The following is a 122,712-nucleotide window of genomic DNA, read 5'->3' on the forward strand; positions in this document are numbered from 1 at the left end:
TCCTTCCTTCCTTCCTTCTTTTCTCTCTCTCTCATCTCATCATCTCTCCTCTCTCTCTCTCTCTCTCTCTCTCTCTCTCTCTCTCTCTCTCTCTCTCTCTCTCTCTCAAGACTTTTGGTAAAAATGTGTAACTTCCTCAGAGGATGAGAAAGAAAATCCCACCCAGTCCTATATCAACAACCCCAACCAAGGCGCCAGAAAAATGTCACACACTGTGCCTCTCATGAATTACAATCATTTTTCTGGGAATTTTCTCAAGGCTTGGCTTCCTTCCTTATAAACAAAGCTACATATCACTTTTGAAGCTGTCTCATCACTGGGATCCAAGCAGTTGCAGCATTTTTTTTTTTTTCAGACCAAAGAGTGATGACCAGTGGTCCCCAATAGATCTATCCTCATCCAAGACCTATATAGACACAGATATTTCACATGTGGTATTCAGAGGGCTTCCTTCTCTACCCCACACTTTTGTCTGCCTAAACATATCACAACCACACAGCTAAGACTTCCACGAGCTGTTGAGTGGGGACTAAGCTCCTTGAGATGTCTGGCTCAAGGACCAAAAGCTGGTACAGTATGTTCCTTGTTTGCAAGTTAGTCCTGCAACGAAGTTTACAAGATAAAGTTTAATGACCTCTTGGATAAAGAGGTGGAGGCTCAGAGGCAGATTAAACAAACTGGACTCAAAAACAAAGGAAATAATTGTTGGCAACTCTGTGAGTCATCTTGTCCCCTGCTTCCCTCCTCCCCTCCCTTCCTTGCTGTTAGTGATGGTCTCAGTGCTATGGTGGGCATATATGGCTTAGGTGTGTTCCCCAGGGGCATGTGTGCTGAGAACTCATGTCTCTTCAGTGTGGGGATGTTACCAAGTCACTAGACAATTCAGAGTTGGGGCCTAGCTGGAAGGTCTAGATCTTTGAAAGCATGCTTTGAGGGAGGGGTTGGGGGAGGGGAGGGTAGTTACCTTGAATCCTCAGTTCTCAGTCTCTAGAACTGACCCTGTTCCTTTTTGCTGTGTGATCTCTTCCTCTTTCATGAGCTCCACAATGATGCCATCTGTCATGTTGTGATATAGCCAGAGAGGCCCTGGCCAGAGCTCACAATATGCTGTTTGGACATTCAGCATGCAAAAGGAACTAAATAAACGTCATTTCTTTGTATACTACAGTAACAGAAAATGGACTAAAACTGAGACCTGAGCAGAGTCCCGGTTCTTTTAAAACTTGGTAAGGGAGCTTCATCCCCTTCTGTTTCATGACCAGTTCTGCTGCTGGTGGTGGCACTGGGTTATTTTCTCCCACGAACACAAGACTGACCACAGGAGATAAACAGTAGATGACTCACAGGGCTTCTCAGCCACCTTGAGAGTCTACTGTCTACAGTGTCTGGGCTCTCCCCTTTTCTTGCCCTTCCCACCACACACTCTGCCTTGCTCATCAACCTTCCGTGCCTTCTCATTGTTTCCAGGCCCAAGGCCAGACTTGTTTGTCTAGTTTTCAAGGCCTTTCTTAATCTAATCCCAATAACAGTCCAACTGGACTCTTCACTGTTCTTTCTCTCTTCTGGTCCTGAGCCTGGGGTGCCCTAGAGGGCGTTTGGGAATGCGTGCAAGCATTTGAGTTCACACAAGGATGGAGGTGGCGACTGGCATTTAGTGGGCAGAGTCCAGGTATGAGAATTACCCTCTGGGGCCTGAGACAATCCCACACACTGACTGCCATCCCATCCCAGAGCCAGCGCTACTCCTGCTGAGGAATGCTGTTTGATGCTGGCCAGTGTTGGTCACTCTTCACCCATTTTATAAGCTCTTGCTGCCATCCCACTCCACATGGGAGCTCCCTCTCCCCATCCCTATTTCTCTGTGCTCTACCAATTGTAAAGATCTGGTTGCTGGGTGTGAATCTGAAACCATTTCCTTGAACCCTCAAGCCACTGTTGAGAGGCCTAGGGGGGCAAACAGGAAGGCTATGGAATCACACAAACCCATGTTTGAGTCTCATACTGCCAATTTACCCATGTTATCCAGGGAGAGAGCCACTTGCTCACCTTTAAAGTAGCTATGGTGACAGTACTTACCCTAGAAGGTTCTGTGAGAGTAAAATGTTACGAGGTCAGGCAGTGTTCAGTGTTACTAGCATGTGGTCAGGATTCCAATCAAGCCATTATCCAAAAGACTCCAGTCAAATGGGGTTCTTCATTAATAAGCCCTTGTGAAGTTGATGTTTACCCCTCTATTCTGGACAGGGACTGCACAGGCAGAGTTGTTTGTTTGTCATTGTCATTGTTGTTGTTTTGTTTTGTTTTGACCACAGAAACCGTTATCAGATCAGAGCTATTGAGAAATTGTAAAGAAGAGAGTTCTCTATCAGGCACAGCCCCCTGGAATCCATCTTTTCACAGGTCCTGGAGCGCATCTCGATTATGCTCCACGTGTGCAGCTCCCAGGAGACCAAAGAGCAGAAAGGTGGCTCTTTATATCTTCTTGAGGGCATAGACTCCCTCTGAGAAATGGTCACTGAGGTGCTGCCCTGTGACACGGAATGCCCTTGCTGAGCCACTCATAGCTTCTGTTCCCTCACCTCTTCCCACTCCACTTCCTTGCTGATGGTGTTCTGTTTTCCTGGAGTAATGCAGGGCTTTTCTCCATGTCTTCAGAAAGGTTGTTGTCTTGGCAAGGAATGGCTCCAAGGCTATCTGGTGTCGCAGATATTAGAGGGTGTGTGTGAGTGTTAGCCATGCTGGCCTGAGCCTGGCTCTCTTCCTTGAGCTGCATCTTAGCCAGTGTTGAGAGGTTGACTAATGAAAGCGAAGGGAGTGCACCTTCTCAGCAATCCTTAATAGATGGAAGTTGTGGAAATCTCTAGTAAGAGATGACCAAAATTCATACAGTAAGGTAGGGGGCCCGGTAAACCCATCCTTATGGTATCCTCAAAGTCTAAGAAGATCCTTAATTGACGAAAATTGAGGAAATCCCTAGTAAGAGATGACCAAGAATGATACAGTAAGGCAGGGGTTCCAGCAAACCCATCCTTACGATATCCCCAAAGTCTAAAAAGATCCTTAAGGAGGACATTCTCCTTCAAAACTCAGGTTGAAATTGAACAGGCCCCGTGATCAGACTGAGAAGCGTGTAGGTCATGTGACACTTCTGTCAGGACAGAACTGTTATCACGGAGCTGGGCTAGTTAATAGACTCAGTTGTTACTTTTGTTTTCCACCATATTGTACTTTCTGCCATAAGATGAGGTAGCAACTCCCAGGACACTTTCAAAGAAAGTTTCCAATCCCAGTTGATCCAGCATTTCAGACTCTCCCATACAGGACTCTAATTAAGCCTGGTATTTCTCACCATTTAGAAACTGGGCCACAAATGCTACTTTCTCAATTTTATTTGGGCAAAGGTATTATTCATTCCAAATCGGCCAGAAGAAACCTTAAGAGAATGACACCCTATTTCCTTTAAGGGGGTTCAGGTAGGTTTATGGTTGCTTTCTTGGGCTATAGAGGGTTATTATCAATGGGAGTTGGTTACAAGTTATTACTGGTCTTATTTAGAGAGAAAACAAGGTTAGACTCAGTGATGTCTCTCTTTTCCTTTATCTTACATTCTTAGGTTTGGAGATGGGGTTGAAAAGTAAGAAGGGGAATGTAGAAATATATAGGGAAGATAGAACAAAAAGTAGATTAGTGAATCTACTCCTCAACTTAATGCCTCAATTGTCACTCACTAGTTTATTTTTAATTCACTGGTATAGAATGTTATATAGAGACACAAAATAAGTTTAATTCTAGATACAGTGGTATAGAATTCAAATATAAGATTATTTTTCTCACATATTATTTATATATATAATATATATGACATATTATATATACATATAAATATATGTTTCTACTCTAATATGAGATATTGTACCCATATAACTCAATTATAAATCAAGGTTTACTTCCAATATTTTGAAAGTGCTATTGCAGGCTGTTTAGGAAAAATAAGTTATACAAGTTAATTGTTAGTCGATCAAACCATGGTTATGTCAATTACTAGTCTACTTTTATTACAAGAATATACATCTTAGCTGTGGCAGATGGATATGATTCCATAGAAAGATAAGGTACCAAGCCTACCTCAAAGAAAATGATGAGCATCAAAGAACTTCCTTATTGAGATGGCTTTAATGTGGCAAACAAGCCACTGGGCAAAATTTCCTCGTTTCTACCACAGACAGAATTCTGCCTAAAAAAAGGGCAAGCTTGGATGCATGCACAGTTGATGGCCAAACTCTGCCAAGACAGGGTAAGCAAGTCCTCAATAGTTCCTGCCTCACAAATATGTCTGTCAGATATATTGGGTCAGAAGGCTGAAGGTAATGCTCCAACATTATAGAGAGTTTTGGGTGACTGTTCAGGCAGCAAACTGTCTCTGTCATCTTCTCATTTGGAAAGCCACTAATCTGCACTCTCGGCATACTCAGATAATCAAGTTTACTCCTTCTCAAGTCTCTGATGGAGTTGAAGACCAGGTAGATTAATTTTACACTGAAGCTTAGTTGTTTAGGAGTTAAATGCTTTTAGATCTAGATAGATGTTTTAAGTTGATAATGACAAGATGTGATGGAGATTGATTTACATTCAGAATTTTAGACTCACCAAGATAGGAAACATGAAGGCTGTCAAATACAAATAGCCAAAACATTACGAATGTAACATTTATGTAATTCCTGATTGTGTCATGGTTCTTCTTGCTAAAGGTAGTTTATTGTATATATGTGTAATAATATAAATGTATATGTAAAAATGTTTAATTAATTGAAAAAACCCAGATGAGGTAGCAAGAGAGCCCTGGCCAGATGCTAGTGCCTTGATCTTGGATTTTCAAATCTCTAGGACCATAGGAAAAAAATTATTTTCTTTGTAAATGGCCCAGCCTGTGGTATTCTGTTACAGCGACAGAAGAGAAACAAAGACAAGAGTATTCTAAATGCCCTAGAGAAATAGCTTACAATCAAATCATTGTGTTTCCTGTGTTAGAAGACAAAGAAGTGGCACAACCAGACTCAGGATGATGAACTGAAGGAGCAGCATGGACCACTGTGGTCCAGCTCTGGCTCTGGCACTGAGTGGCCAGAGGATTCTGAGTATCTCACACAGTTCTCTGGTCATCTGCCTTTTAACTTATCCATTGACTATTGGGCTATAAAAGCTAATTCAATGGGTACGATGATCCAGTTAGAAACTCAGTCGTCTTACCCAAACAATTGATAAGTATTTAAGATGTTTATGCTGTTCATTTTTCTTCTAGCCCTTTCTATGGAAGACCTTTCATCCACCATCCACAAAGTCATCTCAAGGCTATCCAGCACCCCAGGCTTACCTTAGATCCACAGAGGGCTTCCATCTGCTCAGACGTTTATGGCCCTGGCTCTAGGCTCTAAGCCTTGCTCCTGACTCCTTGCCTCCTCTGGCTCATTCCAAACCCCAGAGCAGGGGCACCTCTATCAAGGCTGAGGGTCAGAGGCACTTGTGCCCCTAAGCCAGGATCATGAAGCTGCAATGCTGTTTACTTCTCTCATTCCTCTAGAGAAGTGGTTCTCAACCTTCCAGTTCCTAGTGTTGTGCTGACCTCCCAACCATAAAATTATTTTCATTGCTACTTCGTAATTGTCACTTTGCTAGTTATGAATTGTAATGTAAACATCTGTGTCTTCTGATGGTCTTAGATGAGTCCCAAGGTTGAGAACCACTGGTCTGAGTAATGCCTGCTGTTCAGATGGAGAAGGAAGGTGCGACTGACCAGGACCACCTGGGATTCCTCTTCTCTGAATGGGAGGTAGCTGTGATGACATTGAACTTAAGTGTTGCAGGAGAGTTGTAAACAGACCTGCAGGTGAGCCTACAAGAGGTACACCCCACAAAGCAGTATCTCAATAAGAGCCCTGATCTAAGCTCATGAACACCAGGGAGAATGTTCTGGAGAAAAACGCTGCAGAGGCCAAACTCAACCTCCCTCCCCAGAGCTAGAGAAGTCCCGCTTCAGTGAGGAAAAACACATGTCCTTCTCCAGCCATGTCCAGCCCTTGAAGGTGAGAACCCCCTCCAGGCATCAGCTTGATGCTCTCTGCAAGCCGTTCCTCTGGTATCTTCCACTCAGAGGTTTTACTACGGCCCAAAAATCTTAACACCACCAGAAAACTGTCAAAATTTGAACTGTATTATCCAGTCATTCTAAGACCAAAACATCTAGGAATAAAAAGAAGCCATGGTAATACAATAGCCCCAATTACCACAAATCAGTATGGCCTCCATCTCAGCGCTGACAAAGAAGCAGCCTTGGGATGGTGGCCCTAAGGCCACTAATTCCCAAAGGAATCATCCTAATCACCCAATGAAAGTGTCAGCTCTGGAGAGGTGTACTGTTTCCAAGGCAGAAGACAGGCCCACTCACTGAGGACTGTAATCGATGAGGTAACTGGGAACATGTCTTCTGTCAGCCTCTGGGTTCACTCAAGTGAATGAGATGACGTCATTCCAACTGGCTCTTGAGCATCTTGGGCCCTGCTTGAACATTCTAGTGAAGCGACATTTGTACCACACACAAAGTATCCATGACCCTGCATCACGGCAAAACCAGACACTTCGAATCTTCTCTAGAGATGTGGTACCAGATAAAATAAAATTTGAACGAAAATCAGTAAAAATCCTTGAAATCACATGGAAAGGTAGGGTTGGGGAGACTCACGGCCCAGCCTTCTGTGGATGGCCCTTTGGAGGCTTGGAGCTGGCCTGTGTGTTCCCAAGTCCTGGCACTGGCCACCTTCCCAAATTTGAGTGGCACCTGAAGATATTTGGAGGAAAACGCCAGTTGGCTAGGGCAAGTGGTAATAAGGGAGGATTTGGGGCCAGGCACTCTGAGGAAAGTAACGGTAATGTTAATCAAATGACTAGAACTGGTTTCCCACAGGCTGTCACAGAAACAATTGGCAAAGATTCTCTTTCTGTTTTTAAGCCCTGTTGACCAAAATCCATCTTCCCCAGAATTCATTAATTCCTCATCTAACTTGCTTTTAAAAATCTGGAGGATTTGGAATGAATAAAGCAGTATACCCTGTTTCTCTGAAATTTCCTGCAGGCACAGTTTACAACGGATTTGAAAGGAACTGAAGCCAAGCCACAGGCCCTGGCTTGGGATGTCTGTGACGGAGTGCATTCACTGTGCTTGGTACACACACTGATGGGAACAGGCCTACACCCAATGCCAGGGGTCTGTCCACCGAAAAGACTGATGGAAATAGTCTAATCATAGACTAATCAGGACACCTTCATGGCTCTCGGCTTTTCCCAGGTGAAACACCTGCTCTGCAGAGACAGACAGACAGCCTTCCCATGGTGGACTCTCTCAAGGGTGTTCAGGCATTGGTGGGGCACATGTATAATTCGGGTCTTGAGAGGTTGAGGCAGGAAAATCTTGGGTTTAAGGCAAGCCCGTGTACTATATTGAAAGATCATCTCCTCCTCTCTCCCAGCATACACATTCTATTATATCTGCTGACGTGACCAGTTAGGACAATCGGCCGTGCGCAACTTAGGGACTGTCTCACTTAGGTTCCGTCCTATAACTGGTGTTTATGTCTAAGCATGAACTTGTGGCCTGGGGAACCTCTAGGCTCATCTGAACCAAATCTTTATGTCCCACAATTTATTCAAAGGAATTGTGTGTGTGTGTGTGTGTGTGTGTGTGTGTGTGCGCGTGTGCGTGTGCGTGTGTGCGTGTGTGTGTTTGGGGGGCAACCAACAAACACTACGATGACTTCACTCAGCGGTGATCCATGCACTCTGCCCCCATGACCCCTTGCCTAACAGCTCTAGTGCCTCAATTAAGAAGGCAAGAAAACACAACCTGGCGTTTGACCAAAAGAGCAGAGAGTGAATGTGCCGGGAGCTCTCTTCCGCACACCACCGACACAGGTCTGAGATCAAGAGCGGTAAACGTTAGTCTGAAGGCCACAGATCTAGGCAGGGCTGGGGCGAGACTCCAGCCTGGGTCTGTGGTAGTTAGTGTCAGTCTCCAGGCCACGGTGAGAATAGAAGAGAGGAAAACCCATCCCTCCTGGTTCCAGTGCGTGTGGGGATCACAAGGCGCTGCCCGCTTACTGAGGACCACCTCCAGCAGGACACTGTGTCCCATCTCACTCCTGGGTCGGGTATACATTCACCGCAAAGCCTTGTCTGACGTTAACAACGACAGGGGGGTTTTCATCTGACCTCTGACTGGGTAATTATCCTCAGCCTCCTGATGCACTCAGGTTCCTATAGTCCCACTGTCCCTAAAGCACAAAACAAGGTGTTTCGGCTACTCTCAAACTAGCTCTGACTCCAGACTCCCCCAGCTGGGTCCCTTTACCCACAGGAAGAAACCAGGAGGGCTTAAGGCAGTGGTTCTCACCCTGTGAGTTGCCACTCCTTGGGGTCAAACGGCCCTTTCCCAGGGGTCGCATAGCAGATAATCTGCACATCAGATATTTATATTACAATTCATAACAGTAGGAAAATCCCAGTTACAAAGCAGCAATGAGAATCCTTTTATGGTTGGGGGTCAACCCCAACACGCGGAACTGTATTAAAGGGCCATAGCATTAGGAAGGTTGAACACAGCTGCCATCGAGGCTGGCTGAGCCCTGCGGGGAGACTTGCTGTGGTTTTCTGGTTTCCGGCACAGAACTTAGTCTAGCACAGACACTCCTCCCTAGCTGGATGATGCCAAGGATTGCCGGGCTCTGGCCTGCTCAGCCCTCAGGCTCTGAGCCAAAGAGCAAAGTGGGGACTGTTTAGGGGCATGGAAAGGTCTACCCTTTCTTTATCAGAACCGCGGTTTGTGCCCATAGCAATGGCTGAGTTAGGCCCTGGACTCCGTAGGGGACCCCGTAGTACTAGCCCACTAAGAAGGGCTTCGGTTAGGGCTGTCTGGCTGCTCAGATTCTTTACTGCTCTTCTGTACCTGTTTTGCGGTCTGGGGTACAATAACTTGAGAAGGCTCCAGCCCCTCAACACCCTAGGGGTCTCCTTAGTTTCTCTGATATCCCCCCTCCCCTATATAGTCTTTCTTACTGCCGGTGTGGTATCAACTGGACAGAACCAGCCCTGGTAAACTGGTGTCCTGGCTTGTGGGGACAGTGAAGTAGCAGCCTGAGCAAACGCCTTTCCTGGAATCCCCTCCTCCGGCTCTTGAAAGCCAAGCTGAGCGGTATGAGCGCCCCTGCCCACTGCGTCCGCTCAGGATTTCTTTGGCTGTCCTCATGGAAGCAGTTTCTGTTCTGTTAGTTCCAGTACTCCCTTTCCATCACCCGGCCACTAGGGAGTTCTGCACCGGGGCTGCCTGAGAAACTCACCCAGATGATTAGAGCGTTGCTAAATTTTTGGCAGAGTACATGTTTGCCCACTTAACTATCATTAGTAAGTTTTTCTCCCACTCAGATTGTCAGCCTTACATAGTATATTGTTTTTGGCTTTCTCTCACACGTGCTCTGTCTCTCTGTCTCTTTCTGTCTTTCTGTCTGTCTCTTTCTGTGTCTCTGTCTGTCTGTCTGTCTGTCTCTCTCTCTCTCTCTCTCTCTCTCTCTCTCTGTGTGTGTGTGTGTGTGTGTGTGTGCGTGTGTGTGTGTGTGTGTTGTAAGGAAGAGAAAAATGCCTTTTTCTGTGTACTTAAATTTGAACTTTTCTTTCAAGGACAAATATCTAAGAACCACCCATAACTGTAAGTAAATGTGCCCTTTCTAAAACTGGTTTTCTGAAAAAGTTCTTGGTCCTGCCTTATGATCTTTCTCATTGCCTCTGTCATTCCTTTCTTGAATTTAGATAGCTCTTTTTCATTAGTGATCTGGCATGTTTTTTGCTCATTCAAGGAGCTGAATGGACCTCAGAAAGATTAACCCTCAGCTCTGCAAAGCGCCAGTCATTGGCTTTACTTCTGTAACATGGAATGGGTTGACATCTAAACCATAAATTGGAATTTCCAAAGCTCTTCTCATCCCACTTACTTGGCGAGTCCAGCTCTAGACCCATCTTCGTCTGCTTCATAGGAGCCATCTTTTCTTGGAGGATCTATCTGTTCCCCAGCCAGGGAAGACAATGGAGCAACTGTGACAAGTGCTCAGGAAGAATCCCAGACCCATCTATGTCCCAACAGATCCAGGCTTCACTTGCTCACAGGCCCAGTTGTCTCCATGAGAGGAGTCATGGAGCTACTGTTGAGGACCCTCTGAGTTCTGGGGTGCCCTGACCTGAAAGCCTTGATGTTCCTAAGCAGAATTACACTTTATTTTCCTGTGACTACCATTCCCTAATGGTATGAGTCTCCTTAGGGGGCTGACATTTTTTTCTCAGCCCCCCTACTCTGTTCCCTAAGACAGAGGTGCCAGCCCAGAGAACTGAATCTGAGAGACAGCCTATGTGCTTCATGCAACAGAAGCCATGTTCTTGCCCACCCTGGGCTACTGCAGCTGACACATATCTCAGAAGGGGAGCAGCCTTCTCTCACAGTCATGTGCTTCCCTCTTTACCTACCCCTCCCCATGTGAGGATGGGGTACTCCTTGGAAAGCAGTCCCCCCAAGGAGACAACCCCTCCATGGACTACATCCCCCATCTTCCTCACATTTGGCTAGATGAGACTATCTCTTGCCAATAGGCAGACACTCTAAGTCTCACTTGGGCTGAGGACCTTAAGAAGCAGATGTGGCTGACTTGTCCATTCCACTCACCAGCTGGATAAAGGGCCCATGGGATAGCAATGATGCAAAATGAAAGAGCCAGGTTCCTTCCATGACACACATGGAAGACAGCTCTCTGTTAAGAAACAACCACTGCTTTATGCTCTGGCAAGTGACACTGGCATTCTAGAAGCAAAGAGAGAACTGGGCATAGGGCCAAGCAATAAACTCCCAAGTCCCACCTCTACTGATGTACTTCCTCCAGGCAGGCTCCATCTCCTCAAAGTCCCACTACCATCTCAAACAGGCACCATTGTCTGGGGAACCAAGTGTTCAAACTCATAAGCCAATGGGGGGAACATTCTACATTTAAATTATAGTGTAAATCAAATATCAACCAAACTAGCTTCTTCCTTGAGTTTCTTTTCTGTCAGATCTTTTGTCACAGTCACGGGGAGAGCAGCCAACACACAGACCGAACTTGTATATTCTTACTGCTGGAATTCCAGCTGGAGCTTTCCCAAGGTTGCTGCTGCTGCTCTACCTCCCACCATGAGGAAATACTAAATCAGTTCTTGAAGGCAGAGTGGGTGTTTGAATGCCTTGAGTCAAACATAAGATTTTCACCTTAGAAAAACTCCCATTGCCTCGCCCATATGTATGTAAGATTTGTACATGTATGCCTGATCTCTCGATTTGAACATGACGTACAGAAGCCATTCCGAATGGATGCAACATGTGGCTTGTGAAAGAGGCTGGCGTAGTAGGACATGTGTGCTATATAAGAAGCAGTAGTCAGAAGAAAATCACACCATTCTCTGCGCCTGGCACGCTCCTCCTACCCACCTCCTAGGTACCCTTTTCTGCTTTTCCCCCTAACCTGTTGTGTGAGGGATTCTGGGCAACTAAACACCTTTCCCAAGTCTTAACATCAGCATCGTCCATCCTTCTAGAATGCCTACATTGAGAACTAGGTGAGGGTGGATGAGGGGATGGTTCAGTGGGTGGGAGGCCTTGTGTGGCAAAAGCATGAGGGCCTGAGTTTGAATCCTTAGTATTCACATACAAAATTCAGCCACCACCACGTTTAGTCATAACGCCAGCAATGGGATGACGAAGTTAGCCTGGACAGGCATGGCCACATGTGTCCAGAACCCCAGATTGGGATGGTGGTGATAGTCCAGCTGAAACAGTAAATGTATGGCTCATACATTGAGACTCTGTCTCAAAAGAGTATGGTGGAGGGAGATAAAGACATCACACCTTCTGCTCTGCTTTCTTGCATGTATAAGCCACACACACACACACACTACACAACATACTCACACTTACTGTAACACACACACACACACACACACACACAGAGAGAGAGAGAGAGAGAGAGAGAGAGAGAGAGAGAGAGAGAGAAACTAGACGCATTATGGTTTCTCCACTAATGAAACTTGCAGTCCTGTAGGAATAGATACTTCCCAAGAGATGACATAAGGCATGAAGATATTGATTGCTTTGTCTAGGTGGAGTGGTCAGAGAAAGTTTCTCTCTGAGAACAGGTGAATTTCTCAGCTAAGACCTACAAGATGCCCAAGATTCAACTACTAGGAGGGACAGTCTAAATGAAGTGATGACCCAGGTCACACCCATGTGACAGAGGCAGTGAATGCAGAGAGGGAGTGGGGTGAGCAAGGGTTTATGGTTGAGGAAGTAGCTGAAATGTCAAGTGAAGTGAATAGGGCTTATGGGCCAACAAAGAAGGTGAGCTTCACCACAGGGGCAACATCAGGATACAATCCTGGCATGGACCCACAGGGTGGATTGGCCACCATACAACAGAGGCTTTAACACATTATCAAGTTTAAGCTACTACCTGTTTCAGAAATGTTAAAGTATGGAAAATCAAATATTAGACTATAAGAGATGAAAGCTCAGCCTGTTGAATTGGGGGGGGGGGAATCAACTCAAAGCAACAACCCCCTCAAACACCTCCCAGAGAATGAGGCAGTCCTCTAAGAGGTTCATGAAAAAATACAGCTCTCTGGGATAGCCAAGGCTACACAGAGAAACCCTGTCTCAAAAAAAAAAAAAAAAAAAAAACCAAAAACAACAACAACAACAAAAAACCAAACAAACTAGAGAAGAAGAAGAAGAAGAAGAAGAAGAAGAAGAAGAAGGAGAAGGAGAAGGAGAAAGCTCAAAAACCTGTGATTGAGTAAAATGGAAAACTTCTTAAAGGCAGAACAGAAAACTACAAAGGAGTTGGTGTGATCTTGAGAGTCCTTTCCTCTCAAGGACAGTGAACAACTATAGCCACACTCAAGACAGAGATCCTGATAAGATCCTCCTCCTCCTCCTCTTCCTCATCTTCCTCTTCCTCCCAGTAGCAAATATTTTAAAAAGAGAAGTGGTGAGACACAGACAAAAGTTAGATGAAGTAGCATCAGTGGAGGAAAGACACTGGGAAGACTATCATTTTTGGGAACATGACTGAAACAGCAGTGACATGTCACTTTAAAAAAAAAAAAACAAAAAAAAAACAAACCTCTGATGACCCAGCAGATAGGTGGCTCTAAACCTTTGGTGAACCCAAAGGAAGTGTCACAGCACAGTAGTCTAAAACTTAACCAGCAGGATTCCTCTAGTCTACAGGGAAGACATTCAGTTGAGTGGAAACCTGGTCAGACAGCATCTACAGTAGAACACAGATACAAGTTACGAATGGCATAGCTGGTATCTGAAAAGATCACACATGGGTAGGCCCATCACTTGCAATTGGATCTGGAGGACCACCCAGAGGTGTGACTGAATCTGAGAAGGACCATTTGTTGGTGGAACCAGCTGACCTCAGTCTTGCAAAGGACAGCCCAGAGGTGGGAAGGACAGTGACAGCCCAACCTCTAAAGAACCATCAAGATGAGTCACCAGAATCCATGAACCAATCTACAGAAGGACTACCCATTGACGGGAGCAGCATCTGTGACCTGACCTTGTAAAGGAACATCCAGAGTGTGACAGGCATCAGCAAGCATGGGTAGCAACACCAAGAGAGGTAAGATGGGGCCAGCTATCAGGCAAGCTTCTTCACACACTCTACCTCTACCCAGCTCTCTCACTTCATGTTGATTCCTCCTTTATTTAATCCAGTGTCAGTTGACTAACAGGCTCTGTCCTCTTAAGCTCTCATTCTGCCTCTCTTTTTCTTTAATTTTTCCTCTATTCTTTCCATTTTCATTTATTTTAGAAGATTTTCCCAAAGAAAAATAGGTTTGTTTAGTCTGTAGGGTCTCTATGGCTCAGCTTCCTGAGAGTTGTGACTATTTAGATTATCTGATTATTATTTCTTTACCTCTCTCATTTCATTCTACCGTCATCCAAAAAGGTCCCATCCCCATCTTTGTCCCTACTATCCCTTATATTTATTTTCCTTCCTCTATTTTTTTCTCTGTAAACCCAATACAAATCACTTATCTTACTTATTTTTTCCTTTCCACTCATATTCACAGTAACTAATATCTTAGTATGCTCTGTACATCGGTGTTTTTTTACTCCCTAAAATGGTTGATGTTTAAGGATTGGTTGGATGCCATTTCTACTTTCAAGGAAGTAGTGGGGACTAAGTCTGATATGCTGTTTGATTTTTTTGTTTGTTTGTTTGTTTTGTTTTGTTTTTCAAGAAAGGGTCTCTCTGTGTAGCCTTGGCTGTCCTGGACTCACTTTGTAGACCAGAATGGCCTCGAACTCACAGCGATCCACCTGTCTCTGCCTCCCTCCTGAGTGCTGGGATTAAAGGTGTGAACCACCATGCCCAGATCGAGCTTGATATTCTGAACACAGTCTAGCCAACAACAAAGCAAAACAAAACAACAAAATCAAAACCCAAGACAAACAAAACAAAAAACAAAACAAACAAAACCCTACTATTTACCCTTACTTCAACCTCATGTCTTTCAGTGATAGTAAGCTGGGTGAAATTCCAGACAAAGAATTCAAAAGAAAAATTATTAAGAATGTTCATAGAAATCAAAGGGAACACAAATATACTTGTGAATGAATTACAAAAGAACATAAATGGCTAAATGAAACAAGGACATCAATATGGAATATGCAAGTGGGCTTCAGTAAAGAAAGAGAAATACTAAAGCAAATGAACTGAAATACTGAAAATAAAAAATTCAACATATCAAATACAAACTTCTGTGGATGATCTTGCCAATGAATAGACCCTGTGGAGGATAGAATACCAAGGCTTGAACATGAAGGTGGAACATACAAACAACGGCAAAGGTAAATTAATAAGAAGATACCAACAGAACAGTTGAGATCTATGGGGCACTATAAAAAATAACTAAAATTCATGAGCATACAAGATGGAGAAGTTTTTTTTATGCCAAAGACATAGAAGCATTTTCAACAAAGTCATAATAGAAATATTGTGAAGTCAGAGAAAGAGATGCTCATCCAGTTATGGGAAGCACTGAGAATCCAAAACATAAAATAAGAAGAAAGAAAGAAGAATGAAAAGAAGGAGAAGGAAGGAAGGAAGAAAGGAAATGGAAAATTTATGCACGAGATCTAAAAATGCCACCAGAAAACTCTTAGCTTTGATAAATATTTTCAGAAAATATGTCAATATACAAATTTAACATAAAAATCAGCACTCTTCCTAAGACTTCAACACCATATTGAATAAGAGCGGGCAAAGTAGGCACCTTGTCTTGTTCATGACTTCAGTGTTTTGAGTCTGTCCCATTTTATATAATGTTGGATATAGGCTTGTAACATACAACCTTTATTAAGTTGAGATATGTTCTTTCTATGCTTCTTCAGAGCTAAAACAACGAAGAGAAGAAAATGAGCAAGAACAGGGAAGGAAGTCAGAGTACTCCATGTACAGGTGATGTGGCTCTAAACACAGGAAAACCCAAGACTGACTCCACCATGAAAACTTTCAAATCTGGTTAAATACCTTTGGCAAAAAGACAATGAAAATTTAGTCTGCTGTATCAATAGTCTTCTTACATGCCAATGACAAACACTGAGGAAAAACAGGAAAACAAGCCCATTCAGAATTGCCTGAGAAGAAACCTAAGCAAGGAAGTCAAGAGACTTTACAATGAAAACAAAGTATTGAAGAAGGAAATCTCCCAATGTCTGTGACCAATTCCTACTTCTGTGAGTACTCTAACTTAAGCACACACATTTAAAAATTCAAAGCTAATATGTACATGAGGACATGCAGTGCTTGTCTTTGTAGATCAGGCTTCCTTCGCTCAGAATTATTGCCTCCAGCTCCATCTTTTTCTTTTTCTTTACAGCTAAATAATATTCTGCCTTATATAAGTACCACATTTTCATTATCCATTGGTCAGTTGATGAGCATCTAAGCTTTATTCCTTTTCCTGTATATTGTTAATACAGCAGCAATGAGCATGGAGGAACATGTATGTAAGTAAACTGTGTGCATAAATGGTGTCTGTAGAGATCAGAAGAGGGTGCTGGATTACCTAGAACTGGAGTTACAGGTGATTGAAAGCTGCCATGTGCATGCTGGGAACCAAACTTGGGTCGTCTGTAAAGCAGCAAGTGCTCTTCATCACTGAGCCATCTCTCTAGTTCAGATGTTGAACACCTTGAAAAGTATTTCTCAGCCATTTGGGCTTTTTCTTTCAAGAATTCTGTTTAGTTCTATGCCCTGAGTTTTAAATGGGCTGTTTGTTTTCTTAGGTTTTTTGTTGTTGTTGTTGTTGTTGTTGTTGTTTTGTTTTTTGTTTTTTTTAGTTGTTTATATGTACTAAACACTAACCTTCTTTTTTTTTTTTTTTTAACACTAACCTTCTTATGCCCACAGGTTGACAAGTACTCAGCTCTAAATGGGACATCTATATCACATACTCTCTCTAACATTTTCTAACATCGTGGAAGAAGGGGAGGAAAGACTGTGAGTGCCAGTGGGCACACGCAGCAAGACTGTTGAACAGACATGACAGAGCCACTGCACATGCAAGCCCATGGCACTAGGACTGTGTGCACAAGGCCTACACAATATCAAGCCATCCAAAATTCCAACATGGGCAGGGGAAGGGTTAATGAAGTCCCATCCTCAGATGAGGAACTGATGGTTGCTGGCCACTGGGGGAAGGAAAGTCAGTTTTCTGGGGGAATGTGGTCCCTGAGAGGCTACCCAGAAGCCAGTAGGTGGTTTTACATCAATGCACAGACAGCGAGCACTATGTGGACTTGTGAACTCAGAAACAGAACACATGACATTGGGAGGGAAAAGTGGTGATAGGGTTGGGGAAGAGTTGTAGGGAACGGAATAGGGGGAAATGAATTTGATCAAAACACATTATATGTGTGATGGCTAATCTTGACTACCAATTTGACTACATCTGGGCATTCCAGTGAGTGGACCATTTGAGAAAGAAAGACCCTACCTATATCTAGGTCATTTGGGGTGGAAAGACCCAACCCAAATATGAGCCACACCTTTTGCTTTTTGCCTGAATGCCCTCACCCTTGCTGGCAAGTTCATCTATACTGTTGCTGAGGCACTCTTTTGCTGGTATTATGCACTTGTTACAGATGTCAACCTAGACTGAAGACCAGCAGGTCTCTGGGACTTCTCTGGGACTCCAGTACCAGATTGGGACTGCTGAGGTATCCAGTCTCGTGGACTGAACTACCAGACCCTTGGCCTTTCCACCAGGAAACATGCAGTCAAGTTACATCTATTGTTGACCTACTTGGGACCACAGCCTGGAAGACACTCTAATAAATCCCCCTTTAATATGTCAGTTTTGTTCCTCTAGAGAACCCTGACCAATAAAATATTGATGCATAAATTTCCCAAACAAACAAAACTCTGGAGAAGGAAACTGAAGACATTGGCCAAGGAAAAACTCTTCATGTTCATGGGTGTAAAAAAGCAGTGCTGAGAAATGGCCATGCTATCAAAGCCATCTCCAGACACAATGCAAAGTCAGTGCCATTCTTCACATTAAGAGAAAAGCCTTTTTTCCCTTCTTCTTCTTCTACAACAGGGTCTCTCAGTGTAACCTTAATTGTCCTGGAACTAGCTCTGTAGAACAAGCTGGCCTTGAACTCACAGAGATTCACCTGCCTCTGTCTCCCAAGTGCTAGAATTAAGAGTGTGCAGTGCCACCACCCATCAAAGAAAGACAATCTTAAGATTTAGATAGAAGCATAAAAAACCCAGGGAAGGCAAGTGAAAATGACCAAAAAGAATACCGCTAGTGGTATCACCATGCATGGTGTCTTAGTTCTACTATAGACCCACAGGAACAGAACCAGAATGGTACTGGCACAAAACCAGCAACTAACTCAGTGGAACAGGTGTAAACCCATGCAGCTACAAGAACAAGCACTTTTTTTTTCTTTTTGCTGTTTTACAAAGATTCAGAAATACTCATAGGAGAAAAGATAGCCTCTTTAACAATTGGCACCGAGAAAGCAAATATTCCTATGTAGAAGAATGAAATTAGATCTCTCATGCCTCACAAAGCTCAACCCTAAATAGATCAAGAGAGGCCCTGATGTAAGATCTGCAATTCTGAAGCTGACAGAGAAGAGAAGAAAGTAAGAAAAACACTTCAAGATACAGGCATAGACAATGGCCTTCTGAATAGGACTCTAGCTGCTCAGGAAATAATGCCAACAGTTGGCTACTGGGACCTTATAAAACTCAAAAGATTCTGTGCAGAGCCAGAGCCAGGCAGATACTTGTGAGTTCGAGGCCAGCTTGGTCTACAAAGTGAGTCTAGGACATCTAAGACTACACAGAGAAACCCTGTCTTGGGAAAATAAAAAGCTTCTGTACAGCAAAGGAAAGGAAAAGGAGTAACAGAGTGCAGACACAGCCTACAGAATGAAAGAAAACCTTGACTAGCTGTATTTCTGACAGAGGACTAATATCTAGATATTGTGAGAATTTTTGTCTTGGAAGAGGGGGTGAATAAGTAACATCTCCCTCTCTTCCCTGCCCTGCTCCCAAGGACAAACCGAAGTTCAATTCCACCAAGTTCCCCCTGGGGAGCCAATGAGCTGTTGGGCTTCCTCACAGAGCTTAGATAAGGGTTGACTGACAGGAGCATGGATCTAAAGCAGCCGCCTGGAAAGTCTGTACATAGTGTGGGTGATAACTCCCCATGGCTCTGAGGACTGAGCCACCTTTCCCTTGTCTTCCCCTGCCCACATACTCCAGCCTCTTCTGCCGACATTGAGGCCTGTGCAACTGAGGCAGAATATATATAGCTGGCTGGGAAGGGCATCTGAATACTCCAGTGAGAGTCTATTGGTCCTCACTTTCTCCTTCTCTGGGGGGATGTCAACAAGTCCAGCTACAATGACCTTTTGAAAAGCATATTCAGGTGAAACAATGAAGATAGGAGTAGCTCAGCTTAGAAGATGGTCCTGTACAATACTACAATATGCAAAGAGCTTTAGAAACTAAATAATAAATCAACCCAGTCAGTAATTGGGCTCATGAAGTGAAGACAATTCTCAAACTATGAAACACAAATAGCCAACAAACATATGAAAGAATTCTCAACCTCCCCAGCTGCTGGAGAACTGCATCTCAAAGTCGCAGTGAAGTTTGAGGCCAAGCAGAATAGTTCAGTCAGAAGCTGAGAGAAGCCAGTTTGAGTCAGTCAGCTTGGAGAGATGTTTGAGCCAGACAGCTGAGTTGAACCAGCCAACTTGAGCTCAGAAAGAATAAGAAAGGGTGAGCTTATTCAGCAGTAAGTCTCAGAGGCTGAAAACATTCTAGGCCTAGGTTAGATTGTATGGAGCCTAGAAGCTTCCAGACTAGGCCTAGGTTAGGAGACAGGCAGTAAGCCTCCAAGCCTACCATTACATTAGGCAAATAAAAGTTACTTTAACACCAATGTGTTAGCATCTAAATATGGCACTAGAGTACTGGAGGACTCCTGGGAGTCTGCTGGTCTTCAGTCTGTGATGGAATCCTGAAGAACCTAGGTTTAATACTAGCTACAGCAACAGGATAAATGGACTTGCAAGCTAGAGTAAGGGCAAAGCTTCCTTCTTCTGTGTCCTTTTATGTAGGCTGCCGCCAGAAGGTGTGGCCTAGATTCAGCTTTGGGTCTTCTTGATTTAAATAATCAGATCAAGAAAATCTCTCACAGGATTACCTGGCACCTTGGGAGTGAATTCCAGATGTAGTCTAGTTGACAACCGAGCTTAACTCTCATGAGCTATGTATGTATTCAATGTACTGCAAGTTTTCCCTCATGAAAAGCTAGGAATTAAATGGTGGTTCCCTGACAACCATTTTGCCATCAAACCATAGATTTTTGAATATTCAGAAGTCAGTAATTCACATGACCAGTATATCATACTCCTGTGACTGTGACTCATTTTAAACACACACACACACACACACACACACACACACACACACACACACACACACTATTCTCTTAAACATCCCTCCCTTTTTGCAGATGTGCCCAATAACCACTATGAACAATTCCAACCTCCACTGGGTAATTTCTGTTAAAGGGGGGGGGGTGGGGGGGGGCAGGGAAGGATAAGGAGAATGTGGATGAGGATGGGAACTGGAGTGACCATATGTTAGGGAGGGCCTTCTGTCATGCAGTGTGATAGCGTACAGATGCTTCAGGGGGTCAGGGAAGGCCCCAAAGAGGAGAGGCTGATGCTTTGATGGCTGTCACTGGCTGGGCTCACCAGCTGTCACTTGACAGTGCCCATTGACACATCTCATTTTAGTAACCACCACAGAAGACCTGTGAGCACAGTCTGAATGTGGGAACTGAGACTCTGGCACATTAGTGGGCATATGCATGGCTGTACAAGGACGTCTGTCACAATAAATTGTACCTGTTCAGCCTAGGGTGCTGATAACTGACACAAAGACACTGAAACGTAATTCAAAGCTGCAAGCACTATGCTGGGCAGAATCTAAACTGCTACTAATCTAAAAATAAACTAAGATAAACTACTCTAATCTTCATAACCTACATATATCCCAAGCACTTGCCAATCTGGTACTTCTCAGGTGGCTTCTCTCCTCCAACTCCCTCCATCAACTGTCAACCTTCAACTCTTAACTGTCAACTCCCGGCTCCTCCCTCTCTCCAGGAAGTCCCACTTTCCACTTCCTGTCCTTCTGCCCAGCTCATTGGCTAAACAGCGCTTTATTGACAGTTGTTACACCCACTCAAGACATTCCTCCACAGATGTCAGTACTGAACACAGTTGCATCTCCTTGCACAGATCCTCAGAGACCCCCAGAGAAGAGCATGGATGGCGCCCACAGAACATAAGCCAGCACACACACCAGCTTTCTTGAGAGTTCTCTCTAGTAGAAGCCACCATGTCTCACTGCTCCCACAACCCCACCCCCACAAAAAAGTACTAGCTAGCAGGCTCAGAGTTTCTGGTGGATTTTCCTCCAAATTATCACTGAAATAATTTTAAAATAGTGTAGTCCAGATTGACATGACTTCCTCCTGCCCTGCTCACCTGGAAGCTTTCAAGGTATCTTGCAAGGAGAGGGATCCCTTTCTAACACAGAAAAACCATCCCTTCTTTTAATGTGGGTCTTAGTGACAGATCCCAGCTGGGCACTATGGAGAATGCTTAGTATGCTCAGCTGCTGTAACAGACTAGGTAATTTGTTTTAAAAAGCAATTTATGGCCCACAGATCAAAAGACTGACAAGCCCACTAAGTAGGTGTTGGTTTCTTGTAAGGACCCCCAGGCGGAGAGCATCATTGAAGAGAATGCTCATGTCCGAGCTTTATAGCAATCCCCACACTACAGGGAATGCATTGACTCATACATGAGGGTGAAGCTCTCAGGATCAATCAACTCTCCAAGGTTCCACGTCCTTGAGTTAACACAAGAGCAATTAAGCATTAGGAATTCTGGATCGAATATTCAAAGTGTAACATGCCCTGAACATCCTGCTACTCAGGCTGGGGTTGACTGGCTGCTTGGACATGTCTCAACCCTACTGGCTGCTGGATCACAGTGACTAGTTTTCCCTGAGGGGACAAAAGTAGGTGGAAGGGCCCCCCTCCAGGACATGTGACATGGCCTTCTGGCTTCAGCCAGGTCTCTCAAGAAAAAAGAGCATGGTGGGTTTTCTTGGCTTGTGTGGCTCAAGTTAGCTTTGGCATTGGGCTTTCCAGCAGAAATCTGTCTCTTTCTTGGCACTGTTGGCAGTGACCCAAACACCACACATAGCACTGGGAGTGATGCCAGAGTTGACCAGAAGTCCCACAAGCAGATATGGTTCAGTTCCCTCAAAATCAAACTGTGATGGTCAGCACCTTGGAATCCCATACCTGGGTCGCAGGTGAACAGCTTAGTGATGTCCAGAGACCTTAAACAGTGTTCCTCCTGCCAAGGAGCCCCTGAGAGTGATTAGGACAGATGGACAGGGGCCACTGTCCCACCTCCACTGCTTCTGTGTTCCTCAGTTTCTTTTTTAGGGCTAAACAAAACTGAGTAACACTGACTGTGTTCATGGTCAACACCTCCCTTGCGCAGCACTGTGGGAGTTTTCCATAGTCAGTTTCTAGGGTGTTAGAACTGGATGAGGAAATGATGGCTGCCCTGCTAAGACAGAGGCAGAACCAAAAGTGGTCTTCAGGCCTCACCATTCTCAAGAGAGCTCTGGGCAGCCCCAGCCCCATGATTCTTTCTTTCGGTATTGGAGCCTCTATAGCAGTGGTTCTCAACCTTCCTAACGCCAAGACCCTTTAATGCAGTTCCTCATGTTGTGCTGACCCCAGTGACAAAATTATTTTGTCAGTACCTCATACCTGCAGTGTTGCTGCTGTTATGAATCCCAATGTAAGTATCTGATATGCAGGCTATCTGATACTTGACCCCCAAAGGGGGCATGACCCACAGGTTGAGAACTGCCACTCTATAGGAAGGCAACAATGTTAAAATGGCTTAGTTCCAAACTGATCATCAGTCCTCCATGTCCCATCTGATTCTCCATGAGGAGTGTGCATGCACACACACGTATATACACTTAACACAAACAAGGCTGTGTCACAGCAAGTAAGAGCTAAGGAAAGGAATTTTCAAGTGTGTCTCATCAGCTTCCACTTTGTCAACCAGCCAACTTGGGCCATCTATTTATTTTGTTATTGCGTTGTTGGCCTGAGGGAAGAGGAAGAAAAGGAAGCAGAAAAGGAGGGAGGGAAGTGGGGAGAGAGAAAGAAATGAGGAAAATCCTTTACGCAAATTCTTTGGCCTTTCCTGGAGAAGCCAAGATTTCCCCTCACTGCAGCTCAAGTTCACATCAGTAGTAGGAAGTGCCACTGCGCTTGGCCCCACCTTTAGTTTCTGGAAGGGACGACACATTTCCCAGCCTCTGCAAATGGGCCAGATGTTTTCCCCATTAGGGCCTTCCTGGGGCAGGCATGACCCTTGCCTGCTTAGTGTTCAACTATACTAGTAATCATTTTGGAAGCCTGGGGCTGTCTGATTTCAATTGCCTTTTGAGACAGAGCTCTTACTATGTGTACTTGGACAATGCGTCAGCTGGGATACATAATGGCCAAGAATGTTTCACCCAACCAGCTTTGCTGCCACTAACCTCTAGTTCATAGGAAATACCGAAGGGAGAGACGCAAGCTAACTACACCAGGAATAAACACAAACCCACATTCTCCAACACAACTCCTCTGGACTCTTCAATGATCTCCTAAGTCTTCTGGGGGTGGGGTGAGGGGGTCTTGTTATAGGTCTTAAAAGATCAAAGGGGCATAACTATGCACAATATATACATTGAAACGAGCCCCTGGTTTGATTAATAATATCAAAGCAGTATTACTAGCATCAAAACAAAAAAAAAGTTTTAAGCCAGCTGGAGAAATCTAAATATGGGCCATATATTAGATTATGAAATTACCATTATCTTCTTAGGATTGATGTTGGTGCCATACCTAAACTGAAGATTGTCTTTGTTCTTTGCTTGCAGTGAAGTCTATGACTTTTAAATAACGCAGGTAGGCTGGGGATACAGTTTGGTGGTAAAGGGCTTGCTTAGAAAATGCCAAATCTGGGTTCAATCCCCAAATCTTTAGTACTGTAAACAGACAAAGTTGCCCAGAGAAGGTACGTTGCATACATTTGGAGATGAGGCAACAATGTGAAAGTCTTAGGCTACTGAGCTGCATGAAGATATTCGCTGTGCATGGAGTTCATATTTAAAAGCAAGAAAAAGAAAAACAAAGACAAGGATCACAAAATGAATAGGAAGATTATAAACTAAAGGTAATATTTCAGGATTTGGGAAAAGTTTATTCTAATCCAGGCCATTCACCTCATTACTTTGTTGTCGGAAGAAACATAATGGAGAAAAGGCCACCAGAATGTCCCTGGGAATGAGAAGAGAAAACAAGAGTGTGTCAAAGTGAAACTGCACAGTCTGGCTGACATTCAGGAGCAGGAGAATTGCACGGTGCCAATGGAGACACTCCCTGTATCCCAACTTGAGGGTTGTGCGGAAGCTTCATGTACACAGTGTAGTATTAATAAATGAAAAAAGTGAACAACATGTGGACCACAAAGGGGGCCCACAAGCCAAGTAAAAGAGGAGACATCCTATTGCCTATTGTTTATGATGATGATGTGACAGACTTCTCGTGTCAGTCATTACGGGATGTTTACACTACCTTTTAATTCAGTCCACATATCCTTGTTGAGGGCTTGCTATAGTTTAAGCATATAAACTAGACAGATAGATGAACAGATATACATAGGGAAGTAGATGGTAGATTCAGAAACAGAGTAGACAATTGATGCTAACTTTTATGTCAACTTGACATAGGCTAGAGTCATTTGGGAAGGGGAAACTTCAATTGAAACAAAACCTCCTTACAATTTGCCTATAGGCAATTCCGTAGTGCATTTTCTTGACTAACAATTAATGTGGGAGGTCCAGCTCACTGAGAGGACTGCCACCCCTGGGAACTTGGTCCTGGATGGCATAAGAAAGTGAGCTGAGAAAGTTATGCAGAACAAGCCAGTAAGTAGCCCTCCTCCATGGCTTCTGCTCAGGGCTTGACTGGAGTTTATGCCCAGACTTCCCTCAGTAGTAGAGTGTGACCTGAAAGTTGTAAAGATGAAACAAACTCTTTCTTCCCCAGATTGTTTTTGGTCCTGGTATTTTATCCCAGCAATAGAAACTCAACGAAGACATCAATGTAGGTAAGTAGGTAGACAGACAATAGATACAGGTAGAAAAAAAAAATATACTGATGTATGACAGAAAGTAGATACACAAAGATGAAAGGTGATGGATGAGCAAATGGTAGCAGAGAGATGACTAACAGGCATAATTATCTTCATACAAATATATAGAATGGATACAGAAGGACAGTTTTTATTTCTGTGCTAAAACACCATGACCAAAAGTAACGCAGGGAGGAAAAAGTTAATTTCAAGCTTACAGTTCCATATCACAGTTCATCATCAAAGGAAGTCAGGGCAGGGACTCAAGGCAGAAGCCTAGAGGCAGGACCTAAAGCAGATGCTATGGAGGAGTGCTGTGTTATCATCGGCTCGGCTCTTCTTATAACATGCAGGACCACCAGCCCAGGGGTTGATGCCGTAGTAGGCTGAGTCCTCCCACACCAATCACAAATCATGAAAACGCCCTCACAGATTTGCATATAGACATTCTGATGGGAGAATTTTCTCAATCAAGATTCCTTCCCAGACAACCATAGTTTGCATCAAGTGGATGTAGAAAGTAGCCAGCACAATTGACTCCTTGTCAACTTGACACACAAACACATCATGGTTAAACCATAACCTTTCCTTCCTTGTTATCCCTAAGATGTCCTATTAATGTCAACATCATGATATAAAACATATTCTGAGCTTTAAACGTTCCAGTCTTTAAGAATTCAAATGCTTTAGAAGTTCAGCCTCTTTAAAACAGGCAAAAATGTTTCAAAAGCACCAAAGTTTATTTAATACTCTAAAGTCTCCTTAAAATATCTAAAGTTTCTCTAAAATACCAGAGTCTCTTAAGTGTGGGTTTTCGTAAAAACTTAAAATAAATTAGATGCTTTTCTACTATAAGAAGGAAGAACCAAGGCACAGTTACAGTCACATGAGAGCAAAACCAGAGTCCAACACCGTAAGGCTCAGTGCCAGGCTTCTGGGGCTGGTGATCTTCCAAGCTTCGTAGGACTTGCCATAGGGCACATACCTTAGGCTCAAGCCAGCTTCGCACCACAGCTGCTGCTGTTCTTGGTGATTATACATGGTCCTGGCATCCCCAAAATGCTAGGGTCTCTGTTGCGACAGGTCAGCACCTTCATCAATGACCTTTCTCACCCTCTCCAGGAACTCCCACGCTGTCACATGGTGTCAAGCCTCAACTTCTCCCCATGAGCCGTCAATCCTGAGGCTTGAACTGAGGTCACACATTCACCGGTGTACTCCTGTGGCCACCCTCAGTTTCTCTCCATGACCCCTCCGTGCCTTCGAAGCCAGGACCACTGGATGATTCTTTCATATTATCAAGTTCAGCTGCCAGCATGAGACGCAGCCTCGGCCCTCTCTGGACCACAGCTCTGTGTGCTGACTCCGAGGAAACACTTGCCATAAGATTTAAACTCCGTGATGCGGGTCCCTTCTTAATCACCACTGGCTTTTCAACTCTAGATGATCTGCACTGATTTTCCCAGGAAAACAAATGTTTTGCTGTCATGGTTTTGGTCTCATCTTAATCACAGATGATTCTTTAGCTCCAGCCCACAGAACCACAGATTTTAAATTCAAAATATAGGATGGTCCCAATAGAGTCTTTAAGTCTCTCAAACTTCCCTCTGAAATTTCACAGGTGAGGCCTCCAACACCTGTACTGCTCTCAGCATAATTTTCTGAGCTTCTACTGTGGCTCAGTAAGCCCTGGGCACTTCCAGACCAAAGTTCAAATGTCGTCACAATACTCCCCCAAACATATGATAAGCTTTGTCACATCAATACCTCCACAAACCTGGTACCAGTTTTTGTCTTAGGGTTTCTATTTATACAGTACTAAAGACATCATGACTGAAAGCAAGTTGGGGAGGCAAAGGTTTATTTCAAGCCTATAGTTTCATATCACAGTCCTCATTAAAGGAAGTAGGGACAGGAACTCAAGGCAGGGACCAGGAGGCAAGAACTGAGACAGAGACCAAGGAAGGGGTGCTGTTGACTGGATTGCTCCCCATGGCTTATTTGATCTGCTTTCATATTGCACACAGGACCACCTAGGAACATGAACACACACACACACACACACACACACACACACACACACACACACACACACACACATACACACACCAAATACTGTGGGAAAACATAAGGCTTGGGAGCAGAGAGTCTGACTTTAGGCCAGTGGGGCAGGGGATAATCTACCTCTCCAGTAAGGTGTCCTCAGTACTGAGCCTGAACAATCAAGCAAGGGTGAATTATCATGTACGTGATCAGTGCTCTGACAGAGAAACAGACCATGCAGAGCTGTCAAGGAAGGAGTGCACTGAGCATGTGCGAACTCATGAGCTCAGAGCACTCTAGTCACGCTATGGGTCAGAAAGAGTTTTGACATGAATGTAAACATGTCAGATTGGGTGTGTCAGGAGCATTCTGTGGGTTTTGAGTGGAGTGGTGGCATATAATACCTGGGTTTTTTTGTTTTGTTTTGTGTGTGTGTGTGTGTGTGTGTGTGTGTGTGTGTGTGTGTGTGTGTGTTTTATTGTCTTTTGAAACGTGGACTAGAACATGCCCATGCCTATGAAGGACAGGCACTATTCCAAACACTGAACAACTTGTGAGGCAAGGGTTGGGCCAGTCAGAACTGGTGCTGGTCCTGGAAGACAGCTAAGGAGCCACCCAGCCCCAAAAGCTGGTGAGTTTGACTAAGGTCTCTGAAGGGCAGGTGGCTGGGAGAGAGGAGGCAAGCAACGTTGGAAGGCTCAGGGCATGACTGACTTCCTTGTAAAACGAGTCAATACCGTAACAAAAATAGGTTTAGATATAAGTATACAGTGACCATAAGAATAAGCCACGATTCCACCAAATTGTCTAAATCAGTTCAGGTTGAACTGGAAGTCTAAAGAAACACAAGCAAGGACATCAGTGAAGAATTCTGTATCTTCCACAGCTGCTCTCATCCATGGAGGCATCTACTCATTGACCTCTCCATCCATCCACCCCACCCAGTCCTTCATCTGTCCATTTAGCTAGGCATAGATGAAATAAACAGCATTACTGTGTGTTTTTTAAAAGTCCTAAAAATTCGAGGTGTATGAGGCTTTTGCCCGCATGGATGTATGACGCCTGCTAAGGTAAAAAGGGGATCCCTTGGAACTGGAGCTGCAGACGGCTGTGAGCTGCCACGGAGGTGCTGAGAATCAAGCTCCTCTTCAAGAATGACTTTGCACTTCAATGGTTGTCCCCAGCCCATTAAAAAAAATCATTCTTGCTCACTTTTTAAAATCCTTTGATTTCTTTAAAGATCCATACAATACAGTGTGGCCTGAGGGTGAAGCACAAGCGCTGGCCACGAAGGCTGCCCAAGACAAAGATGACACCTCAGGCGTCCAGGGACGGTCAGCTTAGTGCACACAGTCCTGTCACCCAGTCTCCCAGACCCTCCCGATGCCCCCTGCATCCAAGGGAACAGCAGCGCCAGGCACAGCGGACTCTAACGCAGCGGTGTTTACTTAAGTAACACAAGGCAGAAGGCAGAGGAGAAAAGAAAGAACTGCAAGTTTCCTAACCTGAGCATCTGGGTAGCATCATGTGGTCATTTAATAAGCCAGGTCAGTACCACAGGGGGAGGCAACTGACGCTGGCCCTGGATGCAATCCTACTATGTTCTGTGACCTCTTTACAACAAAAATAATGGGACAGATGTGACTGGCCTTTGGGCTCCTCATTAAGAACACACCTGCTGCAGGTAGGGGATATTAAAACCCTGGGCACAGGGCGCTTTGCTGTGCCTAGAGAGGAACAAGAAGGCATGTAGAGGACTATTGATAGCAAGCATACCTTGTAAAGTTCAAAAAAGATAGATCTTTGAGAGATTTCATCATAAAGAAATACTAAGTGTTTGGGGATGTGAATATGCTAACACTGGTTAGGACTGATAATGTATGTATGTACATATCAAAACACAGAGCTTCCAATGTGACTCACAGCAATTTATAAAAATTTTAAGTCAACAGGCATCAAAAAATTGTCATTTCCTCGAACCTGGAGACGACATACCGAACACATTTTTGTGAAGGTAGAAAACAAGGCATTGGCCTCCCTAAACGTTCCCAGGCAGGGTTCATCTAAGAACTCCCTCCAAGGGACAGTTGTACACCAAAGCTGGTGGGTGGGATGCTGGTCAGAGAGTCCCGGGGAAAAGCTCTGACCCCAGAGGCCAAGCAGGCAACTCAGGTGACTAGAACTCCTCAAAGGCCCTGGAATTTTCAGGTGACTAAACGGGGGTGGGGGGTGGGGGGGGGGGAGAGAATCAGTGTGTGAATCACCTTTCAAGTATTTAATTTAATTAGACAGGGAAAACGAGGCTCCTTGGAAATCCAGACTCGGCATTAACTCCTGTCACAAAGCAGCCCAAAGGTAATTGGTGAAAGTGAAAAAGTGATTACCAAGGCTTAAGCTTATTTATCACAGCGGCTGCACTTTCACAAAGTGAGGCTTCTGGTGCTAAACCCTCTGCCAGAGCCACAGGGCACCGTCCAGTCCCATCTGCCTGCGCCCCCAGCATGGATTCTACTGTTTGCACAAACCATCTATAATAAGTCATTGTACTAGGGAGAGCACATGGGTGGGGGGATGTGAACATGGCTCACCAGATGCTCGCAGCTTGCACTTCTGTACTGGGTGCCTATCCACCTCTCTTCTGACTCCACCTCCCCCGTCTCCCCCCCCCCCCCCCCGCCCAAATGTTAGATTCATACAGTACAAGGCTGGTTGCAGAGTCCTTAGTGTCTCCTGCCTATCAATAAGCAGAAAAGCTGGATTTAAGCTCCAAGACCTAGGCTATCCTTATCGTGGACCCTTTTTTCTGTAGCAGAGGAATCAGGACACGGTGTGGCTCTGCACAAATGCTGAGGCAACCCTTCACCTGCATCCCTTGTGGAACTGGTCCTCCCCCCCCCCTTTGTTTTTGCTCCCAAGAACTGACACTCAGAAGGCAGGCTCCTGATCACATCCCTCTCCGGGGTCAGCTGTAGCACATGGGCTACAACTGTGTGGAAAGCAGTAGGAATCTCGCCAGGTAATTAAGCAGCCTAAACAATACGCCAGAGCTTGTTTCTTTGACCGCAGCCCAGGAAACATCTAGTACAGCCTAGATATTTGCAACGTGCTGCACTCTGTGCCAGGACTGAAAACTGAAGGGAAAATAGAGCCGAGTAGGTACGACGCCTGCACTCCTGCATATAGTGTGCACCCAGGGTTCATGCGTTCAATGTTTGGTTTCCAAATTATAGTACATTTGGAAGCCTCTGGAAGTAACAGGGGGTGGGACTTAATTGGAGGAAGTAGGTCACTCAGGGTGTGTTCCTGGTCTGTATTTTGTCATATATGCCCGTCTCTGCTTCCTGTTTATCATGAGGTAAATTGTTTCTGCCACACCCTCTCCTCTTCAACGAACAAGACCTCTGAAGCCATGAGCAAAGTACATACCTCTTCTTTTTATGCCGTTCACGCTGGTATTTTATCACAGTCACACAATTTTTCATTTGGGGATGTTTTGGTTCATTTTTTGTCGACTTGACACAAACCAGAGTCAAGAAGAGGGGCCCTCAATTGAGGAATTTGTTTCCATCAGATTGGCCCGGGGGCAAGTTTGTGGGCCATTTTCTTGGTTAATGACTGAAGTGGGAGGGCCCAGCTCACTGTGGGCAGTGCCACCTCTGGGCAGGTGGTCCTGAATCCCCTAAGGGAGCAGGTTGAGCGAGCCATGGAGAACAAGACAGGAAGCATCGTTCCTCACTGGTCTCTGCTTCAGGCTCCTGCCTTAACTTCCTACAACGATGGACTATACAGTGCGAGCTGAAGTAAGTGCTCTCTTCTCTGAGTTGCTTTTGGCCATGGTGTTTATCATAGCATCAGAAATCGAACCAGGGGGCTGGAGCGATGGCTCAGAGGTTAAGAGAACTGGCTGCTCTTTCAAAGGTCCGGAGTTCAATTCCCAGCTACCGCATGGTGGCTCACAACCATCTATAATGAGATCTGGTGCCCTCTTCTGTTGTGCACGTGTACATGCAGGCAGAACACTGTATACATAATAAATAAATCTAAATAAATAAATCCAGAGCAGCAGTGGATAGTGTTAAAATGAAGGTTTGCAAGATAGCACAGACAGCCACAACTTTAATTCACACACACTCAATAATGTAATAGGCCAGAAATTGTCTGTAATCCTCAACTAGCAGGTCAGGGATTTGACTATATTTCTCTTTAGGAAATTGTCTCATTATGCATGTTGGGAGATATAGGAATTAGGAGCTATGAACTGCTGAAATCCTAAAGATGCAAAGACCCTAAATATTTACTCTTGTTCAATAAAGGATATCTTCTCTCTTCTCCCATACCTTTTTTCCTCCCCAGCTGTCCCTGCTGTATGGGAGGAGATGGGTCTGGTGGGCCAGACACCACCTACCCTAAGAACCAGGGGTCAGCTGGCCTAGGCCCTGAGTTGTATGGGGTGGATTTTGAAGAGTGACTTTGGGCATCCTCTTTCACTCAAAGTTCTGTTTTCCCACTTCAAGTGAGAACGATCAACTCATCAACTGGCACACATTAAACGTGATTTTAAAAAGCCCACAGCAATTACGTCCGAATAGGGAAAGGTTCTTCATTTTAGCAGACAGACTTCATGCAGAGGTTCCTCTGTGTTGGTGGCTCTCAAGAAAGGCTTCCGCAGCTGGGCGTGGTGGCACATGCCTTTAATCCCAGCACTCAGGGAGGCACAGGCAAGCGGATCGCTGTGAGTTCGAGGCCAGCCTGGTCTACAAATCTAGCCCAGGACAGCCAAAGCTACACAGAGAGACCCTATCTTGAAAAAAAAAAATTCCTCAAGACCAGAGTGGCAACAGACCTCATAGCTGATGTGTGTTTTAAAGCAGGAAATACCAATCTAGTCCCCACGAAGCCCAGGGTGTCAGATGCTATGATTCCCAACTGCACCGGCTTTACCCTGATGAATGCATGGAGCAAGGTGGCTTCCATCTGCTGCCAGCACTGGGAACAATACTGACAGTGTCCCTCCTAGGGACATGCCGCTGGCAGCCTGCCTCCTGGGCAGAGCCGGAGCCCATGCTGGCTGATGCATCGAGAGTCTCCTGCCCACCAGCAGGCTAGGGCTGTCATTATTAATGCTTGGCACACATATTTATTTACAAGTGACTAAACTAGGCTAAAGAACAATAATAGCAGGATAGCAGAACTGCATGCTCCTGGTTTTGCCTGTGCCCAACTTATTAAGTAGTTGCAAAAGATAATTGGAGACATAAAGGTCTAGACGTGGAGTCAGCTTTTAATGTGGCAGCAGAGATCTGTAGTCTTTGTTAACATAACACATAGAACTATTCCAGCCTGGCGCATAAAATAAGGAGGCTCACTTTACATGGGAGCTGTGGGCATCCCTGGAAGTATCGCTGTCCACACCTCATGGCCAAGCATGCAGATCACATCTCATGGCCAAGCATGCAGATCACACCTTGTGGCCAAGCACACAGATCACACCTCATGGCCTAGCATGCAGATCACATCTCATAGCCAAGCACGCAGATCACACTTTGTGGCCAAGCACGCAGATCACACCTCATGGCCAAGCATGCAGATCACATCTCATGGCCAAGCATGCAGATCACACCTTGTGGCCAAGCATGCAGATCACATCTCATGGCCAAGCACGCAGATCACATCTCATGGCCAAGCACGCAGATCACATCTCATGGCCAAGCACGCAGATCACATCTCATGGCCAAGCACGCAGATCACATCTCATGGCCAAGCACGCAGATCACATCTCATGGCCAAGCACGCAGATCACACCTCATGGCCAAGCACGCAGATCACATCTCATGGCCAAGCACGCAGATCACACCTCATGGCCAAGCACGCAGATCACATCTCATGGCCAAGCACGCAGATCACATCTCATGGCCAAGCACGCAGATCACATCTCATGGCCAAGCACGCAGATCACATCTCATGGCCAAGCACGCAGATCACATCTCATGGCCAAGCACGCAGATCACATCTCATGGCCAAGCACACAGATCACATCTCATGGCCAAGCACGTAGATCACATCTCATGGCCAAGCACGTAGATCACATCTCATGGCCAAGCATGCAGATCACATCTCATGGCCAAGCATGCAGATCACATCTCATGGCCAAGCACGTAGATCACATCTCATGGCCAAGCATGCAGATCACACCTCATGGCCAAGCAGGCAGATCACACCTCATGGCCAAGCATGTAGATAGACAGTTTCTCTAAGTCTTTTATAGATCATTGGACTTGACCCTTTTCTTTCCTCTTCATCATGTATGAGTACAAATATCCCAATGCACTGATTCTAAGTACAGACCCTGGGCCACTAGTATCTAGATCACCCTAACTCCCGAACTGAAATGTGTCCTGTGCTATAGCCCAGTGTTAGAGCACTTGCCTAGCAAGCACAAGGCACCAAGCTTGGTTCCTGCATTGACAAAGCAAAATGGAACCCAAATCAACAAAGACTGATTCCTGGGCATTGCCCAGGCCTGCTGCACGATCTAGAGGTAGTCACCAGCAATATTTTCATATTTTGCCAAGGGCTCCAGGGGATTCTGTGGCTCGCTCACCTGCATTCCTGTGTACAATCTACACTCTACTTGGAACTTGGAAAGCAGAAATTCCTTGGCTGGCCATGTGTGGCCTTTCCCAACCTACTTAACAACCCAGCTCTTCTCTTGGCCATTAGTTGGGTCCCTGTGAATGCTGCTCCTATTCTGTCCTTCAGCCCTGACACTCAAAAACTACATACTGAGTGAGCAACTGGACTGTTTCTGCATCCTCTCAGGATCTGGCAAACATTCTCAGGAGAAAACACAATCTCCCACTCACCCTCGAAGTCACCACAGACTCCTCCGAGGCCCTCCCTCTATCATTTCCAGGGATATACTCTGATTTGAGTAGTGTGAACCCACGATCCCACAAAGACAGGCTTCTGCTCAGCAGGCATCTTGTTACTTCCCGTTAAAACAGAAGGCGATTAAAGCACTTTTTAATTTAAAACAATTATTAAATGGAGCAGGAAGCAATGGTATCAGTTAATCTCAGGGTAGAGCTCTCTCTCTCTCTCTCTCCCTCTTAAACACCCTAATAGCTTCCTAAACATCAAGCATTTCCATGAAGCTAGCCAAAGTTACTTAATTATAGGCTCTGTGAGTGTTTCTATGAATTCTCAAAGGAGTCACGAGGACCCTTGTATAATACAGGGTTTAGATGTTCCACATTGGAGCCTATATACTAGCTCTTTTATCTTAGTGCAGAAAGGTGTCCAGAAGAGGTTGCAACGAGGAATTAATCACCCAGGGGAGCCAGCCTGGCTCAGGGATGAGGCAACAGCTGAACGTGTGAACTCAGTGTCAACATTCCCACCACCTTGCCTGCCCATGCACCACTGTAGCTCCACGCTGGCTACCCTACTGGCCCTCAAGGAGACCCGGTGAGCCCCTCAAAAACGGCATCATCTCATCTAAGATACATAGCTGTGTTATTGCATCTCCTCAGAGCTTGAAAGCCTTCTGCAGAGGAAGACTACTGTCACGCAGGACTCCAGGAGAACAGGACTGAGAAGAACCAGAGCGCACGAGACAGATGGCACTGTGGGACTGCAGAATGTGGCCAGTTGTCATCACCAGACCTTTGCAGGGCACGTGGACAAGCCCTCTGGCCTCTTCCAGTCTCAGGGTTGTCTCCTTCCCATTAGACTTTGGCCTTTTTGAGTTTATATACTCTGTTTCCTAAGACCTCTATGTTTAAGAGGATGCATGAGGGAAACTAACTGGGGAGATGAGAAGAAAGCTGGCTGAGTGCTTTTGTTCAAGTGTGAAATGGTTCCCGTCCACCCCTGACACGGCATGCTCTGGGGAGGCAGGGTACCTGTAGGGGGTGGAGCCCAGTGGGAGGTCCTCCAGGCACTGGAAATGCACCTTCAAAGGGAATTGAAAGACCTCGGTCCCCATTTCTCTACTCCAATCCCCACGCATGGGTGAATTTTGTTCTCACTATCATGTACTTTGCCATAGGCCCATAACAGGACCAACCAATCAGGGACTGGAACCTCTACAATCTGAGCCCATAGATCGTCATCTATGAGTCGGGTGTCACAGGCAAAGCCAACACCGGGGAAATGGGAAGCAAGCATGCTCTGTGTACCAGCAAGCCTGAGTATCAGCCAGATGGGGACTCAGGAAGCCCCAGTGGCAGGAGACGGTGTACAGTCCACTTTCGTCATTCAACTCAGAGCAACACAGACAGGACTAGATCCCCAAAGAGGTTGGAGAGCTACAAGGGTCACTCAAATGTGCTACATCTTCACACTGCGAAAGTTCTGGACTCCTCTGAGGGCTTGGCCATGCCACAGATCCTCTACTTAGGAAAGGCCATCTGTGCACATGCACACCTACCCCGCTCCCCACCCCCACCCCCTGTTGCTTCCCCCTCCTCCCTGTGGTGGTGTTTAGAGTCCCTGAGGAGCACAAGCACACAAGAGCAAGGTAGTGAGGGCATGTGGCATGAAGCACATCTGTGGGAGCCATGGTCAACGTGAACAACGCCAGAACAGAAGCTTGCTGAAGCCTTTCTGGTAAGATAGTAGCTGTGGGGAGGGGCCAGGGGCCTTGCTTCAGCTTCTTTTGTGGAGATGATAAAAACTACCTCACAGGGCAGCAGGTGAGCCCTAAAAGGAATGCACAGCAGCTTTACAGGGGGGATGTGAGAAGCCCAGAGAATGAGAGAAAGAATGTAACGTGCCTTTACACAGTAGGTACTGGGGCCAGTCAAACTTGGTTCCCTCTGGCTCTTACCTGCTCTCAGCACTACAGCAGAGCCACACTCACTCTCCATTCACCAAACACCTTCTGCCACTGACAATAAATCAGGGTTGTTTAGTTGTTGGGCACAAAGCCCACAGCTGAATAGATCTTGTCTTCTAGAACCTTCTGGTGGAGATGACAGGTGGAAACAAAACAAATGGAATTTCCACTTAGAAAGAAGTTCAGAGTGATCCCTCTAGCCAGACTTTCCCAAAGCCACAGCTTGGGCCCAAGAATGGGAAGCTGAAGGCCAACTGTGCTTGGAGAAACAGCCCGGGGCAGCCCTGGCTGCCATCTTGGGTAGTGGCGCTGGGTCTAGGAGGATGGGGTCTCAGACTAGAAAGTGCCTCATGAGCTAAGTGTGCATACCCTCCACCATCTCCTTCAGTCTTTGTTTTCTAGAATGGCTGAGCCCAAATAACTGCAAACCTGTAGGCCTTCAGATCGCATCAAATGATGGAAGGCTGGAGGTAGAACAACTTCTTAGCTGCCATGAAAGTAAAGGGGTGGAGTGGGGACAGGGGCAGACTGCACGTCACAGGGCTCTGTGCAAGCTCCCAGATGCCATAATCCAAGCCACCTTGAAAACAGTGTACAACAGAACCACACAATGGCAGTAAGTAATCCTCACTGCCAGGCTCACTGGCTGGCAAAAGGCTGGTGTAGTTGTTTCCTTCCTGCAACCCAAGATGCTTGCCGCCTCCCGGGCCCCTCCCGCCATCCCTGCTCTGGTTGGAAGTGGTGGTGACCTGTGTTAGCCCTGCACCAGGGATTTATAAGACTCCATCTCAAAAAGTAAAAAGATTTAAAAAAAAAAAAAAAAAAAAAAAAAAAAAGACAAGATTTTACTATGTAGTGCTAGCTGGCCTAGAACTTGCAATGTAGACTAGGATGGCCTTGAAATAACAGAGATCTGCCTGCTCTTCTCTCAAGTCTCTCAAGTACTAGGCTTAAAGATGCGTGCCACAACACCTGGCTAAAATAAAATCTAAAAACTTTAAAATAGCTATGACAAAGATCAAGACTGTCAGGATAGGCACTTTTTATGGACCTAAATCAACGAAGTGTTCTGAGGAAACATTAAGCTCTCTAAACTCTTGTCAATACATCTACCATTCTATTATTGCTCTCTGGACCCTGGCTTGGTCCCTATTTCATGGCAAATAGCTGGCTTCCTGGTTCTACATCCTACCAGTGATTAAAATGATGAGCCAGAGCTACAGAATTTTAACTCACAATTATTCATCTTACCAACACTGCAGGCGGAGATTGCACACACACACACACACACACACACACACACACACACACACACGCAGGCACACATGCGTACACATACGCACATGTGTGCACACATACACACACCATATCCCATCTATGCAATAACCAAACAAAAATACGGGAAGAACTCACGAGGTAGTGATGGACAGGGCTCCATCAAAGTGCTCGTTCAGATGCCTTGAAAACTGAGAGCCCTGGAACCTGGAAGGACATCCCAGCCAACCTAAGAGCCACAAGGGTCACTCTGAGCTGGACCGTCACAGCTTGTACCCTGCATGCTCCAGAGACATAAAGTGCTAGGAAAGCTCAGAGAGGGAGATGCCCAGTACAACTCACTCACCGCAGCCAGGGTTCTGTGGTCACCAGTAGGCTTACCACCTGCAACTATGACAGAGGGAAAGCCAAACAAAGGCAGCAGGAGGAACAAAGCCAGTACTGACAAGAGTCAGGAGGAAATTCGCATGAGATTTGGAGAGCATGTGAATGCTGTCACCTACTTGTCCTGTTTTCTTTGTAGAAATGAAGACCACACGTGGGCTAAGAGGCAGTGAATGACCACTACAGCTGAATAAAATATGGGGAAATGGAAAAACAGGCAGCTGAGACCCAGGGCTGCTCTCTCATCAGTGACTTGGAGGAAATGGCTTCACAAAAGCATCAGCAGTCAGCTAGGAAGACATGGTAAATGTTCCTCTCATGTGCTATCCAAGATGGAAGATGGCTGCAGCCCATACCGCTTATTAGCCATTCTTTCCAAATAAGATTGAGGTGTATTTTTATTTTGGTAAGGGAGGGAACCAAGCAGGTTAGGACTTTACAACCAACACCTTAGTGCAGTTTGTTGAGGGTGAGTCCATCCCTTGTGGACACTGCTTCAACTCACTGAAGGTTTAAGTGACTGGAAATGAGAAGGAAATCCTGAGGTGCTGTAGTGCAGGGGCCCTCAACCTTCTCTGCGCTGACCCTTTAAGACACATCATCGGGTTGTGGTGACCCCCAACCCTAAAGTCATTTTTGTTGCTACTTCATAATCGTAATTTTGCTCTTATGAATCACAATGCAAATCTCTCGGGAGATAAGAGTTTGCCAAAGGGGTCGAGACCCACAGGTTGAGAACCACTGCTCTAGAGGCAGCAGTAAGAGTCATGTACAGTAAGTCAATAGTCTCCAAGCACCCTTTGTTTGGGGGAAGGAAGAGGGAACCAAGCAACAATCTGATCCGGAACTATGAGCGAGCGGAAGGAGAGCAGCATCAAGGTCAAAGGTGAGCAGCGGGACAACGAGCACACCGTTTGCCAGAGAAAACAGGAAGTGTCCAGTGTCAGTCAGAGGTTTATTCTACTCATGACGTAGTCATTTTCTCCACCTAAACGGACGGACTGCCACACATAGCCAGCCCACCTGATCTGTAAGACTTGATTTCACAGAGAAGTGAGTCACTTCACTGTTCTCAGCATGACTTAAACTACATTGAAATTAACTTAAAAGTTCCCTAAGGAAAAGGAAAGATAAAGAGAAAATCTACATACATACCCAGATGAGATGGCTTGCATCTGGAACCCAGACCCGCATAGGTAGAGACAAGTGGACCCCAGGGGCTGGATGGCTAGCCAGTCTACCCAAACTTTACCCTCAACATTTCATGAGACCCTGTCTCATAAACAAAGTAGACTGTGATGGAGGACAGCCCAATGCCAATCTCTGGCTTGCATGGATGAGCATATCTGCATACACACTTGTGTACACACACACACACACACACACACACACACACACACACACTCAATGAGATTTTTTAAGATCCTAGAACAAGCCAAGATTTTATATTATTTATAATCATTACAAATGACTACCACCACCTCCTCCTTCGTTCTTTTTTTTTTTTTAATAGAATAGTATTTGGTTTTACCTAGATCCTGGGCTATCTAGTCTCAGGTTCCTGGTCACCGAAGCAGTGTTGGATATGGGTTCCATTTCATAGAGTGGGCCTTAAGACATCTGGCATTCACTGGATACTCCCACAAGTTTTGTGTCACCACTGCTCTAGCATAACTTGCAGACAGAACACCACTGCCGATCCAAGAGTTAATGGCTGGTTTTATGTTTACATTAGTCTTTTGGTGGCGTGCAGAGTGCCTTCCTGCTAGAAAGGAATGGTAAAAGCCCTATGTAGGCACCAGCTCCACTTCACCATATTCAATGAGTTGTGTAGGTGTTGTCTTCAGCAACAGGGCCTTGCTGTCAGTTTGTGGAGAACTACTTACAGTCTTGCCAACAGCCTGGGTTGTTTCAGGATTTCCATGAGACCCCCTTCAGCCAATTAGATGTAACCCAGTCCTGGCACTGGAAGCTTCATTTGGTGACAAGATGGCCTAGTTGGATCTCTGTCTCCACAATTATTTGATGATTTCAGTTAGACAGCCTTCATACGCGTATACATTTTAGGAAGCCTCTGTATTATACTACCTCTAAAAGGGACCTTGATTTTAGCTGTCTCTTCCTGTATTCCTTCCTTCATCCTCCTCTTCCCTTCTCCTTCTATTCCAGTCGGCAAATCCATTCATAACTATCTATTCTAGCTCCCTTTCCTAGGGAGAGCTTTCAGCGCCTCTGGTCCCAACCTTACTCTATACCTTACCTCTGGTTCTATGGACCATAGCTTGGTTGTCACTGACTTAACAGCTAGCATCCATATACAAGCAGAGACATGCCATATTTCTCTTTCTAGGTTACCTCACTCAGGATGATTTTTCTCTCGTTCCATCCATTTACCTGTGAATTTCATGATTTCATTTTTTAAAATGGTTGAGTAATATTCCATTGTATAGATGTACCATACCTTCTTTATCCATTCTTCTGTTGAGAGGCATCTAGGTTGCTTCCAATTTCTGGCTAATATAAATAGAGCAGAAATGAACATGGTTGAGCAAGTGTCTCCGTGGATGGATGAAGCATCCTTGGGGTATATGGCCAAGAGTGGTAAAACAGGATCTTGAGGGAGATGCAATTTCCATCTTCCTGAAAAACTGCCACACTGATTTCTGTAATGACTGTACAAGTTTGCACTACAACCTGCAAAGGATGAGTGTCTCCGTCACTTTACATCCTTGCCAGCACGAGCTGCCACTTGTTTTATTGATTGGTGGGTGTAAGCTGAAATCTGAGAGTATATTTGATTTGCATTTTCCTGATGGATTAAAAAAAACAAATCAACCCAAAAATACCTATGTAGCAATAAAATGACTCTTAATGTCATTTTACTATAATCACAGATCAGTGCCTTACTCAGCCATCATCAGAGAGGCTTCCTCCTGCAGCTGATGGAAAAAAAACAAAACAGAGACACACAGCTAGATATTATGCAAGAGAATGAGAGACTTTGGATCAGCCATAAATGAGGTGTCTCCATCAAATCCTTCCCCTCAGGGCTCAGGAACCCTGGAGAAAGAAGAAAACAAGGCTCTCTAGAACACAAGCAAAGCACACATGAACTCACCGAGACTGAGGCAGCAAGCATAGCACCTGCACAGGGTCGCAAGCTTCCAGCTTAGTGTTTTTGTGGGATTCTGGAGTAGGATGTTGAGTGAATGTCTGCTTATTATGCCTTCTCTTGGGTTCTTGTCTGTCTGTTTTGTCCAATTCCAATGTATTAGTTTATCTTATTATATTTTATTATCCCTTGGAAGTCTGTTTATTTTTTAATGAGAGACAGAAAGGGGGTAGATCCAGATGGAAGGGGAGGTAGGGAGGAGCTGTGGTCGAGGGAGAGGAAGCCATAACCTGGATATATTATGTAAGAAAAAAGAATCACTGCCTGGGGGTGGTGGTGGACACCTTTAATCCCAGCACTCGGGAAGCAGAGGTAGGCGAATCTCTGAGTCTAAGGCCAGCTTGGTCTACAGAGTGAGTTTGCCAGGGCAGCCAGGGCTACACAGAGAAACCCTATCTCAAAAAAAAAAAAAAAAAATCACTCTTAACAAAAGGAAAACACCAATAAATACCTACTAATTTTTTAAAAAGAAGGCCATGATTTACAACAGAAAATAATTTTTATAGCTTTAAGAATTAAAACAAAAAAATCCTGAGTGCTTGCCTGTATGTATGCACACCAAATCAATGCCTGGTATGTGAGGAGGTCAAAAGAGGGCATCACCCGCCCTGGAGCTGGAGTTATAGATGACTGTGAGCCACCAGGAGGGTGCTGGGAACCAAATCCAGGTCATGTGCAACGAACTCTTAACTGCTGAGCCCCTTCTTCAGCTCCTAATTTTAAGCACATCACCAATATCATATGTCTTCTGCATTGAAAACCTGTTTTGCTTGAAGATGCATACAGAAAAACAAAAAACAAAAACAAAACAACAACAAAGAAAATCCCCCAAAGGCAAACACACAGGGACACTTGAATGACTGACATGCAGGCACTTAGTTGAAAGATCCTCCTTTAGGCTAAAAGAACAAAACATGGCAGCCACAGCACTAGGGTTCAGGGGTTCACCACCGCACTGACACTCTCGTCCTCAGTGTTTCCAAGTGTGCTTTGGTCTGTGAAGATCACAGCTCGCCTCTAGAGAATGAGAACTCTTCTGGAACACAGTCAATGTGGAAACATCTATAGAGTGAATGCACAACAGCCTTCAGCACAGAACCAGAGCTGCATAGAAAATCATTTGACCCAGCTGGCACCCTAACACTTACCAGGCAGGTAGGAGTTGAAGTTGATGTCGGTTTGTGTGGGAGGGGTCTATGGCAGCTGTCTTGTAATCCCAGGATCTGGAAGAAGATGCTCAACATCTCGATTGCCTTTTAATGACAACACTAACACTGAAGCCAGGCATGGGAGCTCATTTCTTTAACCCTGTACTCAGCAGACTAAAGGCAGGAGCATCAAGAGTTAGGACCTGGGCGCCACACTGTCTCAAAAACACCAAAATGTATAAAGTGTCATTCCTCACAGAAATAGAGGGAGGCGACACTCAACCCACATGGGGTGTGGAAATATTTCTTTTATCAAGCAGATGATATGTTCTATCGATAGCTTGTAAGCCACTTTTGTAATCTGTCTTTCAGCTGAGAAAACAATGCACTCCTTACATCATATCTGAAAAGGGATCTCCAGGCAACGTAGCTATCTTTCAAATTTCAAACTCCCCTGTTAGCCATTATAAATAATTTCAAATGTCTCATTCTTGGCTTTGATTTGCACCAAACCCTGGACAAGCATGCAGCAAAGTTGCAATTCCAGCATATTGCTGTCCCTCATGAGGTACTTCAACAGTCTATCCTCCCTTCCCTTCAGGACACCATCATCCATAGGAGCTAGGTCTCCCCCAGATCAAGCTGCGTTTATGCTACGTGGAGGAAGTGCAAACTCTAGGCTATGTCACTACCTCCTGCAGGCTTTGCTGGGTGCTGGGCCTGTGCTTGCTGATCTGCTCAGTGTGCTGTGCTCTGTACCCACTCTAGTGGTCTGACTGAAAAGATTTCCTCCAGAGTTTATCGATTGTTTAAAGTACACCCTGTGTATCCCCGCCACCCGCCCGAATGGTGCTGTTTGGAGAAACTTGGGAGGTGAAGCGGCCTTGTCGGAAGACGTGTGTCACTGGAGGTGGGCTTTGGGAGCTTTGAGGGTGTGTCCTACTCCCAGTTCTCTCTCTCAGCTTCCTGCTTGTGGGTCAAGGTGTGAGCTCTCAGCTTGTTGCACCAGCCACGAACATGGCTGCCATTTGCCCTCCCACGATGAACTTTCACCCCTCTGGAACCACAGCCTGAATAACAGTGAAGCACTGGTAAGTTGCCTTGGTCATGTTGTTTCATCACAGCACTAGCAGAGTAGCCAAGCACCTGTCTTCTTGGTCAAGATGTGGCAGATAATGAACCCATGAAGCCTTGGTGCTGGACAGACACACTCAAGGCCTCTCGAGCTTATATTCACAGGGTGGACTTTAGAGTGGTGGGGCGGTGAGAGGCTCAGCACACAACCTGAGTCGTCTGTAGAAGGAGAGAACAGGCCCCTGCAGGTTGTCCTCTGAGAGCCACAAAATAAGAAGGTAAATAAGTAAATATGATTAAATAAAGAAAGAAGTAAATAAATAAAAAGGAGGAAAAGAAATGGCTTGAAATGTGGAGTTGTTTTTGAAATCATTTTCTTACTCAGTCACCACTGACCTAACATGCTGAAGAAAACTACAGCTTTATTTCTTTTGACCAAACACCTGGAGTTGTTAAGAAGTTAAAGCAGAGAAGAAAGAAAACACAAATCCAGTATGTTTTTTTAAACCAGATTTAAGATTTTTTTTTAATTCAAATTGACCCAAAGCAAAACTTACATTACAAAGAAAGAACAGAATATATTATGATACAACACACTGGGAGTTACATGAAAGCTAAATTTGTGGGCAAACAGACTCATCCCAATCCCGCCCTGGGCTAATGAGTGCTTCAGTAGGGAAGTTAGGAACTTTCACACGGTCCACTCTGGTCATTAAGCCACGCGTTTCTGGTGTCTTATGAAGGTGTGAGTCTGACAGGTCATGCTAGACTCACCCCGCCGCCCCCCATGCTCCAAAAGTGCCTCTTACCACTGCCAGGATGCTGACTTCTACAGAGGAAACACTGTTCCAAGCATGACTGATGGAGAATTAAAAACAAAAAAGCAAAAAGCCCAAACAATCAAGTCATCCAGACTAATGAGTGGGGGTTGTTCTGTAGTAAATAGTTTAGAAATATGGGAATTAAATAATCTAAAAAGACATTCTTCCTCTGCTGTACATTTATAAACACAAATATTTACAAAGAAACACCCTTGTTTTCAAAAGATGAGGTTTGCAGTTCATTAATGATCATAATCTTTTATGACGGGTTTCTTTGGTGTAGTTGCCAAATGCATTTTATAAAGTTTTAGTGATAGGCTTAAATTAAAAAAAAAAAAAAAAACCCACAAAAGAATCAATGGTGAATTCTGAGTCAAGAGTCTGGAAAAGCCAATATGCCAAGTTTTTGAAAACCTTGTTTTTCCTTTCTCATGGGCACAAAATGCTTCTCTGATAACCAAAGTCAAGCGGAGACCTGCATGTTCATCATGATCACATTAGCGACTGTACAGCATTTCAGTTACCACTAGATACAGTATATGACTGGGGCTCAATTAATAAACAAAGGACATTCATTTAAGCTTCCAGATAAATCACACCTCAAACAATAAATAATGGAATTATACACGTCTTCATTAAATAGAATTTTCAATTCCAGGAAGAGCGCTCATCATTCTTTTTTTCCCCCCTCTGAAGTCACAGCAGCACACAGCACAAAAAATTTGCCTTAATATGATCTTTTTACTTGGAATTCCCTGATTCAATTTCAGTGGCTTAGTTCAGAACCCTCTGAATGGCTGAGGAATGAATGTCGTTTTAAACTTACTAAATAAATTAATACACACACATGAGTCCTGTGCAATTGGACACTAACATGGCAGCTCAGAGTGCAGGCTCCAGGCTCTTTCCCACCACATCCCATGTTGGGCTTGGGGTTCTGACAGAAGTTATACTTAAGTAATTTCTGGCTGTTAAGGAGTCTCCAGCCTTGACCTGGGTCCTGAATAAAGAATGAGAACACAGCTCTGCAGCTGTTTTCACAGGGCACTCTCCATGGAGATAACCTTTCAGACAAGGTCACAACACCCATCCCCATCATCTGTGTTCCCAGCTACTCTGGGATCAGGTGGAGGCCTGGCTACATGTTCCCATGCTCGCTGAAGGAGTCTATGGGCTGCATCAGTGAGTCCCTGAATCATCCCTCTTGCTGAAGTTGTCTGTTTCGGAATCCATCCATGTGCTATGTAGGCACATACAGATCCCACGCTCTCATGTCACAGCGACTCTGCAGCCAAGAGGACAAACTCTGGGCTTAAGAAAACATTACTGCTGGCTTGAACTCGGTGAGCCTAATTCTGCTTAATTACGCTTTGAGGTAAAAGCATTTATGTACTATGCTCTCAAACTGATGATTCTGAAAAGAGAAGGAAGCCCTTACCTTGCAAACTTCTGGTAGCAAATTTAGTAACAGTTTATAAATGTTTAAAGATTTTGTTGCAGCACTAAGGATGGCATTGGGGCACCTGAAAAGGCTTTCCTCAAACTAACCCCATGATGAAGGGAGCAGTGATGCCTAGTGCCTACAGACCTTCCCCCTTGCTCCTCACACTGACCTCACCACAGCCGGGTCTATCTTGCATATACTTGTCAAATCAACCCAGAAAATAAAATATTTGTCTTGAAGAGCTTTACTACCCTTCAAAATAGACAGGAGATATTTAATTAGCATATTAGCAATTATCCAGGCTCACAAAAGAGTGCCCATTAGAAACTTTACCCTTTAAAAAAAATATATATTATCAGGAAGGAAAAAAACCCACCATAAGACTACCCCAAATCATTCAATCATTAAAATCAAATGCTTTAGCAAGAATGTGGGCTATTCCTAGGGAACACTGTATCACCAGGGTATGAAATTTGTTCTTTAAAGTGAAATAAAATACAAAGCTTAAAACGGAAGTTGAGGTGACACACCGTTTGTCTGCAGTGGCGGTTACTGCTCTGAGGGGCATGAAGAAGCTGGCTGAGGAATGCGAAGAGTGAACCATTGAGAGACTACACCAAGAGAGAGTTGCACAAGAGGCACTGTTTTAAAAAACATATTACACTGGCTTTAAGAAGTTAATTCCCTTCCCCATTAATTTTGTTTTAAAATCACAATTCAATGAGAGAGAGAGAGAGAGAGAGAGAGAGAGAGAGAGAGAGAGAGAGGAGTTGAAACACAATGTCTCAGGGTAGTGTCCTACAGTTGTTAACAAAAATAATTTAAAAATAAGTGCACACCAAAAGGAAGCAGAGGTACTGGGTTTTTCTTCATTGGAAAGCTACATTAATTAGAAGGGAAAAAGAATTTTTAAACAGCTAATCTGTACTCATTAAAAATGAGTGAGGTGACAGCATTACCATACATTTCTTCACAGGGAATTTTCCCGCGCCACCCGGGGTCTACCAGGGGAGCCTGAGACCTCCAGACGTCACCAAGCGTTCGTTCTATTGGTTTCTAGTACCTTGTTCACCAATGGAACTGGAGCATCGAAAGGGAAAGTTCTCTGCTTCACACCTGCCTGTGTTTTTGCATTTATGAAAAACAATTTTTCTAAATGCAGTATTGTATAGAAAGGCTTGGACCTCATAGACTTGGACCAAGAAACCAAATTAAGACCTTCAAGCATGTGGTGTGTGTGTGTGTGTGTGTGTGTGTGTGTGTGTTCATATACATATATATATATACTTATATATATATAAAATCCCTCCCTTAAAATGAAAACCAAACAAACAAAAAACCTAAAAGTGTATACCTGCTTTCTGACTTGACCACAAATCAGAAATTGCATAGGATATACTTTGGGCAAGGCCCGAAGCCTTTAAGTATCTGGAATAACTCTTAATCGTGCTCACGGGCCAGGCGCATCAGATATCATCAAATCTGTGTTTTAAGTAGTCCTTCATGACCTTGGCAATCGGCAGTTCATCAAGCAGCTTCAGGTTTTGAAGGCCTATACATTGTCGAATTTTAATTCGGCACAGGTCCTGGAGGGTTCTGGGTTGTCCTAAAATGATGGGGGGGGGGGGGGGGGGGAAGGAAGAAAGAAAGAAAGAAAAGGTTACAAAAGTGCAAAGCATTGAAGAGGGAGGGCCTTTGATGTCAACGAAAACACTGTTTTCCGAGGAAGTGCGTGCTATGGGCTTGAATGTTGAACTGACTGAAACTCAAGCGTCCTCGGTATCTACCCGTGGTGCCTCACCCACTCGGCCTTTTCCAAAGCCCTTGGCAAGGTGGTAGTGTAATGGTCTGCGTAGGGAGTGACCCTGTGAGGCACATGGTTAGGATGTTTCCTGCCTAGATGATGGTTCTGTTTTGGCTTTGGTGAATGCTGCGGCGGCTCTAGGAGGGGCTTAGCTTCAAGTCAACAGCAGCAGGGCCTTGGGAGTTTATTATTCCTGGATCACTTCCTGTTTGCTCTTTATCTGTGGTGATAGGAACAGCCTCCGCTGCCACAACTTGGCTTCCTGTCTTGTTTCCTCTTCTCTATCTACTACGACAGGAACAGCCTCCACTGCCATGACACTTGGGGCCAGTTAACTGTGGATGGAACCCTCTGAGACCATGGCCCAAAAGGATCTCTCTCTCCTCTTTTAAGTCATCTATGCTGGGTAATTGGGTCGCTCTGACAGACAAGCAACTAGATGCCTCCATCTCTGCTTTACAGATAATAATAAGGTCCTCAGGAGGAGAGGTGTAAGTATAGCGGCAGCTGTTGGGCAACCACCTGTTGCTCAGGATCAGACTAAAGAGTCTCTCTGATTCCAAGCCTGATATTCTTTCTACTATGAATCAACAAAGAACTGTGGGTCTGTCCTGATGACACTCTAACATAAAGGCGTGCTTCCATGAGCAAATGGTTTCTCTGGGCCTCAGCTTCTCCACAAAAGCAGCATGGATTGCCTGAGATGCTGCTATCTATGGCAGACTGTTTTGACTCTGAGGCTGGGATACTGGAGCCCTGACACTTAGCGCCATTTCCACAGAGCTTTGCAAATGATGCCTGCTTGCCTAGTCACTGTCATTAGGGCCGAGCAGAAGCCTGCAGACGGGATGAGAGCTGGGTGGTCCGGCAAGCAAGGAGGTTTGAAAGGCACCTGAAGCCAGTCTGAATTGCTACCTTACTTCATAATCCACACCCTGATCACCGGCCAGTAGCCACTGCTGTCAACGAATCCAAAATGGAAGCAATAAGATCCAAGTTCTTTTTCTCTCAACAATTTTGTTTTATGCCTCAACAGTACTGATCATTGCCAGCACTAGCGAAACTTCTTCAACAATGCTGCAGTGGGTGTCTGGAGTCACACGGGACACGATAGTATGAAAAGGCTACCCCACAGTCAATGTCTGCTGCTCCATGTACAGTAGAAGCTCCTGATATGTATGGAGCCCTTTAATCCTTTTACAAGTGAGGTGTATGTGGCACCGCTCCATTTAACTGGCAGCCTCAGAGAGATTACGCAAATGCTCCAACAGCCAAGGAGATAGTGTAGTCCAGGGGCTAGCAAACATTTAGTTTCAAATCCCATAATGTTTTAAAAAATTACTGATATGAAAGAACTTTGATGTGGGAAGTATCTACGGTGATAACCGTATCAGACATTACAACAGAAACTTCATTTAAAAGTAATTAAAGCAAACCAATTACATACTAAGATGGACAACATACAACAGAAACTATGTTTTCCAAAATGAAGTAAGATGGCAGGATGGGACTAGTACCCCGCAACTGTTGGCCGCTCTCTCCCTGCACAGCTCTACAGAGGAGGGCTGCGCCTCCTGTGCACAGCTGCATCCAGTCTGCTGAAATCAGAGCCACACCGTGCAGTCTCAGGAGAGAAGGAAAGGGAAGGGGGCTGATAACACCACACGCTATGAGATCACTCCAACCTCACGGCGTCCCTGGGAGGGCCGCAGGCTGACCCTGGATAAGCACTGCTGTCCCGAGTACTTTATCTCTTACTTGCGCTGCTTTTATAGTGATAATGCAAAATTAAGTAACTTTTCCTAAGTGAAAAGAGTATCGTAAGACTTAGACCTCCTGGTTTAGCAATGGCGTTCAGCAGTACACCATTTCCCTAGTGAGCGCAAGGCCTCCAGCTTCAATTCCCAGTGCTCCAAAGTAGGAAGGAAAAGTAAGCCTTGAGACTTGCTGTGGAAGGCCTGTCTGAACACATGCTTCCCAAGGGTAGCTCTCCTAGGAGGCACAGCACACCAGTGGCTGGAGATGCCCTGATCATTAGTACTGAACTGAGCTCCCCTAACATTTAACCATTTAAGACAACACTCCACTAAGTTATTTGTTTTCTCCACACTGTTTCTGGAGCAGTTTGACTGGGGATCACTTGCAGAACAGGTCATTAACTCAGTGGCTAGTGAGTTAGCATTGTGGGCACCAGGAGCTCAGTCAGGACCGTCCAGGCCTAAGTAGATTGGAATGCTTTTCTGTTTGTTTTCTTCTTCTCCTCCTCCTCCTCTTCTTCTTTTTCTTCTTCTTCCTCCTCCTCCTTCTTAAGCAACATGCCACACATGGAATCCTTTAATATTTTGGAAGAATGTGGTCTTTAAAAAAAAATTTTTTTTAACCACATGTAACTCCTAACTACAAAATTACCTTGAGCGATAAGAGCATATTGAGGTGGATCCTGGAGGCAGAATGTACAGGCGTGGCTCCTGGCCCTGCCACTCACCACTCACATGGTCTATGCCGAGGTGTTTAGCCTGCTGCCTTAGTTTCCTCTTAAAAGCACCTGCCTAAAAGGTCTTATAAGAATTAAAAACATTCATTGTGGCAAAGTGTTGAGAAGAGTGCTAAGCAACATGGAAATAACTGGAAAAATTCTAAACACTTGTAGGGGTAATATTTCTTCTCAATTCCAGGAAACTAGAAGGCCATCCTTGGAAGGTGGTCTTCATCTTCCTACTGTGAAGATGGTAAAATCAAACCAAACCAAACCAAACCAAAAAACCCAAGATGGCTGGATAGGAACAAGCAGTGCCCACTAGCAGGGGACAGTTGAGCTAATTGCTGGAGGTCACTGTATGACTTTAAAGGGCTTGAATACAGACTTTTACTGTAGAAACAGATGTGTATGGGGGAAGGTGCTCACACTAAGAAACGAACTTGGCTGGCTCACCAGCGTAGGGCGCCAACAGCAGGCTAATACTGAAGCCGGCAGGGGCGGCTCAGTTTACTGTTGCTCTACAGACAGCTTGGGAGTCACTCTTCAGAAGATCATCTTGGGACTAGGAGATTATGATTACAAGATGAATTCTTATTTCTTGTCCATGGCCTGCATTAAAGCACCTAAGCATCCTGAGCACCTAAGGTATACTTAGCAACGCAGGGTCCAAAGAATAGAGGGACAAAGAAGAGAAGGAATGAAGAGCAGAGGGAAAAAAGGGAAGAAAAGAACTGGGGTGGAGAGGGGGGAATCAACAGAAATGCGCACACACACATACACACACCAGGCACAGCAGGAAATGAGTAAGTACTGCTCTGCTCCGCTGCTGGGAGCTCCCCACAGACTGCAAGGTATGGAGTTATAGACACTGGACGATGCAGCCAGAACTGCGAGGGGCTTGGGCTAACACACTACAATGGGATTACTCAATAGTTCAAAGGGTCAGTCTTTCCAAGCTGTGGAGAAGCCTATCATTACCTATAACTTTGTTGGCACAACCCATAGGAAATCTGCATAAATAAAAAGCCCTGGCAAGGGTGTAACTTAGAAAATTTACTGTCCCAAAGCACCCCTCCTCTCTTGTGCCTTTTGTGAGAGGGGCCTAATTAATTTCTTGGGATAAAGTTATCTGGACTTGGGGACTAGAGAGATGGCTCTGCTGTTAAAAGAGTGTGAAATGATCTTCCAGAAGACCTGAGTTCAACTCCCAGCACCTGTATCGGCTGCTCACATCTATCTGCCACCCTCCAGAGTTCCTGACGACGCCTACACTCATGGTAGACAGACACCCATACATCATTATGAATGAATCTTTAAAGTGTACTCATAAAGGCAGACACAGACCAAACAACTGACAGCCATAGCTACCCACACAGAAGATGAAGTCTAAGGCTTCTCTGTAGTGGCAGGCACAGTGGCATGGAGGGGAGTGGGCCAAGAGATAAAGAGGATGCCCCCCTCCTCAGGACTGCTACACTGTCATTTTCTGACAAGCCTTTCCATCCCCGTTATAAAATTCTACCATAAGCATTTTTAAATTTTGCCTCATTATGTAGCCCCATCTGGCCTGGTACTTACTCTATGTACCAGGCTGCTCTAGAATTCAGAGAGATCCGCTTGCCTTTGCCTCCTGAGTCCTAAGATTAAAGGCGTGTACCACCATGTCTGGCCAATCATACATTACTCTTTTGCTCTTGCGTCTAAGGTCCTCTGACTGGGACTAAGCATAAAGTGGGATGAAACCCCTTGCTTTACAGGCTGACGCTGGCTCACAGGGTATACAGAGTAGCAGCCTTCTGACAGAGGTGATTGGCTACATGTTTCCTTAAGCCACTGAGCCTTGGTGGTCTGAAGGAGTGTCCTCCATAATCTTGGGCATATGAATGCTTGGTCTCCAGTTGGGGGTACTCTTTGGGGTGGCTTACGAGGGGTGGCCTTGCTGGAAGAAGTGTGTCACTGGAGGTGGGTGCTGAGAGCTTACAGACTCTTGCCATTGCTAGTTCACTGTCTGGTGCTTGTGGCTGCCCCTTGCTGCCACCATCCCCTTGCCCTGCCATCATAGACGCTAATCTTCTGGAACTGTAAGCCCAAACAACAAGCTCTGTCTTCTATCAGCTGCCTTGGTCACAGTATTCTATCACAGTGACAGAGAAGTAACAAAGTCAAGCAAAGTGACACACGGTTTGTTTACGAATGTTAAGACATCTGTAGGTGCCAATGCTAACAGTAAGGATTATAAAAGCACTACAAAAAGTATGGAATAAAATACTTTCTAGTTAGTTAGAATACAGTGATTTATTTAAAAAGATGCTCGCTGTATTAAAGAATCTAAAATGTGGTGTTATCTGAATGACAATAGTGCATTGTTCATTTCTGAAAAGGATTCTTAGTAAGAGTAGAAACCTCTGTAAGACGCTAATGTAAATGGTCTAGTAAAATATCTCTAACTCATTAGAAAAAAAATTAAAACCCTTAGTTAAAATGTGTGACATGAATTTCTCCAAAGGCAGAACACACCGTATAATAAGTCACCTGACAGAATAACAGGGAGACACTGCGGAGGAGCATGGTAGGGTAGGTCAGGGCAGTTGACACTCAGGCCGTCCGTGGGGTGAATCTGCTCACATACCTACTCTGTGCTGGATTTAGCTCAGAAAGCCGCAGCCTGTTTGACTTCCTTAAATTAAAAACAAAAACCAAAAAACAGAAACCATGCTTTTTATTAGCTTGTATTTTTTTAAAGGGGATGTGTGTGTGCATATTTGCATTTGTATGATATGAGTGTGTGTGTGTGTTATGTGTATTGAGTGTGTGTTGTGTGTGTGAGTGTTGTGTGTATGAGTGGTGTGTGTGTGTGTTGGTGGTGCCAGGGATTGAACCCAGTGCTTCACACACACTAAGCATGTAGTGAACCACAACCCTCACAGGCCTCAACTTGTTTTTTCTTCCTTTTTACTTTTACTCTCAACTTTTATTTCTGTAAATTTTGTGTGTGTGTTTTTTTTAATAACATAGTACTTGGCTATTACTGAAATCTAAACAAAAACATATTTCTGGTTACTTCGATATTTATAAAACAGTATTTTTGAACATCTGTGATTAATGTTCCAGCAAGCAACTATCTTAAGTACTTGACAGATTAAGTCTCCTGTGAAATAGTTTACACAACTCGTTTCCCAGCCACTTCAATTCTTCCTCTTAGCATTATGAGCTATTTAATTCCTTAAAACACACAGATCAAACCCCACCCCAGGCCTGCCTTTTACACAGCACTGAAAGCACACTGATGGCTAAGCCTAGTCTTTGTGTGACGTTTCTGGAACACGAGTCTCTGCCTCAGTTTAGATATCTCAGGATCCTACATAGAAACTCAACCAACCCAAGAGCAGCCTAGAGCAGAGCCATAGAACAGTGGGGTGAGAATCTGCTGGAGGCAGCCCAGACGAGCAAGGTGGACGGAGCCCGGCATTTTGACATGTTCTGTGCATGACTAGTGTCTGAGAACTGCCTCCAGGATCCAAGTTCTCAAATCCCCAACTGACCACTTACCCTGAGTCAGCAAAGCCACAATTTTTAAAATGTTGTCCAGGAATGAAGGGTCTCTCCATAGCCTATACCATAAACACATGTGCATGAGGCAAGCTTTCAGCTTACCCACAGATTTTAACTTTAATCCAAAAGTACTTTAAGGATTCTTCAAATCCTAAAACACGAGGCTGACAGGATGCCCTTAAATAACAAGCGTGACTGTAGGGCTGGGGACACAGCCTGGTGACAGCAGATACTAGCTGGTATGCCACAGGCCTGGCTTCGACCCTTGGCACTGAAAATGAAGAAATACACATTGCTAGGTTTCCATTCTTAGCTGAAAGATGCCTTTGCACCTTTAAAATGGGAGACTCTCAGAGAATTCTGGCTTATACAGATTATATTTGTCCATATTTGGAAAACTAGAAATTTCAGAAACATTTTTGACTTGTTTGAAAATAAGCATAATCAATTCGTCAACTGAAATATTTTTTTATGAAAACAAATAAAACCCAGAGTCACTTTCTAGAACAAGACAGCTGTGAGGGGAGTGCTGTTTCTCTTTTCCTGCAAAGGCCTCTGGATGGCTGCCTTCTGTCTGCTCTGAGGTTCAGTCACTGTGTTAGCCTGTGGACAGGACCCGCAGGACCCTATGTTACTAGGAAAGCAAGCAATACTTACAAGAGCCTTATCCAGATAACCATGGATCCTCTATGAAACCCTCTTAAAATGAGACATGGGGCTTTTTCTTTTATTCCATTTCAATTTGATGTGTGTGAGTTTTGCATATAAACACAAGTGCATGTGTGTGTAGAGGCCAGTGGTAAATACTGTCTTCTTAAATTGTCCCTTCACCTTATTTCTTGAAGCAGGGCCTCGCACAAAACCTGTAGCTCACCAACTGGCTGGGAGCTGGCCAGGAAGACCCATGGGTCCTCTGGTCTCCACTCCCCCGGTGCTGGGGTTACAAAAGCATGCTACCATGCCCAGCCTTTTGTGTGGGTGCTGGTTATCCAAACTGATGTCTCCATGCTTGGCAAACACTACCAGTTGAGCTGTCTCCCCAATCCCCAACAGTGACACAGAATCTGAAATTACATTGATGAACTTTTTGTACTTTTAGATTATAGTCCATTGGAATATCTTAAACTTTCAGTGGACCTTTGCCTATACACACAATAACAAATTAGTCAACAGGAATAAATGGCACACTAGGTTATGTATGTCTTCAAAATTTTAGCCAATTTCATCTTATGATACCCTCAAAAATTACTTTTCTTAATATTTCTACTGATCTCAGAAAATCATTACATAGGAGGACTGTCACAATTTTAAATACAAATTTTCAAAACCCTTCTTTTCAAAGCTCAGAGTCTGACTGGTCATCAATGCTGTGGTCATTTTTCTTAAAGTGACAAGTGAACTTTGTTCGTTTCTAAGAAAATGTCTGCTAAGTACCTATGATTAAATGGTACGGTTCGGCTGTCAGTCAGTCTTTCAAGGAAAAATGGTTCTCCACGAAAAAGGCTGCTGGTGGAGCTCAGACAAACCTGTCACGTTTCCTCCACTCCGTCATTTTCACCTACAAAACACTTAAAAGGTATGTGCACAAAGGGACAAGATTTAATTCAATTATGTTTACTGCTTTGTCGAAGACATTTGTAAATGGATTGGAATACTCCTGACTGAGACTGCCTGGCAGTGAAGAAAATAGTGATTATCAGCACCACAGCAGCCAGGCTGTGTGCCATGGTAACCTGGAAGCAGTTTTCCCTCAGAGCTTATACATCCTCAGCACAAAGGTTATCACAGTGGAAGGGGCAAGCACTTTGGCTATGCAACCAGTTTGGACCTTATGGCCACCTAAAGTAACCTGAGGACTCCTAGAAACTCATCCTTTGGGAAAATACAACAGAAAGAAAAACCAGTTCTATGTGGTGCCCCCTCCCCCCACCGCCCCCCGGTCTTCTCTTTCCATCCACCCACCCATCCATCCTTATCAAGTGACAGAAAATCATTGCCTTTAAAAGTAGCTGTTGGCAACAATTTGGTCCAGCCCCCTCACCCCCCATTTTTTGAGGAGGGCACTGAGCTCTTGGGGTGAGCCTGGGGGCTGAAGAGCTTGCTCAAGGTTATTAGGCGACACCCCATTCTGCTGGCTTGATAGCATCTCTGATATGGGCACAGTTGAGAGCCTTGATTCCACTGTACAGAACCCTCCTCAGCTCAAAGAACCCCAGAAAAGATGCTGTCACACTTTAACAACAACACAGGTAAACCAGATGGACGGCCCGTTTCAACTCTCACATGCCACATGTGTAGAGCGTAGAAGCCATCACTTCTGAGTCTTTAAGGAAGAAAAACCTGCTCAACCTTAAAAACTCGTTGGAATCAGAAAGACTGACACTAAAGGCAGAGCACCTTTACCAAAAGCTCTGGAGATTATGGCAAGCCCAGGGCGCCTAGGCTGAGGCATGCTTGCCTGAGCAGAAGCCACTGGGCCCATGAACAGAAACACTGGAGACTGTGGATGGACAGGAAATTAAAAGCCAGTTACAGGAAGCCCTGCCAGGTCCTCAGAGTGAAGACCAATAAAGCTCCCAATGGCTGTAGCAGGGGAGGGTGTGCACACACAGCACCCCAAACCTCTCTGTAACTGAGGCTGCTCTCGCTCAGGGAATAGACACCCTCAGCCTTAGGCTCCTTAGCCTTCCTACCTCACCTTACAGAACTGGAGAAGAAAAGCTACATAAGAGAAAACATCACATGATTCTAGCCTGGGGACACCGGCCCACTTAAAAGACTGGAAACTAGAAGGTCATGGGGGCGGTGCCCCCCTCCCCCGGCACACCTAAAAACTACTCCAACAGGCCTCCAATGTGTAGCAGTGGGTTAAAGCAGACAGACCTGAACACAAGTCAAGGGCATGAGGGGGAGAGTGGAGGAGGGGGAGACACAGGGACACTGGAGAACTGAGCATTCAGCTATCTGCAGTAACATTAACAGCCCCATGCCTCTCCACATGAATTAGAAGCCTGAAGTGAAGACTATTAGAAGCGGGGTATGGTGGCTCAAACCTACAATCCCAGCACGGGGGAAACACAGGTGAAAGAATCTGCTGCAGGTTTGCAGGTAGCTTGATCTGTACAGCAAGTCACAAGCCAGGCAGAGCTGTAGAGCCAAGACCATCTCAAAAGGGTGAAAACAGGAAGTTGGGGGTGGGGTGGGGGGACGACACACGCATTATTCACCTGAGTTCTTGCTGCTCTTCTCATGCCTAGTCTCATCTTTAAAGAATTACATGGCACGCTAGGCAAGATAAAAAGAAAAATAGCCAAAGAGATAAAGCTAGCGTCAGAACCAGACTTAGATGTGACACAGATGTTGCAATTACTGTAAGCCAGAGAACTTACAGTAACTATGCTTGTTCATTTAAACCTAACGGAAACATCAGGGCAAGGGAAATCCTGGCTAATCCCCTGCTGAAGTAACTGGTCTGTCACCCGGTGCAGATGTGCAGGGCACGGGCAAAATGAGGACCCAGAGACCAGACGACCCAAGCATAGCCCTGACTCTGCTTTATCTTCTGGGCACGCCCCTCTCCTACTTCAGGGGAAACAGTTACAAGGCAAGGACCCTTGAGGTCCCCAGCTTTGCTGTGTGCAGCTTACCAACCACATGCAGAGGTGGCATCCTTTCCAGGGCTGCACTCCAGCTGGTTTCCATACTGTAAGTACAAGAACTGCAGACCACCAGCTATTTATTTTGCTTTTTGGAGGCAGGGTCTTGTGACTGTAGCCCATTCCTACATAGCCTGGCCTGGTCTTGAATCCCAAATCCTCCCGTCTCAGCCTCCCGAGCGCTAGGATTACAGGTGTGCACTGCTATGCTCAGCTCGGGTCTTTTCAATCCTGCCTCTTGCCCCTACAGAAGTGGCTGGTGCAGCACAGGGCCGCCTTACCTAGTCATCCGGTCTATAACCTGAGCTTGAGCATTTCTAAATGGGCCACTGGCTGAAACTACAACTTCTCTGTGAATAAAATTCCAGGCATGAATTCATAAACATCTCATTTTTGAAATATCAAAGTCCTTGTTAGTCACTACCTGAGGTTAGGCTCTCTGTGACAGTTCTGTCATTCTGGGAGCCGGGTAGGCAGCACAGATCTCGCGGGAGACCCAGGTTCAGTTCCCAACATCCACATGACAGCCACCAACCCGTTAATGCTACTTCCAGAGGACCCAATGCCTCTGGCTTCCTTGGATACTATACACACATGGGGCACAGACATAGACAGGCAAAACACCCAAACACACTGAGTAAACACAAATACATTTCAAAAAACATATTCCAAACTCTAGTAACTTTTCAGCCTGTCACTATCGATTAACTGGAGAACTTTACAGTGTGGTGAAGGAAGAGGCCGAGAACAAAAGTCTCAGCTGAATTATATCCAGTTCCTCTGCGGGTTCCATTTTTAGTTAACCATCCCCTCAGGTTATGGTATACTAGATAGTCTCACAAAGTTATACAATTGTGCTCTTCAACAATTTTCTTCTGCTTTCCCTTGTTTGTTGTATAAGTAAGTTCCTCTTTTGGTTTAGGCAAGCATTTTCATAACTTGCTTTCTCCCTTAGACAGCTGTAACTCAACTCCAAAGGCCCAAACACCCAAGACCCTCCCAGCTCCACAGTGATGGCTGTGCGGGCACATGCACAGTCTGTCAGCCCACTCTAAGGTGCTCTAGCCTGGACACAGGGAAACGGCACTTCACCTCCTTAGGTTCTGCAGTGTCCACCCTTACTACCAAGCCAACTTGTCATTCGACACACCTCCATGTCCTCCGGGCTCTACTGTCTTTTTTTTCCCTTGCTCTATCCCCTGACTTCCAAATTTAAAAACTCAAAACTAAAATTGGCCTTTCATAAATGGCATATGACCAGAAGCAGGCCTTTTTTCTGTCACCAGGATTGTGTGGGGAGAGGCAGCTAGGCACTGGACAGTACAGCAGGGAGCGATCAATGGTGCTCACAGACCCCAGCTTCCTGGGTCACACGTTAGCCTCTGAAACATGCACGTGGGTGGTCTCGGGAAGCGGGACAAGCAAAGGTTCCGGAATGCATGCAAACTAACACTCCCCTAGGAAAGCAATATGGATACCGACTATTGCCGCACTAGGTGTAAATAAAGTGTCTCGTGGAAACTGGGCAGACACTGATGGAAGCCGTGTGGCCTGGGGACCTAGTGCCTAATTTCCTAGTGTTTTCTCACAACAACTTCTAGTATCCTTAACCTCTATTACTGGGGCATCTAAATAAGCCAGAGTGGCATTCCTTCCATGTGGAACTCAGTGAGAAAGTGCAAAACTGTCCCCATAGCTAAGGAATCTAAAACTCCAATGTGCCCCCTAATTCCTTCATTTGAACCTCAGTCTAAAAGCAGGAGCCGAGGGAACTGCCTTGCTCTAACACCTACCTCTGTTCATTCAGGGAAAACGTCTGTCGTTTCCTCTAAAGTACTGTCCATGTTTAGTAACACAACTGTGTTTTGGGTAATGAGTACTACTTACCGAGCAGGACTTAAAAGAATGATTAAACTTCTAGTCATCTCACATGACAAGACTATCTGAAGCCCCTCACAAAGTGCGAAGTAAGAGGAAAATATGCAATAATAGTAGTAATTATATTACATACTTGTGACTTCCTGTAAGAAATCCAAACACGGCCGACTACTTCCTGAAATACTTATGGAAACGGCCAGCGGGGTCTGACCTTCATAGTTCCTTGTGTTCGTGTCAGCTCCGTAGCTATACAACATTCGTGCACACAGCACGTCATCACGGAGGGCAGACAAGTGCAAAGGAGTCTGTCCGTCTTCTAGGCGCCCCAAGTTTGTGTCTGCCCCTCTCTGAAGGAACATGCGGCAGTAAGAGTGATTGCTTTTGATCACAGCATAGCGCAACAGGAATCCATTCTGAATGTCGATGTTGGCGTTGTGGTCCAGGAGGATTTTCACACAGCTTGACCTCTCTCGGATGATGGCGAGCTGAAGTGGCGTTGTACCTTTATCACTGAGCGGGTCGACCTCAGCCTTGAACTCCAGGAGGAGCCGGACAAACGAGTCCCTGCCGTAGTGGGCAGCCACGTGGAGGGGAGTCCAGCCGTCGTTGCTTTTTGCGTTAATGATGTCACTCCTGTACTCCGACTCTAACATCAGGCGCGCAATCCGGGCCCGGCCGTGCATGGCCGCGTAATGCAGAGCAGTGAAGCCGCCGATTAAATCCTTAACTGTGGGATCCGCTAGGGTTAAACCAAAACGAAAACATCAGTGGCTGTTCAGACAAAGCAACTCTATCAGGGTGGAGTGTGGTTCAGCCAGCTACCATAGACGTCAAAGGGTTAAACGAAATGCGGGACACCAAGGCCTTTCCCCAAGTTACCAAGCTCAAGTCAATGGGAGAAGAGAGAAGACCAACAATGCGTAAAGACAGACCCGGCAGTAGCTCGCCCCACCTGCTGACTGAACTGGTCAGCCAGACTTGGTTTAAAATGTACTAGGGTCGAGGGGGGGGGGAAGGCAAAGAGGAAGGCACTGCCTCTGTGATCCATGGAAGAGGCAGGTGAGACACAAAGCCTTGAGGAAACATGTTTGCATGAATATGAAAGGATGCAGATAGTCCTGCGAATTTCTAAGAATTAGCTAGCACTGTATCTGAAGAAACTGGAAAAAAAACTCTCAGAACTATATAAACATTGATTTGCTTTTTAAAAAAGTTTTAAAAACTCTCCTAAACTAACATGTTTCTGGGGAGAAAATTTTGCAAGAATTATCTGCAGAATCCCTCTTCAAGCTAGAGACTTGCCACCTGCGTTAGCCTTTTCATGGCGCCACAGGTGAGCACTTTCTAGCTCTTATCACACTGGTATCCCTGAACAGTAGGTAGGACAGAGAAAAGAGCTGCCTCACCACAGCATGGACGCCAACAAGGAAGCAAACCCAGGCGGACCTAATGATCAGCCTAAAACTGCTTCTTACACAACTCAGTTTTTGGTTTGTTTATAAAAGAAAAAAATTCATGTTTTTCACTGGCACAAAATGCCCTCAACGCTATGTGATTACATACTTATGTACTATTTAATAAGATCTTCTTTAGTTCCAGACTACAACAGCTGGATTCTTTTACAAGAGTCTGTGAGGCAGAAAACGGTATGTTGAAATATTAATAATATTGTAGTGGGTGAAAATTGCAGTTAAAGAGTTGTTAGCAAATAAAACCTATACAAAGTAAACCATTATTTTAGCTCCTCATAACCTCTGATGTAAGTGACAGCTAAGAACCACAGTATCACTTTGATCCGCGTACAAACAACAACAACAAACCAAAAACACGAAGCATCAACAAGGGCCTTAACTAAAATATTCAGTACCTAGGACTGTGCAACAGGCAAGCTAGAACACTGACACAAAGCACTCTGCTGCCACCTACTGGAAGAGCCGAGACATGCACTAGTCATCCTTCGCTTTGATAGGAGACTGATCTCTCAGCCCAAATAGAGTGATGGCTCAGAGGTTACGAGTTCTAGCTATTCTTTCAGAGAACCTGAGTTCAGTTCCTAGCACCCACATACCCATAGCAGGCAGCTCATACCTACCTGCTTTTTCAGTTCTGGGGTTCCAACGCCCTCTTCTGGCCTCTGCAGGCACTGCATGCATACACATAATCCCAGGTTTCTCCACCTACTCCCACTTGTGTACACACACACACTCTATCTATCTATCTATCTATCTATCTATCTATCTATCTATCTATATAAAATTTAAAAGCAAATAAAATAAGTAGACTAGATGAAATGAAGATAGGCAGGAAAGATAAATGTTCATATGGAAAAACAACCCTTTCTAAAACCAGTATCTCTAAACTGTACCTAGCCACGAGTTTCCAGATAATCCCTCTTGATCTGTCAGTGAACACTGGGAACACCTTCCTCCACTCCTCCCATATGTGGTCCCCCAGGGAGACCTTTGAAGGTGCCAGCATCCTTACCTACACCTTGCAGTTGCCGCATTTGACAAGTCAAGCTACAATACTGAGTTGCTCTTTCATGTCTGGTCTTCGCTGTCCATCTATGTAAAGTTTCACGTGCATTCCAATGCTACACTGAAGCAGGAGAACACAGGTTCACCCCCAGAGCAGCGCCCATCTCGGCGCTAATCATTCAAGTGAGCTAACTGACTGCATCCTTCCAGAAAAGCTCAGGGCCAAGAACTAGAGGGGACTGCAGCTACCGTGCCCAGGAGAAGGTGACAGGATGAAATGGAGGAACAGAGCACAGGAGGACGCTGGTGAGATGCACTTCCGGAGCTGGGGCGGTCAATGCAGTATGACTGGAGTTCCCTTGCAGTGGCAGGAAATCTACAGGGCGCCGTCAAGTTTACTGAGAAAAGTGTAACACACATGCAGAACCCACTTGGCTGACTTTCCCCAACTTTCTTCAGTGGCATCAGCAATGTCTCTTCATTAGATGTTAACACCCCACCAAGCCTCTTCCGCCTCCTTGCCAGAGACTCCACCTTAAACAAACCCATCTCAGCGTATGAAAACATGGTTCACCGTAAAAACAGAGACGCATTACTATGCCGCATGCGGTTCTTTCCTAAAAGCTTTACCAAGTGGAAGTGAAGTCAGCTCAAGCACACAGAATCCATACAAATAGTCACATTCCCTAAAAGCACTCGGCATCCAGAACATTTTTGTCACCTCAAAGTTCCTTCATGTTTCTTTACAACCAATTTCCTACCTAGGTTCTGCGACCCAGGCAAACAGAGCACTGACCAAAGCGGAGGCTTTGCTCTTCCTAGGCCTTCATGACAGTGGAGTGGCCTGCAGCTGTGTGACTGCCTAACTCCACTTAGCATGGCCTTCCGTCTCTGAGCGACGCTATCACATTTGTATTTATGTTCATCTCTTGAGAGAGCTGTGGGCTCTGATGTCAGTCTAATGGCCTGACGCCGGTGGCGACCCTGCCTTCTGTCCTCACCAGCAATGCACCACAAGGAGGGGTGCTCCCATATGTATCATTACTGTTAGTTTTCCCATAAAAAGAGTAAGCGATGACCTGTCCTGTCACTTTACATTTCAGGGAACCAGAGGTCTGGCTGATTTGTACACTTTCTCTATGAATTATCTGTCCAGTGTTTCCTCATTGTTGCTGGGCTGCCCTATGGAGGAGTTGTAAAAGTTCCTTGCACATTCTGAGTACAGGCCACACTGGGTGTGCTTATTCACTCACTTACTTTTGCAGTGCTGGAGGCTGAACACAGAGCAAGCACTCTGCCACTGACCTACACTCAGCTCTTTATTCTTGAGTTCATCAATGCCACTCTCTTCTTGTAAGTGGTTACGAGACGTCTGCTCTGCTGAAGGACACTTGGCCCAAGCCAACAGGACTCGTTTTCTTTTCTTCTACACAGTTTGCACTCTAAACCCTTACAGTTAGGTCTGTGATCTCCTCCCAGGTCGCACTTGTGTGTGGTGTACAGGAAATCTAAGGTTCATCGTTTGCTATACGGCTATCTACTTTGTCTTGGCTCCATTTGTTAAAGTAACTTCTTCGCAAAATAGACAGAGAGATGGCTCAGCAGGTAAAGGTGCTTGTGAAGAGAGCCCGATGATCTGCATTCCAGTCCCAGATCCCAGTGAGGAAGAAGAAAAAAGGACACCCAGGGCTTGTCCTCTCATCCTCACACGTACACTGCCCCACATAAATACACTCGCTCCTTATAAACACGCACACATATTTTTTCACAATGATTTATCCTACTGCCTTTGCTGAAATTCATTTTACCAGCTAAGCGTAATTTTATTTCTGAACTTTTCCATTTATCTAAAAGCACTTCCTAGCTGGTATGGTGGCACACACTCAGGAGGTGGAGACAGAAGGACAGTGAGTTTGGGGCCAGCCTGGGAACGGGTTCAAGGCTGTGTAGCAAAAGTTTACCCAGCATACACATGGCCCTCAGTCCAACCCCAGCAACCAGAAAGCTGATGCAATAATACAACAACAATTTCCCCACTTGCCAATTCCAGACTGTTTTAAATATTATAGCTTTATAGTATGTTTGACATCAAGTAGTGTCAACTCTTCCAACCTTAAAAAAAATTATTTCAGTTAATAAACTTTTAAATTAGGTTGTTAGTTTCTCCATACAAGCCTGGCCTAATTTTTTTAATGTTTTTTTTTTATTGAAAAATAAAATCATATTACATTTCAATTGCTATCCCATCCCGTGCATCCTCCCATTCCTCCCTCCCTCCCGCTTTCACCCCTTTTCCCTTCCCTATGACTGTGACTGATGGGGACCTCCTCCCCTTGAATATGATCCTAGGGTATCAAGTTTCTTCTTGGTAGGGCTATCTTTCCTCCGAGTGTCATCGGGCCTCCCCATCAAGGGGACATGGCCAAATAAGGGGCACCTGAGTTCGTGTGAAAGTCAGTCCCCAGTCTCTACTTAACTGTGGAGAATATTCTGTCCCTTGGCTAGGTCTGGGTAGGGGTTTGATGATGACTACACATATTGTCCTTGGTTGGTGCCGTAGTTCGAGCAGAACCCCTGGGCCCAGATCTGCCCATCATAGTGTTCTTCTTGTAGGTTTCTAGGACCCTCTGGTTCCATCTATTTCCCTATCTCCTATATTTCTCCCACCTTAGGGTGTCCTCACCACTATCCCATTTTCCTGGGAAATGAAGACTTTCATGAGATATACCTCTTGGCCTAGTGTCCAGATATAAGTGAGTATATACTATTTGAGTCTTTCTGCCTCTGGGTTAGCTCACTCATTATGACCATTTCTAGCTCAATCCATTTGTCCACAATTCTGGGAATTCCTTGTTTTTAATAGCTGAGTAGTATTCCACAGTGTATATGTACCACAGTTTTTTTATCCATTCTTCTACTGAGGGACACTTAGGCTGTTTCCGTGTTCTGGCTATTATGAATAAGGCTGCTATGAACATGGTTGAGCAAATTTTCTTGTTGTGTGCTGGAGCATCTTCTGGGTATATTCCAAGGAGTGGAATAGCTGGGTCTTGAGGAAGCCCTATTCCCATTTTTCTGAGATAGCACCAGATAGATTTCCAAAGTGGCTGCACTAGACTGCATTCCCACCAGCAATGAAGGAGTGTTCCTCTCTCCACATCCTCACCAGCATGTGGTGTCACTTGAATTTTTGATCTTGGCCATTCTGATGTGAGTAAGATGGAATATCAGAGTTGTTTTGATTTGCATTTCTCTGATGACTAAAGGCGTTGAGCATTTCTTTAAGTGTTTCTCAGCCATTTGATATTCCTCTGTTGAGAATTCTCTGTTTAATTCTGAGCCCCATTTCTCAATTGGGTTATTAAATTTGGTGGTGTTTAATTTCTTGAGTTCTTTATATATTTTGGATATTAGACCTTTGTCAGATGTAGGGTTGGTGAAGATCTTTTCCCAGTCTGTAGGCTGTCGCTTTGTTCTCTTGACAGTGCCTCCTGCCTTACAGAAGCTTCTCAGCCTCATGAGGTCCCATTTATTAATGGTTGACATTAAGGCCTGGGCCGTTGGTGTTCTGTTCAGGAAGTTGTCTCCTGTGGCCTGGCCTGAGTTTTACGGTTCTAATTCCACCAACTTTACAGATGGCAAACTCCCCCAAATGATCTAAATAATACCAATTTCACCATGTAGTGAACATGGAAAACTTCTCTACCTATTTAGAACTTCATTAATCCACCCCAGCAATGTCTCAGTATACGCTGTATATCTAATTAATTAAAATTATTACTAAAATACTTTAAATTGTTGCCACTGTGAGCTGCTACTCCAGGCTCCAGACCTTAGCTGTTGGTAGAGCTTGAGTGTTGTGATAATGATCTACAATCTAGCTCAATTTGCTTTTTAGCTTGAGTCCATCTTGTATATACATCACACACACACACATATACACACACATACACACACACATATACACACACATATACACACACATATGCACACACATATGCACACACATATACACACATATACACACACATACACACACACATACACACACATGCACACACACATGCACACACATATGCACACACATATGCACACACATATACACACACATATGCACACACATATGCACACACATATGCACACACATATACACACATATGCACACACATATGCACACACATATGCACACACATATGCACACACATATACACACACATATGCACACATATGCACACACATATGCACACACATACACACACACATATGCACACACATATGCACACACATATGCGCACACATATACGCACACATATGCACACACATATGCAAATATATACATATTTACACGTGTATGTACATTTAAGACAGCTGTTACTTACATTTTTGTTACTATTAGTGTGTATGATACTGAGGCAGGGCACATATGCCAAGATATGCCTACGGAGGCCAACTTTTAGGAGTCAGTTCTCTCCTTCCAGGCATCGAACTCAGGCTGCCATGCTTGTGCAGCAAGTTTATTTTTTATCTGCTGAGCCATCTCACTGGCCCTAACAGTCTTACTTGTTCCTTTCCAATTGGTTTACTGTTCTTTTACTCCAATGACAAGAATACAAGAGCAAGCTGTATAAATATAGTGAAAGCACACACACACGCTCTTATACCTGTTTGTTCAGAAGCATTCAGTTCAACACAGTGCAAATGTAGCTGCAGCTTTTCCTAGGTCCTGAGTTGCTTGGCCTTGAACTCATAGAGATTCACCAGCCACTACCTCTTAGGTAGTAGGATTAAGGTGTGCACCGCCACACCCGGCCAGGTGATTGTTTCTCTAGCTGTGCAGAACTCTTTAGTTTTATAAAATCGCATGCCAACTGTCAGCCTCTGTTGTTGGGCAAAGGGAATCCTATTCATACCATCCTCTCTTACACCTATATAATGCAGGGTAATACCAATGTTTTCTTCTAGCTGTTTCAGTGTTTAGGTCTTTGACCATTTGGAGTTAGCTTTTGTGTAGGTGACAGACACAGGTCTAATTGAATTCTTCTGCACGTGGACATCTAGTTTCCCCAAAACCATTTGTTGAAAAGTCTTTCTCTGGTTTATGTTTTTTACATCTCTGTTAAACATTGAATGGCTGAAGTTAAATATACTAATCTTAGAGGTCTTTGATTTTGTTCCGCTGGTTTTCACGTGTTTTGTCTCAGTACCACATTGTTTTTATTATTATGGCTCTGTAATATAGTCTTAAGATCTGGAATGGTAATCACTTGTGCTTCCTGTCCCCAGGATTATTTTGGCTAAATGGTTTGATATGAATTTTTTGGGTAGTTTTTCCTACTTCTGTGAAGAATTTAATGAGGATTTTCATTCAGACTACATTGAATCTGAAAATAGCTTTTTGAAAAAGTTATTTCAAAGTATTAATTTTACTAATCCATAGGCATGAGGTGTCTTTCAAGTTTCTAGTCTGGTATCTCTTTAGAGCTTTAAAGTTTTCATTGTTACAGGTCCTCCACGTCCTTGGTTAATTTTATTCCTAGATATTTTATTTCTTTGAGACTATTGTGAATCAAAGTGTGTCCATGATCTCTTTATGTTTGTTGGTGGTGTATGGAAACAGCTATTAATTTGTACAGTTTGATTCTGTATCTTATCACATTTCTGAATTTGTTCATCATTTCTAGAAGCTTTCTGGTAGAATTTTTGGGCTCTCTAATATACAGCATCATGTCATCCGCAAATAGGGATAATCGGACTACTTCTTTCCTTGTTTGTACCCCTTTAGTTTTCTTCTCTTGCCTTATTGCTTGGTACTAGCTGTAGTACTTCAAGCATAATGTTGAAGAGAATAAAGATAGAGTGCATCTGTGTCTTATTACTGATTTCAATAGATTGCTCCAATCTTTTCTCTATTTATAATGTTCGCTCTAGGTTTCTCTTATATAGGTTTGTGTTGAGGCATGTTTCCTCTAGCCCTACAATCTCTATAACTTTTAACAAAAACCATGTTAAAATTTGTCAAAGACATTTCTGTCTATTGAGATGATCATATGATTTTTGTCTTTAAATCTGCTTATATAATTTATTATACTTACTGACTTGGCTTATGTTGAATCATCCTTGCATTTCAGGATAAATTAAGTTTTGTCAAGGCAGATAATCTTTGATGTGTGTCTGTACTCTGGTTTCAAGTATTTTATTGACCTTTATTCAGTCTATGCTCATCAGGGATATGGGTCTGTAGTCATTTTTCGTTGCATCTTTCCCTGGTTTTGGTGTTAGAATAATACTGGCTTTATAGGAGGAGTTTGGGAGTGTTCTTTCTATTTTGAATAGTTTAAAAGGGACTGGCTGTAGATCTACTTTGAATGTCTGGTAGACTTCTGCTGTGAATCCATTTGACTCCGGAATTTATCTTTTCTTTTTTTAATTACTATTTCAATCTCCACATTTGTTATAGGTCTGTTACAGGTTGCTGTCTTCTTGGCTTAATGTTGGTGGTTTAGTTAAATCTAGAAATCCAACTATGTCATTTAGATTTTCCAGTTTAATGGAGTCCAGTTTTTAAAAATATTATTTTTTCTTTTGGTATATTCTGTAATGTTTCCCATTCACTTCCAACTCTGTTCATATGGTTAGCTGGGCCACAGGCTTGTCAATCTCAAAGAACCAACTCTTTGAGAAGATAAGCTGATCATTTCCATCTCATTGATTTCTGCTCTGATTACTATTATTTCTTGCCGTTGACTGGGTTTCAATTTGGTTGTTTCTCTAAATTCTTGAGTTGGAACATTATTTATTTGTGCTCAGATTATTTTGATGTAGGCACGTAGAACTACAAATTTCTCTTGGAGGACTGCTTTGAATATCCCCCAGAAGTTTTGTTGTATTGTTTTCGTTTTCATTTAGTTCCAGATAGTTTTTTTGTTTTCTCCAAGACAGTGTTTTTCTGTGTAGCCTTCACTGTCCTGGACTTGCTTTGTAGACCAAGCTAACTTTGAACTCACAGATCAGCTTGCTTCTGCTTGTCCGAGTGCTCAGATTACAGGCGTGTGCCCAGCTTAGTTCCAGATACTTCTTAAATTGTTCTTGATTTATTTTTGACACATTCATCACTCAGTTATAAGTGGTTCAATCTCCATGACTTTGAGTAGTTAAAAAAGATTTATTTGCTGCCACTTTCAAGATTTATTGCATTGTGACCAGACAGGATACAAGGACTTATTTCATTCTTTTTGGATTTGTAAAGACTTGTTTTGTGTTGCAGTACATGGTCTATTTTAGGAAAGCTTCCATGTGCTGCTGAGTAAAATGTGTATTCTTTGGTGTTTAGGTGGAATATCCTGTAGGTATCTGCTAAGTTCATTTGATGTATGATGTCAATTAATTCTGATGTTTCTGTTTATTTTCTGTCCAGATGACCCACCCATTGTTGGTGAAAATGAGGTACTAAAATCACTATTAATGGGTTGATGTTAATTTTTGAATGTCTTTATATCTAGTAATATTTTTTAAAAAATAAATTTGGGTACACCAGAGTTTGATGCATTTATCTTTACAATAGTTGACTGTTCCCTTGATTAGAATGAAATATCTCTATCTCTTCTGATTCATTTTTGTTTATGGACTTTTTTGTCAGAGATTAGGATAACACTGCCTGTTTTGTTCCTGGTCCCCTTTGATGGAGTCCTTTTGTGTGTTCTTTTACTCTAAGGTGATGCCAATCTTAAAAGCTAAGATGTACTTTGTAGAGAATGAATTGATAGCTTTTGTTTCTAGATCCATTTCATAAGCCTGTGTCTTTTGATTGAAGAACTGAGGCCATTCATATTTAAAGTTATTATTAAAATGTGACCATTTTGGCCATTGTGTTGTTGATTTTGATGTTGTGTTTTCATACAGTAGTGATTATGGGGTTTAGTTTTGCTAATTATGGCTTTGTACTTCTTTCTACAATCTCTCTACTAAGCTCATTCCTCTCTTTGATCTAAAGAGTGTTTCCTGGATTTTCTTTGGTTCATTGGATATTAATTTTGAGAGATTGTTTATATTGCAGGACTTTTTCTTTCTCCTTCATTTATGGTAGATATGTGTTGCCTATTAGTCTAAGTTGGCAGTCATAGTCTTTTAGGATTTGGAATACATTGCTCCAGGCTCTTTTGGCTTTTAAAGTTCCCATTGAGAAATAAGCCGTTATTCTGGGTTTTCTTTTATATATGACTTGAGTTTTAATCTTGAAGCTTTCAATATACTTTCTTTGTATATGACTTGAGTTTTCTCTTAAAGCTTTCAATACACTATCTTTGTTATGTATGCTTATTAAGTGTTTTAACTATGACATGCTGTGGAAATTTTCTTTTCTGGTCTTGTTTATTTGGTCTTCTGTGTGCTTTTTTAATTTGGGTGTGTCTTTTCCTTAGTTTGGGTAAGTTTTCTTTTATGATCTTGTTGAAGGTTTTCTCTTTCATCTATGCCTACAATTCAAAGGCTTGGTCTTTTGTTTTTATTTTTGTTTTTCATGGTGTCCCACATTTTCCGTAGGTTCTCTATTTTACCTTCAAGTCCTGATATTTTATCTTCTGCTTGATTCATTCTACTTGCAAGGCTTTCCTTTGAGTTTCTTAGTTTAGTCATTTGGGTTATTCAGTTTCATCATCATTTCAGCTTGAGTTCTCTTCCTATTTCCTCATTGAATTTTGTTCTCAAGTCCTGGATTATACTTGTCATTTCCATCAGTTTTATGTTGGGTTTTCTTAGGCATCACTTAGGTATTTATTTTCCTTCAGGTTTCTTCTTCCTTCTCCTCCTTCTCCTCGCCCTCCTCCTCCTCTTCCTTCTCCCCCCTCCCCCTCCTCTTCCTCTTCTTCCTTCTTCTCCCCCTCCTCCTCCTCCTCCTTCTTCTTCATGGCTTTTTAAATCCTTGTATTTTCTGATGAAGGTGTTCATGTAGGTAATTCTCACCGGCAAACATTTCTATAAGACTGGTAGGTTTAGGAAAGAAGACACTGGCTTGATTTTTCATTGTTGGTATTTATGAGATGAGAACTGGGCATGCAGAGGATCCAAGATGGCGGCGAGCAGTGTGGACTGTGTTTGGAGGCTCCAGTGAACAATTCAGGGAATTGCACAGATTTCTGAGCCAGGAACGCCAGGGTCCCCACACCCCAGCAGTGGGAGTAGTCCACGGTTTGGAGGGACCAGGGTGCGGAAGACCTGCGTGCCCCTACACACGGGAGCAGCAGCGGCAGAGGCAGCAGCAGTGGCAGCACCAGCGGCGGTGGCTGAGGTTTGCAGCTCAGAGCCTTCCTGTGGAGGCAATTGGTGTGGTGGCCGGTGGGAGTTGCTGCGGGAGAGGGGACTCTGGGCAGGATTTGGGTCGCGTGGTGCCCTGGGACCCAGACGGGACTCGGTGGACAGCTCGGTCCAGAGTCCCGAGTTCTGGCTCAGCTCAGCAAGCAATTCTGCCCGGGGCACTGATTCAGCACAGCCACAGCTCCCCTGCTGTAGAGCAGGCTGGGCGGAGCACTCAGTTCCACCCTAGGCACCATCTGAGCACAGCCGCAGTTCTCCTGCTGTGATGCAGGCTGGGTGGAGCGATCAGTTCCACCACCGGCGCTAGCTCAGCGCAGCCGCAGTTCTCCTGCTGTGACGCAGGCTGGGCGGAGCACTCAGCTCCACCGGAGGCCCTAGATCGGCGCAGGCGCAGTTCTCTTGCTGTGACGCAGGCTAGGCGGAGCATTCAGTTCCACCGGCTCTAAGACACTGGTTGGACACAGTGTGCAGTTTGAATCCAGAATTCCTGGCTGAGCTTGGTGGATAGTTCAGGCCCTGAGTCAATAACTGACCACAGCACGCACTTTGGGCCAAAAGCCCCTAGCTGAGCTTGGTGTGCAGTCCCAGCCCAAAAATTCTGGCTGGACCCTGTGTGCATTTTGGGCCCAGAATCCCTAGCTGAGCTCGGCAGATGTTTCAGGCCCTGAGAATCTAGCTGAGTTCGGCCCGTGGTTCGGGCCCAGTGTTCCTGGTTGGACTTGGCAGGGGACACAGAAGGCTGTGGATACCTTGGCCTGACCCAACGCTCATTCAAAGACCCAGAACGATTGCAGGACCCACAGCACAGAGGAGCTGAGGATCACTGGCTGTGAGAGTCCATAACAACAGGGCTAACCTCCTAACATCCACACCAGTGAAGCATTAGAGCTACCAGCCTAGGGAAATCGTGAGAAAACAAGTGAATCTATCATCAGACTCCCTCCATCCAACTCTGGAAGCTACCCAACAAAAACAAAGACGGCAAGATGTCTAAAGGACAGCGAAAAAGCATACGCAAAAAACCCCAAAACAACATGGCGTCTCCACTTTCCAGCTATCCCAAAGAAAACAACCCAGAGAACTCAAATACAACGGAAATACAAGAAAATGACCTCAAATCCATAGTAATGAGGATGATAATGGAGGAAATAAATAAAATCCGTAATCAAATGCAGGAAGATGTAGCCAAACAGGTGAGAGACATAAAAGAAGCACATAGAGTGGAACTGGAAAAATTGCAGTAAAATGCAAACAACCAGATGAAAGAAATAAATAAAACGGTTCAAGCTCTGAAGACCTATAAAGAGGCAATGGAAGAAACTCAGGAATATACGAAAAATCAGATGAAAGAAATAAAAATATCAGTTCAAGATCTGAAAATGAAAATAGATTCAATGATAAACACACAGACAGAAGACAAATGAGAACGTGAGACCTCAGAGAAGAAGGCGAGCAACACAGAGGTGAGCTTTTCTAACAGAATCCAAGAGATGGAAGAACGAATCTCAGGTCTAGAAGATACAATCACAGATCTTGAAGCAACCATTAAAGAAAATGCCAAATCTGGAAAACTCCTGACACAAAACATCCAAGAAATTAAGGACACCATGAAAAGAAGAAATCTGAGGATAATAGGCATTGAAGAAAGAGAAGATATCAGACTCCAAGGCCCAGAAACCATTCTCAACAAAATCATAGAAGAAAATTTCCCCAATCTAAAGAAAGAGATGCCTATAAACATACAAGAGGCCTACAGAACACCAAATAGAATTGACCAGAAAAGAGAACTGGGTATGCAGACTTCCAAGTTTGATATGGACAGACAAGCTGGGAAAAAGAAGAGGATGGCTTGGGAGAAAAATAGTCAGGTGGACAGAAGAGACTGGGATGGTGTTCAGGATGTACCTCCTAGTCCAGTGAATGTGGGGGCCAATCTGCCTGGGTGGAAAGGCTGGATATGGTATAGGAGGGGTTTGTGGGTTGGGGGTTAGGTACATTAAGGTCTTAGTAGAAAACTAGACATTGGTTATGGCACAGAAAAGGGTAGCCACACTAGGCTGTGGAACTGGATGAAGGTCCTGGGCTAGATATGACAGGTTGGGGACACAATGGAATGGATGGGAAGATGGCATAGAAGGAAAGAGGGCATGGATGGGAACATGGCATGGATGAGAAGGGAACATGGATGGGAAGAGGGCATGGACGGGAAGAGGGCATGGATGGGAAGGTGACATGGATAGGAAGAGGGCATGGATGGCAAGGTGGTATGGATGAGAAGAGGGCATGGATGGGAAGAGGGCATGGATGGCAAGGTGGCATGGATGAGAAGAGGGCATGGATGGGAAGAGGGCATGGATGGCAAGGTGGCATGGATGAGAAGAAGGCATGGATGGGAAGAGGGCATGGATGGCAAGGTGACATGGATTGGAAGAGGACATGGATGGGAAGCAGGCATGGATGGGAAGCAGGCATGAATGGGAAGAGGCCATGGATGGGAAGAGGCCATGGATGGGAAGCAGGCATGGATGGGAAGATGACATGGATGGGAAGAGGGCATGGATGGGAAGGTGACATGGATAGGAAGAGGGCATGGGTGGGAAGAGGCCATGGATGGGAAGGTGAGATGGATGGGAAGAGGGCATGGATGGGAAGAGGGCATGGATGGGAAGAGGGCATGGATGGGAAGAGGGCATGGATGGTAAGGTCAAAGAAAATTTCCAGGATAACCTTGGAGAAGGATGTTGCTGGATGGAGAGGTTTTATATTTTGTTGTTCTTTTCGGTCTTACTTTCATTCTAGGTTTAATTCTAATAGCTTAAAAACTATTTTAATATAACCTCCTTCCCCTGTGCTTTGCTATCAGACAGACAGACACACTCCCTCCCCCCAGAGCCAAATAACAGCTTCAAACATCTTGTTTTATGCCATTGCCAATGATGAAATGAGCAAAACCAAGAAAGAAAACAAAGGCTGTTGTATGACATGTTTATGTAGACAATTATTTCCTGCTTGTAAAACTCTACCCTTAGCATAAATTAATAAAGTTTAGTTATTATACAATAGAGTTTAAACCAAAAGGTTTTCTGGGCAAAAGTATTTACCACTTTTAAAGCCCTAATAGATACTACCAAGTTGCTTTTCAAAAATATCTCCACAAATTCCAATCATATGCTTATCTTTACCACACCTGGGACTACCTTGCAAATCCTCTCATTCCTACAGAGCTACAAACAGCCCTTCCCACTGCACCCTGGGTGTCCGGGAATGCTACCTTCCCTCTCATTTATAGCCAAGTGTCTATCAAGAGGATGCTGCCTGCTTTCTGAGGGGGCCTGGCAATGCCCGCTACATACTTTGGCTTTAACATTAAACAATGGTTAAATGATTTACTTTAATTCACTATTAAAGGATGTCTCCTTTCCTAAAGAGCTGTCCCTCTTTTGGTTATATTTTAAGCTTACATTTGGATTGTGAGTTCTTATGGTAAACTTAAAGTTGTACTAGAATTCATTACTGTGTAACCAGCTATCACTAAGCTCGTGAGGCTTTTCTCCTCTACCTCAAAAGCTTCCCACTAGTTTGCTACAAAGTTCTACTGCTTCAGTCAAAGGCCCCAGGTCATTTCACAAAATCATTGCATCTAAACAAACGTGCAATCACAGTTTCTTCCTCATATGATCTGAAAAGTCCAACATGGTGTTGGAACTTTTAGAAAGATTTCAATAGGATACGAAGAGTGTAACAATGGCTTTCTTATAACTCTGGCCTTTCCGAGAGACTCTTAATCCAGGAGCTCACTAGCCTCAGAAGACTCTCACAATGTCTTGATGATCAGTGTGGCTGTGCACACACACACCCCTGCCACATGGGGGGGCATGAGAGCACAACCCTGTGGGGTCACTCCTCCTTCCACACTCACATGGGTTCTGAGGGCTGAACTCAGGCAACAGGTTTTCACGGCAAGCGCCTTTACCGAGCTACCTCAGCGGCCCAGCTACCAGGATCTGTAAGAGGTATGCTAATATATGATCATCTGGGTTGAAAATGTCAAGGTTTCAGACATTGGAAAACCCAAAAGTTTTCATTAATTTGAAGCAGTTATGTGGGGCAACAAAATGTCATTTACCCGTAGTACAGTGCCACTCAGCACATGTGACTACCAAGCACATAAAATGTGGCCAATCCTCAAACTAAGGACTGAGTCTGCTTAGTTTCTTTGAAATGCAATAGCTTCTCATACTATGGATAGCACAGGATGAGTTAAGTAGAGAGCGGGTCTCTCCACCCGACCTCATCCCACTCCAAGCCCGCTTTTGTATTATACAACTCAAAACACAGTTCTGTTGTTGTTTTAAGCAAACTTGGATTCCCTTGTTGCAGCACAGCTGTTTCTCAGCAGGCTCCTTCCCAGGGTCATATCACTCCCCTCACTCTTGGCCCTGAGCTCACTAGCTCTGTGTGGCCATTCATTGGTTGATATTACCAACCTGTATTTTCTTTTAATTGTATCCCTCCATGTATGGAAATCTGGATAACAATTCCTGGTTGTATGAGTGGCATAGATAGATGCCTACATCATTCTTATACTCTGTCTGGCTACCCCTTCCGCCTGCTTCATGGTGTAGCTTTGCTGTTTCAGTGAATTGCGACAGTTCTTCCTTGTTCTCAGCCTAAGACATCAGTTGTTCTTGGTTTTTCTCACTGCACAACCCACTTGCTCTTCCTGTCTTAGGTCTTGGACCCTTCTAATGAGCTCATAAACAATAAATAGAGAGCTTCCCTGAGCCCTGTCTGCTTCTCCCTGCCTCCCCATCAAGCCCCACCCTCCCTGGAATAAACTGCTGGGCATGCGCCAATCATACTCAACTACTCCAGGCCTTAAAATCACACATGCTCCTCTCCTTCGACCCCACTGTCAGTGTCGCATGCCATCATGTTTCCAGCCCTCCTTCCTGCTTTCACAACTTTCAAAGACTCTCCCTGCGTCCTGTATTCTGGAGATCCTGGACACGTTCGCCACACTTCGCACACGAGAGGTCCTCGTTGCACATGGCACTTAGCTCTCTGGAAAGGTTCTGCTTCTTTTCTGGACATTATATGTAGAGAGCAGCATAGTTTGGAGGATGTTTTGGAGCCTCGCTCCACTGTCATCGAGGTGGAAGATGTGGGGCATTTGAGTTACATTTGCTTCTGTGACCTGTTTTCCAATGGGAAAACTAAACATCGCCTTCTTGAGAGCTGTGAAGCACTGTACACTCTCAGTCATCAGGAAACATTGCTACCGACCTAGCCATGTGCTGGGCTGTGGAATGGGAGCCCTTTACCACTGTGGCACACTTTACCACTGTGGCCGTGCCAAAAGCAGGGCCCGGCATACACTGAGTGCTCGGCAGCATTTTCTGACTATGAATGAGCGGTTTATCAGGAACCAAATAGCTACCTTATACATCTCAGTATCCTGTCATACACACAGAGCAAGGAGAGAAAGAACCTTCAGAGAGGGGAGGCGTACAGAGCGCAATGGGAACTAACCTGTTTCTTCTAAGTTCTTTCCTTCGCTTCCCCATTTGATGATTTGGAAGTGCATCAATCATGAATTCAGGGAGCTTCTAATCCTAGCCCAATTTTTTAATCTTTAAAGACAGCACAGTCCTATCTCATGAGGTCAGGAAACAATCATTCTGGATGACTGGTGTTTGTTCTCTTTCTCCCTGGGAGCATGCATGTGGCTCTTCCTTCAGGGACCTTCTGGTGAACGGAAGCTACAGACACTGAAGAGGGATCTAAAATCCTTCACCATGCTGTGGTTGGTGCTGCAGTAAGGCCCAGGGAACGATTATTAAACAAGGGGTGGGGGGGGGGTGCATCATACAGGGCCCGGCAGGGGCAAAAAATAAAGTTCTCACCTGACCTGGTCTAGCGGAAGGAGGCAGCAGCTCTGAGAAAGACCCAGTAAGGCTTAAAGGAGAAGTGGGCACGTGCAGGGAAAAGAAGACCATGACAGGAGGAGCTCAGAGGACCCAAGAAGGTGGAGAGGCTGCTGCAGGGCTGCAGCTGCAGGGGTCAGAGGGCCAGCTATTGTGCTAAGCACATGACGGACGGAGAACATTCTGTGCAAGGAAGTAAGAAGCCCCTACTGGACCTAGTTTCCATTTCTACTTGGAAGTGTCACATTATTTGGAGGCCAGGTAGAGACAGGGCAATATAACGTGGGGGATGAAGCAGACGGATGCACAGTCTTGGCAGGGAAAGCAGTTTCCTGATGTGAGTGGAACAGCAGCTCCATGAAAAGTGAAGAAGAAAAGGGACAGCTAAGCAAGGGAGGAAGGATCCAGATCAAGCAACTGGTCACATCCCAGGTGAGAACAAAGGTGCCCAGCACTGTGTGCAGACGCCCTACATGGCATTCCTAGGCTGCAGGGCCATTTACAGATATGCCAGGGCATTATGTGGAAGATGTGCTGAAGCCTCATGCACGACCATGGGGGTGGGGGCAGGGCTAAGAGTTTCCTTCTTAACTAACCTTTGCAAACTTGTTTCACAATTTGCCACAAGGGGGATGAGGGAGCGCTTTCCCCAGATCTCTTTTCACTAGAGTAAAGCTCTCACAGAACAGTGCAGGCAGCACCACACTGGTCCCGGAGCAGTGAGTGAGAGCTCAGAAGTCGAAGCACAGTGGAAAAGCTGTGCATGCAACCCAGCAGCGCTCAGAGGAAAGAAGGGAACTTTAGGTGACCTTTGTGGGGAAGAGCAATGACCCGGGGCTCTCTCATGCACAAACGCCAAGTACCATGAAATCTTGAGAAGAAAATGCAGGTGAGTAACAACCCTGTAGCATGAAATATTTACTAACCAAGACCCAACACACACAACTCAGGAGCCAAAGGCAAAACAGAATGTGCCCAGTTTACTTACAGTGAGAGCAATAGGACCATGCAAATGAGCTAACGGGAAGGTTTCCACCCAGAACTAACAAAGGAGGGCACCTGAACAAGCCTACAAGTGAGGAAGACAAGGAAAAGCTCAGTCTTGTCATAGTTTGATACTCATGTCATTTGGGAGGGGGCAAGCACAGCACACAAGAAGAGGCAGCCACCTGGCAAGATGCTGCTGGGAGAAGTGGAGGGGAGGGACCCAGGGACCCATCCAGGCCGGTCAGGGGAGGGCACAAGAGGGGACTACGGGCTCTTTGGAGGAAAATGTGTTAGCATCCATAAAATGCTGTTTGACTTGGCAAGTACTTCTAGCAATTAAGAAACTCTGACAAAGGTAACAAAAAAGACTAGCCAAGGACACTCCCTGCTATACTGGGCCTGGCAGAAAAATGCAAACAATTTCAAATGCCCCACAATGGGAGTTGAGTGTAAATCAATTGCACCCCAACAGTGGAATCTGACACTGAACTATGTACTGATAAGGAACTACCAGGACAAAGCTGTTGTGTGACAAAAGTCAAGATACTGAACAGAACATTAAAGAGGAGTGGGCTAGAAGGAAGAGGCTGGAAGCCACTTAGGCCTTGGTGCACAGGCTGTTTCTGTAGCTGCAGAAGAAGCCAATGGAAGCCAGTTTCTGTAAGGAGAGTCTAGTACTAAAGACCAGTTAGCGGCTGCCTCCCTGCACTGTCACGAAGAACATCTGGTGGGGCTCTAAGCAGGTACATTCTGCAGTACCTTCCCAATAGTCTGCTGAGACAGTCCCATGCTTTCTAAAAAACGAAAAGATACCCAAATGGTCACACACACACACGCACACACACACACACACACACACACACACACAAGAGAACAGGCTAAGACTGAATGGACTAACAGAACTCACTGAGGTTTCTTTCTGTAGTAACAATTACTCTAGAAATTAACTGTGGTCCTGGAACCCAACTCTACAAATGCACTAAACTGTAATATTCTGTGCAGTGTGGGTTCATGAATCACCCTCTCCTCCTCTCCCCTCCCCTGACCCATCTCCCCCCATGGGGTAGAGGAGAGAGATATTCAGGAACTGTGGCCCTCTAAGTCAAATGTGTCTCATCAATGGGTTTTCCTTTTCTTCCTCATCACTCACTGATTTATACAAAAGCCCAACAGGGGCACAGCCACAGCTGTGACTTGTATTCTATGACTGCTCACACTTTCCAGCTTATAGCTAAGACAAAAATGTGCCATAAAGTTGAATGAAAAGCCCACAGACTGGGAAAAGATCTTCACTAACTACCTCCAACAGAAGGCTAATATCTAAAATATATAAAGAACTCAAGAAATTAAACACCAACAAACCAAACCACCCAATTAAGGAACGAGGTACAGAGCTAAACAGAGGAATACTGAATGGCCGAGAAACACCTAAAGAAATGTCCAACATCCTTAATCATGAGGGAAATGCAAATCAAAATTACTCTGAGATTGCATCTTATACCTACCAGAATGGCTAAGATCAAAAACTCAAGTGATAGCACATGCTGGCAAGGATGTGGAGAAAGGGGAACACTCCTCCATTGTGGTGGAAGTGCAAACTTGTACGACCACTTTGGAAATCAATCTGGTGCTTTCTCAGAAAATTGGAAATAGTGCTACCTCAAGACCCAGTTATACCACTCCTGGGCATCTACCCGAAAGATGCTCCACCATACAACAAGGACATTTGCTCAATTATGTTCATAGCAACTTTTTTCATAATAGCCAGAAGCTGGAAACCTAGATATCCCTCAGACAAAGAATGGATAAAGAAACCGTGGTACATTTACACAATGGAATACTACTCAGCTATTAAAACAAGGAAATCTTGAAATTTACAGGCAAATGGATGGAACTAGAAATGATCATCCTGAGTGAGGTAACTCAGACCCAGAAAGACACACATTGTATATACGCACTTATGAGTGGGTATTTATTAGCTATATAATACAGGATAACCACACTACAATCCATAGGCCTAAAGAAGCTAAATAACAAGGAGACCCTAGAGAGGATGCTTAATGTTTATTCAGAAGGGCAAACAGAATAGACAACGGAAGCAGTTGAAGAGAGGGAACAGGACAGGAGCCTTCCATAGATGTCCTCTGAAAGACTCCACACCGCAGGGGATCGGAGCAGATGCTGAGAGTCACAAACTTTGGGGCAGAGTGCAGGGCAGGGTGACTTAGGAAAGAGATGGCGGTAGGGGCGGGGAGGCGCGCAGAGGGACCTGGAAAGGACAGGAGCTCCACAAGGAGAACAAGAGAGCCAACAAATCTGGGCCCAGGGAAACCTACAGAGACTGATGCACCAACCAATGACCATGCATGGAGAGGACCTAGATCCCCTGCTCAGATGTAGTCCATAGTCAACACAGTCTCCATGTGGGCCCCATAATATGGGGAGTGGGGGCTGCCTCTGACATGGCTGTTGCCTGCTCATTTAATCACTTCCCCTGGTGGGGTAGTCATGCCAACCCACAGAGGAAGAGGATGTAGGCAGCCCTGATGAGACTCGATAGGCTGGGGTCAGATGGTAGGGGAGGAGGGCTCCCTTTTCTGAGGACTAGGATAAGTGGGGGAGGACGGGAAGAGGGAGGGAGGATGGGTCTGGGAGGAGATAAGGGAGGAGCTAAAATTAGGGTGTAAAGTGAATAAATTACAAAAATAAACTTAAGAAAAAACAGTCGAGTGAAAACTGCTGTGGCAGAGCGTTAAGTCAATGTGAAATGTGGTTTAAAAACTGTGTGAGGCACAATTTCTACAAGTGTGCTAGAAGCCAGAGGACTAAGTGCCCAGACTCTCTCATGCCCAGGGATGTGTCTCAGTAGCGGCAGGCAAGAGCTGGGCAGGATTTGGTTTCTGTCAACAATGTATCTGAAGACGTACTTTGTTTTAAGGAGATAATATTCATGCATTAACTGAATATCTGAACTTATTTTTTATTAAGTGAGGGTGACAGAACTGGAAGGCAACAGGACTTGGTGAAATAAGCAAACATTAGTTTTGATCTTAGTCTTAATTTTAGCAGGTATGGGCAGATTTTGTTCTGATCCTCTTTTTCCAGGCATCTACTCACATCCCCTTCATTAACTTCTGTAGGTTAGAAGGGGAAATGACGGGGAGAGAGCCAGCCGTAGGCACGGGCCTGTGACCTTCTGGACTCTGACCACAGACATGACGAGGGGCATATAGTTCGCATTTCAGGCCACCGGGACACGATTACTACTGGGCTTACATTCTGCCTTATCTTGGAGTCAGTCAGCCTATGCTCATAGCCTTAGCATCCACACAGTCATACAGTTTATATGGCCTGTGTGAGAGTTGAACTTCTAACAGTTCTGTGCTTCAGAAGGCAAACGACTCTGGCCAGTCTTTTAGCAAAGGACACTCTTGGAATGAAACAAGTAACTACTGATGAGCAAGCCAGAGCCTTGAGTGGCCCAAACAAGCTGTTTTACACCCTAATATATATACCCACACATATATGTATATAATACATATACAGATCACTGACATATATGTACACACATATATATATATTATATATAATATAGACATAAATAATACCTATGAACAGACATGCATATACCCACTTCCTATCTTCAGAACAAGAATGAAGTTAAAATTCACTGGAGAAGAGGAGCCAATTGAGAGGATTCATTTCAATGCCTCGTAGAAATGGACAGTTTGCTGAAATATAAAGTGGCAAATACAGTCACTGACCATATCTGTCTACAGACTCAGGCCTCAGAGAAGCAGCCTGCTAGCAATCCTAGACACGCTGTAAGTTCTGGCAAGAAGAGAAACCATCCAAGAAGAAAAGAATGGGAGGGCTGGGATGTTTAAGGGGACCTGTGCTAGGTTCCTCTGCTCGAGCAATTTCCAAAAGGGGAAACCTAGGGAACTCCTGAGTGGCAGACGCCACAACCACTTCTGCTTCTGAAACCCAAGCGGCAAGCAGCCCTAATAAAGGCTTGAGAGGAGATGACCTGGGATGGCCTGACGGCCTTCAGAAGTGACACATGCCAGGGTAAAGCCCACTCAACAGCCTGGTCAGAAACACAACTGAGTGTTTTGTTCACAAAAAGAATCTTTGCAAAGAGGAGAAAATAAGACACTGAATATCAATGCAAGTAGAGCACTAAAACCCACATGCAAACGTGCCTGAGTGTGCTTTCCACTCCACACAATCACACAGTTCTCCTTGCATCCAAGAAACTCACCTCCATGTTCTAGAAACACTCGAACACATCTCTCCTTTCCTCTTGCTGCAGAGAAATGGAGCAAGGTCCAGCCATTGGCATCTCGGCCATTTGGGGAATAACCCTGTTCCAACATCTTTCGTACTGTGTGAACATCCCCGGCGGCCACTGCAGCCTGAATCTGCAGTTCTTCCTGGAGCTCAGGGTTCCTCCGGCAGTGGTGGTGTAACATCCTAGCAGAGTCCGCTTTTCACCAACCAGACATTAGGTCACAGGAGTCAGCCTTTCAGGAAGGTAGAACACGTGCACTTTAGAATATGTGGCTCCGCACACTGTGCCCACTGACCACTACAGAACCGCTCGTTTCCAAAATCAGTACGGTATGTAACGGCACATCAACAGTACTGGCTAACATGCATCTGCTAAGACCAAAACTTTCAATAGTTGCATTCAGGTTACAAATTAGTTGAAAGAGAAAGCTAGGCAGAAACCTCTGTCTTAAAAGAAAAATCTCTTCCTGTGCCCTTTTGAAAACTACATTATATCACAATGGCTGTTTTAGGTAAAATGAGAGGCACTACCAGAAAGCTAAGGTGGCGGCACCAGAGGGATCAGAGCGGTACCAGCCTTGGGAAGTCTGACTTATAGGATGCACCACCGAGACTTAAGTCACAAACTACTCACAGGCTCTATCACAGGGCAGAGTCAATGCGTACAGAGCACCAGCAAGCAGCCCCTTACACTGTGGAGCCCAGAACCCGTGAGGAGGAACTGGGAAGGAAGGCTGTCTTTAGGCTGAGTCCACATCAGCATCTTATTTGTAATGCACATCAACAAAGCTTGGGGGAAGCAGGCTGAGCAAAGCAGCAGGAGTAAAATAGATAGTTGTGTGTGTGTGTCTGTGTGTGTGTGTTTCTTTCTCTCAGTTTTCCTACCTCGGGCTATTTCACCATATTGTTGGTCCTCTTGTTTGCTGTTAATATTCTTTTTAAACATAACCCCCTTAATTTCGGTACCAGAAGTTTTATTTCATAAATATTCAAGGTGGCAGGATAAATAACCTGTTGATTAACCATATGACGAAATGACTTCAAAGAACAACAGTGCTGAGGATTCCGCAGCCTCTGCAGGTCATGGAGAAGTGTGTCCTCAAGCCCAGCTGAGGAGCTCATCCATGCACACAGGGAAGTCCGCACTAAATCAGCTGCTTCTCGTGTGGCGGTACCACCCTGCTTTGAAGCACTGAAATACAGACAGAAACCTAGACTGGCAAGCTCCTAGAAGACATTCCAACTGGGCTGATTTGAAAGAAGCAATTGGACTAATCTCCTGGTTTCTAACCTCCATTTCTGTAAGTAAATTTGCTTGAAAGAAAAACAATGTGATAACGTCCTTTGAAGACATTCTGTTCTCATATGTAGGTTAGACATTATCAGGATAATTTTGCAACCAGTACTTTTTCTTGCAAAATTTCTCATCATAGAGTGAGTATACATAGGTAAAGTAAGCCTAGTCTGTTGGAGCCAACACAGGTGAGGAACACAAACATCTGATGTGCTTTTACACATAAAAATGACATCATGACACTCTCAGGAATATCACTAAGTGATGTAAATTTTAAAAGATCAAGCTATTACCTCAAACAGCTGCTTCCTCAGAGAAAATTGGGAAATGGGAATTTCTTGATAATTTCTCTAAATAAGCAAGTTTCCTTTTGATTCTTCACTTAATTATTTCCTTGAAATTCAGTCTCTTGGCTTTGAAATTTAACATAAAAAATAGCTTTCAGAATAGGTTTCATTAGTTTCAGTGCTACAAGAGACATTATCAGAACTCGTCAGAACCTATTAATGGAAGCGCTCCCTGCCCACTCTGACCACCATCTTCAACAGAATGCTTCTGAAAATTTTATTTACCTTGCTATTGTTTTTGAGTCAGTTTTATTTAGACAGGCTGACCTCCCAGCTTGCCGTGCAGCTGAGGCTGTCCTTGATCCTCCCAGCTCTATCGGCCCAGTGTTGAGATGACAGGTGTGCGTCACCATATTGGCTCAGAGTGAATTTTGTGGGTATGTGTGTGTGGTATATGTGTATACAGATACACTTAGGGTGTCTTCCTCTACAGCTCTCACCTCTGACCCTTGACCTCACCATTTCTGCTATAGTGGCTGTCCATCTAGCCCCCAGGATCCTCATTGCCTCTGTACTCTGGGGCTGGAGTTACAGGTGTGCATATCTACGCCCAGCTTTTCCGTAGGTAAATGGGGACCCCAACCTCAGTCTTCATGCTTTACTCTCTAAGCCTTTGCCTGCCCCTACAGCGTGTTTTTAAATAGGAGATTATTTTGGCATTTGAAAGAGGTCTACTAAGTAGGAAAAAGACTGAAATAATGTCAAAATAAACAGGTTTTTCTTTCAGTGCCTGCCACAGTGTGAATACACTAGTTTGTTCTTTAAATCACAATTTTACCCGTTCATTTCTGTTCAACTCTATTCTGATAGTGCCAGGGACTGAATCTAGAGCCTTAAGCCTGGCTACAGCCCCAACCAACTCATTAGCAGAATTTAAGAACAAAAGGAAAAGTTAAAACAGCATAGGAGGCTGATGCCCTCAAGTTATCTTACCTTACAGAAGAATGTCTCTCCTCTCGGTAGACAGGCCGTCTAATAACCATTGTGTACGTGCAGCATGGTGGGAAAGGGGTTCCCAGCGTGTCCAGGCCCCAGAGCAGCAGTTTTCTTCACCTACAAAGAAATCCAACCACAGTCACAGAGAGTTTCCTAAAATAACAAAGGACTACAGCTGTCACCAGTCAACTTTCTGATGACTTTAAATTTCAGGAGTTCCCAACAAATCGACAGACGGCAGAGCAGGATTTAGAGAAAATGATCTTGCTGCTTACAACTATCTCTAAGACGCAATCAAATATGATTTATTTTTGAGATTCTATGCCCTTCTCCCCCAGCACCATCCAAACTTCTTGAAAAAGAGTAAATAAAGAAAATAACAAAGTACACATTTGGAATTTGGATACAAGCTGAGAGTCTTGCTTTTTCTCCTGAGAATGTATCTTCTGGCCTGTTTGCTTTGAATTACTTTTTAAGGGCACCATCAGTCACCTGCTCTTTTTAAAGAGGACAAAAAGGACAAAATGTGTTTATTCAGTACAACAGCTGCCCAGAGCCAAATGTAAACTACGGTAAGTAGAAGATTATGCCTTTCAATGGTGGCTCTTCATGTGCCTTAAAGGCATCTGGTCAATAGCATTTTCATGCACACAACAAACTAGTTCAAACATTAACTAGCCAGAGTTATTGCTACCTTCTTCACATGGATTCTTAAAAAACAAAACAGTAAAAACTCAACCTCTTTCTCTCTCTACAATTCAAAGAAAAAAAGCTTTTCCCATTCCAACTGAATCCCAGCTGTGTACATTCCATGCGGGTTAAGGATATAAGAGATGCCCCCAAGAAGTCACTCTAGGCATTAACCTATTGGGAGACCTGCCATCCCTTCTGGAGGTGGGGGTGCTGAGCCATTAGCACTTAAACTTTCAGTCAAAGAAAGGGACAGGGGCTCTGCCAGCCTAACCTGTGGAGGGTCAGAGTGGCAGTGGTAGAGCTTCGCTAGCAACGCAAGGGGACATTCAGTTGTCATAAGAGCGACTAAGGGCTTCCTTTTTTTTCCTCATGTTTTATCCCCCGCTGCCCTCCCCAAGTCTTTAAGGCAGGCGAACTGTTAGCCTGCACACGGAGCTAAAATGTGAGTGCAAACTGTGCTTATTATTTCCAAATAAATGACATAGACACGGTCAGAACAACTCCTTCAAAGCAAAGCACAAATACCACGGAAGAATCCTTGCAGAAACTCAGACTGTGGTGGGAAGTCTACAACAGGAGCCAGGAGCATCTTACACTGCCCGAAGGCAAGGAAGTGCTCAAAGAAAGCCACAACCACGGGGACAAAGGAGCCAACTTCAGAGCTCTCGGGGATCAGAGGCCACGGACCACTTTTCACTACGATGGCATCTACATATCAAGAATGAACAGCCCAAAATAGTGTAGTTTTACAATTAAGCTTGGTTGTTTAGGGGTTAAGATGTTTTTAGGTCTACATAGTTGTTTTAGGTTGATAATGCCAAGATATGATAGATAGTGATTTACATTCAGAATTTTACATGCACCAAGACAGGAAAGATGTTTTCTTCAAGGCTGCCAAATACAAATAGCCAAAACACTAAGAATGTAACATTTACATAATTCCTGATTGTTTCATGGTTCTTCTTGCTATAGGTAGTTAATTGTATATATGTTAGTTAATTGTATATAGGTAGTTAATTGTATATATGTGTATTGTATAAATGTATATGTAAAAATTCTTTTTGAAAAATGATCAGCGTCAGTTGGTGCCCAACACTAAGCCTACCCCAGTGGATTGTAATGAACCTGGCTGGGGTCATATAGACACCCCTGGGCAAAACCAGTGTGGGGGAAGAAAGTGTCAGGCAGGAGCAGGAGCAGGAGGAGGAGGAGAAGAAGAAGAATGAACGAATGAACGAACATTATCAAACATCTTACTTCTAAGCGTGTCTTCAGTATTCTCTGTCTCCCTACGGACATGAAAATGTCCCAACGTGGCTTCAAGCCTTTAAGAGTCCTTGCAGATTTTCAGTGGTCTCCAAATGCCCATCACCACATCCACCACAGAGACAGCTGGGCACGATAGAGAGGAAACATGAGAGGTGGGAGTTGACAAAAACGTGAAACAGTATTCAATGATATCAGGAAAAGGCAGGGTGCTAAAAGACAGAGGATCAAACTTTTTCTCCCTGCAAGAAAGGTGATAATGTAACAATTTTCTGTGGCTTTAATGGAACAAGGAGATGGCCACCAGTGCCTGGTGTATGCTCAACACAGCTCAAGGCTTCCTAAAACAAACAGTGCTGTATAGTTAAAATGACATTTTATATATATATATATATATGCTTATGTGTAAGTGCACACACCATATGCATGCCTGATGCTCAAGGAAACCAGAATAAGGTTTCAGATCTCTGAAACTGGAGTTGTGAGTTAACACTGTGGGTGCTGGGAACTGAACCAGGGTCCTCTGCAAGAGAAAGAACTCTTAATCTCTGAGCATCTCTGAGAGCCTCTTAAAATGACACTTATAAGATCATTTTAGGATTTTTCCCCTCTTCTGATAATACCAAGGACTTACAAATAACCATAGTGTTTTTTTTTTTTTTTTTTTTTTTTTAATGAAAAGACATTCCTTGCATGCACGTGCTGCAAGAGCGTCATAGGGGTAACACACACATGTGTAGTGTACCATGTACACATAATACGCGGTGAAGTATAAAGGGTAATGGTTCAGTACCAAAGCAGCCCCAAGTCCATGGTATCAGACTAGTATTAATTTTCTCTTGGTGTTATTGTATGGGCTCTCAGTATGTATGAAATAAAGAGAAAAAGGCACTGTGGACCTTAAGAACAAATACAACTTCAGATGCCTATAGAAAAGAAAGAAAGGAAGGAAGGACGGAAGGCAGGGCACAGATGGGAATGGAAAAACCTAGTTTCCTGTAGGGAGTGCAAGCTAAAAAAAATCTGATGGCTCACAGAAATTACCCATAAAACAGGACTCATGACAAAGGAGCAATTTTCTAAATAATACACATTCATTCAATGGAGGGTTCTCTTAAACTAATGGTGGCTGTAGACTATAGCAACTACTTAAACTAGACCCATCTCTAGATATTAATTCTGGGTTTCAGTCAGAAAGAAAGTAAATAATAAACAAATATGAGAGACTTTGGAAGTGTCAAAAGGAATCATTTTTCCCAATGTGTATCATTTTTAAAAGTGGTCTTAGTACTTGAAGTAAATACTACGTTTACATGTTGCTAAATCATCCTTTTTATTATAACAACCTAGGTCTCTAAGCTTTCATACAGTTGCCCACGTTGGATACTACATATCTATTCCTGCTTAATTTCTTTACAGGTGGACAAGTGAAATCCATTCAGTTAAGACCAAATTTTCCTTCATATAGTTAAGAGAAAACCCATATTGAGATAACAGACTGATGGAGAATGAATTCATAAATCATGGCATGCTTGAAATTTGCCCAAGAATACACAGCCTTCAACAAGTCTGACATCTTTACATTTTCCTTTGGCACAAGATTAGGTATTAATGACTTTTACATATTATTTTCTTCTGTGTGTGTGTGGTTTTGTTTTTTTGGATTGAGACACTGAACCTGCTATGTAGTGCAAGCCTACTGGCAACCAGAGCTCCTCCTGCCTCAGCCTCTCAAGTGTTAGGGCTACAAGCCGGCTGTCTACTTTCTCAACTGTTCATGAAGCCATACACATGAGAACTCTGCTTCCTGGCCCAGACCAACAAGAAGCAAAGGAACACTTACCGACTTAAGAAAAGACAAGTGCATTTCTCTGTAAAGTAAACTAGGATATGGAAAGAGAATCAGCAACTGACTCTGAGGACAGAAACTAAAAATCCACTAATGGCTCACAGGACCTCAGAGGGAAGCCAAATACAGAAACATATTCTGCTGGATCAAAGTACACACCAGGGCCCACAGGCATGCTGCCGAGCTCCACTTATACAATCAAGAGCCTGACACCCAAAATAAAGCAGGTGTTACTTTAGTGTCACTCAACATACCATAGTGTTTATGTCCCTACAGAAGGATGTCGTATTTCTTCCAAGTGACTGGACCTCTGTGTGACATACAGATTTATCATCACATATAACTTACCTGTGACTCACATAAATTCTAGTAGAAAACCCAACGATTTTCACCGAGTGTGGATGAGGTGATAGAGAAAAGTTTAGAATCTATTATCCAGAGCCAACTCAAAGCTTAAACCGCGGGTATTAGAAATGCTTTGTCAATAGTGTCCTACGAACACAAGCATGCCAGGTCAAATTTAGCAGCCTCAGGCCAGTGCCTGAGAAATTTGCAAGAAGCATTCAAATGAAAATGAAAAGACTGAAGGTCAGGTTTGAGGTATACAAACTGTAACTGACTGTGTTTACCCATTTTAAGAATGGTATTAGTGATGCTAAATGTGAACAAACGAAGAGTTGCACACACACACAAGCACACACAAACAAAAAATTATATATTTAGTTTATATATAATGTACCCATATAGAATTAACTTGAAAGACATCACTTTGGGTATAAAGGTCAAAAATGATATACTAAAGATGTATCACGGTAGCATCAACTATTTTCCTTTTGTGATATAAATCTGTATTTGGTTACCAAATAATCAGATAAGTGCCCTTCCATGTCACTCAAAATAAAATTAATACTAAATTGACTACCAGATATAAAAATACATACTATCTAGCTGGTTATGTTGTTAAGTAAATGTCCAAATTAAATAAAATTTCAAAAATTTGACATAGCCTAGACCAAACATTCGCAACTATACGAATTATTTCAATCTCTCCCCTGCGTGTGTGTGTGTGTGTGTGTGTGTTTGGAGGGGCACACACACAAATATCTCTTAATCTTAGAAAAGCCACTGCCAGCTGAGCAGATCCATACACTGGAGCAATGTCCTGTCCTTACAAGTATGACTCCTGCTCCTCATTTTTAATCTCAGGCAAAAATATCCTTCACTTAGGAACAAATATATCCTAAGGTTAATGCTAAAGCAGAAAAAATGCCCCCAACACCCACTGAGAGGCTAGACTATAAAATATATACTGCATTTAATCTTTGAAATACACTTCAAATATTTTATTACCATGTTTTAAAAAGTTATAAAGCACTCAGAAGGTACCACATTGCTGAGCTCCACATTTAACTGCTGAGCCATCACTCCAGCCCTGAGTTCTGTATTTAAATAATAATCACCTTTAACTTGAGAGACTTTTCCTTGGTTCTCAGATATATATGAATGATACCCTAAATTTTCTCTATAAGACAGTCACTGATGACTATTAGGGTGTTTTTGGTTTTTTTTTTTTCTCCACTTTCTTTCACTTGGTTCTTTAAAACCCAGGCAGATATGATGGCGTATTCCTTTAATCCCAACACTCAGGAGGCAGAGAGAAGCAATCAGATCTGAGTTCAAGGCCAGCCTGGTCTACAAAGAGAGTTCCCAGACAGCTAGGGCTACACAGAGAAACCTATGAAAGCAAGCAAGCAAGCAAGCAAAGCAATTACAGAGAGGGCCCCATCACACAGAGCTAATACACTACTTTTAAATTCCATTCAGAACACACTCTTTCTTTGGCATCTAGTTACAAGTCTTAAAAATATGCAAGCCCTCAGAGATCCTTAAAAATTATCTTTATGACTTAAGGATCAGTAGATTCAAAAGGTATTATTTTGTATATGTGTGCAACACAGGGACTCTAAAGGAACAGATCAAAAAGCCTACCATTTTAAATACTTTTTTGTACTGAAGATTAATAAAAAAAAAAAACTGAGATATTAAAATAAATAAGTCATTTTTTAACTTGTGATAACAAATGCTATAAGCATTCATTAGGCAGCCTCTGGGTTGTCCTTTGTATAGTTTCTGTCTATATGGCTTGTTTATATATATTTTCTCTTTATATCTAAACTTACCTTTAGGGCATTTTTGGAGGCATCAACAAAATAGGTAGCAGAAATCAGAGCACATGACCTAGGTGCTTATATTTCAATCTAGCAAATTCTCTGGAAAGGTTTTAAAATGAGAAATCAAAAATGACCACAGCCAAAACCAAGCGGCAGATAGCTAAACATACCAAAACATTACTTTGCACTATTGTCAAGGAGATACAACACAAATTTTTATAAGCTCACCAGAGATGTAACAAATATTATATATCCCTTTGTCACAACTCCAGGGTCCATTCAAAACACACACACACACACACACACACACACACACACACACACACACACAGTAAACTCTATACTTTGCTTCAGGGGCTAATATTGCTTTTATACAGTTCCTAAGCTGCACACATTCATTTTTTCCAGGAAAAACCAATCAAATTACTTTCTTGAAAACCGCTAAGTTTCAACCCTCCAGTTCACCTTCTACTACTAAAGTCATTCATTATCAGGTAGGTAACTCTGAAGCGTTCCTGATGGTGGTAGAGAGAAAAAACATACATGGGGAAAACAGTAAATTGTGGTTTAATTAAAAGCAGTATCATTCAGAATTAACAAGCAATTAACATGGAATTGAGGAATTCCTATGAGAGTAAGGAAGGTGGGGAACCACAAAAAGGTCTCAAAGCCTCAGAGCAGAGTAAATGACACAGTGTGCCAAGAGATAACTGCAAAACACAGTAACACTCTGAACAGGAACCAGAAGGCGTTTCTTGGGTAGAGAAGTTATGGAGATGTTAGGGATCGAGCATGGGCAGTGTTTCTGTTTTTGCTAGGAAACTAGGGTCTAGGAGAGCTTGCATTCCCAGGCAACCACCCTGAAAATAAAGCGTTGCTTAATGAGGTAGGGGCCAGGAATAAACAATGGGGGAAGGGAGGTCTGGCTTTTTTACCTTTAGAGAGGATGCTGGTCCAAAGCACTCTGTTTATTGCTTCTCTGGTAGGTGGCCAGACCCCCTTCTGCTAGAGCGTGTCCTCGGGCCAGCTCACACCTGGAAAACAGAAACCAGTGAGTGGTGCAGTGATCCAGGGGCGAGGAGTGGGGCTCTGAGGATGGGGGTGCTAAGGAAAGGCTAGAGGGTGGCAAGGACAGGAAGGCTAGAGCAGGGCTTCTCCTCCCGCCGCCCTCTCCTCGCCCCCCACCCAGCCAGCCCCTTCCCCTCCGGGGAGGGATAGAGGGAAGAAACTGACTTTACCTGTCTCCTCAGCTGCAGCTCCTCTCCCTCCTTTCAGCCTCCTCCACAGTCACCAACTTCTCCATTGAAGAAACACCCCAGGCAGGGCCGGACACCGTGTTCCTGATCCTCCCCGGTGCTTCACGGCCCCAGCACGGAGAGCATCCAGATAGCCGATCAGGCTCGGGGGTGGCGGTCTTGGCCTCTGAGCAGTCTCCGGGAAGGGGTGCTTGGAGGAAGTGCCGGCTTGGGTTGGGGGCGGGGAGGGGGGGAGAGCAGTCCCGGTCCAGGGGCTCGGACCAGGGGTCTGGCGCGCGCCGGGCCGGAGGCTTCCAGCTACCAAGGGACTCAAGAGGTCTGGGGACAGAAAGACCCCAAGTCGTACCTCGTCCGAAGTGTCAGCAGCAGGGTGTCCCGACAGGGGGCTTTCGGGATGCACTTTGCACTGGGCCACCCCCGCCCCCTCCTTCTAGCACTTTGGGGTCACTGGGATGGGACCAAGCCTTCGGCAACCAATCAGCAGCCGCACTGGAGCCTGCGCTCCAAGCCGTAAACCAGATCCGCGGTGGGTGGGGGTGGAGGGGTAGGGGGTGCGGGCAACTTGGTTGGTTGGTTGCTTCCTTCTCCTCATCCAGAGGCCCCCACCCCCTGGCTGCCGTAAAGCTGCCCGCGGATTCGCGACAGTTAAAGGAGGCGGGCTGGTAGGGGCTGGGACTCGTCTCCGATTGGTCGCTCTTACTTTGTCCCCGCGGTGGTTTCCGAGGCTCCGCCCCCGGCCTGGAGACTCGAAGCGGTTGCTAAGAGACACTGTACTACGAATGGGGCGTCTACGCATGCTGAGGGAGGGGCCGGCGGGGCCTTCCACGGAGTACGGTGGCCCGGAGTGGGCAGCTACGGACGCGAATGGCGGGGTGATAGTGGCGCGGCCCGGCCGGCGGGCAGCCAGGTAACCACGAGCCCAGGTTGAGCTGGGCGGCGGGAGCGGCGTCTGCGTGGCACGCATAGCGACCGGCAAGGCGACAGGGCGGAGGGCAGGCGAGGAGGACGCTGACTCGCCACCGTTCCACAATGCTCCTTGGAAACTAGCGGCGGGTCCGCGGTGCATCTGTCGGTCTCTGAGACCGGGTTAGCTTCCAAGCTGCCGGCTCCTCGCCCAGCCTGCGAGAGAGCACGTTCTTTGGGATCGCGAGGCGAGTTTAAGGGCTTTCCTGCGAGGATAGGCTCCTCGCGCTTTTCCTGTGAATGAACCGAGCAGGGGAGAAATGCAAAGTGGGCACATTGATACATTCTTCAGGTGCACGGATTCGTTTAGCAAGTGTTTACTGGCTTGACTCTGCTCTAGTTGTTGAGACTTTGTGAACCATTTTTTGCTTTTATCTTAACTAGAAAAGATGAAACTGCAAAATGATTAGTTAAAAGGAAAAAAAAAAAAAGTAGTGGAATCCAGTTTGTCTAGGATGCAATGGGCACTAACGGTTGTCAGGGGAGATCTCCCAGAGAATGGCTTTTGCGCGACGTGAGTGACAAAAAAGCCCAACAAAGATCTAAGGGAAGACTTTTGCAGACAGAGTTAATCAGAAGTGCAAAGCCTTCGGTACTGGGATAAGTTTTATTTTTATTTACGCTTATGTTTACAGTAACGGAAGGAGAGCCCTGTGGCTGAAACAGAGTCAAGGGGGGAAAGATGGAAATGAGATTAAGGGGTCTGGGAAGGCTGCAGATTTTGTAGGAATTTATAGGTCATGCCAGGATTATAGTCTCTTTATGTTTTGAGACAATCACTCAATAGAGAAAGCTGTTATGGGGAAGGGGCTTACTGCAGATGATGTAACTTATTGAGATATTTTGTTGTAGGTGGGAGTCAAATATTCAGTTTGCCTCGGGTTCTTTTCTTCTAGGCTGATACTCACTTATTCAAAATTATTCCTTTGGTGTCCTCCACAGGAGTTATCTCTTATGTGGACAAGCTTAGTTCACTCATTCCCAGGAAAGATCATAGTCAGAGTGGTAGTGGGGGACCAAAACTGAAATATCTGAGGACAATAATACTGTGTTTTTTGGACAGGGATCATTGGGACAGACTGTCTTGTCCTGACTTGAATATATACGTTGTTTCTAGGGCCTAGTAGATTCCCAGGTTCAAAGGTACATGGCAGACTGATGAATATGTTTTCACAGAAAAGGGGTTTAGTGAAAGCCTGACTATCTCCCAATTGCTGAGGCTTCGGGAACCTCAGAGAAAGCCTACAAATTAGTTTGTGGGTGCAGAAGTGAAGGGACCCCAATAGGCAGATCTTAAAGACCCCGCTAGGCCATGTGTTAGTGGAATGTGGGTCATCATCCTAAGAAAAATGGATTTTTCACATTGTGGATGTTATGTAGTGTGAGCCAAGATACTACCTAGGAAGGAATCTGTCGTCTATGTCAAAGGTAGAACTGAGTCACTGTAGCAGTGGCAGTGAGGACAGGGAGAAAAGGGGCACGGAAGGCTTCCAAAATGAGAGGCTTTTAGCCCCCATAAGTAGCTGATACGGACTCCATACACTGAGCTGAGATGGGATACAGGGAAAAGTGAGTTCAAAGGGCATGGCATGAGTTGTTTGTGTTCAGAGTACATGTGGACATGTGGGATCTCCTCTGCAGGAGGTACTCGGGTACTTACATACAGGGTCATAGTATTTTTCCTGGAGAAGTGAGTCCTATAGCCTCTTTCTCAAGATGCTGGGCAGTGGCAGCTAGCCATGGCTCCCAGGCAGCTGCACTGTCACCGGCCAGTGCTCTGGAGTGTGCTGTGTTGCCAGGGCTGTTTTCACATCCTCTCATGCTTATAGAAGGCCTGACTGTGGCTCCTATACAGTACAGTTATGGTTTCGCCCAACAGTTAATAAAGGGCATGAGAGATGCAGTTCTTTTATAAAATGAGATTTGCACACCTGTAAGATAATGTGAGTGTTGTGTACGTGGTCAGTTAGGTTATAATAAGTGGGTTTTCTGTCTATGGTGTGTTTATTTGGAATGTGGTCCCATGATAAGGCAATGAGTATCTGTGTGTAGCCTAGAAAGGAGCTAAGCTTTAACTTATAGAAGTAAAATTGAAGACATAAAAGTCTGTGCAATAATTCTGAGAGAGGGTATGGGGAAGGCTGAACTGTGAAAGGTTCTGACAGTGAGAGACCAGGAGAGGAAGAGGATCCAGAGAGGGTGATGGAAAAGCCTTGTCAGGAGTTGATGTGCTTTTAGAAATGACAGCACCCTGCCCCCCCCCTCCAAGGTTTCTCTGTGTAGCCTTGGCTCTCCTGGACTCAGGTGATAGACCAGACTAGCCTTGAACTCACGGAGATCCTCCACCTCTGCCTCCCTGAGTGTTGGTGTATGCCACTGCACCCAGCTAGGCATTTTTTTTTTTTTTAATGGAAAAACTGCACAGTTGTTAGCTATGTGAATATTGACCTACATTTCTTTTAGAGAGTCTGTCCCATTGGCCAGGAGACCAATTGATAAACTTTTAAGTGGAGAGAATGTCTGAAAACTATAGGGAAGAGTAGTAGGTTTGTTTTAAAATCTGCATCCCAGGCATGAGGGCACATGACCAGTATGGGTTAATGAGGAAGTTCCTGTTGACTGTAGTGAGCCCTCTTTCTTGCCCTCTTTCAGTGTAAAGCCTTCGTAATAAAGAAGTTCTTAGGACATCTTTACCTTTTCTTACACTTACTTATTATTATCGGTAGTGGGTGGAGGTCAGAAGACAGCTCGCAGGATGTTCTCTCCTTCCATTCTGTGGCTCCCAGCGGTTGAGCTCTTGGCAGCAAGCTCCTTTACCCACTGAGCCATCTCGTCAGCCTAGGAGAACATCTTTAATAAGTCCTTACTGACATTGGGAAATGTGCGCGTTCAGTTTCAGTAAGAACCAGGTTGTCATACTAGACGTTTTCAATCACTTCTGGTTATGGATTTAGATCAAATATATGTAGAACTGAGAGCCATATAACTGCACATTCAAAGGGACATGTGCTGTTCTGCAAGCATATTCAGAATTCCAACAACACATGCACGCACGCGCGCACGCACGCACGCACGCACAGCAACAAGGCAACAAGGACACAAACTTTTTAAGGAGTCCACATATTTTCCAAAGCTTTTTAGTCAATGCTATCTTTGGGGCTTCCTGTCAGTCATCTTTTTGTAATTTCAAATCTTGAAGTTTCTCTTTAAAGTGGATGCCTAACTCACAATTAGAAACCAGCTATAGCCGGGCGGCGGTGGCGCACGCCTTTAATCCCAGCGCTTGGGAGGCAGAGGCAGGCGGATCACTGTGAGTTCGAGGCCAGCCTGGTCTACAAAGCGAGTCCAGGATAGTCAATTCTGCACAGAGAGACCCTGTCTCACAAAAAAAAAAAAAAAAAAAAAAAAAAAAAGAAAAAAGAAAAAGAAAAAGAAAAGAAAGAAAGAAAGAAATGAGCTGTATCAGGGACTGATGCCTGCTATGTTTTGGTAGCTTGGTCTTCTCACTCTACAGTGATTTACTGTAGAAACAAAGGGCTGTCCCAGACAGGCTGCAGAACAGTACACCTCTAGCCTCGCCCCTTTGCCTTCCAACACACTTATAAATTAGCCTAGGCTTAGTCGGTAATTTCTGCCTAAAGTGATTATAACGGAAGTAATTTCCATGAGGCCTTGCACGAGGCAGTGCTCTCAGGGTTTTGGGATTTGAAAATTAAAAGAAATGGTCTAGTCTGGGGCTTTGAAGATTTTCTTGCAGTAGTATGCCACTGTTTTATCATAATGTGAGAGAAACCTGTTGGAGGCCTTTGCTTTGCACCAGGCCCATCCGACCAACCAGACCAAACCAGAACAGCCACTTGTGCTAAGTATAGGTAATCAAAATCAATAAGCTAATTGTCTTGTTTTGTTTTGTTTTAGGTTTTTTTGAGACAGGGTTTCTCTGTATTATCTTGGCTGTCCTGGACTTGCTTTTGTACATGAGGCTGGCCTCGAACTCACAGCGACCTGCCTGCCTCTGCCTTCAGAGTGCTGGGATTACAGGCGTGCGCCACTATGCCCGGTCCTTGTTTTACCTTTTAAATAAATAAAGAAGAAGAAGAATATACTCAGAGGGGCTGTACATCAGGGCCCAGTGTGCTTGAGCCAGCATGGATGTCCCCTGTCATTTGTAGAAAGAGAGCATCTTTCTGTACTCTTGCTTTTCTTTCTTTCTTTTTTTTTTTTTCTGCCTGTAGAGCACAGCTCCACTACCCATCTCTGGAGTGACTTTTCTGCATCTTTATATGGTGTCTGGTGTGTGGCTCCAGAGTCGAGTATTTGCCTGGCATGTGCAGAGCATTGGGCTTAATCCTGAGCAGAAAGAAAGAAAGAAAGAAAGAAAGAAAGAAAGAAAGAAAGAAAGAAAGAAAGAAAACAACCATTAAGTGAGGTGCTGCTTGTTTTTTGAGTCATTGATTTAAAAAACAAAACCAAACCTGTTATATCTTCACATGTGTCACAAGTGTTAAAGTTTTTTTTTTTTTTTTTTTTTACAGTTCAGATGTAATTTACGAGTTAGTTTTAGAACATTTGCATAGAACCAGGCAGTTTCAAAGTCCACAAAGGAGGGAGCTGGAGAGAGGGAGGAAATGAGTCTGTGTGTAAGAAAGGCAGAGCTCTCACAGCTCAGGCCAAATGCTGCTGCTGCTTCAGAGACTGGAAGGTCTGGCAGCGCCTTTGTGAGGGTCACTGTGCTCTCTCTCCGCGTGGCCAACTCTGCTATCTTCCTGTTAAAACCCCACATTTTGAGTTGCAACAATGTTTGAAGCGATGTAGAGAGGAAGGAACATCAGATAGCCAGAATTTCAGAGTGTGCTACTGGAGAGCCCCAGCTAGCTTTATTTTAATTCTTAGATTTTAATTCTTAGATTATGATTCTTTGACTTGAAAGCCATTTAGATTGGAAGTCTTTGGAGCAATCAGGGGTTGCTTTCTCTTTGGTTTGCTTTTGTGGAGGTGTTTGAGGATCAAACTCAGGGACTCATACCTCCTGGGCAGAAACTGTCACTGAGTCACACCCCAGCCTTAGACTTCAGATTATTATTTAATTTAGAAATATTTAGAATATCTGTTCAAATGGCAAAAGGTTAAATGTTACAAAAATATTAGCACTTTGTAAAACAGAGTGGATTTAAATTAGCCAACTCCATGCATATTTCGAGTTAGACATCTATAGAGATAACCTATTTACCATTCATTTTTATGAGGATAAGGGCAGTATTTGCATACAAACACAGTCCAAAGATTCTGACCCCAAAAGTCAAGCTACAAATAATTTCAAATTTAAAAAATAGTAAATATATTTCAACAACAACAAAAAACCCTGATTGATTTTGTGAATTTTATCTTCCTATAGCATGGTTGGTTTTTAGTTTTAAAAAGAAGCTTTTTATGTTTATTTTATCTTTTGTGTGTGTATGCATGCCTATGGAGGTCAGAGGACAACTTTTGGTAGTTGATTCTCTTTCCACCTGGTAGGTCCCAGAGATCAAACTCAGGTAGTCAGCCTTTGTAGGAAAGTACCTTTATCCACTGAACTGTCTTGCCAGCCCATTTTAATTTTTTTGTTTTTCGAGATAGGGTTTCTCTCTGTAGCCTTTGCTGTCCTGAACTCACTTTGTAGACCAGGCTGGCCTCAAACATACAGAGATCTACCTGCCTTTGCCTTGGAGAGCACTGGGATTACAGGCATGTGCCACTGTACCCAGCTAATATTTTTTTAATACAAAAAATATTGGTATTATTACATATTGACTTATTAAGACATTTTGTATTTACAGTATCAGTGTGGGCAAAATATTTGAATGTTATTATTTACTGTGTTTTAAACTAAAGATTTTCTTCCAGCATTCTCTAAAATAGCTACATATATTTAAGCCTTTGGGTTTTTAAATTTTAATTTTATGTGCATTGGTGTGAAGGTGTCAGATCAACCTGGAGCTGGAGTTACAGTTGTGAGCTGCCATGCGGGTGCTGGGAATTGAACCTGGGTCCTTCGGAAGAATAGACAGTGCTCTTAACCACTGAGCCACCTCTCTAGCCCTTATTTAAGTTGTTTTTAAAAAGACGTATTTATTTTATGTATATGAGTACTCTCTTTCCATGAACACCAGAAAGTGAGATTGCATTAAAGATAGTTGTGAGCCACCATGTGGTTACTGGAAATTGAACTCTTAACTGCTGAGCCATCTCTCCACCCCATACGTTTTATTTTAAAAATAAAAATTAATTATTGGACTTTCTAGTTCCTAGTAGTAAGCCCTATCTTAATTTTTAGTATAAGTGATATTCTTATACAGGATCATGTTAGACCCAGATCTTAAATAATGCTCCCAAAAGGCAGTATGCTTCCTGCATGCAGCAAAGGCAGGTGGCCTTCCTGGTGCACTTTGACCTCACTAAGATGGAAGCCACTTTCTTATTTTGATGTGAAAAGTAGGCACTTGGGGTTTTAGTCTGGTACTCTTTTGTTTAAGATTAGTTTCTGTTTTATGGGAAGGAGTGTTTGAAGGAGAGATAAACATGTTTTTGTTATGATCCCAAGTGTGGGATGGGGACCGGTCTTGTGAGAGAACAGGTGATGTTAATCCACTAGAAGGCAAACCACCTTGTGCAGGAGCTTGATTGTTGCCAGCTGAAAAGATCCGTGAACAGACTGAGAGGAGATAAATAAGTGAGCCAGAAGCAAGAGGCGAGGCTTTTGGAGACTTGGAATAGTTTTGGCTGTTCATCGCTGCACTTCGAGACGCTCCTAGAGAGAACCGTTTGAGGGAAGGCTTCGGGGCTCTGGGCTCCTGCTGAGGTTCTGGGTTCTGGTTATTCCAGGCTCCAGCAGAAGAAATCCTGCTGATTATGCCCAGAGAATCGTTCCTCTGAACTGATATCCTTACGGTTTTGTTATTGTGTTCTTTAATCTCCTTTTCCTGTCGTTTAGGTTAGTCGGGTTATAAGTGACATACTCTCGGCTAATAAGTTAGTAATAAAATATATTTGTTAAGAAAATTGAGCCTACAAGTGTTTGTCTAATTGTATGGCCATGCACTGCATGTATGCTGGTGCCTGGGGAGGCCACAGAGGGCGTCAGATTCCCTGGAACTGGAGTTAACGGGAGTTGTAAACCCCAGTGCAGATGCTGGCAGCTGGATTCACTGAGACATCTCTCCAGCCTGGATTATTATCTGGCTTTTACTAAGAGGAACTGGTTGTCATTCCTTCTTCCTTCACCCACAGTTCTCAGAAGAGACTTATTTTTGGGACTCTAACAGTCCGGGGATGTGTGAGGAACCCATGCTCTTTAGCAGTTGACGTCTCCTGGTGCGGGTGTGATAAAGACACTTCTGCATCCTTAGCTATGTGACCTGTAAGCTGGTTTTCCTGTTTCTGTAGTCCATCTAGTTGTTGCTTTAAAATCCTGTTTGGGTGATTGTTTTTAACCACCGCCCATCTTTTAGTACTCAAAGCCAATTTAAACAAGATTACATATTTTAGATTTTTTAAAGTAATGACTTCACAAGGGATAGCACATCTATACAGCAGCCAAGTCAGGCATGCTGTTCTTTCTGTAAACTGTTGGCTAACATAGGGAGGCAACCCCAGGATCTATTTTCACCAGATAAGCATCCAGGCCACTGCACTGATCTCCAGCTCCTTCTGGACAAAACCTGGGCTGTTGTTTCTTTGTCTTGAAAAACCTCACCATCTTATGATGGGCTTTCTGTCCCTGAGGAAGCAGTCACAGGACCTAACCAGGTTTTTTTTATTTTGTTTGTTTGTTTTTTGGCTATCCTGGTATAATTTTTCAGAAAGGTGGCCTGTAGGAGCCAGTTCCTGTGTGTGTGTGTATGTGTGTGTGTGTGTGTGTGTGTGTGTGTACACATACATGTGTATTTGGTTACACATGTGTGGGTTTATACATGTGCTCCTGTGGATGAAGGCTACAGGACAACCTTGGGTTCCAGAAACAACAATAACTTTCTTTGAGTCAGGATCCTTCATTGGCTTGGAGCTTGCCAGTTAGGCAAGGCTGCCTGGCCAGCATACCACAGAGATTCCCCTCTGTCTCTCCAGTGCTGGGATTACACACATATGCACGCCACCCTCATGCCCAGCTTTCTCCTCCAGTGCACATAGCGTTCCTTCAACGGCATCCTTGTAGCCGGAGTCCAGCTGTACCTGGCACACAGACTGGATAGGGCTGTGTAGGGAATCCACATTGTAGATGCTGGTCTCACTGGCCAGCCGGATGCTGAAATGAGGGCCACCTACAGGACATGGGGTGGCAGAGAGCAGTGAACCCTTCTCAGGAAGACTGCTTAATCATTTTAGTAACTAAGAGGAGACAACGGCCACTTTTAAAATTAATACGATGTTCCCCTTTTAGAAAACGCTCAGCACAGTGTGGTAGGAAGCATGGGAGCTCACCAGTAAAATCAGGTAGACTTAGCAGAGACTTTCAGTGTCATCTTAGATCCAGTTCTTGGGCCTTCCCATGCCCACAGAATCAGAATCTGGGGTGGAGGCGTGAACATGTTGCCCATATTCTTACAAGCCTTCCAGAGAATTCTGATGATAGAACTTGAGAACATTGTCTAGATCATATTCAAGATTCTTGTTCTAAAATGAGGAGTGGTGGGGTGAGAGTGGTGGGGAGGGAGGGAGTGGTGGGGTGGGAGTGGTGGTCCTGGGGCTAGAACCCAGGAGTTCACCCAGACTAGACAAATGCTCAGCCACCGATCTGTATTCCATCTCAAAGCTATTGTAATGTCTAAATCTGTGGTGCAGTAGAAAAGTTACACTTTGGAGAGGTCCAATGACAGCTTTCCAGGAGAGGTCAAACCTGAATTGAATGCTGCAGTCCCTTTGACTCCAGCTCCAAAGAACAAAACTGTCATTCAAGGCTCTTCCATAGAAAAGGAAAACCTGGGAGTCAGTATAGCCTCCGGGCTCTGTCAGCAAAGCTCAAGATGGCTCCTTTCCACTGTGGGCTTATTAGAAGGGAACAGAGTCAGATGTTAACTGTCAGTCTCCTTGGCCCAAGTGCTGTGGACTTCTGTAATTGAGATGACCCGCCTCCTGAGCAAGAAAGGGGCAGTCCCTTTTTCACTGTCCTACATTTCCAGTTATGGGCAATGTGGTGGCCACATGGATTTTGAGAATTTTGAATGACATGTTCTACTTGGCAGCAGTTGTAACAGCCCAGTGAGGGTCCTTATGAGTCAGGAGAGAAAGTTTTAGTGAACTCGGGCTTTGGCGTACAGGATTGGGCCATGCCAGGAGGGTCCCTGGGGCTGCCCTGGCATGAGCATAGCCTATGACTGCTCTGTGTACTGGACCTGTTGCTTGTCACATAGCCTTTCTTTCCTTCTCCTCCTAATCGGATATCTTACAGGCTACCCCTAATAAAGTGAGACAAGGGGACTGGCATCTTCTAGTTTCTGAAGCTAAGCTTGGCTGATGAAATGGACCTGAGAGTGATAAGGCCTTTGGGATTCTCTCCATCCAAGTTAGTATGCATATGTGTACTTGTGGCCAATCCGGAATGAAACAAGCCTGAGTTCTCAGTAAGCCTGTTCTGCTTCTTTCAGTTTGGTGTAATTAATAGGTTTCCTTGTGGCCTTTCTCATCCCTTTTATTAAGCATGGGCACAGGTAATTACGACTCCCCCATCTAGATCCTTATCTTGGTAAGTTCACATAGGCTTCTGTTTGGAAACGACGTCTTCCCCAGGAGGGGCTTCCATGGTGTCTTCATTTGGTTTCTATTGCTGTGGTAAAACGCCAGGACCAAAAGCATCTTGGAGAGGAGAGGGTTGATTTCAGACTCTTATACCTGGCAAACTATCATGAAGGGCGTCAGGACAGGAAGCGGGAGGTGGGAATTGACGCAGAGACCACAGAGGAATGCTGCTTCCTGGCCTGTTTTCCATGGGTGGCTCAACCTGCCCTGTTTTACACTCCAGGACCACCTTCACAGGGCAACATCTGCCACACGGAGCTGAGCCCTCCCACGTTAATCATTAATCAATGTCGTAACCCACAGACTTGCCCACAAGGCCATCCTGATAGAGGTGTTTTCTGAATTGAGATTCCCTTTCCCAGGTGACTCTAGCCTGTATCCAGTTGACAGAAAATGTAACCTGTGCACAAGGGTTAGAGGTATGAGCCTCATGGACCCATTTCTTGGCTGTGACCAAATTTCTCATGTATAGAGAGGGCCGTTTATATATTATATGAAATTCTTTAATGAAGTGCAGGGGTCTTTTGTTGTTGTTGTTTTGTTTTTTTCAAGACAGGGTCTCTCTGTTTTAGCCTTGGCTGTCCTGGACTCTCTTTGTAGACCAGGCTGGCCTTGAACTCACAGCGATTCGCCTGCCTCTGCCTCCTGAGTGCTGGGATTAATGGCATGCGACACCACCGCCCAGCTTGAAGTGCAGGGGTCTTGATGAAAAGAGCTGTTCAGTTTCTATGTGGGTAAGGCCAGGCGTGGGACTCTGATGGTTCCCGGTTCTCTGTGGGCACTTCACAGAAGGGGTATGGCTTTTCCTGTCCAGCAGGAAGTATTTATTCCTTAAAGGTAGTCCTCAAATAGGTGTATTGGGGTGGGGGGCTCTGGATATGGGGGAGAGCCTCTTGGGAAGGTGGGTGTGGAGAGTGGTCAGTAGGTTACAGTAGGACAACACCAGAACTGGCCCAGACACCCACAGCGGGCTTGTCACAGATTTGGAGCTGGCCATGCAGACATCACTTCAGGTTGTAAGGGAACAGGGCAAACTGGCGAACAGGACTGCAGTTAAGGGTACTGAGTAGGGGTCACACTGCTCCTCCATCTCAGGGCTAAACCAGGAGTCAAAGCAACACCTAGTTTCAGAGTCTGGGGATCAAAAATTTCTCCTGTTTTTTTCAGATGTCCCTCACTCCCCGCCCCCCCACCAAGGGTGAGTCTGAAGGGAAAGGAGATGACTCTCATTCTGAGACTGAAGATCAGCTCCCCCATCTTTAACAGACGCCTTCCAGGGGACAAAGGGCCCTAGGTTCAAGGCACATAATGTACAACTTTCAAAAAGGGATATCTCACCTTACTAAAGGACTTCCTGAGATGTCCTCAAGGAACCTGAGGTACAAATGTCAAAGAGAGCATTTACTTTACTAAAAGGACACCTTGGTACCAGAACCAACAGTTAGAGGTCAGAGACGCTGGGTACCTGGCCCAGGATTTGCATTCTGATGTCACAGAGAACCCTCAGATCAATAGAGTCATTTGCTGTTGAGGGTGTGGGGACAGGGGGACAAGGGGACTACACAGGACTATTGGGCTCGAGAAGTAATGACCACAATGTATGCAGAGCATTGAAGACAGCTTGTAAGGAGAGACAGAAAACAGTCCTGTCTTCCCTATAGACCAAGCACTTGACCACTCTGTCCCAAGTCTTCAGATTCCCACCAGAGCTGTCCTTAGTTGGAGACTGTCAGTCACCAAGGGAGGAGAGATATATAACACAGCTCTTGATCCCTGGGGTCATGGAGTATGGAGAGAAGAGAGGCCTTTGTTCCACAAGGGACTAAGAATCCTTAGCTGTTCTCTTTCTACAGTGGAGTAATTCAAGGGCCCTGAGGTACAGAGAAACTCCCAAAAGAACTCTGTTCCCTCACCCCCAAGGACAGACAGAGGTGAGCATGCCCCGATTATGGAAGCCTGGCCCCACCGGGGTGTTGTCTTTCAGCAGTCTCCAAGCTCTTACATAGCATATGGGAAATCATAAGAAACTCAAACAGGTGGTTGATGTACCCCAGGGTCCATGCAGACAAGTGATGTGGGTCAGATTCACTGGCGGTCAGAGTTCTATATCAGTCTATAGCAGAGTAGAAAAGACAACCTTACAGACACTTCAAGGGAGCAGTGGGCTGAGCAAGGACAGAGCTGCCCGCAGCAAGATGGTGTACACAAATGAGGGAAGTTCTGGTTGGTTGGTCGCTCAGGCCTGGGCCTGCCTAATTTTGATAAGCCCTTCTTTTGTGCCACTCAGCCTTGCTTGTTCCCCACAGTTTATGATGTCTCGATGGGTTCAGAACCGGGATCCTGGAGGACAGCCTTTGGAGTGCTTCAGCCTCCACACTGAGTGGCATAGACAGCATCTGAGCTGCGTAGCTGCTTGGGCTGTAATTAATGTTGAACCGTTGATGACTTAAGCTGAGACTCAATCCTGAATCTCTTGTCAAACTCCAGTGGCCAGTTTGTATAAAGAAAGCCAGTGTTTTAATAATGGGTTTGGGGTGGAAGCCGAGAAGACTTACTCCAGAGATGTAAATTTAAAAATGAGGGCTTTAAAAAAATAAATAAAATAAAATAAAATAAAAATAAATAAATAAAAATGAGGGCTTTATTTTCTGCGCACGCACAGGGAGGTGGCCAGTTCAGGATGTGAACCTGCTCCCCAAGGGAGACTACTACATTTTTAAAGGATGGGAACACAAAGCAAGGGAGAGTAGGGCAGGCTGATGCATTGACCAACCGTGTTTTGACACAAGGGATTGAGCAAGGAAGTAAATGGGTGACTGGGCCTTATCTAAATCGCCTGGTTTCAAGACCCTTGACTCAGCTTTTTACAGTCAGGTCCCCTCCTGGACTTTGGCTTGGAATTTAGCATGATAAGGGAACAAAGGAGGTTTCAAGACCCTTGACTCAGCTTTTTGCAGTCAGGTCCCCTCCTGGACTTAGGCCTGGAATTTAGCGTGATAAGGGAACAAAGGAGCGGGCAAGCTTTAAGTGAAGACAGGCAACACATTTATGGCCTGTGTACCTTAGTTTAGATAGAGGGATAAGGGCAACTTCCCTCTTCCTTTGCTGGTTAACAAACAAACACAAACATCTGAAGAAGCAGGACAGGAGTCTGGGGACAAACACTCAGTTTTGTCCCTATCGGTAAGATGGTAAGATAAAGGTTGTTCCTAAGATGGCTGAACTCAGGCAGCTGTCTCCTAACAGTAAGAGTGACCATGGAAATAGAAGAAGGGCCAATTCTTTGGTAATTCTGAAGTTAAGTGATTTCTAACAAAAGCTTCAAAATTCTATCATCTCCTAGAAAAAAACTTTTTTTTTTTTTAATTTGCATCAGAGTCTTATGTACTCTGGGTTGACAATAACTCACTGGGTACCAAAGATGATCTTTGTGTCATTTTTATTACAATACTCATTTAGAGTCAGGGGTTGGCTGTTTAAAAAGCCCAGGCTGATGTTGAATGATTTTTTTTACATTCCTTTGATTGTGAGTACATACTTGCACATGTGGAGATCAGAGTAGACCTGTGGGAGCTGGTTCTTTCCCACCGTGAGGCTCAGGGATCAAGAACCATCATGCTCAGCTTCTAGATTTATTTAATTTTGAGACAGGGTCTCACTAGTGGCTCTGGCTCATCTGAAACTCGCTGTGTGGACAGGCCAGGCAGGCCTCAGACTTACAGAGATCCTCCTCCTACCTCCCAAATGCTAGGAATAAAAGCATGCACCACTGTGCCCAGCCAGGTTCTAGAAATATTTTTAAAAAATACTTTAAATGTACCTTCGGGTACTTTTCTATTCAGTTTTTGGTGTGAGACTTTAAGAATCAGGATCATAGTGTAAGTTGGGCATGGTGACATAATCTTATACTGCAGCATTCAGGAGCTTTAACAAGAGAACTGTGAGTTCAAGGCTGTCCTCGGCTACAAGGTGAGAAGCTATTAAAAGCATGCTAGCTATATATATATATATATATATATATATGAATGTATGCATGCTTTGTGTGTCTGTGTGTGGGTATATATATGTGGTGTGTGTGTGTGTGTGTGTGTGTGTGTGTGTGGCTTCATGGCACATGCTCTGGCTAGCTGAGCCATTTTACTGGTCCCTAAGGCTGTTCTAGTATATATGCATGTAGCTTTTTCTTGATTTATCCCAAGGGCAGCATGTTGCTCAACAGAGCACAGGATCTTGATTGACACGACCCATCAGCCTCCCTTGGATTTCCCTCTTTATCTATATGCATTTATTTGAATGTGTGCTCAGTTCTGTGTGATTTTGCCATATATAGGTTAATCCACCCCCTGTCCATTTGTTTTTCCTTCATAGCCCCACCCACTAAGGAAGTGGAGCCCTCAGCTGGTGACTGACTTCCATCCTGTTATATTGCCCATTTGCTCTTCAGGAATAGGAGTAATATGCAGTCTCTAAGATTGCCTTTTTCCCTCAGCATAATCACTTACAGCGACGTCGAAGTCATCTCAGGTAGCACGAGGGTTTTTGTTGTTGATGATGATGAAAAGTATTTCAGGGTGTGGCTGAACCCCTTTGTTTAACCGCACGCACGGTGAAGGACATCTTGTACAAGCTTTTGTATGAATGGCTTTATTTTTCTGGCATGGATGCCAGCTTCATGGCTGCTGGGTCATCTGGTGACTGGATGTTCAGTTTTTTAAGAAGCTGCCAGATGAATTTGCAGAGTAGCGGTTTGAGTGGGGCCTGGTTTCTGCACGTCTTTGCCAGCATTTGGTGTCTCTGGTCGTCACTGCAGCTATTCTGAGAGTGATTTTCTTTATAGTTGTTTTTGTTGTTCTTTCATGTTTTTGTTCGCCTCCTCTTGTGGTAGGAGAAAAGTCACTTGCCATTGGTAGTTGGGGACAGAGGACACTTAAAAGTGACAGCACTGGTTTGTATAGGGCTCAGCTTTTTTGAAACACTGTCTCACCTTAGATGACATTTTCAGTAATTGCTCCTACCTGTTCGGTGAGCACTCCGTGTGTCAGATATGAGTGCAGGTAAAACAGCTATGGGTGACAACCATGCTGCCCAGCAAGGGCATTGGTGTGCATTGCTGTCCTCCAGGAGGGCTTCCCCAGTGCTTCCTGAGGCTGCTTGCTCAGAGATCTTCCCCTTGTCTGGTCAGGTTACAACCTGCATGGGGTTCCCACGGATTGTCTTCAACACCAAAATCAGCCAGCTTCTGCCTGCCTCTTCTCTCCTGCAGTTGACTTTTTTTTTTTTTTCCTGTTCTGTTCTGCAGAGGCAGACTGCAGGTGAGTCGATGAGAGGATGCAAGGATGACTGGTGTGGGCACAGAAGAAGCAGATGATGGCAGAGGCCAGACAGTGCATTCCACAGTGGGCTTGACGCAGCCCCCGGCAAAGCAGCAGATCCCAGCTCTGCACTCACGGTTAGGACCATGGGCAGCAGCCTCCACTTGAGACCTTTCTGAGCCTTACAGCAGGGCCGTGCAGTGTCCTTCCTCAGCTGCAGAGGCAGCAGGTTCCTGTTGCTTCCCTTCTGTATCTAAACTGCTTTCACCCTCTGGCTCCTGCAGATTCCAGGACAGGTGAGCATCAGCGAATTTCTGATCTCTATTTGCTGGGGGGGGGGGGGGGGGAGCAGGGCTGCTTGGGACCTGGTTCTGGTTCTAGATAACTGTGTCACTCACTTTAAGGACTGTTATGCGCTGACTTCATGAAGTCAGTTCTCAGCTCATCAGAGCCATCTGGTTGCTTTTAAAGAATTGACGTTCCAAGCAGAGCCTTACAGCATCACGGGTCAGTCCTGGTTTTTGAGTTGTTATGATATTAACTCTTTGTACCATTTCATCTCTTTCTTTTTCCCCTTCTACCAGGGATTGCACCTAGAACTTTATGGATGTTGGTCACGGACTCTGCCACTAGGCTGTGTCCATCAGCGATATTTTCAGCTTCTTTATAGGAGTTTTTAGAAAGAAAATATTTTATTTTTGTTGGAGTCCAGCATTTCAATTTTTGCTTTATGTACCATGCTTTTGGAAGAGGTCAAGGCTTTGTTTAGTCTTTGATCCCAAAGATTTTGGATTACATTTTTTGAAAAGAATACATTTTTTTAAATATCAGAACAAATGTGCCATGTAAGGAATAATTTCAAGTTTTATTAGACATCTCCAAATATTCCTTTCCCAGAGTGGGTGGCTCCCTTGTGGGCTCTGGATAGGTGTTTTAAAGCCTCCCCACATAAAGAGGGCACCATACTAGACAGCTAGCTTAGACCACATTTTGACAGGCATGGCTTTGGAATGGTACCTCTCTTTCCAGGCCAGCATGGCATTTCAGTTTGCAGGGAACAAACCCATGAGCAACCATTTGAGGGACACAGTGTGGCCAGTTGATTCCCTAGTCTACTTTTTCAGATTTCTTTTTCTTTAATGTAGCATTTTTTTTTCTGGAGCAGGGCAGTGCATTTTTCTTTAGAAGTTTTCAGTTTTTATTGCAGTACTTGTTTGTTTGACATGAATCATGTTTTAATTGCAGTTGGAGGTTTTATGCCAGGCCCCAATAGAATCACCCCAGCACTTACTCTCCTTTATTCAGTTGTTTCCTGCTTGGTCCCTGAGCATGTGTTACACCTTTGTTATGTCTTGTTATTTTCTGTCTGTAAAAGGCCCATCTCAATATTTATTAATTTATGTGCTAGGGGATAAAACTCATACGTAGTAAATGCTCTGCTTGAGCTTCATTTCCCAGCCTAATGTGTATTGTTGTTGTTGTACGTATTTGTGTGTATTTATGTGCATTCTCACACACATGGAGTCAGTCTCTCCATCCACCTGTGGGACTGAGGGACTGAATTCTATCACGAGGCTGGGCCACAGGCACCTGGGCCAAATGCCAATGTCCACCATTCTACCAGATGCTCAAATGCGTAGTCTACAATTTGGGGATGTTTAGCCTTCTTGATGGGAGTGTGTCACTGGGGGCAAACTCTGAAAGTTGAAAGACTTTTGCCATTTTGAGTTTGCTCCCTCTGGTTCCTGCTTGGCATTCCAGATGTGAGCCTTTCCTTCTGTTCCAGCTGCCATGTTGGCTGCCTGCTGCCAAGCTTTCTTGTCATGAAGGACTGCTGTCCCTCTAGAACCGTAAACCTAAATAAACTCCTGTATTCTATAGGTCTTCTTGATCATGGTGTTTTATCACAGCAGTAGAAAAGTAGCTAATACAATGCCTTTACCCACTGAGCCATCTAACTGGTCCCTGAATATATATTTCTTAATTCAAAATGTACAAAGTCTTAGTCTGACTTCTTAGAACCATTGCTACCGAAGAGGCTGGGTCTTTACCATGAGAAAATAGGCTGGCCCACCCCTCATACTGATACTCACTGACACTGACTTCAGCCTGAGCACTAAGATGATGGTAATGAAGAATATGGCCAAGTAGAGGTTTTCTTCTCATTTAGGAAAATTTGAGGTGACAGGAATATTGTTTGAAGTATGTCTATTGCTATAAATAACATTGAAGTAAAAATGCATTTGTTGCAGAAATTTTTAATGATAAGGGATGAGCATATGATAATAGTTAAAGCCTAAAATATTCTAAGCATCAGTACTACTAAGAAAAATAAGTTAGGAAAAAGGATTTAGACTTTGAAGTAGAATATGAAAGCCAGTCTCTGACATGTCACTGGAAAAACATGCCAACAGCTGATTTCATTCAGCCCACTGCTGTTGGGAGAATGCTCTTTCCTGGGAGGCCTCTCAAAGAGGATGGCCAGGGAAGGAAGGCATGACGTGACCCTCTAGTTTCAGCTGACTTTGTGGCTGAGCCATGAAGATAAAACTCAAGGCCAGCCCATGCAACTTAGCCAGACCCTGTCTCAAAAGTGGGGAAAAGGCATGGACGGTGGGGGGCAGTCCCATCTGGACACACAGACGCAGGACAGACCTTTCTGGGTAGCTGTGTGTTAGCACACAGAGGATTACAGCGCTTCTTAACTGTTGCTGTTCATGTGAGTGCAGAAAAGTTCAGCAGTGTCAGATGGAACAAAGCTGCCACCATCTAGATTACTGAATTGTGCAGAATACACACCACAGCTTGAATACAGCACCCACAGGCTGGAAGACCGCGCAGAAGTTAAGAATGTTTGCTCCTCTTGCAGCGGACCTGAGTTCAGCTCCCAGTACCTACTTCCAATCTCTCACAACCACCCTAGTAACTACAGTGCCAGGGGATCTGATGCCCTCTTCTGGCATCTGCTGGTACTGCAGTGATGTAATGCAAATACCCACGCAGACACACATATACATAAATAAAGATAAAAATAAACCTTAAAATAGCATTCGGAGAAAACTGAAAGTTTTGTTCATAAATGTAAAATCTCTAGGTTTGTTAACACTTAGCTTTTCTATTTTGGTTTTCTACTGCAAAACTGTGTCTGGTGAGGTGGTCCACAGTTCAGAGTGCTTAAGAAGGAACTGTAAAAGACTGGGCTGCAACCAGTCTTTTACATGGTAAGTGTAACTCTGTGTGTCGAGACTAGCCTGGTCTCCATAATGAGTTCCAGACCAGCCAGGGTTACATAGTGAGACTCTGCTGCAAAACAATCAAGCAAGCAAACTAAAAAGAAAAGCAAACCAATCAAAAGAGCAAAAAAGGTATGTATATGGTGCACAGACATACATGCAAGCAAAACGCCCATACACACAAAACCTCATAAAGAAGATGACCCATGAAAGGGTCACACCATAGAAGGGGGGCCAGTGTGAGTGGTCCCCTCATAACCTTTGCTCTGGGCAGCTGGACATGAGTCATGGTGGGGAAGGGGAGTCCATGGGTTTTGTTAAGGAAGTGGGGCTATAGAGATGGCTCACCGGGTGCTGGAGAGATGACTCAGTGGTAAAGAGCACTGGCTGCTCTTCCAGAAGACCTAGGTTTGCTTCACAGCACCCACATGGCAGCTGTCTCTCTTACTTTCCCATTGCTATGAAGAGACACCATGACCAAGGCAACTTATAAAAGAAAGCATTTAATTTGGGAGCTCATGATTGCAAAGGGCTAGAGTTGTGACTGTCACGGTGGGGATCCTGGCAGCAGGCAGGCATGGCACTGGAGTGGTAGCTGAGACCTTACATCTAATCCACAAGCATGCGGCAGAGAGAGAGCTAACTGACAATGGCTTGGGCCTTTGGAACCTCGAAGCCCACCTCCAGTGACACACCTCCTCCAACAAGTCCATGCCTCCTAATTCTTCTCCAGACAGCTCTGCCATCCGCTGACCAGGCATTCAAGTACATGAGTCTTTGGGTCCCATTCTCATTCAAAGCACCATAGCAACTAACATGCATTTGTAACTTCTGTTTCAGAGGATCTGACCCTCTCTTCTGACCCATATGAGCACCAGCATGCACATGGTACATAAACATACTTTGAGGCAAAGCATACGTACACATAAAAGTAACCGTTTACTAAAGAAGACAAAGTCAGGACCTGTGGAGAATGCATGTTGGAAAAAGTTGTTTTGGGGTTTTGATTTTCACAAAAAACTCATGAGTTGATGAGGAAATCAGGCAGCTGTTATAGCTCATTTAAAGTAAGAGAACTATGAATTTATATGGAGAATGTGAAAGTTATAAGTTTATAAAAAGCATCAAAAATCCCCTTTCCCCGCTGTGAGAGGGTCTTCATTTGTCTGTACATAAGGTGTGTCTGTGTGTGTGTGTGTGTGTGTGTGTGTGTGTGTGTGTGTGTAGGGGGAAGGGGAAGGGGCAGTTAAGCTCTCTATATTTAGGAGGTTTGAGGTAGCCCAGTAGATTCCCAGGGGCCCCAGTATTCTATTGGAAGAATTTCCAGTTCTCTTTTTGCTTACGCTAGTGACAGCATTGGCTGATCGCCCATATCGTCTGCTTCAGTAGCGTGTCTGTCTTAAATGTGTCATGTGAATCAAACCCCTGGTCTCCATCATGCTGGAGAATATTGGAACAACCTGAATGTCTAAATTTGTTTCCAGCTGTGAATTTAATCTGCTTATTTATGTGGATGTCATCCCCTCTCCTCCTGACTCTTCTTGGGATAGCACTTAAAACTGTTTTTACTTAGTTATAGAGGTTGTGACCAAGGATCTTAATATTGTTGTTATGTAATATGATATCCTGTAATTTTACATTAGAACTTAATAGTCAGTAGCTATATAGCAGTGTAATTTCAGGTTTTAATCTGTAAATCAGAAGTGAAGGTTAAAAAATTTGATTTATCCCAGTAGTTTTGAACTGGGACATCTGACAATATGTACAGACATTTCTAGTCATCAGAATCTTGTGGGTGATTGCTGGGAATGTTTGGCTGGGAGAGGGTAGAGGTTTAGGAGGGGGATGGCAGCTGGGAGGGGTTGCTTACCAGACGGCAGTGTGCTTGCAGCGCCCCATACAGAAGCATCTAGCTTTTCTTTCTTCCTCTCCTGTTTTCTTTCTTTCTTTCTTTCTTTCTTTCTTTCTTTCTTTCTTTCTTCTGAGACAAGGTTTCTCTGTGTAGCCTTGTCTGTCCTGGACTCACTTGGTAGGCCAGGCCGGCCTCAAACTCACTGCCCCTACCTTCCTGAGTGCTGGGATTACAGGCTTGCGCCACCATGCCTGGTGAGTCAGATGTTCTTTCACTTGCAACTAAAGCTTTAACAGTCATAATTATACATTACCTTTTCTGTTTCAGGCTTCGCTGAGGAAATATCTTAGAAATTCTAAACCTCCAATATTTACACCTTGTGGTTACTGATCCTCTTATGAGATGCATTTTTGAAATTAAAATGGAAGATGTCCAAGAAATTTTGGACCGGTTATACAAAAAAGTACTCCTTGGAGCCTCCCTGGAAGATGACATCTATGATTACATCTTTTATCTCAACCCAGATCTCTCAGAACAAGCTGGCTGTACAACATCCTTTTTCGCTCAGTCAGATGTCAGGGGTGTGCTTGCTAATATGCCAGGGCACCATGGGCCATCCTCTGATGAGGGGACCGCCCTTCCTGAAGCACAGGAGTGTGCGAAGACACAGGGTCAGATGAACAAGGCCTGGGAGGTGAAGCTCCTTCAGTTGACAGCGATAGATGTGATATTGAGCCGTGTGCTGTCTGCCAAAACTGACACCCACACAAAGAAGGGGTACAGAGAGCTGATTGAAGCCCTTTTGCAGTCGGCTGAAGTCGATTCCAAATTGGTAAGGTATTTTAAAAAGATTTTGATACTAAGTAAAAAACGTTAAGGCTTTAACAGTGTGATGAACTGTGTCTGTTTTGCTGTAGATCTGCATGCTCCAGAATTCCAATAAGTTGTTGTCTCATGCAGCTGCAAAGTGCCTTGCATCGTTCCTTTATTTCCAGCTGAGAGAGAAGGTCAGTAAGCCATTACATTCCTTATTTCTCATATGCTGTCTTAAAGTTGCTCTTTGGCACTCCAGGGAGTGGGCCCTACAATTCACCTGAGCAGCAAAAGATGGCCCTGGTTGCAGGTGAGCCAGCCCTGAGGGCAGGAGACCAAGAGAGCAGGAGAGCTGTCCCAGCCCCTCACCAGCTGCAGCAGTCGGGAGATTGGACCCTGCACCTCAACTCCGAAGCATAGTAGAGCTTGCCCCAGATGAGCCAGCTGGAGCACATGAGAGCGGGAAAGATGGCTTTGCCCCTTGCTAGCTGCAGCATTGGATGAGATAGCTAGAACAGGGCTGGAGAGCTTATCCTGGTGGTGTGGCTGCAGGAGAGCTGGCTGGCTAACCAGCTCAAATACCACACAGGCCCAGGTCCAGGGCTTTGAGTTGTCTCACCTCAATATCTACCCCATTGATGAGCTGTTGGAGCACATGAAGGGGCCGGCCCTACAGATCCAAAATTACAGGGCACAGGACAACAACAGGATATACAAGAGGCAACCCAGTGAGGTTCCGGTATTGATAGTGTAGCAGAAGCCAGAGACCTTGATTCAGACCAATGACTCATTACAATGAGCATTTGCAAGTAACCATATATAGACAAAAAGATACACTGTGTCACACACTGTCACACATAACAGCTTCCACAGTGAGATTTTTTTTTTTCTTTTGTTGGGAAGGTTGCAAGTGTGGTGGGTGGGTACAAGGGGGTGGGGAGATGAATGAGATTGGGGTATGTGATGTGAAATTCACAAAGAACTAACAAAAAGTTTTTTTAAAATTTGCTCCTTGGTATTGACTTCTTCAAATATTTCATTTAATGAGATATTTGCACCCATACTAATGTACAAATTTAAAAACAGTGAAATAAGATCCTACCTCAAAAAATAAGGAGGAAAGTGATCAAGGAGGCCACCTGAGGCCACCTCTTACCCTGGCACACGTGTGTATACACATGCCTGCAAACGCACAGATTCAAGCGTCTATTGACTTTCTGCTCCGATAACCTGTTTCTTAAAATAACACTTTGAATACTCAAGATGTTTATGGTAGAATATTTAGAAAGTAGAATAGAGTATAAAGAAAAGAAAGACTTGTATATTACTGCACCATGTATAAATAACAGATATTTTCATGGTTCCTTTTGACTCTTTATTTCTATGCTATGTTGACTTTCCTACCTTAAAGACTATTAGAACATTTTCTTTTTTGTTTTGTCAAATATTAGCATATTTTTTATGTAAACAAGAAAACAACATTTTATATGTTGTATTGTGTGATAGGTAATTTTTAAGTACCAACAGTAATTTTAACTACCCTTGTGTTTTTAAATTTAATTTAATTTTTTATTTTATTTATTTTGTAGAGAACGTTAAGTAACTCCTGGATTGCTTTTTGCCAGAAGCATCTCTCTGATTCCTCTGAGAGTGGTGAAGCAGTACATTGCCTCTGGATTCTTACAGCTGTGATAAAAGAAATCTTTAAAGATGCACATTCACAAAGAACAGGTAGAACGGCGCTGTCCGTAAATGACTGTCACCTCTCTCAGGGGCCTTGTGTTTGTAATGAAGAGTAAAATGTACGTCATACCTCACCTCTCTGGAAGTATGGAAAAATTCAGGAACCTAGCCCCCGATTCTCTTATTGAACATAACCTTGGAGTGTGTGTGGTGTTCAGTATGTGGACTTATGTGTGTGGATATGTGTGTGTGCGTGTTCACTTGTGGAGGCCAGAAATCAGTGCAAGGCGTTGTCCTGGTTTGTTGAAATAAGAGCTCCTCGCTTGGGCTAGCGTGGCCGGCCAGTGAGCTCTTATCTCTGCCTCCCAGCACTGGAGCTATGCATGCGTGCCACCATCTTAAATGGCTCTTACACAGCTGCTAGCAATCCTAATTCAGGACTTCATGCTTAGGCAGCAAGCACTTTACTGAAAACATTCTTTCCCTAGCACTGAAGATAACTTTGTAAAAAAAGAAATTAAAACTTCATCATTAAATATCTTTTGTATAATCTGATGCTGTCTATATTTATAAAGCATGAGTTAACTTTTAGTAATTAACTTTTAATCTGGGTACCCTCATTTGATCTTATTAGAAGTAACTATTCTTTGTTTTTCAAAGAGAGGCTTCTCTGCGTAGCCCTGACTGGCCTGAAACTCACTCTGTAGATCAGGCTGGCCTCCAACTTGTAGAGATCCGCCTGCCTCTGCCTCCCAAGTGCTGGAATTAAAGGCGTGCGCCACCACTACCCGGCTAGAAGTAACTATTCTTAAACCGTTTTTTACTGTCTTACAAAGTAATGCATCTACAAAATAAGTTGTAAAATTTCGTTTAAAGAAAGCTTTTGTTTTTCCTGCCACTTATAACTACTGTTTTATAATTACAGAAATTCTAAAGCAGCTCCTGACTCCTTTGGACGCGACTTTAGAGGTATTCTACACTTCCTTATTCTCCTGGCACTTTGGAGACATCTGGAATCCCTCTGACAGAGTCAGCAGCCTCATGTGCTTCCTGGAGCTGCTGGAGCTGCTCGCAGCCTCCCGAGTCCACCTGCAGCTGCACTGCAGGAGCCAGAGGGTCTTATTTCTGAAACCCTGTGCTCCAGTTGTTCTTGCCTGGCCTGTTCCGGCTTTTGTTAAGAGGAAATTGGTTATAGTCATCAAGAAGTGCCTTCTCTGTAAAGTGGGGGAAGACCTCTGCCGAGGCTCTGTGCCCGCCCTGATGTCCCCAGACCATCTTCTGGACGGTGACATGCTGGCTTTAGCTGAAGCACTTCTGAGCGCTGTGCAGCTGGGGTTGTGGAAGGCATTGCCTGTTCCTGGAAAGCCTTCCTGCTTCGGAGGGGATGAAGTTCAGCCCGGCTGCAGACCCAGGTCTGGTCCTGATCACGTGACCCTAAGAGCAGCAAGCCTAATTACAGTGAAGTCCTTAGAAATCAAGTTCCAGAATTGTACCTCAGCAACCAAAATGCAAGGTAATTGTCCAGATTCATGTTTTATTCAAAATACTGTGCAATTATTAATTGTTCATTTAAGAAAAGTGAATCATGATTATTGAGTGCTGAGGCTAGTGTCATTTCACTATTTAGCTGTATTTTCCTGATGAGATTTAGTAAAGACTTTTTTAACGGGAGAGGGGATTATGGGGAATTAAAATTTTAATAAGCATGTAGCTAATTTTTTTCACAATAATATGCATAGGATAATGAATATAAAAAATAGTTGCATTTTGAGTCACTACCAAGCAAGTGGAAGTCAGTTCGGACTTAATTATATTATTCATAAAAGCAGTCCGACTCCTCATGTTCATTACTGATAATTAGAGGTTTTGTTGAAAGCACTATAGGAAGTTCTGCCAATAAAGAAATTGTTGCACCTAACTTGAAGGTGACAAGTCCAGGTTGAGAGTGTCCAATTTTCAGTGTGGGTATTGTAGAGGACATGTCTTCCATTTCATAGGAAAAGATGAGCAGTAGATGTCTCCAGGCAAGCGGCCTGCACTTTCTAGGAGAGCCTGACTCCTTGGGGTGACCTCTCAGGCTGGTCTGGGTATCACTTTTTAAGGGTGTTCTAATTATCGCGATTACAGTTTATGACACTAGGTGGCATCTGTTACATAATTCAGAGCGTTGACTTGCAATTAAGCTCCCAGGAGTCAGCAGTTTTGTAGTACTTTCTTATGGCGCTTTAACAAGCAAAGGGAAGGCTTTTCTGTTACCTTGAAGCCTTTTCTTTTTATGGCTTAGTGGTTGTAGTTAACCAGAAGCGTAGTTGCCGATGAGGAGACCGTGGTTGCCACTTGATTTCTTAACACGCTTTCATCATGAAGTCACATCACTATTTCTTAGACAAACTGTGACTAGTATTTTTGGCAGACAGACAAACTGATTATATGTCTTAAACAAGTGGTCTTTTGCGAGTCACCTTTGCTGTCCTCAGTTCTCCATTCCTAAGACAGATAATGCCGACTCTAGGACTGTCTGAGTGAGGATTACTATCACTACTCTTAAAAATTGGAAACAGACGAGTAACTTTGTGTGTTTACAAACATTAGCTGTACTTTGAAATTTCTCTTGTTTGAAGTTGACTTGCAGAAGTTCATGTCCGAGTTACTGGCCTTTCTGAAGCCTCACCTTCAGCCCTCTCTACAGTTGCACAACCCATGTGAATGGCTGTCCAGGGTCTTCATCGAGCAGGACGATGACATGCTGGAGGCTGCCAAAGCATCCCTGAGCATCTACCTCCAGCTGACCAGGTTTGTGTAGCTCAAATAACCTGCACTGCCTACAAGTCAGGACATGCACGCAGACCGGAAAATGTGTTTCTGCGGGTGCAGTGCTTCTTTTCCCGACTTGGGTAAGACTATCCTGTGGTTTCCTCCTGTCTTACCTCTGCTGTACATGAAAATGGATGCTACTTGCACTATACTGAGAAGTTGGCTGGCTGAGCAGACCAGGGACTCCAGTGTGATGCCAACTGCGTGTTGCCCAGGTGATCAGGGGAAGCCAGTACCTTCTGAACTTCCACTGGTGGCTAAGAGCCTTTTTTAAACCTCCAGGACTTGCTTGTCTGAATTAAGCTTCTTTAAGGTGACCTTTGCCTTGTCAAGGTTAATACAAGTGGCAGTAATCAAAGGAGCCTTTCCAAACTCTCACTTTGGCACACACACACTCGGCTGCTCCCTCTGGGGGTGCAGGCCCAAGCTGGGTGCAGGAGGCACATTGCTGGGTGCTGCTGCCCCAATTCCATTTCTGCTTGATGCCTGCAGTGATGTGGTAATTGCTCCTGATGCTGATGACCACTGACCCTTCCCATCATTTCTGCTCTGCTTTATTACAGCCTCTGTACTACCTACTCCATTTCCTTCTCCCTCGGCCTAGGAGGAGGGCGTTCTCCCAGTGGTTGACAGTGCAGCCTTGTGCTTGCTATGTTAGGACCCAGCTGGCAATGGCTGCTTTCCACATCTAAGCTCTTGGGGCCAGTTTTCAAAAGGTTCTCCTCAAAAACAGAATTCCTGCATGTGATTTGAGTTGGGCTCAAAGAGAGTGCAATGCAGATTTAGACTAAAAAGTCTTGATTTCATTCAGCGCTGCCTTATACCTCCTCTGTTCTGTGTGAAGTCTAGCTGCCCTTGCTTCAATTCACTGTGTTCACAGACATAGATTTTTGTGCTATGGGTGGCTAAAAAAAATGCCACCATGTTAAGGTTTTCTTCTTTATAAAGGACAAAAAGCATTTCAAAGTGGATTAAGCAAAACCAGAAATTTTTGTGGCCTGGTTGAGAGTTTTAAGGGCATCAAATTGGCATTAAGTATAAGTGTATGCCTATCTATGTGTATGTCCCTGTTTGTCTTTGTGTGTCTATGTGTGTGTGTCTCCCTCTCCCTCCCTCCCCCTTTCTCCCCTTTCTCTCCTCTCCTCTTCTCTCTCCTCTCTCTCTCTCTCTCTCTCTCTCTCTCTCTCTCTCTCTCTCTCTCTCTCTCTCTCTCTCTCTCTAAGGTCTCTCTGTGTAACAGCCCTGGCTGTCCTGGAACCCACTCTCTGTACACCAGGCTGGCCCCGAACTCACAGAGATCCACTTGCCTCTGGGATTAAAGGCGTGTGCCACCACACTCCTGAGCCCTTCTCGAGAAGGGGATTCTGATGTAGAAGACAGGACAGAAGACTTTTGTGCAGACTGGTCAGGGGTGAGCAGATTCAGGCTTGGTTTGTTTCCTTGTAAGGTGATGTGAGTAAGTGAGAGAACGTGTTTGTACAGGCCTGGCACCCTGAGCTCTCCCTTATCTGCGTTTTCAGAGAATGGGGCACTTGTGCCAGTCTGACCCAGGAACAAGAAGCATGGATCCACTGCACACACGGAAGCGGCTGCAATCCTCACTGCATCTTCTTATTCTTCTTAAAAACTGTAGCCTTCGATTCTACGGTTCTTCTTGACTTCTTGATTTCCTCAGAAACCTGTTTCCTTGAATATTTTGTTAAATATTTAAAATTACTGCAGAAAGACTGGGACCACTTTCTGTCCATCTGCAAGTTTTTTGCTGCAGCAGAATCACAGTGTGGAGTAAATGTTTGGGATCCTGTCACCTTACTTAGCCACGACAGAAACACCAGCCACACGCTACCTCGTGCTCCGGTGTCTCCTGTTGGCTGCAGAAACTCCTCTGACCCGGAGAGCCAGGTTGCAATGCCCAAAGAAAGTCACACAGTGCCAGCTCACGGCCCACCTTCCCGGACACCACAGAGTCTGGTAGACTACGACAGTTCTGATGAGGAAGACACAAGTGAGCACTTAGCAGATAGCCAACAGTTGTCCTTATGTCAAGAAATGACTGGGGAGATTCAAGGACCACCCAGGACATGTAAGGGTCAAAAAGAACTTAGCCGGGCACCTCAGTCCAGGCCTGTGCTTCCCAAAGACGCCACCCCTCCCTTCTCTGCCAGGGGTGGAGTTGCTCCAGATAGGACTGGCTGCGAAGCGGGACCATTTTTCAGAACAGTGAAATGCCTTCAAGAGCTACATGGTGCTATTTATCGTCTGCAGGAGAAAAATCTCTTTCCCTATAACCCAGCAGCACTTCTGAGGTTGTTGAAAGGGGTGGAGGCAAAGTGTCATACAGTGTGAGGCCTGGGTAACAACACAGCAGCATTTGTCCGAGGCGTGTGTTTTCCTCTACATTAATTGCATATCTAAGATAAATAAAAACAGGCAAAAATGTCTTTCTGAGGCTTTGCCTAATGTTTGCGAGCGGTACATCCTATGGCAGGCCGTGAGGAACAGTGGTGTAACAGCTGAAAGTTTATACTAGTTCAGACTACACAGAATTGGCCGTGACAAATGACTGTACTTTCCATAGCCTAAAACAGAGGAGATTTGCCCTCTTATCTCTGGGGGCTAGAAGCCTGAATTCAAGATGTCTGTGGGATGGGATGTCTTTCCTTTTGGTCATAGCAGTGCCGAGTATCCCTTGCCTGGTAGCTGTCACCCCAGTCACTGCTTCATACAGTGTGTATGTCTGTCCACTCCCTGTCAGAATTAAGTATGACCTCATCTTTACACCTGTAAAGACCTTGTGCCCCAGTACAGCCACATTCATGGCTGGACATGAATCTGGGGAGAAACTGGGCCAGTACAGTTCTTATTTCTCTGAAGCACTGACATATAGTGACATATAAGAGAAAAACTTTGAGTCAGGATCTCTGTATGTAGCCCAGGGTAGCCCTGAACTTGCTGTGTAGCCCAGGGTGGCCCTGAGCTTACCTTCCTTCTGCCTTCACCTTCAAAGTGCTGGCATTAGAGTTGTGTGCCCTGATGGCCACATCAGAAACAACTGAAGGGGATAATTAGTTCCATCTGCTTCACCTGCACTGTGGACGTGATTCTTCAGAAAGAAACAGGTGAACAAGATGGTGAGAGTCTACAGTCAGCATTTGGAGGACAGAAGTGGCAGGTGGTGAACTTAAGGCTGTCCTGGCCTGAAAACTTAGACCATGCCTTGTATAGTGGGTATATATTTTAAATCTATTTTATTTGGGTTTCTTATGCCTCTACCTCCCTTCCAACCCCCAGCACGAGGTAGAAGAGAAGGAAGGTTAGAGGGGAGAGGGGACCTAGGCCTAGTGACTTTCACCAGCACTGTCATCAGCACAAGATGGTGGCCAGCAGACAGAAAACCTCTGCTGAAAATAGAAGGGCACCATCAGCAAGGTATGGGAGCTGTTAGCATGCAGATAGGACATGCAGAAGCTACGGTGGCCCTGAGGACAGACATAAAAGAAAGGGGTAAACAGAAAGTGAAAGGGAGACAGGCAAAGGAAATGCAAGGTAAGGACAAGAGCTTGGGCAGGGCCTCGGGAAGGAAACACGTGAAGTTCAGGGCACGGGGTGAACAGTCTCAGCAGAGGCTAGCGCCGCTGAGATTATTTGGATCACTAAGAAGCTAATGGGGTGTTGGAGAGTCTGCTCAGTACAGTGCTTGCCCTGCGAGCACGAGAACCTGAGTCCACTCCCAGCACCCACGTAAGAAACTAGGCACAGTGCTCCAAGCCCGTAACCCCAGTGCTTGGCAGGGAGAGGCAGGAGCATCCCTGTGCTGCACTGTCCAGCCAGGTTCAGTGAGAGCCCTTATCTCGGAACATGAGAAGCTGACAAGAATGATGTCTGAAGCAGTCCTCTGTCCTCAAATTCACATGAGCATTCAAGTACGCGTACACACAGGCACACGGTACACACTAGGAAGAGAGATTAACAAAAGTCCCACCCTGAGACTCTGTAGTCAGTTATTGGTTTCTGCAGGGAGTGGTAGACATTTTCTTTCCAGTGATGTAGCCACTGATAAGTTGTCTGTGTGCCTAAGTAAACATAATTAAATTCATTGATCACATACATGCACACACACAAAGAGAGGAATGAAAGTAGAAGGGAGGCTAAATGAAGAAGAGGCAGATATGTAGGAGACTAAGGGTAGGAAAGCAGGACTAACATTTAATTTAATAACATTTAAAGTTATTGGTGCATTTGTTGAAGCCAGTTTAGTCAGACCCAAGTATGCAGGGAAAGGGAGAAGGCAGGCCACACAAGGCAGTGTGTGTGTTTCAACCTATTTGTGTTTTCTGTGCCATCTGAATACTGGGATTTTTGAGTGGCAAGCTTAGAATAATAGGCTCAGAGCATGCCGTCCAATCAGAAACAGTTTAACTCCATCATTGAAAGGGGCCATTCCAGTCCATTGACATCACCCCAGGCCCTGACTTTTCCTGCCACCCATCCTCCCACCTCTTCCTCTGACATTAGAGATCCACGTGTCGTATGTGTGACACAACCTACTAGGGCTCCATTCGTCAGACCTGCAAGGCACAGGTATTTGGAAATGTGACCTACATACTGAGCTACAACTGGCTTTGTTGTTCTCAACAACAAGCAAAGTTCCTTTGCTTTGTTGAAGTGGTCATTTGTGAAGTGTAGCTGAAAAAAAAAACAAAAAACATTTCTTGATTCTGTTGTCATAGATCAGAATAGCAAACAAAATTTTAATGTTCTGTTTAGGGTGATGGAGATGAACTCAGACCAAGGCCTTGATGGTTGAAGCCATGTATCCCCTACTTGATTACTGGGCTCATGGGTGTATTTACTGTTTAAGTACAATAAAAGCCAATAGTGGCCCCTGTTGAAATTTGCAGTTGATGTTGCGCTTTATGAAGTCGTTGGACTTAACTGT

At 44.5% G+C, this 122,712-nt stretch overlaps 2 protein-coding genes across 2 annotated transcripts; one reads left to right on the plus strand and one right to left on the minus strand.

Moving 5' to 3' along the window:
* Positions 1–46,501: 46,501 nt before the first annotated feature.
* Asb7 (ankyrin repeat and SOCS box containing 7) lies at positions 46,502–91,869 on the minus strand. Its single transcript, XM_051148697.1, has 6 exons — positions 91,312–91,869; positions 91,009–91,107; positions 84,092–84,211; positions 81,489–81,750; positions 58,658–59,263; positions 46,502–46,761 (listed from the first exon to the last, which is right to left on the minus strand). Exons 4-6 carry the CDS (start codon positions 81,697–81,699, stop codon positions 46,622–46,624), a joined length of 957 nt encoding a protein of 318 aa, XP_051004654.1. The 5' UTR covers positions 81,700–81,750; positions 84,092–84,211; positions 91,009–91,107; positions 91,312–91,869; the 3' UTR covers positions 46,502–46,621.
* A 15,763-nt stretch (positions 91,870–107,632) lies between these two features.
* Lins1 (lines homolog 1) lies at positions 107,633–120,547 on the plus strand. Its single transcript, XM_051148698.1, has 7 exons — positions 107,633–107,674; positions 112,791–113,295; positions 113,381–113,470; positions 114,866–115,007; positions 115,885–116,472; positions 117,581–117,752; positions 119,294–120,547. Exons 2-7 carry the CDS (start codon positions 112,861–112,863, stop codon positions 120,117–120,119), a joined length of 2,253 nt encoding a protein of 750 aa, XP_051004655.1. The 5' UTR covers positions 107,633–107,674; positions 112,791–112,860; the 3' UTR covers positions 120,120–120,547.
* Positions 120,548–122,712: the final 2,165 nt, after the last annotated feature.

This window comes from Acomys russatus, chromosome 7, assembly GCF_903995435.1.
Source record: "Acomys russatus chromosome 7, mAcoRus1.1, whole genome shotgun sequence".
NCBI classification, from domain to species: domain Eukaryota; kingdom Metazoa; phylum Chordata; class Mammalia; order Rodentia; family Muridae; genus Acomys; species Acomys russatus.

Excerpts from the sequence above, each read along its gene's own strand:
- Lins1 (XM_051148698.1), top strand. The coding sequence starts at position 112,861 with ATGAGATGCATTTTTGAAATTAAAATGGAAGATGTCCAAGAAATTTTG. Across the intron at positions 113,296-113,380 it reads CTGAAGTCGATTCCAAATTG|ATCTGCATGCTCCAGAATTC; the intron begins GTAAGGTATTTT and ends GTTTTGCTGTAG. Across the intron at positions 113,471-114,865 it reads ATTTCCAGCTGAGAGAGAAG|AGAACGTTAAGTAACTCCTG; the intron begins GTCAGTAAGCCA and ends TTTATTTTGTAG.
- Asb7 (XM_051148697.1), bottom strand. The coding sequence starts at position 81,699 with ATGTTACACCACCACTGCCGGAGGAACCCTGAGCTCCAGGAAGAACTG. Across the intron at positions 59,264-81,488 it reads AGTGTTTCTAGAACATGGAG|CGGATCCCACAGTTAAGGAT; the intron begins GTGAGTTTCTTG and ends GTTTAACCCTAG. Across the intron at positions 46,762-58,657 it reads TTTCTTACAGGAAGTCACAA|GACAACCCAGAACCCTCCAG; the intron begins GTATGTAATATA and ends CCATCATTTTAG.